Here is a 121,896-nt window from a genome sequence, read left to right on the forward strand (position 1 = left end):
TTCCACTCATCTCACAGTACAGAAACATCTGGGTGAAATAGCATTGAGCTTACTCACTATGAAAACACACAGATGAACACTGACATACCTTCTTTCTCATGTCCATGAATGAAAGTTGAGCTGAAGAGTGAAAAAAATAAAGTTACTGGTATTGAAATCTCTGGAGAGCTGTTTTTTTTTTTTACTCCTTCTGCAACAGAAATTCTGACTTGCTTGGTGATGAGATGTTTCTCCATTCATATTTAACATGTTTAACATGTTCTAAACTGTTTAATACTTTGTTTTTATATGTTTTAAAACTTTGTATTAAAGGAAAAAAAATACACTGAATTTACAAGAGAATCTTCTCCCTCTTCTTTTGTTATAAGTAAAAGTCCTCATTTGAATGCTCCCAAATAATCATGTCAGAGAGAGTACAGAGCTTTCAGGGCTACTCAGCCAAAATCCTTAGGTCTTCCAGCTATCTCTTAGTCCTTTGACCCCAGTCTCTTCTCTGATACTGCTAGTAACAAAATAATTCATTGTAATGGTTTCTGTGATGTGGTTACCTGTCCTATAGATGCTGATCTAGAGGTTTGTCTACATCACAAAATATTGTATGCCTTCATAATCTTTATAATTAGCTAAGCCAAACCATCAGACATGACCAAAAGTTTGTTTAGAATTATGTCAGATAATCATGCTTAAAAAAGATAATGCCTATATTTTTTCTGTTAAATGCTATTAGCATGAAAAATGACTATACACCTTTTTTTTTTTTCTAAATTGCTACTCCATTAAGCCTTTTTACAACTAATGTTTAACTGCTGATAGAATCCTTATTTACAAATTAAGAGGTTTTGTACATTAATTGGACTGATAATTTTAAATTGTAAAACTAACATAATCCAGGATACTAATTTTTATACAACCTGGCACTACCTTTCCACTTGTTCACTGGAGCTATCTCTTCAGTAGATACTTCAGAGTCTAGTTTGACTGTTATCAAAAAAACGTGGATTTGAGAAAAAATATCACCTTCTTAAAATGCTGACACGTTTTTCTGTGTTCACAAAAAAAGATTCAAAAAGGTTTAGAGTTTACACTAAAACATATCACTCTTACATGTATATTAAATGCCCTGACTTGCATTAATAGATGTTATCAAATTACTCAAATGAAAATATTTCAAGTCATGAAAAAAGAATCAGAAAAGAAAAGGAAGAAACATGTTAATGAGGAAGAGGGCATAGTATTTTCAAGAAAATGAAAAGAAAATAGATTGTCTACACAACAAAGAACTCATATTTATTTAAAACAGGTTGATATTGCTGAGACAATATTTGGATGAGCTCTCATGGTGCAGTATGCACATTCTTTTATATTAGTTATGAAACCTGGAGTGATGAAAAAAATGGCTTAAGAGTGCCTTGCAGAAAACATTTACCATGATCATAGACACGGCAACTCCTGCTTTCAGCTTCAACTAATGTCTTCCTTATGATGTAATAAGCTTGTTAATATTATTTAGGTTCCAAGCTGTCATGATCAGAGCTTGTGTCTTCTTCTATGTCTGTACTGTCCCTACTGCATAGTATTATAGGAAGCTTCAATAATATCTATTATAAACACTTTATCTAGTATTTATTAAAATATTTAATATAAATAATGATTAATTAATAATTACCATATGTATTGTATCAGCAAACTACTCCTGCAAAGCAGTTTCTAAGTTATAAAATTTGCTTTGCTGAACTTTTTAAGATACCATTATTAGCCCATGACTGTTTTTGGAGATAGGTTTTGAATAGCTTTTGACATAACAACTGATTAAAAAGTTGTGTTTATTTATTTATTTATTTAATATGTATCTTTTTTCTGCCTGTATTTCTGTAATTCCTCTTTTCCTTTCTCCTGGTTTGTCCCTGACCTCCTTTTATTTCTGTTTCCAGTTTATAAAATTTTTCCCCTCTTCTTGGCAAGAGAAACAGACTTGTGGCCTAGAGACTTTCAAACATACTTCTGTAGCCATGGATTTTGCATACCTAGCCTGCTGTCTGTGCCGTATTTAAACTGAAAGGTTATACCGAAGCAAATATTTCTGGAAATTTTTATGAACTAAAAGAACTTTACAGCCATTTATAATTGTTTGGCATTGGTACTGAAGGCCAAATGGGTGTCAGTAGGCAGGACACACCAGCTGTGTTTGCCAGTCTTGTTAACACCTATGTGAGCTGTTGCAGAGATTAAAGAGCAGAGTCAAGCAAACGAGAGGAAATGGGGCAGAGCACAGCTCTGCTTTGCTTTGCTTTGCTCTCCTCCCTTCCTCTCTCCTCCTTTTTTTACTTAAACTTCCTCACAGGAAAATCAACTTGTGCACGGATGGCAAGTAATCTGAGAGGTGTTTTTTCCCTTTGAAGAGAAGGTGGCTCTTCCGTTCACTGACAAGTGATTGGGTATTTACCAAATGTTTCCGTCTTTTTCACTAAGCAGAAGTTTTACTCCCTTTTCACCCTTGCAGCTCTTTCAATATTTTCTCTTTCATTTAGAATTACATTTGCAGAAGAATCAGCATCCACCAACATCGACAGATATTAAGAACACACAGTACCATCCATTAGTGGCTCTGATGTTCCAGAATGTTCTAAGAACAAGGAAATCTACCTTCAGGTTGATCCTGATGACGGCATCACTACTGAGGGAGTTCATAGTTGCTATTTTATTGAAGCTGCTGTGGCCATGGGGTGGTACAGAAAGCAGTTTACTGACCGTATGCTTTGATATAAAGAGAATGATATTCCATTCCTGGCTCTGGTGGCACCATCTACAGTCCCTAATTTCCCCCTACAAAACCACCAGAGGATACACAGCATAGCACCTACTATGTTTACTGCACCAGCCAAGGATCTATCTCCAACCAATCTCATCTATTATGGGTAGATATAGTGGCCAAATTACTATCTTGCTCATATTTATTCAAAGACTTCCTCATTATTATTTTTCCTTGCAAATGATCTGAAGTCTGGTTATAATGTGACTGTTTTGCTTTGTTGTTATTGTTGTTATTCATAATTTTTCCAATGGAGCAAATGATAGCTTCTAGATTTATTCATAATCTGGGCATTAAGCAGCCGATCCCTGAAATGCACAATGGGACTCTTGTTCTACAGATTTTTATCTAAGTGTTGTTTGCACATCATTGCAAAAGCTCTGTTTTTTATATTGTGTGGCTAGTCAAGAGACCTTTTGAGTGTGGCAGAAAGATATGACTATAGTTCAAGGGCTATGGATGCCAACATAAGTGAATATTAATGCAGGGTGCTCCAGTTTTCTGTAAATATTCTTGTCAGTACTTCAGATTCAAAAATCATAAACCATGAGGTAATGTGAACATCACTAATGAAAATCAATGCACTTAATTTTCTGCAGCATCAGAAATGTTTTTCAATCTATTTCCTCAGCTTTGTGGGCTCTCAGGAGATAATGGCTGCTGACACTCTCAGGACATTAAAAAATTTGCCTCTATAAAGTAACAATCTAGGAAACTTCACATTTGTATTTGCTTAACATTTGCTTTTATTTATAGCTATCTGCTAGCAAATTCATTAAGCAAATGGGACAATGTCCAATTTCCAACAGGATTTGGGTCCCAGATTTGGCAGTGACTTAGAGGAAACCATGTATGATGAGAGAGCCCTGTATCTTACCTCATGTACCTCTGCGAAAATCTTGAGGCTGCGGTGTTCCAAAACAGATGGATTTTTGTGTCTAGTACATACATAGTCTGTCAGGATAACAGTTTCTTTCAAGGCCAGAGGAAGGTGTTCAGGTTCTGCAAGATGCAGTGTATGTGCCAGGCCAGGTGGCTACCACCTGCACAGTCCCTTTGCCTTGGTCAATTCACTCCAGTGCTCTCTGCAGCTTTGGCAGAAGCAGTAATTGAAGTTAGAAACACTGCCCTGGAGCTTCTTGTCACATAACCTCTAAAACCGAACGTATAAAATAACCATCTGGGTTGCAGTTTCCCCCTGGTCCTCTTCATAACTGCTCCCCAGCTGCACAAGCCATAACGGTGTATGCCACACCGTGTGCTACCAGGAAAATGAATCACAATTCACCATGTAGTAACTTTATTTCTTATGACAACTATATACACCTTAGGCTTTCCTGTACTCATGGCCAACTGACTTGTACAAGGAGTTACAAACACCAGTTGAAAGAAACAATATCTACCCTGCCACCAAAAGTAAAATTCTCGAAGAACTGGATGCAGCACAAAAATGATCCACGACAGGCTGCAGGAAACTGATGACAAAGGATCAACCGTAATGTGTATGGCGAGGAACAGCGCTGGCCCACGGACAGTTGGTGGGAGCAGTGACAGAAACTTGGAGAGGCATTTAATTCTCGAGAGAACTGCTGCTCTCAGAAGCTTTGCTGTGGTCAAATTACAAATTACATGCTGTGTCCTCCTGGTGTTTAAGACACTCTACAGAAGTTTGTGGGAAAGTTATGAAGGAACTCATCAAAAAGGAGATGAGATCACGGGATCAGAGCATGAAGCTGAACGCTGCCCAGGAATGGAGCTTCCCTCTCCTACAGGTGCAGAGCTGCTTCTCTTCCAGGACCGCCTGCATTCCTCCCAGATCTCTTCTTTGAAGAGAAGACTAAACAATAATCCCGAATTTTAACAACAGACTTCTGGATCTTCTGCCCATTCCTTGAATTTGGTAATGCTTACAGAACAAGCGAATGTCATGTTAACCCTGATGAATATTTGTACTGAGTTACTTTGAACTTAGAAGCAAACATATCAGCAAGCTGATATGTCCCATGGAAAAAAAAAAAAAAAAAAAAAAAAAAAAAAAAAGGAGGGGGGATTTGAATCCATATCTAGTTTCCATTTCCACAAAAGGGAAAACAGAGGGAGACTGTCCTGGACACTTCTAGAGGAACCAAAGAAAAGAAAATGGGAAAAGAGAACGAACTGTGTTAATGCAGTCTATAAACAAGCCCCTGACTTTGATTTAGGAAAAAAAAAAAAAAAAAAAAGACGTGCTTGTTTGAATAAATTCTTTCTGCTCTATGAGTTTCAGTAGGAAAACCTGGACAAAGTTTAGAGAAACACACACACACACGCACACACACAAAAGCTGAACGGATCATTTACAAGGAATATTGAAAGTATTAAATTATTTGAGTTTGGCTAAACAATGACACAATAACATTTTCAGTCCACAAGTATTTTTAAACTTTATTTTAAACTTTATTTTTAAATGCTGTTTTTACAATGAGGCAGTTTATAAGTGAAGTGAATATGTGGGCCACTCCTTTTAATACAATATCTCCCTGGCAACAGGACCAGCAAAACAGAAAAAGAGATTAGGTGACCAATTGTTTCTTCCATCTCTCATGTCTTCGATTTCTTTGCTGGATGGCTGATACAGTGCTCGGACTCAGTGACTCCGCTGGGTGGGTGAAGCTCGACTCGGTATGTTTCCTTTGGCAAAAATCATTGCATGCAGTTAGAAGGTATGCTGTGTTGATATCATATGGCTGTCTAAAGGAGAAAAAAATCTCTTTGTAGTGCCAACAGAAAAGGCTTGGCTATCACAAGATCAAAATTTCAGTATTTCCTTATGAGCATTTTTAAGCCCTAACTTAGAGAAACAGCAAAGAGATTTTGGGAAGATCAGAAAATTAGTCCAGGAACTATGGCTGGGAATGGTTCCCTGGAAGGGCACCCGGCTTGCCAGCCCAGAATGTTACTCATGGACACTGCAGGAACTCAGAACTGATGATGGAGAAAATGCAGATGTATTACTAACATAGATAAATGATACTCAAAGATAAATGATACTCAAAATCAGATGTCTGACCTGAAATGTATGATCTTCAAATTTATTCCGGTTAGAAAAGAGGAACACCTTGCAGCAGGCATCCCTGATACAACTTTTTGTAGCTGTACTGCGTCCCTGCCCTTCTCACTCAGAGACAGGAGTGCTGTAATGCACTCCCAAAACCCCTAAAATTGCAGTTGTTACACAGTGGGTCAGTGCTTGTGGATATGGATATTCCTCTGTAGGGAACGTATTCTCATAGTTCCCTGCCTTCACTGGCTAGTAACTTGCTCTATGAGCAAAAGCTGGTTTTAACCTTAAAAGCCTTAAATGGTAAGAATTACTTCTGAGACTGCCTCTTCACCAGTGGCACAAATCTACAGCAGAGATTACAGAGAGTGCTCAACCTAAGAGGGTCCAATTTAATTGCATTTTGTTTGTTTTCATTGCCTTGCATTCCCAGTAGATTCACAGCCTCTAATTCAGATCTCAACCAATTCAAAAACCTCTGGAAGTGTTCATTCCCAGGACACACCGTAAGTTTTGTTTGTTTTCCCAAGATTTTTCTCTTTCAGTTAAGGCCACAAAAGAATATGACAAAAGCATATTGCAAAATGAAATGAAAGCTATAAAGCATGTTTTCATTACTTATGGCCAGATTATTCAGCTCTTGGCAGACACCAACGCGGATATGGGAAACAGGCATGAAGGACAGCCCTAAATCATGCCATTTAGTAACAAACCTGACTTGGCAGAGTCAGGAACTGTCAATTAGCTGAATTAGTTAGCCATACTCCTTTCTTTCAGACATGCTCAAAGAATGTTCTTTAGAGAAGAAAGAAAGACGGGGAAAATCCATTCTGCTGATCTAACTTTCTGATTGCAGAACAACAATTTTATCACCATTAGGATCCTCCAAATGCCAGCCTGTTCTTCTAGCCCTTACTCACACGTGTATTCCTTTCTCAAAAACAATTTGAGAGGCAGTCATGCCTCTTTTCATCCATGAAAAGATTTTTAAAAAAAAGAACTTCTTCTGAAGCTCTTGAAGTAGAAATTAAGTGGTATGTTCCTCAAAGATCTCATTGGCCATCTACACCAAAATAAATTTCATTCCATGAAAAATGAAAGGAAAAATTCCCCAATTCTTTTTATCTATTATCATCTTATGCAGTAAAAAGGAGCAAACTTAGACTCTTAGTAATATCAGTCTGGTTTTCAGATACAAAGCACAAGTATATATTTGGGATTAATGAATTTTTAAATCAAATGAAATAAGCAAATGCTCTAATTTCTTTGGGGAGCAAATATTAATGACTGATTTCTGGGACAATTCTCATCTCTTTGCTTCCCAACATAGCAGAAATCAGCACTACAGAACGTGAGTGCACAGAACTGAATATGCACACGCATATTGCCATCCTGAACAGGAGCAGGCAAGCATACAACATCCCGTGGCACGCAACATCTACCCACAGAGTCCTTGTATAAAAACATCATTTTGGTGAGATGCAGCATAGCTCTCCTTCATGTTACTTCAGGTACTTTGTTCAGTAATGTCCCTCATCCTCCCCAAACTAACAGTTATATTTTGTGGCCATGGGGGTACGGAGAATTCCAGGGCATGAAGAATTAAATGCTAGTCTAAAGAATGATAGCCCTAAGCAGTGTGGACATGAGCTGTTCCCACCCTACTTATCTGTAGCAGTATGAGTACAGTGTTTGTCCTTCTTGGCTGTCTTCTTTTCCAGAAATCTCAGCCCACACGAAACCACAGCAAACACTTTCACCTGCACTCTTCTCACTTCAAAGGGCAGAGCTTTTTCAACATTAGTAAGAAAAAATTGTAAATGAAAAAAATAAAAGCTTTCTTAAAAAAATAAAATTCCTCTTATGTTCCCCAAAACAGCAAAAAACAAAAAGACATACATAGCAACTTCGCCTGGTGACTTGTGCTAGAAGTATTCCCAGCAGGCCCTATAGCTAAAATAAGTTTGGAAGAAAGAAATTGAGGAAACTTTTTTGGTAGAACATACAGACTGCATTAAACTGGAACATTTTGTGAATTTCTTTTAAGTACACGGAATTGTCTGAGTCAAAAGCAATGATGCAACTCCCCATCCCCACTTAACTCATTCTGACATTTTCTAAATTGTTTCAATTTTAAACAAAATGTTATTTAAGTCCAAAGTTAAATCTCTAAAATAAAGACATTTTGCTTCCAACACATTCTTTTTTTTGTTTTCCAGATTTCTAATTTGCCAAAACTGTGATGATATAGGAGGCATATCTCAAAAAAATAAAATCCAATTTACTGTCACTTGCACAATTCTTAAGTATTTCAAAACTGATGGTATTGTTGCATAGGCTAAATGGAATTGTAAAACACTACACATAAAATGCTGTATAAACTAACAAGTACAATACTTCTATAGGCAGAAGGATAATATATTTTTAATTTCAACTAAAAAACACAACCATGCTTAAGTTTGAGGGTCTGATTCTGATAATATTGTCATTAGAAAAATGATTACACCTTAAATCCTACTTAAAAGAATTATACAAGAAACAGTGTTAAAGATGGAAGAAAACAGCTGCTTTTCTGGAATATCCATCTTTTAGGTGAAACGGAATTCCTTTTGAAGAGAGAAGTCATTGGGTTCACTGCATGTACTAGTGGGGAAAATTCTCTGGCCTGGTTTACTCAGGAAGAACACACACAGTCATATTGACCTCCAGTGGCCTGACCTATCTTCACCGTCCCAATCATGATATATGCAAGAGGTTTATCAGTAAACTTCCTCAGCATGAACAGATGCTTTCAGGAACAGATGGTTTTACTCATGGTGAACAGCTCCTTTGATAATATTTAAGCTGATCAGAACTTAAGAGCTTTTTGGTTCAGTACTATTTTCCTTCTCAGAATCTTTCCAGTGGGGTACTAAGTGCATCTTCTAGGTATTGATGCTATCCTCTAGATCCTACCGAAAAGGATCTATGTATCAAAATACAGAACCTATTCTATGAACATAGTTCTGTTGCCTAATGGCAACGGGTATCCCACTGTGAATAGGAAGCACTCAGTCTTGGCATAGAGCTGAAGGGACTCTTCATGAACTTGTGTAGCTCTTCACGGGAAGCAATCTTCTCATATTTTCTTGATAAGAAGCTCAATAAGAATTAAAACTGTTCATTAACACTGACATCAGAAGTAATGTCACCAGCATCTGAGTCTGATATTTGTAGCTCAGATATCACCTTCAAGATTAACCACACCATCAATCAATACTAAAGCCTCAAATGTTGAGGATAAACAAACAACAACAACAAAAAAAAGTCAAACAGCAGCTTCAGAATTCTAGCCATGTAGACTAGTGATATAACCACAGACAAATGGAGGAGAGTCCACTTGCATCTTGGACAGATCTCCTCTGAAACACAGTGATTGTGGTACATACCTCAGAGCATCTCTACCAGCTCAGACAGTTAGGACTGTTTTAGTTACACCAGTTTCATCTCTGGGTGAAGAAACTCTCATGTGGAGAGGAAACAAGGCAAAAGGAACAAGTTTGTTATCAAGCCTACTGTTTCGTTATTAGTATGTCAAGTGTAATGTATATTTTGGATTTCAAGCTGTCATCTAAGTGGAGCAGGACTAGCTAAATGGAGGACTAGCTAAAACTAGCTTGAAATTTTCATGAAAAATATTGTAACTGTAAATGTTAAAAATTGTATTGTAAATGTAAAAGTAAAAATTCTGTGGGACTGTGGCCTTTGCAGGAGGTTGGACAAGTGGCTAGCTTTAAAAAGAGGGATGTTGCTGTGAATGTTTTTAAAGTCTGTTACATACCTAGGTACCTCTGGATAGGAATAGGATCCAGAACCAGAAAATCTGTAGGAGTTAAAACCAGCTTTATTTGTAATCTCTGCTTCCAGTCTTTTAGACAGAGGCCATAAACAATCTTGTGCTGTGTAAGTAAATAGGCTGGGTAAAAGTGACATATTGAATGTTATTAGCTCTATGGACATAAGGACCTGAGTGAAACATCATGTCCAGACAGCACTGCTAGAGGTTTAGCCCAAGGCAGAGATGTAAATCCAGAGGGAGAAATATTTGCATGCAAAGGCAAAGGAGAACATAGCTGTGGATGAGATTGGGCATATGTTCTCTGCACAAAAATGCAAAGCTCTATTCCTTCCAGAAAGAAAAGATATCTGGGAAGCACTTCATGCTTCAGTAATGCTTAAGTGCAACTTAAGGCACATTATCTGGCTTGCTTAAGCATTCACAGCAATTAGCAGCTTAATTTTAAAGCTAAGATTATAGAACACTTCAGTGTTTGTTCTGCATGGCCCCTAGTTAGCATCTTACACACCTGTACAGGTTATATCCCGAAGAGTTAGAAACTGTAGATAACCAGCTTGTTTTCCTTTTACTAGGTACCATGCAAGACTTTTCTTGCCTGTGACCTTGGCTTGGGAAATCCCTTATGTTTATACTTGGAGTTGGAATTGTACTCCTGGACTCTGTTCCTGAATTCACGCTTCTCAACACTGTTCGTCGACCGTGTCTTCCTGCAAAGTGAAGAGCAGAGTTAATTTCTTTAATTTAATTTCTTAATTTCTTTACATATTACTCTTTGCAAAACCAAGACCCAAGGTGGCAGCCCAAATATTAACCCAATTAAACAGAGTAGTATAAAAAAGCAAACCCAGAGAAACTAAAATATTCATTTGCATGTACTAGTTTTATAGCATGAGTAAGTGCTATTCATTGTCAGCTGAGCCAGCAATAAAACCATCCACCTGATCATTATTTTATTCTGAATAATAACAAAGGGCGCTTTCATATGAAAAAATTATGTCAGTCTTAAAAGAGTTGTAAAACAAGTACGGACAAAAAGATTCGCTTCCAGAAAGATGAAACAGCATCTTAGAATGGGTAATTCCAAAAGAGTCCAAATTATGCCTGCTTTTTGGGGGCAGAAATGTCTGGAAAAAGGAATTTGTCCCTACAGCACTAAACTGCAGTATCACCTTATTTTTATAACTGGTATTTTATAAGAAAATGGCACCATAATAAATATAGTGAATAAAGATAAAGCAGTTGATTTTTCAAAATTAACTACGCTGGTAAATATTCTTTTATTCTCTCTGCAGTTTTATGCGCTGAAACATTTTTTTATAGACTGGAATATATTTAAGAGTGAAGTAGTCTCATTTAAAGGGAAGGTAACTTTCCGTGGCTGTGATTATTGCTACCAAAAAACTCATCAGAGTCACACAGAGCGGGACAGGCAAAAACAGATGTTGCACGTGCCCCTCTGGCTTACAGCCTTGCTTCTGGGAAGACTACAGGAACAGCAGTGCTTCTTTTTAGCAAAATGCAACATTAGCTTGGCCAACAGCATTGGTCCTTCTGTTCACAAGCAAGGTACTATAAAAATGGCTTTATACTGATTGCCTAAATTAGAGAAGAAAGCAAAGAAGCAAGAGGACAAAAAAAAAAAAAAAAAAAAAAAAAAAGGAGATAAGGAAGCTGAAATGGCCTCTGTGGCAGTGGATAACTGAAATAACCTCAAACTGATGCCCAAGCTGTTAGTAAGGTTTGAACACCCCTATGTTCCCCTTTGCCCAGATGACAGCCTTTTCCAAAAACCCAGCTGTTCCCACGCAGCATCACGAAAGGTGAAGTGACTTTTGTTCAAAACAAAACTTGCTTTTGGTGATTGCTGGTTCTGCACTGAGCGTTGCTTTGGCTTAGAGTGACAGCAGCCTTGTAAATTCATGAGTACCACTTGTGTCATGTCTTAGGCTTAAAAGGCATCCTGTTTTCACTAGCCTGTCTACAACCCCTGTTTATTTTTCAAATGTTTTTTCTTTAACAAGCCGCAACAGAACCCAGTGCATATTACCTGCCTCAGACAACTGTGGATGGAGAACATCTATATCCTAGAGAGACCCAAGGCCACCTGCCTTGGGCAGAAGATAATTTCTGACACAGATAACATGTTAAAAGGTTTAGTCTCCCATAAGCTCTGCCTATATCACTGCAGGTACATACACTCAGGTAACTGCAGGTACCATCTGACAGAGCAGTGGAGCAGGCCACCCAGAGAGGTTGTGGAGTCTCCTTTGGAGATATCCAGAACCCACTGGGATGTGATCCTGTGCAACATGCTCTAGGTGACCCTGCTTGAGCAGGGGGGTTGGACTAGATGATCTCCGGAGGTCTCTTCCAACCTCAACCATTCTGTGGTTCTGTGATACCACTCAGGTAACCGCGCACTGGAGCTACTTCTCCAAAGCACTCCTGAGGCTTGACGTGTCAGCGTGCCCAGGTGAGGCCGGTGTAAGCATGGCTGTGTGTGTGTGAAGTCCAAATCACCACCCCATGCTGCACCATGGCTGTGTCGGTCCTTGTTCTCCATCACCCCCTCATGTTGCACAGAGAGCAAGGAGCTCGCTGTGCAGCCCTGAACCCAGCAAGCCAATGCTTTGTGGCAACAAGCAGTGCTTAAAAACTTGAAAAATTAGTTTATTGACGAGGGGGTGTCACACCTGCAAGGCTCTCCCCTCATGGGGCACACTGAGGGCCTCAGAGGGAGCGGGGCCGGGCCCTCTGCGGGTCATGGCGGGCCAGGACCCGGCACTGAGGGGCAGGAGGAGCCGGGGGGAGCCAAGCTCGGCTCCAGCTCCAGCTCCAGCTCCCCGCCTCCGGCGGGACGGAGAAAAGGGGGGTGGAAATCGCTCCCCGCCGTCTCTTATAAAAGCGGCCGCAATGGCTCTGCCGCCACAGCTCGGCGGGGAGGCGGCGGCCGGGAGCATGGTGCCGGGCGGCGGGCAGGGCTTGGCCGCCCTGCTGCTGCCGCTCCTCCTCCGCCTGTGCGAGGCAAGTGCGGGACTGCAAGCGGGGCTGTCAGAGGGGGGAGCCGCCGCCGCCCTGACCCGATTTTTCCCCGTTTTGTTCCCCGTTAGGTGGGCGGCCGGGAGGCGGCGTGTCCCCGGCCGTGCAGCGGGGGGTGCCCGGGGGAGGCTCCGCGCTGCGCCCCGGGGGTGCCGGCGGTGCTGGACGGCTGCTCCTGCTGCCCGGTGTGCGCCCGGCAGCGAGGCGAGAGCTGCTCCCCGCTGCTGCCCTGCGACGAGAGCGGCGGCCTCTACTGCGACCGCGGCCCCGACGACAGCGGCGACACCGGCATCTGCATGGGTAAGGCGGGCGGGGGGCCGCGGGCAGTGCCCTCAGCCTGCGGCTCCCCGCCTAAAAGGGGGGGGTTAAAGCGAGACCCCCGGGGTCCGGCAGTGAGGGGTGGGAGGGTGCTGAGCGTGCCGTCGGGGTGATCTTAATTCATTTTCCTCGGCAGTGCTGGAAGGGGATAACTGCGTGTTCGACGGGATGATCTACCGCAACGGGGAGACCTTCCAGCCCAGCTGCAAGTACCAGTGCACCTGCCGGGACGGGCAGATCGGCTGCCTGCCCCGCTGCAACCTCGACCTGCTGCTCCCCGGCCCGGACTGCCCCTTCCCCAGGAAGGTTGAAGTGCCCGGAGAGTGCTGCGAGAAGTGGATCTGTGACCCGAAGGACGAAGTGATTTTGGGAGGTTTCGCTATGGCTGGTGAGGAAACTAAAGCTTATAATCACACTGGGAGAGAAGGTGATACACTGGGAATATCCGTGGGCTTGCAAAATCCTAAAACATGTTGCTTTGTGCTCCTTCTTTTTGATTTTTCCTCCTCTATAGTGACCAGTAAGTATAACACAGGCTATGAATAAAGGCTGTGAATGTAAAGGTTATGAATGAATAGGTAAAGAAAAGATAGTCAGAGGATGAATTGTGCACCACAGTTTTAAAATGTAGTTTACCTGAGTTAGTTTCCAGTTCTGGGATTTCTGTTTGTCTGCTACGGGGTAGTTCTGTGAGTGGAATAAAACAGGGACAAACTCATAATCCTCCAAACATTATTTTGCCCCTGTACTCAAAACTGCAGTCTTGCCGTTTGCCCTGCAAGAATATGTTACATCATAAATACCACTTTAACAGCTTAGTCTACAAAAGACTTCCACCCCCCCCCCCTTACCCCCCCGAAATTCCCCAGCTATTACAAGTGGTCAGCCTGGTAGCTAAAATGCCAACAAATTCCTTTCTGTCTGTGCTAGAGCTCTCATCATTATTGTTGGCATTAAAAACATTACAAAATACTTGGAGAAGCAGTAGTTATAAGTACAGCAAGTGGATCTGAAAACAAAAAAATTCCAAAACACAACTCAAAGTGCTTTTATAATTGAAAAAAAAAATAGACTACGTAATGTTTTTACCTGTTTTCTTACTGAATTATGTGTCCCTCCCCTTTAAATCAGGCTATCAGTTCAACATGAATTTTCGCAAGCTACTTTTACTGAGAGTAGAGGGCTCTGCATTCTCTTCCAGTCACTGCTCTTTGTGGTGTTAAGGAGTTACTTATGCTGAAACTCGGCTAATCCATTTGAAAAACAATTAAAGAATGATCCAGGAAGAAAAGCTCTAACAACTTTTCAGAATTCTCCAAAGTGTCGGATGTAAGACACATAAAATGTAAATGAAAAGCTTGCTGACTTTCTACTATCTTTCATTTTCTTTGATTTTTAATTTTTTATTTTTGACTGACAAGGTAATCCTTATAATGCCTACAGATTGATTATCTGGATTCTTTCTAGCAGTGGCCATCTGTCTTGGAAAGCCACCTTTTTGGATCTTTATCTTTCAAAAGACAAAAATGCATTTCTAAGGAAGCTTAACAGCCAAAGCTGTAGGAGTAATGCAGGAAAATTCATGTGACTGTCTCATGTGACTGAGACAGCATTCTGTTTGCTCATATGATAACTGCTGAACCAAACTATACAGTTAGCAATATTTGCATAATGCAGCTTAACACATCCATGAGGGCAGAACAGGTATTCAGAGTTGGTGGTGGCTTTGAGCAACTGATAACAGCTGGAAATTCCTTCCTTCCTTCCTTCCTTCCTCCCCTCTATCACCCATCTATAATCTGTCAATAGTTGACAAGGTTGCGTTACTTTATGACTGTGGGAATACAGCAGTTTACTTCCCTGCTGTTTATTAGTTTAGATGAATCATCCAACCTCTCTCAAGTCATATCTAATACAAATATTTTTGTGACAGCTTTAGAACAGATTTGTAATATGTTCCCATCAGAAAGAATGATGATTAAAGACTAGCTGAAGCACTGTTCTGATGGCATGCACCTTTCAGTTGACTTTTAGACATAGGAAGTAACCATCCAGGGCTCCTAAACAAGCAGATGTTAAAATTCTTAAAGCATGAATTTTGGACCTTTTTTTTGGTCTCTTGTTTTGTCCCACATGTAGTAGAGGTCAGTTAGTTACTGGGCTTTCCCATAAGTTTTTCCTGTAATAAAGTTCTGTGGGGTTTTGTCTCCAGCATACAGACAGGAGGCCACACTTGGGATCGATGTGTCTGATTCAAGTGCCAATTGTATTGAACAGACAACAGAATGGAGTGCTTGTTCCAAAAGCTGTGGAATGGGCTTTTCCACCCGTGTCACCAACAGAAATCAGCAGTGTGAGATGGTGAAGCAGACACGCCTTTGCATGATGAGACCTTGTGAAAACGAAGAGCCATCTGATAAGGTAAGCTGCAAGCAGTGACAGGGAGCAGGATCTCTTCAGCTGCGATGCTACAGTTGCAATATTAGAGTCTAGAATGCTCCAGGTACAAGTGTGTGCAAATGCACCTTTTAGCATATGGGCAGCAAGCCCACTATTTTTGAAAAGCATTAGATTTGCCACATATGTTCAGCAGCTTTGTGCTGCACATCATTTGAGCCATCCCAAACAGATCAGATTTCTAGTTCAGTGAGCATCTTAGAACTGCAGAGAAATGTGTGAAATCCTGCAAAATCTGCTTGGGTAAACTAAACGTTTTCTCAGTCCTTATGATGCTTTGCCAAAAGCAAACCCAACCCTGACACTTAAGGGGCAATAAATGTGTTTCTAAGGGAGCTGAGGTTTTTTTTTGCTGCTACTACACCTTACACAAGTGTTGGCTGTCAGAGAGAATAACATCTAGTTAGGGAAGAGACCATCAATTTTGTAATGTTCTCACACTGGAAAGCATTGCTAAGGCCTTTGCTGAATACTCTATGCAGTTTTGAATGCTGTGTCTAAGAAGGATGTGAAACATTTGGAAAGAGGCAGGGAGATTAACAGGAATGGTCAGAGGTCTAGAAAATATTCTTCTAATGAAAAATTGATAAAACTTCACTTTTTCTGAAAACAAGGGAACAAACATGAGTTCCCATAACAGTGCTGAGTCCATGGTGGACATGACAAGAAGGGGTGAGCTTAGACTGCCAGATAATTAAGACAAGAGAAAACCTTCCACGTGGTAAAAATAGCGAACCTGGATTGTACAGTGCAGTTGTGGCGTCTCTGTCACTGAAGACTTCCAAGGACAAGTTAGACAAGCATCTGTTAAGAATAACTTGGATAAAGTTGGTTCTGTCTTGGGTCTCAAGATTGGGGCAAGTCTTCAGAGGTTTGTTTTAGCCTTCTTTTTTCTTCCTGAATCGAGTCCTGTAACTTGGTTGTTTGGCTTCCTCATTTTCTGAAGGAACTACAGTTACCTGAGAATTTTTTTCCATTTTCATAATGAATGTTGGCTTGTCTTGCCTCAGATGACAACAGTGGGCTTTAATTATTTGTCATTTATTACTCTGCCAATAACATACTGACATCAAGGTGAGAACTTGCAGGGATGAGAACCAATAAGTAACTATTGAAATAACTGCAAAGTCCTACTGATGTAGAACTAGCAAAGAACAAATTTCAGTTTTCAGAGTAGACCTATATCCCTGATGGTCAATGTTTAACCGCTTTCTGTTTTGTGCCATGTTATATCTAATGTCTTTTCATATTTCTCTTAGAAAGGGAAAAAATGTATCCGAACAAAGAAGTCCCTGAAAGCTGTTCGCTTTGAATACAAGAACTGCACTAGTGTGCAGATGTACAAACCGCGTTACTGTGGCCTCTGCAGTGATGGGCGATGCTGTACTCCACACAACACCAAAACAATTCAAGTTGAGTTCCGCTGTCCTCAGGGCAAATTCCTAAAAAAGCCGATGATGTTGATCAACACCTGTGTCTGTCATAGTAACTGTCCTCAGAGTAACAACGCTTTCTTCCAGCAGTTAGATCCTGCATCTAGCGAAGCAAAAATATGAAATGCATGATTTGTGTTGCCCAAAAGGTATGTAGTTCATACACAACTTGACCCACAATCAGGTGAATGTAATAATTGCATATGTAAAATATCTAAGATTTTTTCAAAACTAAGTGCTTTTGTTTTTCCTGTAGTTTATTGAATACCTCATTTGACATTTCCCCCTCTCCAAATGTCTTTTATTCACTTGAAGGAAACTGTACCTTGGACAGAGCCTTCTTTTTTTCTTAACAGTGGCATGGAGATTACAAAGAGAACAGCTAGTCTTTCCCTTTGAGTTTAGGGGATAATGCCACAAACTTTGGTAGGAATAAGACTGGGCTTTTTAATAATAAATGGATTCCTTGGAGAATTCATGATAGTGTGCCACATAAGCTTCCGGGTTCTTAACTTCACTTTGCATAATGTGTATAAACATTTACACACTGTTCTTTCTTCCATTCTAATGAAATTCTTTCTGGTAACCATAAAAATCTTTCTGATGAGAGTGTTGAATTCTTGTGGCTTATAATATATCTTCTTTCTGTACCTCTTGACATTCTCTGAGGTTAATTTTGCACATATCCTCAGAAATGACGTAGCTAAGATCTCTTATCCTGAAGCATAGGAGATTGATAGCTGACAGCAATTAAATTTCTCTTTGGTAGCTTCATTAGCAGCCTAATCCAAAACCCACTGAAGTCAGTGTCTTAAATGAACTTGGTTCTAAGCAATGTGTGTCTGTAGATAGAAGTATTTGGGTGCAAAAAAAAATTGCTGTAAATTCCTCTAAAACACTAACTGTATCATATGGTGCTTCATTAATTAGAAAGGTGTATATGTAAATAGAAACTGTATATATTGTAATATAACTTTTCTCTACTAAGTAAATAAACTTTATGTGATTCAAAATATTTTTCTAATGTTGTGTTGGTTTTTGTCTTCTTTTAACTACTGGTTAACTTCTTCTTTTAACCAATGGAATTATAATAGGTAAAGCCAATGGGAAGATAAAGAGTCTGCAGACTCGTAAAATCAAAAGGCCCAGTCTTGTGAGTACGTTAATTTGGGAGACAGGATGATGTAAATAAGTGTTTGGAAGCAACCTGCCCTGAAACATAGTGGTGGAGAGGAAGAAAAGTTGTGCAGTTTGGAGTTCGAGTTTGTGTCTGAAGTGCTGACAAAGTATTTAGTTGCATCTTGCAGTATTTCTGCCTCACAAATCAGCCTATCACCCTGATTGTGCTATATATCATATACACAGGGAACATAGAGCCTGGGAGTGGCAGCTTCACGTATGTGAAATCATGTACTTAATAGGAGCGTGTAAACAGGTGCAAAGTGCAATCAGGCAAAATTCAGCTGCTTAGACTGTGGGGTCAAGCTTAGCCTGGTGTGTCTCTCTGTTAGAGATAGCAGTGTAGTATTTATGCCACAACCATGGTCTTGGTTCTACAATTACATAGTAGGGAACAGCTTTTTGGGGGAAAAAACAAGCAAAGAAACAACAACAACAAAACACTGAGTGTTCTTTGAAGGAGCTGGCAAGCTCCAGTTGGGAAATTTCTGTGACACACAGTGGAATTCAGCTCCAAATTAAGACACCTGAATTTGGTGTCTACATGTAGACATCTAAGTGCCCATTTTAGCCAATGGAGCCCACATAAAGTTAGCTGTGAGCAAGCATCAACAGCTGAAGTATTTTTAGTAACACTTAAGTCATCCTTAAAAAGATGAGGCCCTAGTGTTAAAACCCATACTGGTTCAGTTAATGTTAGATATGTCTTTGGTACTTACCTGGACTCTTGCATGCTTCTCCTCCGTAACTGTACCAATGATAAACTTCTTTGTAGTCATTGCTATTGTTATCCAAACATCCCTGACTGCTTTATGTGGGCTAAACAGAATAAGATGAGTCTTGCCCCTCATTAGGAACATGGCACTGCATGCACACTGTCCTTGCACTGGTTAATTCCTGATGTAGATAATTTGTAAAGATTTTCCTAGTTTTGCACCCCAGTAACCTTATGTGCTAGGAAATGCCGAGTGTCGGAGGGCATGAGGCCAGGACTCCTCTAAGTGGCTAAGGAGCAGGTTAGAATCTGGGAAAGGGGTAAAAAGTATATCAGCTACTTTCACTCCACATTGCTATCTGCCTCCCTGAGGTTCAGGCTGGTTTCTACAACACTTTTGATGCAACACAAGCTATCAAGTATTTCTCAGGATCATCTTGTAAATTACATGCATCTTACTTCTCAAGAGATATCTACTGCCAAATAATGCAGCATTTGATTGTCTGGCCAAATTTAAAGCATCTGGATGAATAAAACCCAGCTAGTCTCGAGCCAGGAGTAATTAGAAAAGAACGTAGTCAACTACTGATTTCCTAAGAAGCAAAATGGCTCACTCAGTCACTGCTCTGACAGCTCCTCTAATCCCTTCACACCCAAGGTCATTTATGCTTGAGCACTAGTTTATCGTTGTCGCATTGCTTCTCCTTTATCCCTCTGCTTTCACTTTATCTTATCTTGATTTTCACATAATTCCTTATGTTTTCCTTCTATTGGATCTTACAAGCAAAATGCAGGCACCTCTTTGAGAGAAGCTTTTCAATGGGCAGCTTTCTCTTCGCAGGCAAGTTGAAGAGCTCGTCTGGGATATGAACCCATGGCTCCTTGTACCTTGAGATCATCCACTCTTAAGTTCGCTTTTTTTTCCCCTTCCAAAGACAAACATTAATTTCTGATATTTTAGAAGAAAAGTAAACCGTACTCTCTGCTGAGACACTTCTTGTGAATCATCCATCACTTCCTTTGAAAAGGGGCTGTATGTGCTATGAGTCTAATTCTGGCTTGAGTAATTCCTTTTGCCAACAAAAATTTCCTCACCACTTTAAACTATGGTCTTCACTTCAGCACATCCAGTGCCAAAATACTCTCTAAAACCTGCCTGAGGAAGGAGCTGCATTCTTACAAGCACTACAACCTTCAAAACAGGAAGGTGCTACATTGTTCATATTAGCTACCTTTATTAGCACCGGAACTCTTACAATCTGCTTGTCTTCTTACAATGCTGTAGCATTTCAGCAGGAAAATATCTTCTGGAAAGGAACACAAATGTTTCATCTGGAAAAAAAAAGGAGCCAAAGATCTGACCTAGTTCTCTACAGTCTTTCAGACTATATACATAATACCAATTCAGTGGCTATTTTTAGTTTGCCTTAGTTGATACAGCTTTTCATCTGGTATCACTTTTGTTATACTCATTTAGATTTGTTTGACTTTAGTACGGACAGTTACTAGCTCAGGCTGAGCCAATTTCAGCATGTTCCTGCAAGAGGCCATGATGATAATTTAACTATAACACAACAGCCATATGTCAAACCTGAGACATTTTTATGAGTAAACACCAATAGTAAAATGCTGAACTTCTGTGTCTCGGGGCTATGATTTTCCCACACAAGCAAAGTTAAATTATTCAGGTTGAGCAAAATTAAATTATTGAAATATCAACAATATATTTTCATAATTTCCCATGTTCCCATCTCGACATTTCAAAGAATATCACTGTTATGGTTTTGGCAGGGATAGAGTTAATTTTCATCATAGAGGTTTGTATGATGCTGTGCTTTGGATTTAGGTTGAGAATAATGCTGATAACACACTGACGTTTCAGTTGTTGCAGAGCAGCGCTCACCCAGAGCCAAGAACTTCCCAGCTCCTTGTGCTGCCCTGCCAGCGAGGGGTTGGGGTTGCCCCAGGAGCTGGAGGGGGCATAGCCAGGACAGCTGGCCCCAAATGCCCAAAGGGACATCCCACACCACGGGGATGCTCAGCAATGGCAGCTGGGGGAAAGAAGGAGGCAGGGAGGTGCTGGGAGTGGTGGCGTTTGTCTTCCCAAGGCACCGCTACGTGGGGAGCCCTGCTGGCCTGGGGGTGGCTGGCACCTGCCTGCTGGTGGGACGGGCAACAAATTCCTTACTTTGCTTTGCTTTGCCTTTGCGTGTGGCTTTTGCTTTGCCTGGTGAACTGTCCTTGTCTCATCCCATGAGTCCTCGCACTTTTACCTCTCTGATTCTGTTCCCTGTCCCACCTGGGGAGAGTGAGTGAGTGGCTGAGTGGTGCCCAGTTGCCTGCCACGCTAAAGCACAACAATCACCCAACATTCAGTGTATGGGTCTGTACAGTGGTATGTGCTGGCTAACCTCTTGGTGAAACAAGCACAGAACATGCTGGTAGACCCATTCATCCCATGCTCTCTGAACAAATTTATTACCTTTCCTTTGCCAGTACTAGCAAAGGATTATTCCAAACCTTTTATTTGTTTATGTAATTAATGGTTTTCAGTATTAGCAAAGGTTAGTGCAACTTCAATAAGTGATGTTGGAGTTAGACAACAATACATCCTACAGCACATATACCTAGTAGAGACATTTGTATCTACTTTCAGGACTGTTTCAGCTATAGGACTCCATTCAAGCAACATGCTCCCTGCATTGAGCCTGATACAAATTTGTCTAATGTGGTAGTTAAACATCCAAAGACATTCTAAAGAGAGATGCTATTAAATTTGTTTTCACAGAATCAGAGACTGGTTGAGGTTGGAAAAGACCTCTGGAGGCCATCTGATCCACCTCCCCTTGCTCAAACAGAGCCACCTACAGTTGATTGCCCAGGTCCATGTCTAGGTGGCCTTTGAAAAATCCAAAAAATCTCAAGAGATCCAACAGCACCTCCCAGTTTAGTATGGTTAGTGAACTTGCTGTGGATGCATTCCACTCCTGCATCCAGATAAAAACAGTTAAAATTGATATTATTGATAAAAATGTTGAACAGAATTGGCCCCAGAATTGAGCCCTGGGAACACTGCTGGTGACCATCCACCAGCCAGATGTAGCCCCATTCACATGTTGAGCTCTATGGTTGAGCCAGTTCGTCATCCTGTGTAGCATGAGCCTGTTCAGCTCACGGAAAATTTGTGCAGAAGGGTATTGTGAGGGCCTTACAGACAGAAAGATTGCGTCTACCACATTCTCTTCATCCACTAAGTGGGTGACCTTCCCATAGAAAGAGATCAAATTATTAAGACAGGGTTCTGTTCTGTTCTGTTCTATTCTTCCAAAAAGACAGGATGTAATCTGTATACCTGATTTGCAAGAGACACTTCAAAGCATGTATATGCTGGCTAAAGTTAAAAATATAATTGCCTGCTTTGTCTTAGCTTCATGGCAGGAGCTTGTACTAAGCGCAAATCTAAAGAAGAACTAATACACTAACTGCTTTTTAAGTTTTGTCAGTGGAACAGAGACATAATACCAGCTCTTACCCATACTCTCCTAAATAATTTGTTTCTATTTTGGGTACATTTAGCTATATCTTTAGCTTTAAAACCCACTATCCAGAATTCAAAGCACTTTTTTTTTTTTTTCCTGTGCTTGCACAATTCTCAAAGAATAATGAAAAATAAATATAAGTATTGCAAATATCTTTTTTTTTTTTTTTTTCTCCACTCTATAAGGAGACCAACTGTCAGTCTCCTTAACTAGATACACAGCATTAGAGTGAAAATCTCACAGTGAGTAAAATCTACAATCAATTTCAGTAGAATCATGGTTTCACCCTTTCTGCTTTCCAATATAATTTCAAGAGTAGTAAAAAAAAAAAAAAGCAGGAAATAATAAAATTACCCTATTTTTTATTTCTAGTCCAAGTCATAGTATATTTTCATTCTATTTTTATTAAATTTATAAGCATGTTGGGAGATGGACAGAGAAGGAATTCAGCTACTGTTTCTAGCCTGGTAGCATAATTCTTTGGTATGAAAGCCTTTTGTATTAACTCTTGTTTCAAAAAGCCGTGCTAGCTATTTCTACCATGCTAAATTTTGTAATATGATTCTTTAGTATAGATATAACATTTAGTGGGACCTGCAGGAAAATTCTGCCCTGTTTTTTCCATTACCAATCCCAGTTTATATACTAGTATGAACAGCTATTCTCTGACCAGAAGGTATTAAGCTGATATCAAAGAAACCTACCAAGAAGCTGTGAGAGGAACAGTTTATCTGCCAATATTTACTAAATACTCATTATATTGGTTTAAATCACTGGAGTTAACACTGTTATTCCTATGAACAAGCCAAGTTAGAGCTAGCAGCCTGTAGCTGTATAATTAAGCACATCTTTAAAATCTCATGTTCTCTTTGTGGACTGTAGAGGGAGCTCGGAGGATTGACTGCCTGCCAGTGAGCTTGCTAAAATAATATAAAATTAATCTCATGCTAAGTCTCTCCACTCAGTGAAACGGTAGGAATAGCCATTGCTGATCAATTGATTTGATCAAGTGATTTGAAGATTGCCTAACTGGAAAAAAAAAAAAAAAAAAAAAAAAAAAAAAAACAGTTTATATCCCAGGAAGTGTATTTATCTGTCTTGGACATTTAAGAGGTCATGTTAAAATAATGAAAAACAATACCCCACTGATCTAAAATGCTTCAGTGTTCATGAGTTTTATTTGTTGTTATTCTCAGTGGTAGAATTAAATATTGCAAAAATATGTATGTTGCATTTCATTTCATAGATGAAGACACATAAGTCTGGTCTCTTATGTTGTCTCTCCTCTTCTTCAGCCTCCCTTTATTTCTGTATGTGTTGAGGCCGTTTCTCTCTTCCATATTTTTTCCATACTCTCCTCGACAAAATGCTCTTTTTATCCCAATTCTCAAAGCCCGTATGTATTATTCACTTCTACACTGCCCTCAAGTGGCAAATTAAACATGGATATCCCATGACCAGAGCCCTTTTTTATGCATCCCATGCACCCCATGCTTCTTGACTTCTCCATTTTTCTGTGAGCCTTGCAGCCCTCAGGGTCTATGTTATGTCTTTTGTTTTTGCAAAAACATTGCTTGGAGCTAATCACGGCTTTTTCAGACAAATCCAAATTTAATTTTGCTGAAAGCAAACCATTTATAAAGCTACTCTAAAGAGAAAAAGATGTGTTCAGGGAAATTTGCTCTTCTACACCACTGGGTCTAGCTCATTAGAAACCCAGCTCAGCACCCCATCTCACCTCAGTCAGAGTAATCCAGAAAAAAAAATTACTGTGCATTCAGCAAGAGATTTGAGCCTACACATAACCCAGCACTGCGCACTAACAATCAAGACAGAAAAACATGCATGTTAGCCCCTGAGGGGGGATTGCTTGTTTGTTATTTTTCCCCCCTCTGTTTTTAATTATATAATTACGTTTCAATAGAAAGCTGGCGGTTTTATTTTGTGCAAATAAAAACAAATCCCAGAAATCCTTGCATGGACTGAGGCATAACTAAATCCTCTGAATTGCCTTTGTAAACAACAGCAATCATTGAATTGCTTGAAGATGTGTACCCTTGCCACTTTCCAAAATCTTCAGGCCATAACAGGCTGCTTGATTTGGAAACTAACTGCACATCTCTGGGGAGAAGAATTTGATTTGTTACATCTGTATATACCTTTAACATTAGTCAAGTTATATGGTTTGTGACTTTCTTACTCTGTGGGATATTGGTTTGTGATTGAGCACTGAAATTTTGTCATTCTCGTACCAGGACTCTGGCCTGCTTCCAGCCCCTAGGACCAGGGATGTGATCGCTGCCTCCACCACCACAGCATGGCTTGGAGTGGGGATGAAGGAGCCCATAATATGGGGCCGGAATAATGAGCCTCATTTAATTTCAAATTTGCAATGAAATACTTATTTTAGTGAAACGGCCCTGTTCTTTTCCAAATCGTGGAGAAGAGGGACACCTGGTGGCTATGGGCCATTTCACCTTGTAAACAGACTTTGAGCCTGCTCCTGAAAGTTATAATGCTGTCGTGGTTCCGCTCGAGTGGGCAGCCGAGCTCCACCACAGCCGCTCTCTCACTCCCCCTCCTCAAAGAGGAACGGGGAGAAAATATGTGAAAAGGGGCTCAAGGGTTGAGATAAGGACGAGAAAATCACGCAATAATTAATGTAATGGGCAAAACAGACTCAGCATAAGAAGATAGTAAGATTTATTGCTCATTACTAACAAGCTAGAGAAGTGAGAAACAAAGGAAAGAAACCAAAAGCACCTTCTCCCCCCATCCACCCTCTTCCACCTCCTTCCCCCAAGCGGCGCAGGGGAACGGGGGAATGGGGGTTATGGTCAGTCTACAGCACTTCTTCTCTGCCACTCCTTCTCGGTCACTCTCATCCCCTGTGCTGTGGGGTCCCACCCACGGGATGCAGTCCTTGATGTACTGATCCGGCGTGGGCTTCCCACAGGCAGCAGCTCTTCCAGAACTGCTCCAGATATGGGTCCGTACCACGGGGTCCATCCCTCAGGAGAAAACTGCTCCAACCTGGCTCCCCCATGGGCAGCAGCTCCTGCCAGGTCACCTGCTCCTGCGTGGTCTCCTCTCCACGGGCTACAGGTCCAGCCCGGAATCTGCTCCACAGGCGGCAGCCTCCGTCGGTGCAGGGCCACCTGCTCCACCGTGGTCTCCTCCACGGGCTGCAGCATGGAACCCTGCTCCACCGTGGTACTCCATGGGCTGCAGGGGGACATCCTGCTTCACCATGGTCCTCACCACAGGCCGCAGGGGACTTCTGCTCCGGCACCTAGAGCACCTCTCCCCCTCCTTCTACACTGACCTTGGCACCTGCAAGGCTGTTTCTCACTCCCGGCTGCTGTGTGGCGCAGCGTTTTTTTCCCTGTCTTAAATATGCTCTCACAGAGGCGCAAAACAACATCGCTTATTGGCTCAGATCTGGAAAACAATGGGGCCCTTCCCAAACATGGGGCAGCTTCTAGATCTTTTTCACAGAAACCACCCCTATGGCTCCCTGCTACCAAAACCTTGCCACGTAAACCCACTACAAATGCATCTGGAAGGATGAAACCAACTTATAGAATAACTGCCACTGTTCACGGGGACATTAACAGCAAGGTATGGCAGAAGCCCACCCCATTTTTAGATGTCTTCAAATTCTTATGAGCATTACAGAAGTGCCTGCAGGCCTCTGCCACACCAGGGGCCTGGTTTGGATTGGAGTAAATAAAAAAGTGCAAAGGAAAAGTTTCTGATTCAGTTAAGTGACAAAGATGCAAAGGATGAAGGAAAGGAGAGCCCCTTTTATCTGGTTAGCACACTAGGCACTAAAAGCTCAGAATACATGAGCAGTGTCCTCCATACCACACACAATTTGTGGTAAAACCAGGAAATGATCCCATTTCTCTTAAGTCAAAATCTCCTGCCTTAACCGCAGAGGCTGTCCTCCTTTTAGCGTTATCCTTTCAAGTCGATCCTGAACTTCAGAGGATCATGTTGCAGAGGAAATGAAGCAATGATTTCTTTTTAGAGAACCAGAGGGGTCTCAGGCATTATTTAATATCTTTACAGACTAGAAGTTCAATGAGATCAGAGAAATTTATGGTCTCTGGAATTGTGACTGTGTGCTCCATGGTGAAGAGGCTACATTTTGTGTACAGTGCACACATATTTGTGACAATCTTGCTGCATTTGATTGCAAATTATTGCAATACTGCATTTCATGTTTTATTGCATTTCTGGTTGCACATTGCCTGGTGGATATGACTTTGCATCTCTCTTCATCAGGAAACCTTTGGATGAAATGCTCATCTCTCACTTGCACTGACCACTAGCCAAAATGTTGAATTTTTCCCCTTTCAGGCTGTAGTGAACATTTTAGCTTCTGTATCAGTGCAAGGTGGGAAATTAATAATAATAATAATAATAATAATAATAATAATAATAATAATAATAATAATAATAATAAACAACTAGAGATCAACCAAATATTTGCAGTCCATGTGTGGAAGCAGAACCATGACTCAAGTGAGCAATGAAGAAGACCATGAGACAAGAGGCTGCAGAGCAAGTCACTGCTTCTCTCAGGGCATTTGGCGTGAAGAAGGGAAAAAAGAAAAAGATTCTGCTGTAACATTTGGGCCTGGATGAAGTGGGAGAGGAGAAAAAAGGCAACCAACCCAGCTGCAGTTGCAGATCGAGTTCTTTGTGGTATCTTCACTCTCATTTAAGCTTACTTGGAGTTTTTGTTCCTGGAAAGAACTGATACGTTGTTGACTTAATTCACATTTGTTCAGCATTTGAAAGTCTCCTTCAAAAAGGACTCAACTCAAATGCAAGTGCTGAGCTTTACCCAGTTTTTCAACATTTCCATATTGACCACGAGGGGGAGGCAGTTGAAAAACTATTACACACGCTACTTAGAACTCTGTTTTTAGTGAAAAAAGGGACATCTGCAAAAAGAGTGTAGGCAGTTTGTCTTCGAGCTTAGAGGAAATATTAATCTTTTCACAGTTGTTATCGACTCATATCCTTTTAAGTAAGATTTCTTGTTTAATGTTAATAATTGCAGTTAGGATGAAAGTCAACATTTTCCAGAGGAAGGAAATCTGCTAAATGAAACAATGCTCTTGCTTCTGTATAAGGAGTGAAATAACAAAAACAGTTCCTCCAAAATTTAAATCAACCAAAAAACCTTTACTGCATGCTTAACATGAAGTAGATCAAAGGAAAAATCTTTCTAAATTTCAGTTGTGTTTTGATGCACATTGAACACCAAAATATATACTTGTACTAAAAAAAAAAATATTATTTGTAATAGAATGTTCAACACACTCCAGAACATTTTTTCCAACACAATTATTTCTTTTTTGTATGTCTGAAAGAATTTTTTAAAGACATGACTACCACATCATGAAAAATGTCAGAGCAGTAGCTAAGGTTGCCAAAAACCTTCCATTGCCTACAGCACTAGCAAACGAGAGAAAAGGCCCAATGAGACAGAGGGGTCAACTGCCTTCCCCATGGTCATCAGCAGATCAGTGGCAGAGCCAAGAATACAAGGTACTAGCAAGATATCTCTTGGAATACATTTATTATTTTTCTAAGTGATGAAAATAAAAGGAGGTTTCTCTCTTAGCCTACCTCTCTAGTGACCGTACTTCAAGAAGCCCTGGAGCACTCAAAGTTCAAGGTCAATGTGGATGTGGAGCTATGAAAAGCAGCTAGGGAACCCTCGGGAACACTAATTATGAGCATATGAGAAACAGTCTTCTCCCCTCTGTGAGACACCAGTCTGTCAAAGATTGTCATTCAATAGCAAGCCTGCAGAATAGGCCACCTTTGAAAGCTATAATGAATAACCTCGAAAGAAACCTTTATAAAATCTTAAACATGCACAAGATACTAGCCAAGGGCTTAATAAAACACACAAGCCCCACATGCAAAAAAAAACAGACAAAACAAACAGAAACCTATGGCAACTCCAAACATAACAAGATGGACCTCATAAGGAGGAATTAACAGTAAATCTCTCAATAACTTGCCTTTCGTGGCCAGAGGTCTGCTATCTCCCCAGGGTATGGAGCACAGAGAAACCAAATTAAACTGTGGTTATCTGAAGTCTCTGGTGAGATTCACTTCGTCCCACGTCAGAGTTCAGTGGGTAGCTCCAGCCCAGGACTGGGAGTCAGAAAGTCTGCGTTCGGTTCCCAGTTCTGCCACAGGCTTGCTGTGTAGCACTGGTTGACTTACTCAGCCTTTGTTTGCCTCAGTTTCCATGGCTTAAAAAAAAAAAAAAAAAGTGAGGGATTGCAACAGGGCTGCAATGCAGGATGATGCTGCAGAGCCAAGAGCAGGGCTGCTTGCACAGCCACCAGGTCATGGGGGGTAACCACTGTCCAATGTGGGAGCTTCTAGATGTTCACCATCACACATTTTTGAGTTCTTGAGATTTCTGGCAGGGAAGAACGGCTTACAGATCATCCCCACTCTACGGCTAGCAGATGAAGTGATCGCTGGAAGATGTGGCACTTCTTAATTGCAGGAGGTTTGCATGCCTGTGTGCTGAGCGGTGTGGTGAAGGGAGGCCGCAGCACCCCGTCCCTGAAGCTCAGGGCTGTACTGCACAGCACGGTGCTACCAGTGCCAGACCAAGTGGGCTGTGCTCCCTCAGTACCCCGCAGAGCTGCCTGCCCATGTTTGCCACCTATTAGTGACCCTGAGCTGCTCAAGCCGCAGCTGTAGTAGCAGCCTGCTGAGCCACGGGGAACTAGAACCAAATCATATGGCAGCTGGGAAGGGGAACAACCGTGCAACCTTTGCAACGTGCTACCACTGGAAAGGTATCGTCACCTCCACAGTTATGTGACACCACGTGCAGCACAGCCAACACCAGACAATGTGCATTTTATGCCCCCTGCGATCCGTGCAGTTTACGGATGGTGTCTCGTGGCCTGGGGTAAACTCAATTTCATAGAAAAGAACTCCTGGAAGAAATTCTTAGACCTTAGTGCAAGCCTATTAATGTCACTTGGCAGGGTCTCATGCCATTAGGCACCGTAGCTTCCCGCATTTCCATGAAATGAAAATCCCTCGCCCAGCCGGATTTCGGATGGAGAGGTACATGTAACCACACAGAAAGGAATGTGCAGGAAGCCTGTGGGGAAGGGAAAGCTTCAGCCAAGGGCAGAGGGCATGCAGATGGCACATAAGAACAAGGGACAACAGTGAGCGAGAGCCTGGCACAACACAGGGACTTATCCTGATTGAACTTTACTTCAAAGCTCATTGCAGAAAGTCAATAGAGCCTCTCTAATGCACAGGAGATCGGGGAACCAGCCTGAAAAAATGATTGGCACAAAAGGAAACACCTACAGTAAAAATGAAGTCAATTTAGTAAATAATAATAATGATAATAATAATAATAATAATAAATAGCATTTCATATTCAAGCCTTCCCAAACTAGGAATGCCATAGATAATATTGTATGGGTGAAATGTGATCCAGACAGGCTCCCTCATTAGTCTCACTTCTTATCTGCTTTGAGCTGAATATTGATGTTACAATCCCCATGGGAGAAAGCAACCTGAAACTTGCATTGTACCTGCAAACTGTGGTCAAAACTACTGTGAACCCCAAGAAACCCTCTTGGGGGATATTGGGTACACTGGGTATTACAGAGGTGATTCAAAATAGCAGCTGGTGGAGGCTGCATGACAACAAGCCAAGATGACAGGGGCCAAGGCAGTAGGAGTAGGTTTTCCCTTACAGACAGACAGGGAAGCAAGCTATATCTAATCCATGTTATCTCCAAATCCAAACCAATCTGCATTATCTCTGAAATAAGGCCAGATCAGCCACACGGAAGATGGAATGGCTGTAGTGGAGATGTACTTCTTGACTACAGACAAGGTATAAGAGAAGTCAGTGGACACCACAGCCACTTCGAGTGATCATAGGAATACGTGGAGCTCTGCTAACTCCCAGTTTTATAACTCCAAGATCTTCACTTCCTACAAAACCCCAGCAGAGTGGAGTTAAAGGAAGTTAACAGCTAGCTCATTTACAAGGTTCTCCTCATTATCCTCAACACAGGACCCATACATGGATCCTACCTGCCATCAGGTCTGTCAGTTCAAAGCACGTCTAGTTTCTACAACTTCAGGACATGTATTCTCTTACAGAAGTATGAAGTAAGACTTGAATTTGTGCCTCTGGAAAAATGAATCACATAAAACAACCTCAGACAGTTTTACTGCATTTAGATAAAGAACATTACTTGCTATGATTGACAGTCATTAACATAGGCAGTGTATGGAGTGCAATCTGTCAGTTTGTACTGTGGGGAGTGCTTTCTTTTACTTGTAACTTCGGCCACATCTTAGCCCTTATGTTCCTGCATAGCCTCTTTTTACCCTCTTGCCTTTTCTTTTTTTTGGCATGAGCTCTTTTTGGGGCCTGCCTGGGGCCTCTACCTTTACACGTTCGTTTTAAGATGCCTCTGTGTTTCAGATGAAGACGTTGTATATATTTCATTTCTAGGAATAGAATAGGACAAGAATAGGAGCCTGGGAAGCTAGAAGCAATGGAAATATATTAATAAAATATCTCGGTCGTCACCCGATAGAAAGGATTCCAAGGACCATGGAAATCTTCACAAACTGCCCTGTAAGCATCGAGGGGATGCTCCACATAAATTACTTTGGCAGCTGAGCCACAAGTGGTGAGGACCAGTCCTCCAGCCTTCAGGGCTCTCTCTGTTGTGTGTCATTTGCAGGTCTGTTTTCCACTGTGTGATTTCATGTTTTTGAAGTTGTCTGATATTCACATCCAGAAAATCACCACAAGAAATTGTATCAAGATGTGTTTTAATACACAGTTTTTCCAGGCGGTCCTTCTATCCACCTCCCAAGTCCCAGAATCATACTGTGTGCACAAATAAGAAATAGTGTTGTGAAATCACCTTCCACATCATGTAGCCGAGGTCCAGCATCTAAGGACTGTGCCATTCAGACTGATCTACATCAAAAAGCCATGCAAAACCTGATTCCCAATGCCCACGCAGTGCTGTGGGTAGTGAGCCAGCCTGCATGCAATGCTGTCACTGTGTGTTATGTTCTCACTGCAGAGCAGTACAGTTTTCATCTGGTTTCTGTACTTCTCAGGAAATCTCAATAAAAGCTAATTGCACAGAAAATAATTTCTTTTTCTCACAGAACAAGACTAATTTAATTTCGGTAGATAAAAAAGCATGAAAAGAAAGACCAAAATTCTGCTTTACCTTAAAATATAACTGTAAGATTTAGCTGGAAGGTCTACAATATCACACAGACATCAATGAAGTTGTCACCAAAAGAATATTGCACCAAACATGACCATTTTGTAAACTTTTCTGACCCTTGAACTATACTGACTTTGAGTTTTTCTGTTTCAGTTTTCAGTTTTAACGTTTCTGTTCTGAGTTTTACTCTTTTAGACCTTTCTCTCAAAAATCAGTGTCAGACAGCAAACACAAAGCAGGTTTCAGCTTACCTGAAACAAAGGTTGTAAGAGTGATGGAAAACATTTTCTGAATAAAAGATGTATGAAACTCTCAGCATAAACTTTTTCCAGCTGTTTTTTTCAAATATCTATATCACAATAATGGCTTGGAATTAGGCTTGGAAACAAGCTTAATTATCTGTGCCTAGCATGATGGTGTTTGTTCTTTCAGCTCTGATGCAATATAGGTCATGATAAATTACAACAACATTAGATCAAATGTGGAATTAACCTCCACAGAAACACCTGGAGCTCCTCTAACTGGGATAGCACTTGTGCCTAACCAACAACTGAAACCACCAACAGTCTGACCTCATGGTATTTGAAAGCTGCAAAGCCTTTTAGATCCGGTGAGAAAATCACTGCATTTTGGCCAACTCTTCATCTTCTTGGCCAACCAAAGAGCATTCTGGCTCGGGCAAATTAAAGCAGGATGTCGGTCTGCACGGGCAGCCCAAAGTGATTTCATACTGTCTTGTTTTGCAATCCCAAAATACTAGTATTTAATGTCACTTATTATCATGGCAAGGTTTGACAGCATGGGGACATTTCTTGTGTTTTACTTGAGAACAAGAACATTATTTGATAGAAAACAAAATAATGTGATTTGAGAATGTCAGAGTAGGAGAAAGACTGTTATGTATCCCGGCTGCCGCCGTGAGGCAGCCATGGATGTGTCACAGCATGCAGAAGGAGAGATATTTCTATGACTGCAGAATATAACTAATATTCCAGGATTTACCTGGAACAATGTAAAATTCAGTAAGGCTTTTGTTTCTTTTTTTGTTTTGTTTTGTAAAGTGAAGATGAATTTGAGCTAGAGTAGCTACAAAGAAAACAGGGGAGTGCAAGGGGAGTGCCTTAGAAGACTATTAGAAGAATCCGAATTAACCTAAAACACTCATGGAGAAAAACTCTGATAACTCTCCATAAGCACAGAAAAGCAGACCTGTAACAGAAAAGGAAAATAATAAAAGGACCTAATAAACTGGACAAGCTTGCCCAAGAATACCTGGGCACAGATTGGCAATGAAGAAACTTAGGGTGGAATATTTAAAAGGGCTCCATAATGATGAGATCAGCAACATGTCCAGTAGGAAGACAAAAAGCACAAAACCAACTTATTTCTAGGGCCGTGCATGTTAAAATCATTTGAACCATCTGTTTTAGTGCAGTAGCAAGGGGCTTCAGTTGAGGTTGGATCACTTTACAGACCGAGACGCTGGACAATCTTGGCTGTGAACAGTTTACAAAAAAAAAAAAAAAAAAAATTAAAAAAAACAGCTGAGCACCTGATTGACATCAGAACTTGACTGGGATGCAGAAACTGGTCTTTTACTCCTCCTAAACCCACTCAGAAGTACAGCCCAAGGCATCAGCTTTGCTCCAGGCCCACCAGCTAGCATTTTCAAACACACCCACATAATTGTGATTCTGCTTTCATTGAGGAGACAATGGCAGGGCTGCTGCTCTCCCCTTGTTATATCCTAGCAGAAAAAAAAAAACATTTGCCCAGGAAGCGGGATACAGAGACCTGGTGGGAACTCATGAACTCGTGTTCAGTGTGGGATGAGGACCACATGGCTCAGTGAGGCGGAGGAGGCAAGAGGGGGTCAAATGTCTGTGACCAGAAGGGAAATGTAGGTCTTGTCCCTGCTCCCAGGAGTCTTTCTGTAATTTTACCAGACATTAGTTAAAGACGCGAAAACAGCTCTGGGAGCAGAGATGAGAAGCCAGGCCACTTCCTTCCCAGCTAAATGCCCTGTGCCCTGAACTGAAAGGTCATGTTTGTGCTCTTCCTCTCCTCCAAGGCATCCTGAATCCTGGGCACGGGAGGGGAACTGGCCTTTCGTGGAGGTACAGCCTTGGCCTGCTCCTACTTGTTAGCTGGCAAATCTGTAAAGAGCTTACTTGAAAAGCTGTAGGCCTCCATCCAGAGTTTATAAAGATCAAACAAACCTTTTGATCAAACTCTTTCCTTTGCCTAATCTTAAAAATCCAGCCTAAACTGTGCTACTTTCCCTTTTAGAGAATTTCCCAGTTTTTAACCTAAGGAAGCAATAAAAGGATGAACAGAACTTCCCAAAGAAAATAGTGTTTATCTCCTTATTTACTCATCTCAGCTTAGCCTTCCCCAACAGGCCACAATGACTGTCTCTGAGAAGTCTCTCTACTACTTAGCTCTATCCCCACATCTGCCCAACTCCCTCCATATCCAAATCCAAAATCCTCCCACCAAAAATCCACATCTAAATCCTCCCTTTCCCAAATGAGTCTTTAACACCCCTTGTTTCCCTCACGAAATACTGCAGTTTTTTTGGAGAAAATATTTCTGATACGTGACTACAGTAATACATATGAAATGACAAGACAAGCTTCATAAATCATAAACTGGGAAGAGCAGACCGCTAAGTAGTATTTGTCACTACCTCATGATATCTTTATTTTTAAAACTGACAAGCAGAGCAGGCAATTCAGCTCCTAACACATGGAAGGAAAGGACATGTTGTAACATTTAACTTCAAACAACATAACACAAATAGGCTGTTGATGTACACGATTATCTAAGCCAGTGGTCTCCAAAGTTTCGGGTAATGGGACCACCATTAATGCTAAGACCACCACGTACCCTATGTCATCAAACTTCTAATTGAAAACATGACCGAAAGCTCTTCAGCATGGCTCTGCAGGCCAGCTGGGGACCACTCGCCATAACCTCTTGGACCACCAGTGGTCTGAGGACCACAGTTTGGTAACCATTGGTCCAAATGACTGAAGGCTAGAAATGTGCCAGAAAAAGCAGTGACGGAGTACTAATGTCATTACACAGACAGCACACATAGCTACCCATACGGATACCACCCGCAGCTTTCCATGTGGGAACACAGTTCCAGCTCCTGATTGTCTTCTTACTAATGCCTCCCATACAGTGTATTTTTGCAGCACATCCTGGGACTTGTTTATATGCATGAGCTTTGTGCCACAGCCAGTAGCTACAATTAAGGCATAATTATATGTGGTGGGGCCGGGAGGAAAACTTGGCTACCAGTAAATTTCACAACCGGTGGTTCTTCCCCATCTAATAAAATAGTTTAATTGGGCTCCTTCTTGTTTGCCTTATTCTTTAACTAGTTATGGGCCTGAGCTGCCTTTTCAAAGTCCCTGAGTCTTGTGGGTCTGTATTTTAAGGCCTGGTTCTCCTCCTCACACTGAGGAGGTGGAGCAGGGAAAACCAGAGATCTCTAGCCACAAATGACTACTTCAAGACTTGCCCAAATACAGTTTTCTTATATGTTTTGGGCATTCTTGAATTCTTGGTTTATGTTTTTAGGTTCATCCAAACTCTAAACACACATTGATCTTTGAATAGCAGATACTTGTTTAATTTGCTGCAGCATGCATGTATACACACATACATACACACACACAGAGGGTTTATCTACAGGACACAGTGGGGTGCTGTGCAGAAATGCTTTAACTATCTCTAAATGACCTCGCTGAGGACTGCACAGAGCCACGCTCAGAAACCCGTAGGACCTTAAGGGCCAGCCTGGTGTCAGTGTGCATGCCACAAGGCAGAGAGGCCCAAGTTGTCTCTAACCAAACTTGCTCAAATACCACAAATAGTGTCACAATGACCCCATGGAGCAGCATAGGTAATATTGTGATTTATTCTCTACAGCTAATGCTTACAGGTTTCCTTGGTGCCTTGGGAAAGAAAAACTTGCATTCAGTCCTCACTCTGTCATGGAGAGGTAAATAACCACGAAAGTGTCAAAGTCCCTGGGCAGCAACAGGTTTGTAACAAAATGTGAAGTGCAAGCAAGCATGACAGGAGGATTTCAAACTGCCAGAAGGGATGAATGGGCCTCTTTGGATCTCCTAAGCTCCACCATTACTAAGGTGAATGCTTGCAACTGCATTTAAAGGCTGAGAAGACATTTTATGTAAAATTCATCTTTGGCACTTTCTGATTTGGATTCGGTAAGTCTCTTTGGATAGTGTTTCTTGCCATTTGGGAAGCAAACGACAGGCTATCATTTGGATACAGAAAGGTTCAGTCAGCTGCTCTAAATCGCATAGCAAATCACTGGCAGGGCCAAAGACCAGGCTGGGGAGTGCTGATTACATGTTCTGCGCTCCTGACCCCATGCCTGTATCCCAGTGCTGCAAAAGGCATCTTCCCCTAAGCCAGGCACAGAAGAGGGAGGAAGCAAGAGAAAAGTAAGATTAAAAAATCTGGAAAAAAGATTGCAGAGAGGAAGACATTGCATACCGTCCCTGAAAGGCTGTTTGTCACACAGAAACAGCAGCAGTTCTCCCAGGCCAAGCCTGAGGAGACAAATTTCTCTCTTGTGCAACATCAGTGAAGGAAAGAGGCAAAGTTACTTCAGGATTGGACTTGACCCAGTAAACCAACTCATCTTTGTTTGATTGTAACAGAAATTTGCCTTTTTATTCTTTATCCCTGACCTTTTCTGTAAAAATAAAAATTAAAAATAAAGAGAATAATAATATATATATATATATATATATATTTAAAAGTAGAAATGGGCAAAGCTCTGCTCTGGGAAAAAAAGAAGTCAGCAGCACATGGCTTCTCAAGATGGAGAAGCTGTGGAGATTTATTTTTTTTTATGCGAAGATCATGTAGATGTACTCATTTTATACAACCACAATGCTGATGCTAATGCTTGCCATTGCCCACGGCACCCCACCATGACGTGGTGTTCCAACATTACTTGGTCTTCTTGACAGAGAAATGAATATAACATCACATGAAACAATCCTAAGGCCATTTGGGGAAGACCACCACCACCAACAACAACAACAAAATAGGGAGTTTGTTATCTTCTGCTTCTAGTGCTCAGAGCCTGTTACAAGCCACCCATGGGGCCATGGAGCTGTCTTAGCAGCCACCAGCTCCTGCACTGCTGGCAGCACACCTCCATCTCCATGTGGTCCTGGGGCCACCACAGCTCTGTGTCCTGCAGATCTGCAGCTCTCCAGGAGGAGACAAACAACTCCTGCAGTGTGGATTATATGTGTGAACTAGCATTTATACATACATTTGTTCATGTTTTTCAGAGTGTTTTTGGAAGTACTCAGAGGCAATGGGTCTCAAAATAACATGAGGTCTGTTTTTCTCATGATACCTCAGATCCTGCTTGGAGGAAGTAGGGCAAAAAGACCAGACCTAATCTCATCTCATTCCATCCTGGATGCTCCTTGAGGAATTCAAAAAGCCTGTGGAAAAAAAAAGGAAAAAGAAAAAGAAAAAGAAAAAGAAAAAGAAAAAGAAAAAGAAAAAGAAAAAGAAAAAGAAAAAGAAAAAGAAAAAGAAAAAGAAAAAGAAAAAGAAAAAGAAAAAGAAAAAGAAAAAGAAAAAGAAAAAGAAAAAGAAGCCCACAGACAAAGAAATCCAGCTTTATTTGGGTTTCCCCTAAACACATGTTTCTCAACTGCATGGTGCTGCTCACTGAGTTGATATTTCCTCAGATGTCTCATGACTCATAGAGCAACATAAATGATGTTTGCTATTCGTTAGGGCACTAAGTGGTGCATATTTAGCTCATCTCTATGCCTTGGCATTCTTCTCCCTATTTATTTTTCCCAACTGCCTGCCCAGTAACTCCTTCCATCTCTGACTATGCCCATCGTGACCTTTCAGGATAAGCAGACTTACAAACTAGGCTTTTGCTCTGTGAATTTATCTCCTAGTTTCAGAGCAATTTTTGGATGCAATTGTTTGCTCTGTTTTCCAAAAGGAAAGTTTGTCTAATTTTCCACTCCCTTATATTTCAAGTCAAAAAACAGGTACTAATATTGTTCTTGACAATGAAAAGCAAATGATCCCACTGCTGTTTTCATTCTTCCATTAAGCTTGTTATCACTCTTCACTTTCTAATGCACACTTTTCATGTTCTAGTGCATTTAATGAGCTTATCTGAACCTGAGTTATTAGTGCATTAGAAAGCCATTTGCCCATAAATTAGCAGTGGCTTCATCCATTAACATCACACCTGGAAGTTCAGCTGCTGAAAAAAGGACTATTTAGTCAGATTAAGAAGAGGTCTGCTAATGCAGATACTTTCACAGGGAAATCCAAATGTTTTCCTCCTACTCATCAGCAGTGCCATCAGGCAGCTCTCCTCGCACCAGGAGCTGATGGAGTTGTTCAGTGGTGTTTCCCTATGCTTGCTGCTCCACAAACAGTGCCTCAGGAGCCTACCTCAATTTTTCACAGCATTTTTCTTTTGAATTTGTTTTAAGAAACAAGCAAACAAAATCCCTCAATTTCAGAGGACAAAAGGGGAATTCCCTAGGTGCAATTATTTTTCACTCCAATGGGAAGCTAACAAAGAACTCATCAATTTCATTTCCTCTGAAATCAATCTCCATCGGTGTAGACAGGGATCTTCAGATACACTTCCTGCCCCCAAAACTAGGGTAATACCAAGGAGATTCTCATATGAGGGGCAGCATATCATCCCGAGGCCCCATTTCTCCCTGCTCTCTGAGGCACGACATTCCTGGGAGGTAGGGAAATACCTATCCCCACTCCACAGGACAACTGAAGAGCAAAGGCTGTCTATAAGACTTCTCATGGAGATGTCTCTTCTAGCCTGAGAGACTTCTGATCCTTAGGCCCCAAATCCCAATTTGAATAGCTCCTTGGGCAAGCAGCTGCCCTGTTTTGGGTGAGGGAGCTGCCCAGGCCTGGCCATACGGCTTCTCAGAGCTCTACTTGCTCAACACCAAGTCACCAAACTCCTGCAAAAAACCTGCTGGAGTCATACCCCAGCCAGCATCAGGCCCAGAAGCGTGTTCTGCTTTTCAAGGGCTGGCCCCAGACATTGTCTGCATTGTGCTCTTGAAGTGGTTTGTTCTCTGCCTCTGCTGACAAGGGAGCTTGAATACCCACCCATGTTTTCCTTGCTGGTCATGGACAAGTTGCCACGGCTCACTGTGACCTCAGTGGAAGTGCCAAGGATTGCACATAAGCTCTGTGGAGAAGCAGGAAGCTGATGATGGGGTGCAATGTGGTCTTCTTCATCACTCAACTGTCCTAATTCTCCTGAGCCATGCCAGAAGCCCTCACACCAAGAGTCCTGTGAAATACAATGGCACTCAGAGATACTTTGCCCATCACTAGAGACAAAACCAGACCGTACTATTGTATGGTATGATGTATGGGCTGGCTATGATATAATATTTGGGCCAGGCACCACCTGGCTCAGATACGAGAGGCATCATGAGTGTTCATTTAACTTGCTGGGAGCTGAGGGCAGTCAGTTGTTTGCAGGATCTGAACCAGTGACCTACAAGTGAAAGGCTCTTTTTCCCATGCTAAAACTACTACTTTTCCCATCCATGAGTTTCATATTGGCTTCAAATCAACCACTGCTTTAAAAAAAAAAAAAAAAAAAAAAAAAAAGAGTTGAATATTTTGATGTTTAGATGTTTAGCTTTTGCTAAATGTGCTAAAAAATAAAAACCTAAAACAATTAATTGCTGAGAAATAGCAGTACTCTTCAGCTGATTTTTTTTTTCTAACAAAAAAGGAAAGAATCCTGAGGAGGGTGGAATGAAAAGAACACATTACCATCTTGCCATTTCTCTTATGAAAGCAATTTATAGTAAATACGAAAAGACAGTCTGATAATATAATTAAAGACAATTGGTGTAATCTGCAATGTATATCCATGTAAAGACAAGAAGAAATGTCTAGTCCAAGGAATATTTTGACATCTGGAAATTGGTTTACCTTCCAAATTATTTCAAAAAATACCAGTATTTACATAAAACTACATTTTTTAAAAGTCATTCTAGATCCATTAGAGATTTCTGTTGATTTATAATGGACTACCAGATTTTAAAAACCTGGCATTAATGTTAAAGCAGTCTTTTTTAAACTAAAAAAGTGAAACATTCTCTTTCAATAAGGTCAAGAAATAACCCATTTCAAGCTTTAACTACATGACTTAACTTATGCTTCCCCAAAGCAGAACGTTTTCAAAACAGTCATATTCTTGGGGAACACTTTTGGTTTTGATATTTAAAAAAGTGGAAGACAAAAAGATCTTTCACTGGAAAAGTTTCAGCCCATTCTCCTGATTTACATAAGGCAAACTGAGGCATAGCACAAGTGCCAACCAAAACTACTGAGATCAAAACACCTCACTGCATGAACTGCAAATGCTGTGCTTGCTCTTACTCCCTCCTCTGCATTAAATCACACATGTACCAGTCAACCCATGTGCCCAGCTGAACTGCAGACTCCTCCTGGGAACTGACGTTCCCCAGGCTGCGCTCACCAAGCAAAGCCCCAGGGCAGGTACATGCTCCCCAGGGGGAAGCCCTGCTGCTCGTCCCCATCACCTTGCATTTGCCTTCATCTTAAGTCTCACCTGGGGTCTGTGGTTGACCAAGGCAGCAGGGGAGGACTTTGAGCACCACTGAGGACTCAGCAAGAGCTGAAGCTGCCCATCCTTCCATGCCTTCTCCAGAAACAGCAGCAGTGGCCTTCCTCTCCAAGGCTGGGCAGAAGAGTTCAGCAGCTCCTGCTACTGCAAGGGTGGCTCGGTGGCCAGTCAGGGACCCAAAAGCCAAGATTCAGCCCCTGCAGCTGCTGTGGTTAAGCCATCTTCTTAATTACGCAGGAAAATGTGCTAGAAACCACAATTTACATTGGTTCAGCTCACCCCTGCCTGAAACCAGAGTAAACTGTGCAAGAGGAAATCACAACTTTGCTGTGATTTTGCAGATTTTGCCTATCTGCACCCACATTATCAGTACCCAGGGATGCTGCTGACTGGAACTAAAGTTTTTGTCTGAAACTGAGATGGTCATAACTGAGACCTTTCTTAAACCACACAGTTTTGGGTGTTTTGTTTGTAGTTCTCTTTATCATGATTCATATGTTGCTTATTTAATCCAATCTCTAAGAAGCTACAAACACTGAAGGTTTCCCTAGCACATGCTCTAATGAGTATTTATATATTTTTACTTGTCATGGGCAGCCCTGTCCAGAAAACTGAAACCAAGAACAAGTTCTGAGACCGATCAACTTGAGACTGTGACGACAACTGCCCTTGCTGTGTAAAGATGTTTAAACCATACAAATCCTTCTTCACAAATGTAGGGTAGATTGCTTCAGCAGCTGTGCTTTTAAAGACATTGTGGACTTCTTACTTCGAGCAGACTGAAAATTATTTTCATCATACAGCTTGGAAAAAAATAGCCAAACCTCAAGGATTACTAATGATGGGTAAATAAACCAAAGTTAGCATTCTGGGGAGGGAGTAAACAGTAGCAGCGCTTGAGATCTGACGTGGTGACCCAGGCAATGATACTGATCAATGCCTTCCCGGAGGAGGAAAAATTAGAGAGTGTGGAATTAGAGACACCATTCAGTTTAAAATGAATAGAGCCTTAAGCAAAACAGAAGGGAACAACCTTATAATGTTGTAAAAGGGCTTTTTGTTTGCCCTGTACCATACCTCCTTTCATTGTGCAAGGCTGTTATCATCTTTCATTAGTGGCCCTTTTGGCATAGAGCTTTTCTCCCATGAAACATACAGATTTTTATGGACCAAATCAAGGCCATTAAATTAAAATCCCGGATGCTTGGCAATGAAATATGGTTGAGGAAAGAAGTTTAAAAGCACGCGAGAAACAACTGAATCACTTCACAAAAAGAATAAGCAAATAAATACTTTGTGGCTGGGTAAATCTTGTGTTGTGTGAGCCTTCAGAAGCATCCAGAGAAATAAGCCCATGGTGGGTGCAGGAGACCCCATTTAAATTCCCTCCTAACCCAGAGGCAACAACATGTTGAATGACATGGATGTGGAATGGGGTCTCATCTTTTCTTTAAAAACATAAATTTATTTTAGTGAACTATTCAGTGCAGCTGAAATTGAAGCAAGCAAAGCTACTAAGATGAGGAGCAGCTATCGCTTTCTCTCGCTCCAGGGATGCTGTAGGGCTACCTGCAGCAGGAGCCACCATCAGCAGATCCCCCTCTACTGCAGCAAAAGGCTGTGCAAAACTGGAGCTCTCTTACAAAAAGCAGCAAGACACAAATTCACAATGCCACTTTCACCACGGTAAGGCAAGGGGAAACATTAATTTGCTTTTTGTCACAGATCATCCACTCCTCTTTCTCCACTTCTCCACTTCTTACCAGCAATGGAAAAACAGTGGAAGAAGGGGCATTTCTTACCCACTTGATTATGTTAAAGGACATCAAGAAACACCTTCAGCTTGTAAAGGAAGCAGGGGGATTCCCAAGTGTAAGCAGGAGAACACCATGTGAAGGGCTAGAGACCACACAGCTCTGACAGGAGTGGGCATGTAATGACACCTACAGAAACTCTTACATAAAAAAAAAGTAGCAGCCAACTCAAGGTAACACAGGGATTAGACTTGTCTTGACAGTTACAAAGGAAGGGATTGGAAGGGCTGGTTTACATTTATTGCATGCAACCCAAATGAAATCCAAACCAGCAATTCTATACACTTAGTGCTTTCAAGACGTCCAATTACACAAAGCTGAAAACAATTATGAGCCAAATTATTTCTGAGACAGAATTTAAACAGGGAAAATGTGAGTGATAATTGGGAACTATTTAAACACAATTTTCTAAATGCCCCAAAAGGCACATTCTCACATTGCACAAAAGAGGTCAAGTGGAGTTAAAAACAAAAGCAAAACAAAACAAACGCACAAGCTGGCTTAGAGAGGAAATTAAATCAGCTTTTGTGAAAACCTCCACAAACAATCCCCCTCCACCATTCTCCCAGCAACAGAATATTAAACAAACCAAAAACACATATATCATAGTGAATAAGGAAGGAACTGCTGAAAACGACTGTGCATCAGACACCAGCAAAGGTACATGACTGGAACGGGAAGCAACGGGACACAAAGGGGACTGTGTGGCCATCGGAATTACACTGGGAAGTGACTTTTTTCTGAAGTATACAAGGGGAAAAAAGCCACCTAAGAGTAGTAATTATTCACTGTCAGATAGTAAAAGTAGAAGAACTACGAATCATAATTGAAGATATTAGCAATGTTCCTCCCTCCCTTTTATTTTTACGATATTTTGTGTGTGTGTCTGGAGGAAAACAGGAGTCTGAGTCCTGTAGTGTGCTGACTGGGGTGCTGGTGAAATGCAGTAATGAAAAAGGTAGGAAAAGTAGACCTAAATAAAGTGGCAGGTGCACATCACCTTCACTCAAGTGTCTCAGCCAGGAGACAGATTTCTAATAGTGAGTTCCAGTTACTTAGAGCATTGATAAACAGGACTGTAAGAACATTGAAGTCTGGCCAGTTTTCAGAAGAGGCGACCAGGACAACATAAGGAATTATGGACTTACCTGCCTGGCACTGAGTGCAGGCAAAACAACAGAATAGCCGTGATGGGACTGAGAAGGCAAAGAAGTGGATGTGAAGGGGCAACAGGAAATGCAGTTAAATGCAGCAGATAGATGAGAAATAGACCTTGTCAAACAAGCACACATCTTCTGTTGAAGTTACAAATATTAAGAGAGGTTGTAGCATTGTCACTGTGTACTCAAATCTCATAAGGAGCTTTCAGATTGGAACTGAAGAAGAGGGAAAAAGTAATGGAACAGCAGAAATTCAGTTTAGTGGATAATAAATGTGTTCAAAAAGGCCTGGCCAACGTAGCACTGTTCTCTACCTCTGCAGCAGGACCAGGGGACAGCATATGGTAGGAAAGGTATGAAGATGAACTTGTTCTGGCTATGTGCACAGCCCTGTCCCACCACAGGTCCCAAGTCTGCCATACCCTGAGGCCTGGAGGGTGAAAGTTATGACAAAAAGACCACCTCACTCAGCTGGGCAGGCTGATGGAGATGTTTTGCAGCAGGTCGCTCTCACAGGTTTGAGCACCTTGTGCTTTCCTGCAGAGCTGGGAGGTTATGCTGCAGCTTTGTGCACCTTTAGGCACCACATCCATAGCAGCACAGACTGTGCCGTTGGTTACAGGATGGTCTCTCAGCACCTCAGGAGCAAGCTGTGTGGCCTACCCAAGGCTGACACTGGGCCCAGGTTTCCAAAATATAGGCTGATAACTGGTCCCCAGAGCCAGCAGCAGTGACTGGGGTGGAGGTGGGCAGCTCATAGTGTCCACCACTCTCCACGTCCTACTCCCACAGTCTTCGACATGGCAGGGCCTGGGACCTCGCACAGACACATGACCTCTTGGACTTTGTAGGCTTTCTGCCAATTCATCTAGCCTCTAACACAGCCTGACACCCCAGCCTTGAAAGATCATTGACGTCATTGCTTGTTCTCACTGGAAGCACACTCGTCTGCCCCTAGAAGAGGCATCCCTAAAGTAACTGCAAAGCCCAGACTCCTGTGCTAACTTGATCCATGGCATTTACAATGACTTCCAAGAAGTCAGGCCATGAGAACAGTGGTTTTAAATTGCTGTGACAGATGGTATGCGTTTTGCTCACAGCTGGTTGTATGTTAATACGCTACGTTCTTCTGAAAGGACTTGGCCGAGCCACAGAGGAAATGCCACCAGCTTGCCTTGTCCTGGCCGCCGCGCTCTGGGTCAGGCGGAGTCGTCTGTGGGGAAGGGAGATGGCGTCTTCCCCAAAAATCCTAGGAAGGGGAGAAAAGTGTCAGAGGGGAGGATGCAGGGAGCAGAGGGAACATCCCTCCTTTGGCCAAGGGGGAGCAGAAAGCTGGAGGAGATGTCCAAAGGGGAAGGGGAGGGACTGGCAGCTGCTGGAGACACCACTTAGAGGTGGCTGGGCCAAGCTTTACAGACCTGTCTGTAAGGACACCATGAACAGGAGAGAGTTTGTTTACAAACCCTCTTAATTTAATCCCGAGTTTCCTTTAAACTTTCTTCTGGTAATTTCTCTTCCAGTAATGTCTGGCTCTGCAGTTACAAGCTCCTCCCGTGTCTGGACCTGCTCGCTCTCAGGAAGAGGCACAGACCTCCCGGAGCTGGGTATCTCCTGCTCGTCTCACAGTCAACATCGACTGGAGCCAAGGCTCAAACCTGGACAAGAAACTCAGGGCTCTTAGTCCAACACTGTGATTCCACCTCTCCAGACAGGCTTTGGCATTTAATGTTACTCAGAAGAGAAAAAGAAAAAACCCCAAACCAAAAAACAACTACTGCCCCCTTCCACAAGGCTTAACCGAAACCATAAAACAATATTTTTGTGGTCCATTCTCCCCAGGAACAAAAAAGAAAAAATAAATAAAAGAAAAATAAAAGAGATGAACAACTGAAGGGGTATTCAGAAAAGGAAGAAATGCAACCACAGACAAGTTTCTGCCAAACAGGGCTTTGCTACCTGATTCTGCCACATTTAGAGGGGCTGCAGCTCCTGCCCTGCCTCTTGGCTACCAAAATGCCCTCGGGCAATCCCAGCTGGCAGCTGGGGATTTCACACAAGTCAGATGCAAAACCCCTTTTTTTTGGTATACGAGATGGGATTCCCAAAGTATGGTAGAATTACCCATCAAAATTAACTGCAAATACCTATGCAGGGAAAAGTAATAGAGAAAGTTCACCAAGCTTTTATTTGTAAATTCTGTATTGCTTCAAGGAGCAATCCTGCTGGAAGGGACCACCACAGGGGCTTCCCTCACCTCTTGGGATTTTTTTTCCCTGTCTCAGGTTATTTGATGACCAGTCTCTTGTGTGAGCACTCTCATCTCACCCTCTTCCCTTGGTGATCTGACAGTAATGGCACTTCCCTGCAAAATGCAAGGAGATAAGGAAGCAAAATAGTTGGGAATCCCATTGGATGCTCTTCAGACATGCTCCCATATTTAAGTCCTGTTGTAATTATCCCTCACTCTGGCAGCTATTTCAAGGAGTATTGCTCAATGCTCAAACTGAACACCTTAAATTATGCCCTGCATTGCTTAAGAAAATTTTAGATGGGAAACTTGCTTTATTAAAAAAATAAATAAATAAAAATAAATGATAAGAGGTCTATGAAGAGGTACCAGCTTGACATTAATACCTTTTGCCTGGACACTACTTAGCGTTCTGCACATTTAATTTTTTTTCTGTCCACCTGCCTGTTACACATGTGTTTTACTCCTTACTTCATTGTCAGTCATTTAGTCATTTTAATTCAGCATTTAAGATCATTTCAGAACTACTTTGAGTGCTGTTAAGAGCTTACAGATCTTCAATGGTTTGACATTTAAAATTTCATCTATGCTGGGAAGAAAACAGTTGACATGAATGTACTACATAAAAATACAAAGAAAAAAAAATAAACACAGAATTTGAAAGGCATTTGCAAGTTAAGTGTTTGTTTTTAGGATAGTTAATCAGATACTTTATAATGCTGCGAAGTTTGTAAGCTAAAACCAGCACCAGCACTAACAGTAGAGAGTAGTCACCAGCTCATGTAAAAGTAGTAGTCAAAAATATCAAAATCTACTTTCCCTTTTTCTCCCTTCTTCCAAAACTTTCCAGAAACACATTTCTCAACTTTCCTGACAACCTCAAGCCAAGGAATTTTATCTAACTAAAATAAAAGGTATTTTTTTACATTGTTTGATAATTTATAGTACCAAACATCTCATCAGCAGACAGAGATTGCTTTGTTTTTCTACTGAAAGCTCACTACCTGGTAGGACATGAAATCCTAAGCCCTTATATCAGGGTTTTTAATTACTGCTATTTTGCAGACACACTTAGAGATATGGGATGATTTTCTTTTATAAGCTTTTTTTTTTTGTGTCTGTGTGTGTGTAATCAATGAATATAAGAATTCACCACAGTTCAGAATACTTAAAAACAAGAAAATAAACAAACATGAAGCTCCCCAGACTATGAATTTTGGAATAAACTCCAGCTAATGGAGCAGACAATTGCTATTCCAGCATGCAGAAGTAATACAGAAATGCATCAGACAAGTAAATTTATACATGTGATTTGCAGATGACACACATAATACTTTCTTATAAAGATCAAGGTTGTTTGCAACCATACGTTACCATTTCTGGAAAATCAATCTGCATTATTTTTAGTACAGGTTAGGAACTAGGAGTAATGATTGAGTGATTTGCCAAGGACATGGTTAGACAGACTTGGAAAACTGGAAACTGTGATTTTTTTCCAAAGGGAACATGTATCATAGTCACAGCTGGTGTCACTGTGTAGAAGAGTTCGATCCTGTAATTCATGGTGTAAGAGACCAAACGTGTTTTTACACAAAGCTCCCTGTTACCAAGATAATGAGAATTCTCCTTAAGTAGATGTTAGTCAAATTTGGTACCAGCACTGGGACTGCACCAGGACATACTATATTATCTAGAAAGTGCAGTGTAACACTGTCTTATCCTCACAACACTAGCAAAAGTGCATGAGAGGATCACTCTGCTTTACAGAAGGGCAGGCAGACAAGCCAAAAGATATGAAAGGATTTGCAATTCATAAATATTTTTTTCCAACACCCCAATGCACTTCTCCCCCAGAGCAAAACCCATCATAGAAAAACACTTTACATGTTCAAGTACCCTCAAAAATTAAACCAATTTAAGTATATGAGTGCGACATGAGCACACACTGATGTATCCTGATGTATTACACCCTGACGCAGATTTGATGTGACTGATCAAACCCACAGTCCAATAACAGGCGTATTTTTAAAGCCATGGCAGTCTCATAGTGACGCCTACCAACTGTATCCAGGTACAATTGCTCAGTATTTCACCCAGGAGTTGTCCTGCAAAGGGGTAAGTGTCTCTGCAAAAGATATAGAAAAAAGTAGAGACACCGAGAAGAATTTTCTTCTTTGCTGGCATCCTACTTTATCTAGAAAAATAAAACTTTTTAATTTTGGTTTGACTTGAGCTACCCTAAGGCCTCTTCTTTTTCCAGCTGGGGAGTTTGTCCAGGCAGCTTCCACACCAAAGACATGGTCGCTGCTCTGAACCCTGGCTTTGAGATGCTCTGGATCCAGCTGTGGTCCCAGGAGACAGCAGATGTGCTGTGCTCATCAGTGCATCTGCTCTGGGACCCTGGGATGGCCAGGGGTGCTGTGCCAGTGGCTTTGGCACACTCAGAACAGATGGGACTCACAGAAATTGAATTATTTTGAGTGCACCATTGGCAGTGTTTCCCATTGCCCCACCACTCCCAAACCCCTCACTAAATTGTAGAAGACTTCCCTGGAAATAAACAGTATCAGAGGAGCAACAACACCAGTTCTCCTTAACTTAGCCAGCCTTCGAGACTCCAAGGTTTTGGATAACAAGCCAGGCCAAAGAGAAGTAACTGTTATTTAATATAATTCAATTTACTTTGCTGTAACAGTTCATATTCATCTATTCTAGCAATAAAATATGTTGTGCAGGACGAAACATTCGTCTTTCCTAGAAAGGTCTGGCACACTGAAATTCCTCTTGGTTGGGAAGGAACTTCTTGGAACTGTTTTACACTTATAAATTTACTAATTTGTGCAGATTGGGTAACCAGGAGAATCCCAAGCTTTGACCACATATAGGACACAATGTAAAACTAATCCTCTTGCTCCCTCAATAAATGTGGTTAGTCAATGGCTTGGCAGTGCTCCACCTGGTCAGGGAGGACGAAAACTAATTCACAGTGTAGAGCTGGGCTCTGAAGACAATTCAGTGTAAAGCCAGGGTTAGAGGCTGGAAGAGATTAAGCACCTTTCAGGGGGAAACGCTGCTTTCCATATAGCAAATAGAGGGTATCAAAGGAAGCACAGATGAATCTCGTAATAATAGGAGCTTTTTTCATTTGAATGTTAAGTACAGCTTGCAGAAGAAGATCCTACATACACTGATGCTTGCAGTGAGGTACTACAGAAACTATTCCTCCTGTTCTTGCAGCCCTGCAAAAATACTGAATACCGAAAGGTAAGACAGTCCACAGAGAGAAATAACTAAAATGGGCTTGGGACCGTGCAGTGAGAGGCTCTTCAGCCGGAAACAAGCTGTGAAATGGTGAGGATAACGGTGCAGGAAAAAATCCCACAAGGAGCCCTGTGGGGAAGGGGAACAGACTGCCAATGAAGTGGTTAAACCCCAGCCCTGGGATTGTTCAAAGCAAAGCAAGAACACACTGCAGGGAACATTTGTGCAGGCAAGAATAAGGTGCTGTAATAGGGATTTTCCATGAATGCTGTCTGGTACAGTGGAACTGGCTGAAACTTCATCTCATCAGCCCCACCTCTCCTCATGGCTGGTGGCTTCCTTTCAGAACAGTGGTACGTACGGGACACATGAGCATATAGAAGCCAAAACATACCCACGGTGTTTGCAACTTCTGTCTCCTCCTGACAAGCAGGTCAGTGATCCACCAGTTTATGCATGTCAATTTGCAGAGGCCCTCTCCCCAAGGAGATCTCTGGATGGCTTGTCTCTCATATTTATCACACCTGTTTAACCCTGATTCTTCAGGCCTTCACCCAGTAGTAATATTGATTGAAATAGGTCTACAGACACAAAGGTTGTGGAAGGGAGGAGCTCACACAAACGGCCTGATCTTGTTACCAGGCCAGAAATACCTTGGCACTCTGAAGAGGAATATGTTTTTCACTCACAGAGCATTCCCAGCAGCTGCCTCAAACACTGACACGTACCTGGACCTAGACAGTTCCTGAAATGCTTTGCTGAACAGGGAGCTAAGCAAAGCCAGAGCCCTATTTCCAGGGCTTGTGAACAAGGAATGAATCCTACTGGAGTCAATGGTAACTGCCAGCAACATTAGAAGTCAAGTAGTGTGTCTACTTGAGCAAACAGGTAATAGGGCAACTACCTTAAAACTCTATATCCTTCTCTGCCAGGCAGAGAAGGACCTGGGAGTGATGGTGGATAGTCGGCTGAATATGAGCCAGCAGTGTGCTCAGGTGGCCAAAAAGGCCAACAGCATCCTGGCTTGCATAAGAAACAGTGTGGTCAGCAGGGCTAGGGAGGTGATCGTCCCCCTGTACTCGGCTCTGGTGAGGCTGCACTTCGAGTACTGTGTTCAGTTTTGGGCCCCTCGCTACAAGAAGGACATCGAGGTGCTTGAGCGGGTGCAGAGAAGGGTGACGAAGCTGGTGAGGGGCCTGGAGAACAAGTCCTACGAGGAGCGGCTGAGGGAGCTGGGCTTGTTCAGCCTGGAGAAGAGGAGGCTCAGGGGCGACCTTATTGCTCTCTACAGATACCTTAAAGGAGGCTGTAGTGAGGTGGGGGTTGGCCTGTTCTCCCACGTGCCTGGTGACAGGACGAGGGGGAATGGGCTTAAGTTGCGCCAGGGGAGTTTTAGGTTAGATTTTAGGAAGAACTTCTTTACCGAAAGGGTTTTTAGACAGTGGAACAGGCTGCCCAGGGAAGTGGTGGAGTCACCATCCCTGGAAGTCTTTAAAAGACGTTTAGATGTAGAGCTTAGGGATATGGTTTAGTGGGGACTGTTAGCGTTAGGTCAGAGGTAGGACTCGATGATCTTGAGGTCTCTTCCAACCTAGAAATTCTGTGTGATCTGTGTGTGATCTATCAGATAACGACTTCTGTACAAGCAAAGTCCTCATGCTTTCACCTGAAACTCTCTTAAGCAGGACAGTGTTAGAAGACAGGATAGTTAGAAGACAGAACAGCAAGAAAAAGTGGGAACTACTCAACTCTGTCCCACTGCAGCTAAGGAGATGGTTTGATATCTGGATATACTCTACAGACATACTCATTTTCACTTGTCATGATCTGCAACAGAGGTTTACTTTGTTAGCAGCTGACATCTCCCACGGTTGAGCCCACAGTTACTGCTTTTGGGAGCAGCCCCAGGATGAAGTGCCAGGAGATGGGTTGAGCTGAGAGCTTGCAGGAGACAAAGTCTGTCCGCAGCCTCCTCATGGGATGCACCACACCAGCCCTCTGAACTGGCAGGAAGATCATTTAGTCTAAAACAAACTTAATTTTCAGCATGTTTAGTGATCTGGATTGAGCAAGACTCAATAAAATGAAGACTGGAACCAGCACAAGGTCACTGGAAGATGAGGTGGAAGAGCCGTAAAACTTTTGGGTAGTAATGAGTTGTTTTGCAGGCTCAGCTGCCTCATAGTGCTACAGAACAAGCCCACATCCACATGGGTAACTGGGTTAGTTTGAACCATTAGTAAAGGTGATTTAAAATAATCAGGCAGCTCTGCACTGGAAGCAAACAAGGGCTGTGAAGAATGAATTTCTCCTATTTCCAGTTGTTCCAGATCTATATATCTAGATGTCCAAGATCTATGTATCCATAGTCCCTCAGCCCCTCCATCAATAATTACTCTTTTTGGTTATCTAACTAGGTATATCCTATGTTGCTTCATAACCTATTTCCAAGTAAAACGATCCCTATAAACAGGTCTTTCTCTAGATTTTAAACTGCTCAGTGAAGTCAGCTGTAAATCCAACTGGAGTGGATTAGTGGGAAGCAATTCTGCAGGCACAGAGGACACGCTAACCCTTGCAGGGAGAGGAGGCAGTGATTTCTTCACCCAACTCAGTGCAGCTGAAAGAGTCCATGTCCAGAGCCCAAGAACATCACACAATCCACTTCTGCAATGCCAGGAAATGTAACCTTCTGCTGGAGGTGGTGACTTGTTAAGCCATTCCATAAAGTCCCACAGGAATATATCCTCAGGCAAAAAACAGCACTAAGTTATGTGGGGATGGACTAAGTGGCTGCTGGAGAAGGATTATTTGTGCAAGCTTTATTTACTGGTGTACATTTAATTAAGAGAAAGGAAATATAATATTTTCTATGACTAAAACTAGAATTAAGCAAAGGTACCCAGGGCATAAAATATAGGCATGTGATCTCATAAATCCAAATCTGTAAAATAAATACAAAAATTAAACAAGCCTTGTTTCCAGGAATCAATTGCAACATTTTCATGTTCTATTCAGAAGAGGTGTGCTTGCAGCTTAAAAAAATACATTTTGGTAGGGAGTGGGTGGGTTATTTAAATACCAGAAAGGAAGGAGAGCTTGTTAAGATAAGAATGATGTTGACATAAAATGGATAAGAAGAAGAAATCTGATCATGAACACATTTAGGCTTGTCATTTTTTATTTTTTATCATTACTGTTCTGGATCTAGTTTCTAGTTGAGGGCAGTGAAGTCAACAGCTTAACACCACTTGACCTCCAGCTCGTTTCAGTTCTTAGTAGCAGTTTCCTAGACCAGTTTCTTTCAATGTTGAGTTGGAGTGCAGTGAACTGAAAGAGTCTCACCTCTGAAAGTACCTGTGCACCCTTTGGGGTGAAATTCAGAAGTGCAGACTCTAACGCTGTGGACTTTCAGATACTTCTTTCTTTATCGGGTAATGCATATGATACAACCAAAGCTCCAAACTCTGGGTTGTTCTAGGCTAGCCTTTCAAAACTTACTCAGTGCTGAAATTCTGAGTGAGATTTTCCATGCTTCTCCATACTTTCAAATGCTGTAACTGCACTACAGGCTAGAAGGTTCAAAACTTCATGGTAGGTCCTGTATTATAATGTTACAAATGACAAGCCTTGAAGTATTTACTTCATGAGAGTATTTACTCTCATGACTACTCATCTGCCTTTCAATGTTACAGGGCAGGGAGAGTACTGGGAAGAGCTGAGGTTCTTGGCCCTTCTCTGCAAGTCACTCCATAGTGACACCAGCATCTCCAGGGGACCATCCTAGGATCTGGGATGTAGAGCACAAACAGCCATGAGCCCAACTGTGTAGCTGTTACCCTCTTTGGTTATACATCAGAGAAGAACATACAACATCAGAACTGCTAAAGGCAAAATCAAAGGGGCTATTGCTCCTCTCTCCCTTCCCCATTATCACCTCACCTCTTCCTCCTCCCTTGTAAACCTGCTCCAGGTAGCTGACACATTTGCTTATCTTGTACCATGAAGCACTTTTTAAAAACAAGCAATTTCCCATGAAGGAGAATTTTTCCCAGGGGACTGGACAAAAACAACAAAATAACTCCCCAAGGAATCACAGAACATTTTCTCCAACTTCAGAGCAACGTGAAAATTAGGCACACCAAAGCTCTCTGAATCACATACATTTCCAATTTTGAAGACAATGAGACAATAAGCATGGAATATCTGGTAACAACATTATTCAGTGCACAACTGGAACATCCTCAGACAGATTTGTGATGAGAACCTAGCTAGATATCCTGTGTGGGACAGCTGACAGGAAGGAGTAGCATAGAGGGAATATAAAATTATATATATTATATATAATTATAGAGGGAATATATAATAAATAAAAGATAAAATAACAGGCAATCCCCCAGTCTTGGGAAAGAGATGAAGGCAGCATCAAGTAAGGACCAAGAGGAGTGAAGTGTAACAAGGTCATCTCCAAAGAAGCAGAAAACCATCCAGATTTCATTTTTTTCAACCAATTGAATCTTTTTGCAGTGATTACTCCAAGAATTAAGTTTAGAACTGGATTAAGAACTACATCAGATTTGGGGTAACAACCAGAATAGCTCGTGATTTTGACCACCGGGGGGCTCCCAGGTTTCATAAATGCATATGGAAACCTTCTGAGAAAGGCTAGAAATAGATCATGAAGCATGGAAGATGAAAGCCATGGAGTGGCATCCTTAGTTCAGACTGGATGCCTGCTAGACCAGCTGAAATGAACAAAAGGAACTATTTTCCTGAAGACTTCTTTATTGCCATAATAGGAACACTAAAAAATGTCAGGTCTTATTTCTTCTAGTGTTACCATTAAGGAGAAACTTTGAAATCAAATGGTTTTTTCATAGTGGATAATGTCTGGACATTACTTTTTTCTCACGTGAGAGAGGACCATCAACATCTGACCAGCCTGCAGCCCACACAGAGTAGACAGCATGCCAGAAGATAAAACACCAACTGTGACCTGTTTCATAGAATCATTTACGTAGGAAAAGATCCTTAAGATAATCAAGTCCAACCATCAGCCTGACACTACCAAGTCCACCACTAAACCACATTGCTAACCATCATATCCACGTCTCTTATACACTTCCAGGGACAGTGACTCCCCCACTTTCCTGGGCAGCCTGTCCCAGCACCTAGCCACCCTTCCTATGAAGAAATTCCTCCTAAAACCCAATCTAAACCTCCTCTGGTGCAACATGAGGCCATTTTCTCGTATCCCCATTTATACTGTCCTTTTCTATAGATCTTTCAAGTGCGGCCAGGGAATGCACTACAGACCATGAATTCACCCAGAGATCCTTGGCCACAGGAAGGCATTTGTGGTCAAGGCAGTGGAGCATCCGATAAAGTGAGAGGGGCAGTGAGAATTGTTCGTGTGGTTGCATGATAGAGGAGAAAGAGAACAGTGCAGTTGCTGTTGACTCTGAAGTTCCCCAGAACGCCACACCCATGCACCCCAAAACACATCCCAACAGCCAGCTATCAGTAGAGAAAGAACTAAAAGCACAAATGACAATATATATCAGGAAGAGGGCATGTGAAACTACAGCCATCACACCATCCTAGGGAATTTGTCAGACAAAAAGGGGTGGAGGAGATGGTCTGACACAATTCCCACTGAAGTCAATGCTGAGACAGTTCCCAGCCTCTGACTTAGCTGGACTGAACTCAAAATTCACATTCCCAGAGGAGAAAATATTTACATTATTCATAGAAAAATGGTATTTTCTCAGTTGTTAGTAACTGACTAGTTGGTCAAGGCCTGTGTGGAGAACTTCTGGTTGACATCCTACCTTCAATGACATTAAATGCCTCCTTGCAAAGCTACATGCACAGGCAGAAGTCACTTCCAAAACCACTCTGAAGAGGGTTTTCACCTGCAAAAGCTGGTCCCATGGGTTTAATTGTACTATAGGAGAAACTGGAGATACATCCACATCTTTTCCTCTTGCAGGAGTGTGCAAGACCTGACAGAATTAAAAGCTAGAAGAGCTGGCAACAATCCCTTCTGTAGAGAGGTGCATATGCACAGAAATTGCACTGGCTAGGCTAGTGCCAGAGCTGTTTGGAGACAGTGAACAGATCAAAGCTGGAAGTAAACAGGAAGGCCAGGAAAAAAAAATAGTAGTGATAAATAAAGAGATAAGATAGGAAGATGCACACTTCAGGAGACAGAAGATGCAGAATATTTTGAAGGTCCAGGAGATGCTGAAGGGAACAGGAGCTGGAGAAGATTTATTTGGCTGGTCTATAAAGTCCCTATTCTCCCCGCATCTTCTGATAGATCAATTCTTCACATACAACAGATGAAATAGTTCCCTACTTTCTGCACAGGAAACAGAAAACTTCTCAGGAAAACATCATCTGAAAAGGATTTCCTCCTTTTCTATTGAGGGTTTATGATAACAAATATTCCCACCTCTTTTCTAGTAAATTCCAGTTTTAGGGTCAATCAGTTACAGCTGTGCTAATCCACGATCACTAACTTCTTTGCCTGTTGATCTCTCTCCATGGTGAAACCTGCAGATGAAACCAGGGTGACCTCCACCTGCCTTTCCCTACCGCATTTAGAAAGCAGTGGGACAAGGTAAGGCTCCAGAACAACAATGCACAAACTGTGGATGCTAATAGCAGGGTAGAGATCTCAATTTGTGAAGGCTGGTCTGAGGAGGTTACATCCCAAACTTTTGATTTGTAAAAGCAAAGAAAGCTGTGGTTTCATTTACTGCAGTTGACTGCAGCAATGCTGCTTTTTATGTCAACATACATTTTAGTAAATGTTAGTTTGTACTCTGTAGTGATGGGCTGTTTGCGGTAACCTTGGGAATAGCACTCTTATCTTATATTTACACAACAAGTGCAAAGAAACGAGATTAGATATTTTTCCACAATGTTTAAAGTGTCTTTTTTTTTTTTTTTTTTTCTCCTGTCTTGAACAAGGGCTGAACTTTAAACGTTTCAAACATGTATGGCCCCACTTGGAAGATGTACAGTTAACTTGGTACTAATCATTTGCTGGCAGGTCTGTCCTGACCAGAGAATACTCTTATTAGCATTGAATGTACTGTGTGTGTCTCAGGTCAAGTGCAACGGCTGTGTGGGACTGGAGCAAGGGACATGGAAACTAGAGTCACAGAAAAACTTTTCTCATGCTGCTTAGCACCAGGAGCAGCATCTCCTCCATCTCCCACAGAGAGCAGCTGAGCTAAGCAGAACTGCTCTATGATGCAAATTTAAAGTTAATTAAAGACATTTGGGGTGGATGTGAGACTTAAGTGAAGGATCACTGCAACATCAGCTTCAGCTGCTACAAATCCCTGTCTTTTTGGCTAGATCTTGCACTCTATCCTCACTGCATAGGCCCCAACCCTGCCAGAACTCATGTGCTGCTACTGCAACCAGTGACAACTTCAGAGGGGAACTCCTTCAACTTTCCTGAAAAGCTTTCTGTTTTCTGGCTCTGTGCAGAAAAAGTAGGGAACTATTTCATCTGTTGTACGTGAAGAACTGGTCTATCAGAAGAGGCTGGATGGAGGGGGAAGGAACAGGAACTTTAGAGAACCTCCAAATAAATCTTCTCCAGCCCCCATTCCCTTCTGCCAGCATCTCCTGGACCTTTTCCACCTTCTGTCTCCTGAAACGGGCAACTTCCTATCTTTAGGAAGATCTCTATAACTGCTGCCGTTTTTCTGGCCTTCCTTCATTTGTTAAAATCTTCATGACCTGCAGCAGACCAGCTGTTTGCACATGAAGCACTGAGAAGCTGGAAACAGGCTTGTTTTGTAGCAGCCCCCGGGGACACAGTGACACTGGCCAATTAAACATGGATATTTACATGTAACTTATATGATACCCCCGTGAATACTGGCAAACCTTCACAAGATGGCACAGACCTAATAGTTTTATCTTAAATTTTTTCTCATTCCTTGAGCTCAAAGTGCTTTGTAGCATTGTACAAACAGATCTTCCATTACCAAAACTGTCAATACCCAAGCAAGTGCAGAAACAGTTTAACGCTGCATCTAACACCACAAAGGGACTAAAGACTGGGAATGAAGAGCAGAGAATTAACAGCAAACAGAGAGTATGTATCTAATCAAACTGTTAGCTGACCAGGAGAGAATAATAATTAATAATAATCAGTGGTAATTATGTTAGCTCTGTGAGTACAGGATGGTGTCCTTTGCTATAGTTTTGCCATCTTAACCATACCCTACCTTTGGTCAGGTTACTTGACCTGTTCTCAGTGCTTATCTACTACTGATTTTAATTCCATTCTGGTATGCGATTGTGAAAAAGGGGTTAAAAAAAGTAACAGTTTCCCTTAGCAGGGATATTCCAGTTGCATAACTACCTCCGGAGGATTTTTTCCCAGAGCAAAAGAACTTTGTTAGGTGTGCAGAACACCTACGGCTTTTGTTGCCTTGACAATTGCTCAACTGAACTGCCTCTAACTCATTAAACAAGCCCCACATTTACATCACCAATTGCAAACAGTAATTACCCAAACCCTCAAAACTGGTGTTTGCCTGACAGACAAATTCAGTGCTTGTTCTCCTCAGTGGACCTCTTCCAGAAACCAAAGTAATATCAAGAAAGGAAACATGCAACAGAAGCAAACAGTATTTCAGATTTTCAGAATGCTCAAACATGAACGGAAAGCAGAGGGGTTCCTTCCTACACGCTGCCCTCAGCTAACATTCGCCCCGATGAATATGAAAGGGAAATTACAAGTTTGCTTTAAAAAGTCTGTTGTTCCTACAGAGCCTGTATTGCTTAGGGGGATTTACAAGGCTTTAGCTTTGCACTGGAGCTTTTTTGTTGATAAGACATCTTTCAACAAGAAAAAAGAACATGCAATTCACAGAGGTCACCACAAACATTCCCCAGCACAGCTACTTCTGCCAGCATGGTAAAATAAAACAGCAATACCATACAGCAGCATGGGGCCAAGGGCTGAAGAGAAGTAAGTAGAGCAGAAATTCCCAGTATTTATTCTCGCAGCAAGCAACTGAGTAAAAAAAATAATAATTAAAAAAAATAAAAATCACACTTGCCTACACACTAATCATTCCTTAGTGAAACTGAGACAGTTAAACCAGCTCTCCCAACAAATTTTAGTAACTGTATTTCAGAAGCAAATTTGTCTAAGCACATGAAGAAAATATCTTTCAGAGCTTAAATGTTCTGTTGATATAAATATCATCTTATTCTGAAAGAAAATAAAGGAACTGCTCCTTGAAGCTGTATTAAGAAAAACAAACTAAAAAAAAAGCAACTGATGGATGTCAAAGCACCACAGTAGTGGTGGTCTTGGGTTTAGTTTATGAATAATCACATTGCTAAAGTCAGTGTTGGAGAAGTTAAGTCTTAACTGAAGACTTTTAAATCCAGAGGAAATACCCTTTGTAGCAGATGTAAGAATGTAAAGTTTATCATGGCAGGAAGCCCTGCCAAAAGCTTACAGAAAAATATTTCTGTGCTACCAGACAACCACAAGAGACAATTTTTAAGTTGCAAGAATAGGATGTTTCCCAAAGCTGTATGTAGTTATCAGAATTTCCATCCTAACATTTTGGGGGGGATTTTAGAGCACTTGTATTTTGTGCTCTTCTCATTTAAACAGAATTTGGCACCTAGCATAATAAGACTTCATCCTACTGGTCAGAAGAACTAAAATATTGTGATGATAAATCATCAGTGTTAACATGACTAATTCTGGTTTACCACTTTCTATTAGATGGATGCTACAAGGATATAAGTTGCTAAAATTGTGGCAGATTAATTTTACTTAAGAGACCTGACTACTCATCTGTGTACATGGCTGAGATGTTTTCCACCCCTTCACACTTTCCTCCTACATTTGCAGCCAGCCCTCCAAGAGAAAACAGATGCAAACCACTTTGGAATAGAGAGATAACTCTGCAATCCCAAATGATGGCTTTGTAATAAAGTCACCAGTTGTTTCAGCCTTATTCTTTTTCCAAATCCCTCAACAAGTATTCTATACAATAATTTGTCTTTTACATCTTCTAACTGCACAACCATACACATACCATACACTTTGTATAAAAACTGTCCAAGCCCAATCAGGCCTTATCTAGATACCAGTATAGACCAGCATCTTTTCCATTAGCTTGGGATTGTGCCATCGGTGACATGTTAAGGGCTTGCCACAATTATGAGACTGCATCTGCACAGAAGTAACCAGCAAAGACTTGGCTTGCTTGACCAGATGATGGATATAAATCACATGCACTGCATAGGGGTCACATGCAGTTACATATGTGCAATCAGGCCAAGAAGGTTCCTTTGGGAATGGGGGTTGGCATTAGGACTTGGACTCAGCCTCAGATTAGGGGAAAGCTCTGCACATTCTGACCATTAGAAATACATACAGAAAATCAGACTTTCTTCTCCTAGTTAACAGCCCATTGCTGGGGTTTTTGGCAATGCCACCTCCTTCCACACTGACCTTATCTCAGCTTCCTTTGAATCCAAAACAAAGAACAACAGAGAAGGGATTCCCAGGCACCATCCCAGGCCAGCAGTGGGGGAGGAGGGATGTGACACAGCCCAATGGATAACAGTGGATGGATGTTGTTAGCTCATACCCTCCCAGAGCCCAAGACCAGGGCCAAGTGGCCCCAAGTGTAGGGTTCTCCTGGTGAGCTTGTGACACCAACCTACCTCCTTTTCCAGCTCTGCCCCTACAGCAAAACCTAACCAGTAATTACTACTGCAGATGCCTGCTTTATGCTCTCACTGCTGACTATTGGGGCAGGGCACCTGGGCTCCTGTCATTCCTCTTACCAGAAAACCTAAACTCTTGAGAAAGGTGAATGTGAAAAATCTGGCAGCACTCAGCTGTTAACAAGTCCCTCTGAATGTCCCTGTGAAAGGAAATCAAAAGACATTAAAAAAACTGAATGTGTGGTTTATTATATTTAAGATGCTATTTGTCTATAGGGTTTAAATATGTCTGTCACATAGTCAACAGTAAATGAATGTAATTTTACATGTTCAGTATTTTGATACAAAGTACAGGACTACAACTGTGGTAAAGGAGCATGGGAAATTAATATTTCCTTGATTCACGTATCAAATCCTGCAGCACCACTTAAAAGCTTGGAGTAAGGACAAGCTGCAGTATTACAAGCGCTACTAAATAAACCAAGAGACATACCTATATTAAACATTAGAGAAACAAAACAAATGACACAAGGGTTTAATATTTAAGATTTGATACAGGATTAAAATACTAATATTTTTAATGTCCTGGTTTCAAATTAATAAATATAAAAACAATATAAAAATATACACCAGTTGATAAAAGGATGCACTGAGTAAGGTTAGAAAGCTAAATTTCACTTTCAAACGTATGCAGGTATGTCTTTAGGGAGAGGATTTCTGTGTAGCTGCGACTGGTCTTTCGGAAGAAGTCCAAGCTTGTGAGCTGCTCGATGTCACGCACCCGCGCAGTGTGCATCTTAAGAAGATCTTCAACCCACTTCGATTCATCCTCCATGCTCTGAAAAAAAAAAAAAAAGAAAAAGAAAAGTTCATAAAATGCAATGTCACAAATCAACTCTTAAGGAAAGGTAAGTTTTCTAAACATCAGGTTGATTTGAACAATCTCTGTAATCTGTTCAAAAACAACTCAGGTAAATGAGTTCAAAGAAAACAGATTTGAGACTTCACAGGAAAGATGAAGTTTTATTTTGGGAACCATTTAGGACAGAGGGAGACAAGGACCATAGTCATCTGAGAAAAGCTGGCCCCCGTGTTGCAGGTGTTTCAGAAGAACAGCCATATACTTTTAGAAAGCCACCACATATGTTTTTATGTCTCAGAAAGAGCTCCATATTGATCAACTGTTCTGCATCACCAAAGCCCAAATTCTAGGCTGCTTACCTTTGAACCTTACCCCTAAATACATTCTCATCTGATCATCATCTAACACAGTAACACAGTATTATTTTAATCCTTCCACCTTACTGTTAGTAGACCTTTATGATTCATTACACAGTTGGGACATTTGTAGCTGTAAAGTCCTGTTATTAAAACATACGTATTATTCATGATAGAAGAAAAATAAAAAACAAAAAAAAACCTTTCACTAATCATTTCCCAATATGAAAAACAATCAGGAAGGTGCTGCCAGAGTGACGGGGTTGGGTTGCATGGATGTAATCTCCCTTAGGGAACTGCTCCAAGAGACGCAGGGAGCCACCGTACCAGCTCCCTGCTGCACACCTTGTGCCAGCTCCAGCGTGTGTTGGAGCCATCCACAACCTAATTTAGCTCACTAAAAAAAAAAAAAAAAAAAAAAAAAAAAAAAAATCAGAAAAACCAACCCTGCAAAACCCTGCAGTTACAGGTTGTTTGAGTTGAACCAGCCCGGTGACATGTCCCAGCCAACCCTGGGGACTGCTTGGTGGTGAGCAGACATGGGAAAAGCACTGAACAAACAGGACTTTTCCCCCGCTGGCCTCGCAAGCTGGTACGTCTGTACCACAGCTGGGACACACATTAGAAATGGAGAGGTTGTACCTTGGGGCATTTGGACCCTGTGTACCTGGAAATATTGCTGATACAATTCTTCTTTCCGGGCTTGCTCCTGAAATAAGTCTCTGACTGTCTCAGAGGAGGTTCTCCTTCAAAACAATCCTCCTGCCGATAAAAACTAAGCCAGCCATGCCAGAACCTACCCAAAGCAGTAGATGTACCACAGACTAGGCTGTGGGTCACTCTGTAAAGGCCAGGCGGGTGAGCCTGATCATTTGCACAGAGAGAACATGAAGTACCAGTTAAGTCACAACCAGCTGCTCTAAAGCAAACATCCATGACCCAGTCAACACTCATCTGTTTTGAAGCTTTTCAGCTCCAAAACCACTTTCCTCTACATGCTGGTAGCAATCTGAGGCCCCAAACCATGTCTGGAGCATGAAAACAGAGATGTAGATTAAAAGGGAAAAGAAGGGAACATTCTCCACAGCCTGTGACACCATACTCCAGGAACACTGTGTGGCATCATGTGGCCACAGGAAATCCCCAGTTAAACCGATCACACTGCTGGTCTGTACATTGATCTCAACGAGGTTAAATGCAATCACTGTGGCATTTCTCTTGTCTTCAAGACTTCCTCCTGTACAGGAAACCTGCATTTGGCAGAACTCAGAGGAAAGTCCCATTGCTTCATAGCTCAGTCTTTCAAATATGAGGACAAGTCCTAAGAGTTTGCAAAAGAACTGCAATATGAATAAATCACAGGATCATGAGGATGGTTTTAAACCAAGTCCAGGAACATAGCATTTGCATGAGCTTAGAAGATCAGTCAACGGGTCTGATTTTTTTTCAAGAACTGGTCAAATTTTGTTTCTTGCATTTCGTAACTGGCCCATGAAATGACAGGTCCAACAGCACGGATTCTAAGCACAGTGATCAACTAACGTGGTATTGTATTACTGCAGAACAATAAATGAAGTGTGTAAATTGAAAATGAGTTTTATCCATCAGTTTATCGATCTGTGGATTTATCCATGCAGTTTTATCCATCTGTGCTTGTTAGTCTCACCTCAGTACTACAGCAGGTCTTAGAAGGAAAAAAACAACTATTAAGAACATGGAGACAAATAGAGATATACAATAAATTATAAAGTTAACATAAAATCCATTTGAAAAGATGCCAGATATTCTAGATAAAAGAACTGCTGTGATATCCATTTCTCTGAATATCAAGATGTTAGCTGGAAAGCTGAAGATGCCCAGAATGTGGATAGGTGGTTGAGGAACTTGCTCATTGAAAGGAAAATTTAAAGGTTCTGCTGAAAAGGAAATAGGGGCCTGTAGGAAGCTTCCAACAGTTCCTCCAGCTTTGATCTTGGAAAGGATTTTATTTAATATTTTCTTACGTGCTTTTTGTGCCAAGATCATTAGTTTGCTACTAAAAAACAATTGGAAGCTCTGGTCAATGCAGAGGAAGACTGGAATGCCATACCGTAGGATGCAGATGGGGGAATCCCTGGTATGGTGTGAAATTGTGTTATCCAAATTGTTTGGCAAGAATTTCTGCTATGCTGGGAGTTTTTCATGTGAAATAGCAGATAGGAGAATTGTTTCTGGATGTGCTGGTTTATTACAGGATATTGTGAACTACCAATAATACATCTATGGGAAAATAGAATCCTAGATAATATCAGGAGTTGTGTGAAGTAGAAAGAAAAACATTTCCATTTTGAGATCTCAGCTGGAATACTTTATCTCATTCGTGTTCCAAAAAAAAAAAAAAAATCAGACTGGAAAAGATACACGGGAAGGCTACTGAAATGATCATTCTCTCTTACAAGAAGAGCAAAAAAGATCCTGGGTCACCCATGAATAGAGAAAAGTGTATGCCTTGAGAATCGTCATAAATCACCAGCAGGGGTAAATCCCAAAGAAGACCAGTGAAGGGCTATTTAAGCCATAGAAAAATGTTGACATAAGAAGAAATGGGTATAACCTCACCATGAATAAACATAGTTTGGAGATGGAACAAATTCTAATGAGAGGAGTAGTGGTGTTCTCCAACGGCCATGTGAAGAAAACGTGTGAAACAAGAGCAGAGTAGGGGAAAGCTAATATTTCTTCACATCTGAAAAGAAAGCTGTGGAGAGGTTAAGGGAAAATTCTTATATTATCCCACGCATTTCATCCGTGAACTACGTGAGGTTTTACACAGTCACTTCTTTGAATAAATCAGATGGAATACCATGTGCAAAAGTAAGACTGAAACTCTATCAGAATGACAAAATTTTGCCTAACCAAATTTTCGCTCAAGAGCTAATTTTAAATATTTCTGGAGTGTTACTTTACTATGTCAAGCAGAGAGCAATATTCACTAATGACCTTTTAGAAGCGCTGCAGTTGCACCCAGAACAGTAAATACAAATTCAATAGGTAGCATGACCTACAAAGAAAAGAAGCCTGAGTTGGAATGTAGGAAATCAAAGAGCAAAAAAGGCCACTATTCTATGCATTTCATAAAAAATGATTTCAGCAGCTTAAAAGCACAATGACACACAATATAGGGAAGAGAAAATATCACATATGGGCAGAAATACAAGGACAGATAACTGCCAGACAGTAACTTCCAGATCACCAACTAGACCTTGATTCAGATGAAGGCAATCCAGGAAAAAAATTTAAAAAATAAATAAAAAAAAAAAAAAAAAAAAAAAGCACAATGAAATATATGTAGGACTTTCTAAGCCTTCTGGTAGAAGACATCTCTGCCTAAACAGAAGGAAGCCAGAACGGCTCAAGAGAGAGGGGTACTGCTCCAAAAGCGTGGTTTTGAAAAGAGTGACCTGAAAGCAGGCGATGTTTGATGAATGAGAAAGAAACAGTGTTCCAGGTGAATTGTGTACAGAGTTGGAATGACTATTTCTGCTTGTAGCTGGAATAGGAGTCTTAACTTTTTGTGCCAATACAAAATTCATAACATTAATGCGTTCATTCAGGAAACAGACTCCTGGCAGCCTATAGTGAGGCGTCTGTGTGCAGGAATCCGCACAGCTGTGTAATGGGAGAACAAGTTCAGGCGGAAGGACAAGTCTAAATACAGCTGCCTGGGAGCACTGCTGTCCTTGCAGAGCGCCAGAGCCCGTAGGGACCCGACTGGCTCTCCTGCCACACAATCAGCTACAGAGCGTTTGCGTTGCTTTCTGCAGCTCTGACCAAACTGAAGCCTTTGTACCTCACCAAGTTTTCTACACTGTAAGATTTTTCATCCTAAAAGATGATAGGAAAGGAACAAGGAGGGTGTCTGGTCACCTCTGTTCTCTGGTAAAGAGAATCCAAACTCTTCCCTGGAATCAAGACATGGGCTGGAAACAGCAAGAGCTGCTGGCACTCCACCTTCAGCAGGTTTCAGCGTATAGTTTTAATATTGTGTGGGTTGGATGTAATCATGCTGTCTGATGCATCCAGACTGCCACAGTAGACAGATTATATTGTACCTGCGTATGGAAATAGACCTCCATAAAAACATCAGGCTGGCTGCCAGGACAATACATCTACGCACACAGCCCTTCCCAACCTGCTCTGAGGTTACTCTGACAGTGTCTGCCAAAATATAGAAGCCCACAGGTTGTTTACTTCCAACCTACTGTATGTCAGTTCTTCCAGACAATTTTAGGTTCAGTAGTAGTTCCATGTTTTCTCTGATACTTCTATTTGTCACGGAGGAGTGCTCTTGTCCAGTGAGTTGAACGTGACACTTAATAGAGTCACTACCCCATGCTTTCATTTAAGACATCAGTGAGCACTAGCATCTAACAAGAATGGGAATTCACATTTCTCAGGGACTATTCACCATTGGGCAACAGCAAGGCAACAGAACTTACATTGCAGCTCTCATCATTGTCAGGCCGGTGGGGAAGAATATATGAGAGAACGGAGAGTGGTCCATCACACTTGTCAGCTGGCTGAGTGAAATCTAAGCAGCTGGTTATGATGGCGTAGTAATGAGTAGGAACAGGGATGGCACTGCCTTCCACAAACCTGGGAAAGTAAAGCAAACATTTGTACACAAAGGACTAATCTGTTTGGAAGAAGGATTACACAAACAGTGCGGTCTTTCCTTCCCTATGCGTGAGGAAACATGTACTTTGTTGAGATGTGTGTGATTCCTGAGCTCTATCTGAAAATGAGCATTTCAGTTAGCTCATGTTTTGATAGTGTGCCACAGAAAGACCACATGGCAATTCTGAAAGGCTTCTTCAGTTCAGGGAAATAGAGAGAAAGCTTTACTGAATTAACAAAAGACTTAAGTATCTAACTCAGTAGCACTATGGTATGCTCTGGTACCCAGCTGCCAACTCTTAAATTCTAGAGAATTTTAGAGAAAACAGATTAGGAACATAAATCTTCTTAATCTCAAAGATGAATAAACACTTCATTCCAAAGCCAAGGTGAAGAGCTACGTGCTGAATTGCCATTTCCTTGTTTTTATCCCTGTCCTACCTACAAGGGCATTCAGTCTTAATGAGAAATCATTTTTAGAAAGAGCCAGGAATTTACATCTCCTCCCCAAAAATCAAGTGATGTGGAAAGAATGCATTGTCATAAGTAAGAGAAAAAAACAGCAAACCAATTTAAATGCAAACTCTTACTGTTTGATTTTGTCAGGTGTGTCGTGTAGACCATCATAGTCATAGTCAAAGATTGGTCCACTTATAACATTGACTCCGTTCCGTTCAGTGGCATATCTCTTCACCAAAACCCTTTGGAAATAGTTCCATACCTCTGTGGGGGGAACAAAAAACATAAACACCTCTAACATTTGGATAAGCCAAAACATGCCAAGATTATAAACATATATATATATTTAAGATAAAAATCCATTGGATGTCATCACAGAGTGGTAGGGGAAATCAAAGACTAAGCTTTACAGATTTACTGCAGCTTCATTCAGTTTTGGTCAATAAACCCTATTCAGACGTCTTTGTTCTCTGTTGATTTTTTTCCCCAGCTAGTGATAAAGGAAATGCACAGTACCATTCTAAGGCTGGCATTGCCCTAGACACTGCACAGAGAGCTTGCTGTTCCTTCACCAGTAGTAGAAACAGCTATTCACACACTTTTGATGTCCCTTTTGTCCAAACATTTCCTTTGTCTTTTTTTTTTTTAAAAAAAAAAAGTTCTGAAAAGGAAATAGGACTGTGATTAAAAGCAAAAACCAAACAGTTTAAATGACAGGGAAATAAAAAGGTCGTGTTATTTCTGTTAAATTCTTCTTGGATACAAAAAGTCTAACTTCAAATCAGGTGCAGGCTAGGATGACCACATTATGGCACGGCATCTCATTAAAGCAGAGGCTTGCCTAGCAGGGAATTTTAACCACAAGTTTTGGGAAGAGCACAACACTTTCTCCGACCGCAACCTTCTCAACCTTAACAAGGTAAGATGTTTACAGAGATAGAACACACACTGGGATCTCCAGTTACATCACTGTTTTCCTTCTTTTTTTTTTTTTTTTTCCTTTTATTTTAACACTAACAGAAGTGTGTGCAAACAAAGCATCTCAAACTTGTATAAGGTTAACCTTTGCCTTGCCAGTCCAGCCTTTTAAGTCCATGGCTCCCCAGAACTGACAGCAGCATCAGCCTCAGGAAAATCCAGCACGCTTTGGCCTGAGACTCTTCAGTGCCACACGAGCTCCCTGCTCAGGCTGGCGCAGAGGCACCCACAAGCAATGGTCCTCAGGAACCTCAGCTGCAGTAGCCACTTGGCTGTCACGCTCCTCCAGCTGCTCGCTCCTCCACTGCCTCAGCCTGAACCATCAAAATAGCCCCAAAGGAATGCTTTTTCTCTGAGTTTTCCAGCTGAATCAGTTCCCTGGTTGGTTTCCCATTGCAGCCACATAGACAACAATGCCAGTGGAATGGGGGGACAGCCCAAGGGCATGACCCTGCGGCTCCAGCAAAGTGGGAACTGCTCAAGCCAGACTCGTTACAGAAAAGATTGATCCAGTATTATTGCCTGGGTTGGGGGGGTGAACACTGAATTTTAAAAAAATAAATAAATAAAATCAGAGGAGGGGGCTTCTACAGCCAGTACCACCACCAAAACCAGCACAGAATAAAACTGCCAGCCCATATTGCCTCTGTTGTGAAAAGGCTCTGTGTAAAGAATGGTCTGAGCTCTCTGCCCTGCAACCTGCACACAGGTATTATTAGTTCATAATTCCCAGGAAATTATATAAGTTACCACATTTGTTCTCAGGGGATCCTTCACCTGCTTGTGGAGGCCACTAGATAAAATGAGCTGCTGATGGTAGGTTGTTCTCCTGTGATTAGTATCTCACATAATTTGCTTAGACTAACATTAACATAAAAAGTATTTTTATGAAGTGATTTGAGAGTGGGAAATCCCCAATAATTTTGCACTCTGTAATCAGTTAAGTGCCTTTGCTCAGATTTCCAGCAAACATTACCACTTGTTCCTACTCAGAGGTTTTTCAGTTAAAAGTACTCTTCTTTGGTTAAAAATAAAAAGCCTCCCATAGGCTTTGATGTTTATCCAAACCTCTCTGGCCTAAAATCTGCATTGGAAATCTCACAAGAACAGGCTCTTGAGATTCTTCCAAGGCTTCCCAATTCCTGCCAAGCCAAAAATGCCACCAGAATAGCCTGATGGTTTTCTACCTCTTGGCAACACTAGAGAGAAAAGAGATGTGCAGACAAAAGGAACGTTAATACTGTATCCTTGCAGGGCTGAAAATTTCAGCTGGTTTTAAATCATTCCTCATTTTCCATAAATTGGTTTCCTCTTCCTTTTTCTTTAAAGGTAGTAAACACTCTTGGTCTACCTTTAAGGGTAGGGATAGTAAAACCAAAAGTGATCCAGATGCCACTTGTCCCTTAACTACAACATGCTAAGTGTACACTCCCAGACTACCCCAACTGAGAAGTGAAAACATGTTGTCTGAGTATTCTGCATTAACTGGGGCTACAAGTAAGAAAAACTGAATGGTTTTGTACAAAACGAGTTACTTAGGCACTTCAGCAAAATTGCTGAACTACAGAACTGACAATGTCTGTACTATTATCTCAGCCCAGCACCAAGGAAAATAAAGCTTTCTTAAACCTTAAGGAATTTCTCGTGGTAGATTGTCTGCCTATACCTAGAACTATACAGCTTCTCCCGTGTATTATCTACTGGCTACAGGTAATTGGATTTATGTCTTAAACTTCTCCCATCAAGTCATTCCATAGTGCAACAGACATTTTAAAAAATGTTACAAGCTTGGGAAAAAAAGAAGTAAAACTGTGGAAATTGCACTTACTTTTGAAGGCAGGATACATTGGAATGATATTTGTTATCAGAAAAGCATCATATTTTGCTTCTGCAGAGGAACTTAATTCTGAAAACAGAAAAATACTAATGAGATGAAATGTCAGAATTCAAAGAATATAAAAACATTTTCAAAAGTGGTTTCAGAGAGTAATCAAAAGGAATGCTGTCACTGAAACAGAAGTCAGAGTGGCTCTGTGTGCTTTCACTATGGGGAAGGCAGAGCAATGAAATTCACAACTGCGAGACAGTAAGGTTGCATCCCATGAACATTTCCTAAATCCAAAAGCCTGTTTATCTGAGACTGAACAAATGTAACTGCACCAGGAGATTTCAGGACACTCTTTCACACAGCTTTTCTACTACCACTGTTTCTGTGGGATGGTAGATTTTAATTATTTATTTTACCGTATGCAGAAATCTAATATGGATAAATTAAATATATTTATCCTTCTGTTGTTTGAAGTCAAAATTACAAACTAACTAGATTCTCAGCTCATATAAGCCAGTATATGTCCACTGACATTAAAGGGCCAACTTTTGAAGACTGTAGTATTCTAGCCTGTGCTCCTACTCTGTAATTGTTCCTTCACGTTTATTTTTATTAAACAAAGTAGAACATTTCATTGTTTTTGTGCATGAAGCAGAGCACCAGTTTGGAGTATCTCTCCAGTCTCATGAAGGTGAGAGGACACAGCTGTGATGGCAACTTGTGGCACTGAGCCCTTGGTCCTGAAGTCATGCAGCAAGAATAATATATCCATAATATAATATATCCATCCCATGTTGGTGCAAAAGCAGGTAGTCTGAGGAAAAGGCATCATGGAGGAAGGAATCAACTCGGGAAGGAAGGAAAGCAGAACACTCCTACCTACATTCTTTCCCAACGATCTCAAATAAAATAAAATAAAATAAAAAAATAAAATAAAATAAAATAAAATCTAGTCCCTTCACATTTGGGGATGTTTTATTCATACCTAAGGTTTTCTCTAACAAAACAGAAAATTACAAAATCTCTAGGTTGTGAAAAGAAAAGAAAAGAAAAGAAAAGAAAAGAAAAGAAAAGAAAAGAAAAGAAAAGAAAAGAAAAGAAAAGAAAAGAAAAGAAAAGAAAAGAAAAGAAAAGAAAAGAAAAGAAAAGAAAAGGAGTGATATATAGAAGTGACATTTGAATCCTTTAAATTCTGTAGACTTGCTATTTGAACTTACGAGGAGGGAAGAGGAAGCCGTAGGAGAGCTGTTTGTCACCTCTGTAGGCCAGGCAGCTCTGGCTGTTTCCTGGAGAAATACGAAGGTCGGGCCTCACACAGTTGGCCAGGTGCTCCGGGACACCAGATACCTCCGCCTGCATTGAAAATCGCATGCAGAAGTGACAAGAAAAGTAACTCCAGCACTTATAGCTAAAATAAAATGATTTATTATAGTCTGCAGATGAGATTGAAGGCATTGTGTGGAGAACAATGATGCACCCTGGATGTAAAACCAAGTCTTGTTCCTCTACCAGGCAGAAATCACCATGGGAAGTAATCCAAATGAAGTAGCTGATTAAAATAAATCAGGAAAACAAATCCCCATTGAGAAAAAGAAAAAATAGAAAGAAAATGAAATCACAAAAAAAATGTTAAAACATTCTGCTTTAAAAATATTTTCTCTTACAGGAAGATAGAAAAGGAATGAGGAGATAGAAAGAAAAGGAAAAGGAACATTATTTTCAGTGGTATTTGGAATTATTTCTAGTGGGAAAATCTACTTGAGAAAGGATTATTTTACAGTTTCAAGAATACAGATAACAAACAGACTTCCAAAGAGTAATTTAAGCATGTTTCAAGACTGAAGAGAGCACTGACCTGTTTGGAAATAGTGTAGGATGTCCAGAGAGGCATCAGGAACGTTTCACTGTAGCCACTTTCAAAGTCATGGTGGTGCAAGATATTGTACTTTGTGCGGTACAGCACCGCTGGACGCCCGTACAGAAGATGTTTCTCTATAGATCAGAAGAATTTACTTTTAAATTTATCTATCAAAACCATGAAGATAGAATTCTATAATGGTTTTGGCTGAAAGGGACCTTAAAGCCCATCCAGTTCCAAATCCCTGCCATGGGCAGGGACACCTCCCACCAGACCAGGTTGCCCAAAGCCCCATCCAGCCTGGCCTTGAGCACCTCCAGGGATGGGGCATCCACAGCTTCTCTGGGCAACCTGTGCCAGTGCCTCACCACTCTCAGAGTAAAGAAGAAGAGGAAAAAAAGGAGGTTGAGGACCACAACAGTTGGCTTTCCAACACATGCTGATTTTACAACAGTTCTCAGCAGGATACTGATCCTGAAAAACTGCTAAGAAAATTCTGTGACAGAGAGAGCAGTTGTTCTTCAACAGTTTTGGTTGGGATCCCCCTTCCAGGCTCAAAACCCAATTTGTTTACAAGTCTTTTCTGCACTTGAAAACTTGTTGAGAACACAGCATGGAAAAAAAGATGCTTCTCCAAACACAGGACACTCCACAAGGATGTTTATGCCCACATCGCAATCACACGAGGCAAAAAGCACTTTGTTTCTCTAAACTGGCCCCTATGCTATCACTCTCTGCCTCTCTTTTCCCGACTTTCTGTCCTCCCTGTGTTTTTTGTAAAACACAAAGTCCCTGACAAAAGGAAGACAAAGGTGTCCACTCACTAAGAGTATATTTTTTCCACTTGACTAATACAGATGATATTCTGAAGAAGAGCGTGCTATTTTCTAATATCAAAGAACAATAAACAAAACCCCAAAACTTTCCTAACTCTGGCTACAAAAAGACACCTCCAACTCTGCAAGATTTTCTTTTCTTCTGTTGTGGTGCTATGTTGTGGTTAAATGTCACTAGATACCTCTGATAAGTTTTGCTTACAAAAAGACAAAAACATCATTAAACAAGATAAAAGAAAAATAAATTTCCTGGCTAATCTTGCACTGTGCTGCATGATTCATTGATTTTGATAACCATTTGGCAAACATGTTTGGCTTGCTTTTGGAAATCAAAACATAAAAACAAGGTAAACAGCCTAACCACTGTTCATGGATAGGCATTTAACCTGAAAGAAAAGGGCATGTTTCATTAGTCTTTGAGTCCAAATAGAGGATATTTTTATAGGACAAAAAAAAAAGAGAAGTAGGAAAAGCCTTGTCTAAGGACAAAGATGATTAACTTCCTTTATTCAAGAGAACCTGGAAGGAATCTCTTCCTGCTGCATGTGCATAACAACAGCTTGGTTCCCAATGCAAAAGGGAATTACCAACTAAACACAGGAAGGTCTATGAACATGTGCTAAAGCCTGTCATAAAATATAACATAATAACTTGCACAAAATAGAACTGTTTGTTGCTTACATAAAAGGAACCTAATTCTACTTAACAGACAACTTATAAACAAGCAAACAAGCAACTGAAATTTACTTATATGCTTAATTCTTAAAAGTACTATTTTTATAATATAAAGTGAAGGAGCATCTGAACCTAAAGCAAAATAGAGATGCTGAGATATCTAGGAATACAACAGCATTTTTTTTTCTGATGCCAGAAATAGCTAGAGTGGGGAGTAACTCATTGCTAATTGGAAAAATCAGTTTAACAAGATGAAAGCTGGAAAAAGACAATTTACTCACACAAAAGAAATAATTTAACCTTTGGAAACTAAAAGGCTGCACTGCCTGTTCACAGAAGTAAAACTGAATAAGTAGCTTTTTAAGTAGCTTTTTTAATAGATTATTATTTTTTTTAATATTCTTATTCATCTGACAAGCCCGATTTGAAGTACCTCAATCTAAAGTTCAGTATAAACTCAAGTCTAAACTCAATGTTTCAGAATTCGCTCAGTTGGACAACAAGAAATATAAATTGTTTTGATAAGGGAAATGCTGTGAATTGTTATTGCTATATTTTAACTTGGATCACAGCCCTGACATGGCTGAGCGTGCAGATGAATGAACTTCAGTGCTGGCATACGGCATCAAGAGCACAGGAGCCAGTGTCCAGAAGAGCAGGGGATGCTTTCTCCACGGAGAAACCTGAACACTGGTGAGGGACAAAACTGCACAGAGCATCCCTGAACCGGCAGAGCATTTGTGCACTGGTTTGCCAGTATTTCAGTGGGTAACCTGCTCCCTAACAACCAAGCATTACAGAGCCAGTCAGGCATTGTCAGAGCAGCTGCACCAAAGACCTGGTGAAACCTAAGCCTGATGAATACTGGTAAACCACAGTGTGCAGATTTGGTCTATGCTTTTTACCCCATCTATTGCTTGTGGTTGAATGGAGCATTGCCTCATGCTCCCTCTCCTTTCTTCATTTCTCTGCTTCAACAGCAGACATTAACCCTCCTAACGGTGATGGAAAAGAAGAACTAAAATTCATCTCTCTTTGAGGAATTCTTTAGTTCTGGGTACAGGAAAAGATAGCATATACTTAGCATATACTTCATGTGATCTTAATTTGGTTCATGTCTGTATGCTCTTCTGACAGTTATTTGAAAAGTTAGTTTACTAAACATTAACTAAAACAAAACAGGGGTTTGTCTGGTATCAGTGATGAAAACTAGATTGCAAAAGAAAACAAAAATAGCTTTTATTAACTGAGGCACCAGGCTCTTACCTTCAGTTCCCTTGACATGAAAGCGCTTATTGAGTTCATCCAACTTGTTCTTCTCAAGAGAAAAAAGGAAAAAGATTAGGTCACTGGAGCATTCTGACATCTTGTTTTACTAGGCATCTAGCAAAACAAAACTAGAGCTATAAAACACAGACAACTTTCTTGTTTCCTGTTTTCCAAGAAGTAATAATTGTTCCAAAAGGGCACAGAAGGTTTCACAGGAAGGATCTGGGGAATTTTTGCAGCCTGAACTCTCTTGAAACAGCTGTAATGCCTATAAACTTTACTAGACATTTATGGCTAATAGTGGGAGTATTAGCAGATCCTAAACACCTACCTTATCATCACATGTACATCCTATATCAAAATCTGATGCAGAAGGTAGAGCTACAGGGTAAAGTGGTTTAGCAACTTCATCTGGCACAGTGGGTTTGTAAACATTGGCTCTCAGCAGGTGATTCAAACTTCCATGGGTGCCGTTATTAGGAGCAGGCTTTAATCCAAGTAGATCTAGGAAAACACCCACAGCAAATTAATGATGGTTAGATTGCAACCATGTATTCAGCAGTATCTCTACTTAGCTAAGACATTTATTCGCAATACTGTTTACATCCATAATGTGCTAATGAATGCTTTTAATGTAATAAAAATGCTAATCTTTTGTCTAAATCATAAAATTGTAAATCCTGCCTGAAAAGTATGGTAGCCTTTACGACAAGAAGGTTAATTTGCATGAAGACAATGGAAAACATCTTTATTATAACTACTCCTGCAGTTTCCAAAACAAGCCTACAGTCAATGTGGTGACCTTACATCAACCACCTGGAACACTGCTAGTAGTCACCTGCTTTATAGATAAGGAACAACTACCTTTTTGTTATTTCATGTTTAGGGAAAAAATAATAATTATGCCTTCAGCTAGGAAATCTTACTCCCTTGAAAAGCCATTAAAGGAAAGATTATACTGAATATCTGTATACAGCATCAAATTCTACTTCATGGCTACAGTAAGAGTTTACGAAACAATCATACCAGGAGGTATCACAAAAAGCTAAGTGATCCCCCTTGAGCTGCTCCCTGAGACATGCAGGTGCAGATGCCTCCTTCCTAGACTGATGAAGTGTGGACACCACACACAGTAGTGGTACATATTTGATCTCTGACAAGCTGCGTGCAACAAAAGTGTATTAATACCCTTTATCGACCAGCTCCTAGAGCAGAGTAAACCAGGGCCCCTGAGAAATGCCTTCAGCCCTCCAGGCCAAAAGAGAAGCATTTGGGAAGGGACTCTGGGAGGGAATAAGGGCACGAGCTCACAGGTTCCTAAATAAGCCCTCTTGGGTAAAGCAGCATGTTTCTCTTATAACTGCTCAAGCAGGTAGCTTACCACACATGACATTGTAAAGTTCAATGTTTTCAAAAGGAGGTACTTTGGTCTTGTATTTGAATGTAGGTCCATAACCAATGAAGACAGTCTTTAAAAAGAGAGAGAAAAAGTAGAAAAAAAGCATTAAAGGTAGGGTTTTTTTTCAGTGAATATTTACATTTTTTGAAAAACTCAGATATCTTCTGCCTTAACAACCCTCCCGTAAAGGTTACTGCATTGCTCTTACCTGCATGCTGTTTATCTTATTGTCATAGCCATGGTCTCCATGGAAGAAACATTTTCCTGTTGGTTTCTTGTAAACATCCACAGCTTTCCTAAATTGAAAAAGTATTAGCAATTTTCTCAAAGGTGGAGGTACGGTGGCTGACCAGACAATGTACTTTGGGGACAGGAGGGATAAGGTTTCAAGGCATTGCTCATCTTTCCTGTATTGCAGTCCTGGGCACTGCAGAGTCATCTGACAACCCCATGGATTCTCCCACTGCTCCCACTATACAAGGATGTAAACCTAAGAGCCAAATCTTATTCACTGATAAGTAAATAGCTGGTAAGGTTATTATTGTTGCAAAGATTTCTCATATCACACTATCTCCTACAAATGATACTCCCCCAATTTGCAAAAAGCCAGTAGAGAACTTTTGAGACATGACAATGCTGCAATCATCATACAAAAACTGTAACCGTGCACCTTCAACCCAATAGAAAATTTTGGAGGGAAAAGAAGGGAAAGATTGTAATGAGGAAAAATGTGTAGCAAAATAAGTGTTGTATCATAGGAATGGTAATTATCAGCTTGTTGCTGAGTCCTATTTTACAAAATATGTGGAAAAAAATAAGTATTGTAGTATAGGAATGATAATTATCAGCTTGTTCCCAAATACTTTTTTGCGTTTTATGAAGGCCATGTATATACAATTCGTGCAGCAGACCAGATTATCCTACAAGTTAATTTCTTCATCAGTACTGAAAAGATGCTCTGCCAAAGTTTGATTTTGGCCTTGGAAATTACTAGAATTATAGCAATCAGATCAATAACAACCATTTTTCTGCCTGTGAATATACAATGAATTACATTTACATTAACAAATGGATTATTGGTGAACATGATTTCAGAACACCTAATGAATAAATATACAAAAGAATAAGTCTGAGGTGATTAGTAAGAATAAATGCAAATCAGCCTGGACCCTCCACTTCCATTCCACCAGTTCCAGTAAAATTCTTAAAACTAAGAAATGTTATGGGCCTAAAACACAGGCTACTTCTTTGAAATGTACATGAACCCTAGCCACAGAAACTGTACAAGGCAAACGGCCAACTAGCTAGTGGAGTTATGCAAGAAAGCAATTGGGATTTCTCATTCACTGCTTCAGCAGAGTGATCCTTGCATAATTCACAGGAAGATAAGCACAGATGTCAAAAGCCACTTACAACACACCGTATGTTTGCCTGGCAGCTATACAGGCAAAGAAAGCTACCATAATTTAAAGCTCACAACAGAATACCATAAGCCAAAATCTGTGTCATCTTCCAAGAACCACTGAGTCAGCTTCACACATTAAGGCCCAGCCATTCCTATACTGTAATACACATGTCAAAGGATGAAAGCAAGAAAAATAATACATATTAACACAGAAAGGGGTGTGCAATTTGTAAACAAAGCCTATTCCTCTTCTGTTCACTCCATACATGTAAGTGCCAACTTGTTTTTTTCTTAGTTTTTAACTAAGAATACTGAAAATTGCCTATGATTTGCCTATAACTGAAAATTCAGCGATGTATCATAAAGACCAAGCCAAAATAGGGCTTGCTCTAAGCTAAAGCATCCTGGTTTGCTGTGGATTTGTTTCACAACACAATATGATACAGGCATTTCAGCACCAGTCCTGTAATACCTTTCCACGTGTTCCCAAGCTTTCATCCACTCTGCCAATGTCTTTATTTTCTTTCCAGTTACGCAGTTCATCCACTTGACCCTTTGCTCCCTGACCTCCCCTGGTCTCATAATGCCTTCCCCTTCCTCCCATACTCCCCACTTCCTGGTTTTAATAAGTTTTCACCTTACAAAAATAAAACAAAACAAAACAAAACAACAACAACAAAAAAACACTATTAGCTCTTATATGTGAGCTAATTGGTCAAAAAACACACTGTTGTTTGGATAAACTAATCTGGGTTTCTCTCTTTGCTAAAAGTACATATTTTCCCAAACTTTAACACAATTTTATGTTCTGCAACCCTACACCTAATATGTCTGAACCTCACCAGGAGTTCAAAACTCCTCATGTTCCCAGGTGGCAGGAGCAGGATGCTGACAGACAGAGCAGTCCCAGGTGTCTTGCTTCCTCAGAAAGAAAGGCTGAAAAATCAGGCTGAAAGCAAAGTCTACCTTGCCACATGCCACTTGCGATCCACCAGTAAATGGACATCCTCAATTCGTCGGTTGTAAGCGTAGTGCAAGCGTTTAGGAAGGTGATGTTTCAAGTATGGCTTAAAGTGCTGGTCTGGCTTTCTGCACTGAAAAAGAAATGGTTACAGACAACACTGCTGTCAGTTAGCTCAGAGGCACACGAAACCTTGAACTACAGAAACCAAGCTGTTAAGCACGTTATTGATGATGTCTTGAAAACAATGTGTACATCTAGAGTACACAGCCAAGCCCTTTCTGTGCAATATTTACATAAGACCATGGCACAGGGGGTCATTCAAAGATTCTGGAAAACTTCATTTTCATGACAGTCTTTTTGAAAGCATCATGCAAAACAAAACATCATGCTTACTTAACTCGTAGATGAAGAATTTTATTCTAATTGGACCAAAGATTAAATTTTAGAAGAAAGCTGAATGCTGAAAATACATCTAGTCTGCAGATATATTTAAAGCAGCCTGGTTAGTAAATTTGATTTATCTTTTTTTTTTTTAAATCAGCTTTAATTTTAAATACTTTTTTTTCCATTAAGAGCAGGGTTATGGTTGAAGGCTATCAAATGAACTTTTTCAGCATCTTCAAAGTGCTAGTAAAATATTTACCCTAAAAGATTACTTTCCATTTCTGAAGGAATGAATAAATAGACTCAATTCAGGGAGTCAAGATGGTCAGGGAGATTCTGGCTCTGCACTGCCCAAAAAGGTTATAAAAGCGACTTCAGCAGCAAACAGTGGAATTTATGACAAACATTAATCTGTACTCATGAAGGGCACCATTTAAAACTCTTTATTCATGTTAATGGTTGGTTTTCCTGCCTGAAGAGTGAGGAGGTAATGCTGAATAATGCCTCAAATTAAGATATGAAGTGAGCAGTGCTAAATACTTACTGTAAGGTTGGCAACAATCACTTTAGGGTCATCTGTTAAGCAAAAACAAACAAACAAAAAAAAGAAAACAAATATATAAAACCAAGTAATTTGAAGAAGAAATCACAAGGTACGAACGTATTTTTACAGAACAGTTTCTCATGAATGTTTGTTGATCTTTACTAAAAAAGTGCACTTTATACATAGGATGGGATATCCTGAATAGGAACTAAGTTTAACCTGTTCTCCTTTACTTAATGGTATTTTGGTTTCTCAGGTAATGTTGCTCACTGCTTTATGATTTGCTGAAACATAAAGCATGAATTCAGCTCATTGCTGAAGATTTATTCTATTTTCTGAAAACATCATTTCAAGTCCTATGATTACTTTACTTTAAAATACAAGTCATCCTCAAAGACTTTCCCTGAAAGATTTTGAAAGCACAACTGAATGCAACAACATGCTTCCTTAAGAACAAGATATCTATGTTGTAGATTTTGTCTCTTAGCATTTCACACAGTTCATAGTCTACTACAGAGTAAATGAAAGCCACAGTAAAATATACAGGATACATCTCTGGACTGTGAAAATGCAGAAAGCTCCAAACTAGCCCAAATTAACTGTTTTCTTCCAGAGTAACAAAAACTCATTTTTTCAGTCCTCAGAGAAAAAAACAGGCAAGGTGAGTATCTTAGTAAGAGAAAAATCTTTTGCTTAGCTCTTATTGTTTTGGTTGCTGAAGGCATGATGTTGCTGAGTTTGAAATGAGCTCTGCTGAATCCTAAAATACAAGTTACACACTTATCCATTGCAGAGGTGTATCTGCAGGTTCTTCCATATTGTGGAAGAACAATGGAAAAAAGAATAAAAAAGATGGTGATTTGCCGATTAACGGGGTAAACCTCGGATCTAAAATTAAAAAAAAATACCCTTCTTTCTTCTATGTTCAAACAGTTTATATAATTCAGCTAGGAAGTTGTGGAAAGAAGCCAAAAGAGGAAAATGGTTTTGCAGGAAAACCTAAGCATGAACTGGAGGTCACTCAGTCTAGCTGATCTTGTTGAAACATATGGCCATTCATCCTCCAAAGAAAGCTAATTTTGCCCAGCAATTTGGGAATTCAAGGATTGAAAGATCTTCCAAAAAATCTTCTTAGAGGAACTGAAATATAAGATTTTAGCACACTGAAGAGAAGGAATTTAGTCTTTATGCTAGTCTAGTAAGTTGTATCAATATACACACTATTTTCATCAGATCTTTATACACTCATCCCCTATTCTTAGAGCATAAATACACAGAAAAAATAGTTTCTAGTAAAATAAATAAATCACTAGCTTAAAGTTTTACCACATTCTTATGATTTCTGCTACCATTCTAGAAATCTTTCATCTTCAAAGACCAATTATTTTGTGAAATCTGTCTTCAGCCCAGGTATATCTTAATTGCTATGAGGGCCACTTGGTTGTCCCACCTATCTAATCTTCCCCTCTACCAAAAGTTACCACCCTTGTAGCATACTTTGCAACAACATAGGCAATTATGTTTAGTTTATGAATTTCGCTATTTGATCAATAGTTAAACTGCTGGCAAAGCCAAGATTGCCCCAATACACTGAACCAGAGTGATCGTGAGAGAGCCCTGCCCTGGCACTGCTGCCCTGGAGGTGGTGGTCCTCAGAAGAGCCACGCTGGGCAGCTGGATCAGCATTGCCTTAAATCACAGAGCTAAGCTTCACTCCTGTCTGAATCCTGAACACTCTCATTGAAGATCATCTAATTTCAAACATCAAGGCAGGGTTTGTTTCTAACAGCATGGTACAAAAAAACAGACAGCTTTACCATTGCCATAGGATCCAAATGCATGCTCTACAGTTCCCCTTATATCCTTCAACATCCCCAGTCTGTTACTATTTAGTAACTTGCTCTGTTCTTCATCTGTGAACAGCTCCCTCTCCTTCAGTAGCATGAAGAAGCTACTAAATTCAAAATTAACAATTCACTTTTTTCCATTAGCTCAGAAAAGGTATCAGACACTCTTCTTATATCCAATCCATGTGGTACTAAGCTCCCTCCAGTCCCATTTTTATTGACAGAGAAGTGCATAAATAAACTTCTAAAGACATGTAGGCTGCTGTCTGAAACTGGCTTCAACATGTCCACTTCTTGCCAAAATAAGTGATTTCTAACCCAGAACATTTCAGCCATCCACTTGACACAGCTCTAACACTGTGGGATGTGTCCTCAGTGAGCTTCCCTTTGAATGTCCTGCCAACACACAGCAAATTTACAACCTTTGGAAAACATCATCCCAATGAAGGGATGGAGTCTAGTTCTTGGGACATAAAAAGTACAATTAAATTAACTTACACTTTAGGTTATTGCTAGATCTAGGGCGAATTCGCCCTAAAGATCCTGGCAGCAAAATGATATCTTCCACGTTGGTCAGATAGTTGCTTAAAAATTCAGTTCTTTCACAAGTAGTGTCTTCCATCCCTGCAGAAGGAAAATGCAAATTTAATCCAGCTTGAAAATAAACATGTTTTCCAAAACAGCACAGAAAGAAACACCAAACAGACTGTGTATTCTTTTCTTTTGGGTGACAAATCTTATTCTTGTTCCTTCCAGTCATCTAATTCCAACATCAGACACTGGTAGGAGCCAAACTAGGGGTGCTTTTAGCACTTGCTTACACAAGAGAAATACCAGACTCAATATTGTAGTAACAGGCACCACATACAGCATGTGTGCACTGACACATCTCCAAACTAAGCTCATGGAAAAATCAAAGTCTGTTTCTGGTTTAGTGTACTACTTTGGGGCTGTTGATTTTTTTAAACAAAGGATTTTAAGAGAAGTTGCACACAAAAGGTATTGTCTGTTGGTGGTCTGTTCTAAGGCAGACACAGATAAACAATTCTCTCCTACAGTTGTTTGTGGTGGGGAGGAATGTGTTGCCAGTCACAGTCAGTTCTCAGCACAGAACCACCTCCCCTGGAAATTCCTTCTGCCCTTATCCTTCTCCCCCCCCCACAGCCAGAAAGGAGGCATAGTCCCTTTTATTGCTAATTTAGATGTTCTTGTGAGACTTTCATAAACAAAGTCCTAAACAGAACAGTACTCCTTACAAAAGTATGATTGGTCTGTGACTTCTAGTAGCATCGCTGAAATGTTATGCAAAAACAGGTTTATCTCAAACATGGACACAATTTTCCTTAATAAAATGTTGTCTTTGCTAATATTTACTATTTTTTCTCATTACAAGGCTTCTTCCAATTTCCAAAGAATGAGACCTAACAATAATGTATCTGCTTTTTGGTGACTCTCCATCTGACCCTGACATATCTTTTGACTGTTTTTCCTCCTTCCATCATTATTTTGATGACATTTTCCATCCAAGCTGGACACAGCCCCTTACAGATATTACAGTCTTCTAGTAGGATAACTTGTCCCACTAATTGGCATGGAAATGTCTTGCTCTAAAGTTCTACTCCTCTCCTCATGTAAAAGAGAACAATGTTACCAAATTATTTTATTCTCTAAAAACTTGCAAAAAAAGAGTATTCTAGGCACAGTATGGCCTTCCAATTGCAAGGAGAGCTATGCTTGGATGTGATATTAGAAATGCCAGGTTTTTAAAAAATCTAGAGATATAAATACTCAGATCCCTGCTATGAAAGAGAATTGTCCTCCAATGATGAATAACAGGAGTGTAGTTGTCTGTCAACACTAACTGGCTGTGTTTTGGTACTTAAACTGCTAAAGGAAAAAAAAAAAAGCCCCAAAATATCTTAAACAGAACTTTCATTTAAACCCCTATAATACATACAGCTATATTGCTCAAGCACTTATATAATGAAACAGAACGTTTTTTATTTTACCATGATCACCAACAAATATGACATTGACACATCGATGTAGTTTCAGCTGTTTCAGTCCATCCATTAACTGTCCTACTGTCTTGTCAATCTCTCTCAGGGGATTTACCATCATCTGTACAAATATGCAGAAATGAAAACAAAAGTGTTAATTGTCATTACAATGCTCCCCCCTTCTACTACAAGTAAAGATCCTTTGGCAAAACTCTGATGGGACAACATCCAGGTCAAGAGGCAAAGCCTTGGCTGAGCTGTTTCCCCTACAGTTATTGTACCATTTCCATTCCTATATCCACACCATGATTGCATCATGAGAAAGTGCTGCAGAGATGCTGTCACAAGACAGCAGAAGATCTTTATGGCTGATCCTACTGCTCCCATGGACATAGGTACCTTTAGTAAAACAATATAAAACGATTTTTCTAGATATTAGAAGAACATATGTCAGACTGGGGTTCAGTTTGTTTCTTAGAGATAAACAACTCCCTGTAAATACCTATTTTATGTGAATGGTTTAGTCAGGATATGAACATGAAATGAAGTTTTCAACTTGGGATTCATATCCCAAATTACTTAATGTAATTCACTTCAAAAGACATCTGATACTAGGATGACGACATGCAAGTCACTTGAGTAGCGCATGGGGCTCCAAGAGAGCAATTTCCAGCTTCAAAGTCAACAGTTTCCAAAATCTCAAATGAAAGTTTTGGCAAAATTGTCAGCAGGCCTCAGAAGACACAGATACAGTACTGTGATTTCTTCATTTAAGCTACTTTTACATTAAAACAAGAAAAAAGAAAGAAAAAAAGTAAACACCAAGACACACTCACAGGACTGAGGTTTTAGCTTTAAGAAAATGAGACATTTTTACCATACACTACAGAGAAGGGAAATGTTTTCACATAAGATTTTAGGCAGAGGACTCAGACTTTGTTCCGCTTTTGAGATGAAAACACTTTTCATCACAGTGCACCAACTTCCTCCTCACTTGTCTGTTTGATTTAGTTGGTCCAAGTATGAAGAGCAAAACATCCTCCCAGTGAAAAACAGAATGCTAACAGATTTTGCATGAGGAACAAAAAAAAAAATTTGGCAGATTTTTCAGAGAAGAAAAGATATGACCCAGAAAGAGATGGTTCAGAAATTCTCTCTCTGCCTGAATCATTAAGGGATTGATGTCAGATGAATCTGATAGTGTATAAGATGAGACAGAAAATGTCATCTCCCACATGGCACTATAAATACACAGAAAAGCAGCTCATGGGAGACAGAGTCATTGTGGGAAACAGGAGGAACAGTTACTATAAAATGTAAGACGTTCAAGCAAGGGTTATGATTTTGAAGTATTTTAATTTAGGAAAGTCTAGTTTTGCTAGAATGATGAAACATTTCAAGTCTAGGGAGAAAAATGAAAGAAAAAATGGCTACAAGAAAATTGCCTCTTTCAGCATTTTCTCACTCTCAACTAAGGAGAAATTCCTGGGATGCATCAAGAACAACATAGCTAGCCAGTCAAGGGAAGGGATTGTCCTGCACAACTCTGCACTGGTGCGGCCTCACCTTGAGTACTGTGAGCAGTCTTGGGTACCACAGTATAAGAAAGATATTGAGCTGTTAGAAAGTGTCCAAAGGAAGGCAAAGATGGTAAAGGGTCTAGATGGAAATATGTATGAGGAGCGGTTGAAGTCACTTGGATTGTTCAGCCTAGAGAAAAGACAGGTGAGGCCTCATGGCGGCCCCCAGCTCCCTCACTGGGGGAATGGAGGGGCAGGCGCTGAGCTCTGCTTTCTGGGGACAGCAACAGGACCCGGGGGAATGGCATGGAGCTGGGACAGGGGAGGGTCAGGCTGTTCAAGAAGCCTTTGGACAATGCTCTTAGACACATGGTCTGATTTTTTTTTATTTTTTAATTTTTTGGGTGGTCCTTTGGGGACCCAGGAGTTGGACTCGATGATCCTGTTGGGTCCCTTCCAACTCAGATATTCTATGATTCTTCAGTGGCTGGGAACTACATTTTTATGGGACTCTATTTGTACAACATCAATCATATAAGGAAGCATAACTTTTACTCAGAACCAAAGCTAATTTAGGGAAACTGGAAATCCAGGTGAATTTTCCATCAATGTTTACTTTTGTCAGGAGGCTTGCAAAGATTTCAAGGATTCATGATTGATTTTGTTCATCTACCCTCTTTCCCAATTTCATCTCTAAGTCAGCAGAGATGTTTCTGAAACTATAAGAAAGTTGATATAAATGAAAAAATCTGTTCTTAAACGAAAAAAAAAAAAACTTGCACAGAAAAACACACAAAAAAACCCTCTTCCCACTCTGCCATTTTTACTACCTTGACTGTGTTCAAAGCAGCTCAGAGAATGGCCCTCACCAGTATTTCTTCATCCCATTGCAGTCTCTCTTTGCTTTTTAAGTTCACTTATCTTTTATTACTCCATATGACACTCAACTTGTTCCTCAACTGATCTTTGCAACGTAAAGCTAGCAGTAGGTGGCATATCCAGGCAAGGATTTTTTGTGTTGGTGTGCTGTTCTTACAGCTCATGATTTTTCTCAGGGGCAACTTTCAGAGAGTTGTTGGTGAACAAACAAAACTCTTGCATATACCTATTCTCACCCAGTATGTTGATATCATGACACTGGAAAGCTGCAGAAAAGTATTTTACCTCTCAAGCTATATGAATATCTAAGATGTTCCTAGAATAAAGAGTTGGTATTATCGTGAAAGGTATGATGACAGGTATGATGGCAATTATCATGTAAAACTAGAATGCTTTTTTCTAAAATAATACTGATAAATTCAAAGTCAACTCATCAGGAAGATTTCTTTAGGGACAAAAAGTTTGTATGAACTTTTCATTTAGAGAAAAGGAAGAGATGGAGGGAAGGAGGAGAGCTGCTTATGCTCACATCAGCAGGAATGTTACAGGTTACCTATAATACTTTATGCCAGATGGCTATAACTTGGAAAGGTAAATTAATGAATAATAGAAATATCCACAGCAGTTATAAGTTCTCTCTGGTAAATCTGCGCTAAATGTTCTTGAAGCTGTGTGTCCTTGTCTGCCCCATCACACTTCCAGAATCTGTCTCAAACTAACTATTTTAATTTCAACCATGCAACATGTTAAAAATGGGTATTGAGAAGAGGCATTGTTTTTTAGGATACAGTGGAGTGTGCCAAGGCTTTTGTTTGAAGCCTAAAGGAGGAATACCTAGGTTCTTTTAGTTTTAAAATTATTTAGTTAAAATTCAAAAATAATAATAATAATAAATTTACTGAAGTGTTCTCTAACCCCAACCAGTGGGTTACTTAGTGCCAAGGTGGAGAAAGGCAGTATACTGAAGAATACCCTTTTTCCTCCTTTTTTTTTTTTTTTTTTTTTTTCCTAACAAAGTGATTCCTATTTGACTTTTGTCTTGGTAAAACAGACTTATGTACCACTTCTATTGCAATCTGGCATTCAGAAATCATGTAATCAAGAATCCCTTGCCCTCCAACATCACAAAGTGCCTTTAAAATAATTATTTCTGAAAGAACTTTTACAAGTTCTTTCCCTTTTATATTTTATGAGTCACATTTTCAGGATGTCTCCTCAGTCAGGTTGACTAGACAGAGTCTCAAATAATCACCAGGCTCTCAGGTGTTGGGAAGTTATGGAGGCTCCCACATATTGCAGAATTTGTAATAGCTCACCAGGGACGACAACACTGGTAGTGTCTTCCCAGGGATTTATCTGACGCTGTCTCCAGCTGATGGCTGGATTTTAAAGAGTTTTTAAGATGACTTTCCCTAAAGCAAACAGTCTGAAACAAGAAAAACACAGCTCCCAGAAGACTTGGTCTGCTTTGGCTGCTCTCCTTTGTGTCCATCAGTACATTTATAGAAGTTTTGTCTGCAAAGTCCCAACCTCAAACATGGAGTGAATTCTTGAGTTGAAAAAAGTAAAGCTAGAGAAGTGCCTAAAAAGTAGCACTTCCGTCATAAAATTTTGGAACACATGTAAACTTACTTTCTTCCGACGAGCTTCCGCAGAATATTGATCCACTCTATGTACCTTCATTCTTCTTTTCTTTGGAGCTGCAACTGGTCTTTCCTGTCTCCTCTTAGGAGGAAGCTTTCTCTTAGGTCTCTTAGGCGTAGTAAGAGGGGAGCCATAACTACTCTCCTGTACTGACAGGGAGAGATGTCTGGACTCAGAAAAAAAGCCTGTCTCGACTCACATCAGATAGTAAAGCTATCCCTGCAAGCTAATCCTGAAGCATAAATAGAGGCCTTTTCAAAATTTTGGGCATTTGAACAATTTAGTATCTGTCTCTCTTTAGGGAGGAATCTACCAAATTGTACTGAAAGCGCAACAGCAGTTACATGAGCAAACAGCATAAAAGCAAATGAAATTGGTGTTTCAGGAAACAGGTGGGGCTTCGGGTCTTGAAAATATATAGATTTTTTTAATTGATCAACTGTTAATCCATTAATAATATCAAAATTTAAGTAAATTAAATGTAAGTAAAATTAATTGCATAAAATTTAGCAATTGCCTGGGTCAGAGGGTAGGTTGACATGCAACATCTCATTTCGTTGATGGTTCAGGTATGAATACTACTGCCTGTCCAGACCAAATGGCTTTCTGCAAGGTTTCCCACACGCACTTTTTGGCTGAATCAGTGACACTAGGTATCAGCAGGTGCTACCATTGTGTGCCAGGCCGTGCACCCCACTGGAATCACCAGAGCCCCACTAGCCGGTGTTTGGAACTGCAGATCTGCAGGACAAAGCTACAAAGATGAGACTCAGCATGGAGCTTGCATCCTCCAAATCAGCTAGGCAGGGCATATTTATTAGTGGCAGAGCATCTGAGAGCTGCTACCTGCCTTATTAGCAATTTTGTGGGCAACTTGAGAATTTAATTTTCCTATCACCTTCAGTACAATATCTCATGTGGGAAATTGTTGATAAATGCATAAATAACCGGATAGACTTGCAGAAGGGGAAACCCTTTTAAGACATAACTGTAAAAACTTGCTATCCCATTAATCAACTCACTCATAATTTTAGACTGTACCACTCTCACTGACTTTACATGAGTCACAGGCACTTGGCACTGCTGAGGATTGCAGGCGAGGCAGTGACAGATGATGCCTACCCAGAGATATTTACTATGGTATGCTGTGTATAACAGAGCACGCTGAGTGGGCTTGAGATGAGTCGGTGATTTATGATGATATTTTACTTCTATGTGTTTAGGCAGCTTCTCACAGTTGTTCAGTTACAGAGCAATGTAAACAGGGAAGGGAAAGAAGGGGATGTTACCATCTGCCATGCTGTTTCATTGCTTCCAAGGCAAGCAGCTGGAAAGGAGATTCTAGTCCAGTCTCATTCGTCTCTCTCCAGAAAGGCATTTTAATAAAGCAGCACCAGAGTTTTCTGTTTTTAAAACGCTTCAAGCTTTGTGCAGTCCTGATGAGAGGAGCGGCAGGAAAAGGAAGGATTCTCGTTTTACTGTCTCTGAATCGGCTCAGACAGAGCTTCACAATGCCAGAAACACGCGAGCGCAGGAAACCCAGGTCTGAACACTGAAAATGGCCGTCTCAAGACAGCATGTTAGAGGAGCAGCAGGAACGGCTTAGCAATGCCAGATTTCAATCTGTTTTAGAGCTCTTACTGTAGTATATTTCTAGTGTGTTTTATTTTCAAAAACAAAAGTTAGCTAGGAGAAAAAAAAAATAAGCCAAGTTCTTATTAACCAGCCAAATCTTAGTCTTGCTTGAAAAGAGTCAGAACAGAGTTATGGAGGAGGGAAACAAATCCCTCCCCACTTACAGAGGGGAACTGTAACATCACAAGGGTAACTAGCCAGCCAAAGCTCTGCTTCTTGACCCGGATGGACCAACCTAACAGAGATCAACTGCAAAAGCACAGAGGGAAAGAAAAAAATTGCAGAAGTAAATCAAGAGCAAGCATATATTTGATAACTCCCATAACTACTCTTGGAAATACAGTGGAACCCACTATTGTACTTCTTAAAAGTTCACTCGTGTCCCACAATAAATAAATAAATAAATAAATAAATAAATAAATAAATAAATGAAATAACACCACCCTAACTAGACAACCAATTCCATTTACAATGAAATTCATAATGTTAGAGGACATGCAAAAGTAGCATAGTGGACACTGGTCATAATCTGTATTCCATTAATATCAAGAACACTGGCAATTTGCCCATAAAGCTTATAGCAATTCCCTTTAATCCCAGCTTTTAACTCTGTACGTAGGCTCTTGTGCACGTCCTGTGAAGCTTTAAGTGCCATCAGCTGGAGTCTGGAAGCTGAAGATTATCGGCCATGGATGCCATTAGACCTTTAAGATTACACATTTCAAATACATTTAGAACATTATTTGGTATGAGAGGCTGTAGTAAACACCCACTTTACTCTAATGGACATTTGTAGGATTTGGAGGATTCCGAGGTGTAAAACTATTCCTCAATCTACTAAATGCAGCAAGAAATGCTCATCATGAAATATTCACTCTTCAAAACAAGAAGTAAAAAACCTTAAACATAGCAGATAATTGTTACAAGCTTCTTTTCAAACATTATTGTTTGACTGATCTGCCTTTGCAAGAAGAAAAATGAAGTGGTCAGGACTACTCCAACTGCCTAACTGCTGCCAGCTGTACAGAGAAAAAAAAAAAAAAAAAAAAAAAAAAACCACGAGGAGGTCATGCTCTCAGAATCCCTTTGAGGACTCCTTCCTATCTGATTTATGCAAATTTTGTAGCTTCTAAAAAATTGAAAACAAAGTGTCAAGAGCAACAATATAAAATACTTCCTAGTTTCTCTATCCTGAAACCAGGCACTTCACAAATCTCAGCATCTGTATACTTACACAGCTGTATTCACTTACTTAAATTTCCACTCACAAAGTTATGGCAACTGTTTGAACTGCAAGCCCATACATGCTCATCTGCTAAATAGTCTGTTCTCAATTTGCTAAAAATCAGTTTCATGCCCTTCTTATGTTTAACACAAATGACATAAATAAATTTATTTGTAAAACTTTCACAAGCTATTAATTCACACTTATTAAGAACCTAAGCTATGCCTTGAATTAGATGACAGCCTTCAGATAGCGATCCAAAAGAACCCCCAAACAATAAAAGTCTTTGTGGGTTTTTGCTTTTATAATGATTTTTCATGAAACTAGATTACTCGGCATCAAGTGTTAACCTAGTTTGTTAAACGCTAGAACTTAAAGAACAAATTCAATGTCATCCTCTTCATATCCTCCTTAAAGTCCATGGGAACAGCCCCACAACTCTGTTCAGAAGAAGTGGCTGTCTACAGATAAACAAAACTGCAGTTGTCAGTCATAAGTCACATAAACTTGTAATACTTCAAAAAGAGGAACTATAAAGCATCATTGAGTGATGTATCCTGGAACTGCATCTGACCAGACAGCTCCCAATGCCCATATCTTGCTCAACCCAGTCGCACATCTCTCCTGTTCTGAGCCATATGATGACATGAAAACATATCAATGCCTGTCAATTTAGCAGGAGTGTTGGTAGATTTTAACCACCAGATATCCTGAAAAAGGATTTCTTCTTCCTGCCCAGAACACTGTTTCAATGCTGGTTTGGAATATTTCCTCACAGCCACTGCTCTGGGACCATGGCGCAAAATGCTCCAGCAGGATGTTACCCACAGCAAATCCATAATCACTGTAAACTTGTTTAAACAGCCCACATAACTCAAGCATATTAAAAAGGCTTACTACAGCTTCTCTTTACTCTCTTCTCCAGTAGAGGAAGCTATCAGATGCACAGCAAACAAGTAAGAAACTGCTGGGTACGTGGCTGCTCAGGGAGATTGGTTTTACTTTCCAAAGGGTAAGTAACTGATACACTCCTCAGTTTTCAAAGGTTTGCAAACATTTGTTTACCCTTTAAAAAGCACATATGAAATCTCCTGAAGCCTTGTGACTGTGATCTACAGGCATATGCTTTCACTGAGACTAGGGGAGCTTTGCCAGATGGTCAGCCCCCAGCCACCTGAAGCAATAAGATATTCTGAGTGCAGAACTTACTTTTCCTCCCCACAAATCCCAGACAACTGCATCGTCTGAGTTCTTGTAGCCTGGACCATGTTGGCAGGGATGCCATACTCATTAATCCTAGTCAGCTACCCAAAGCCCAAACAAGGGGTTAAACTACTGTAGTGTTTTACACATCATTTTTCATTAGAATACCTGACGGTGCTTCAAAACTTTTTCCAAACTCAACAGTCCAGCCCTGAGGGAACGCTATTGGCAAAACTTTCTGAACCCCTCTAGGGTCCATATGAAACTGGAAATAGCAGCTTTTTACAGCTCATGACAGACTGGAATTATTACTTTGGCTACTGCAGGCTGTCAGCTTTAGAGAAACTTCTCTGTTCTCTGCATTTTTCCTCAATATTTTCTGCATTATAGTTTTATTACTTTTAAGAAGGATAAATTGTAGGAGGAGCATTAAATTCTGCTGTTGAACCCAATTCTATGCTCATCTTTGCCATAGAGATCTTTCCACGTGCATTTTCGTATCACACAGAGATACAGACTACTGAAAGGCATGTGCTGTTCCTTCTCAGAACTGAACCTCACAGGGTAAGTCCTTAAACAATAACTTTGCTTTCTCTGGCAGAGGGGATGCATACTGCAGAAATGAGTGAAAAAACTTGCTAAAAATATTACTCCTGAGCAGCGGCAATTATTCCAAAAATGTGTTCAAGACGTGTGCTTTTTCTACAAAAGAAAATCTGTACTAACCTCCGAGTTGAAAGGACCATATCTGTGGCCAGCAGCATCTGGTTGCTCAGAGTAGAAAGCATAAACATAAGGCCTGAAAGAAAGAAAGGCCTTGTTCAGGACAGCTTTCCTTCAACAACAAAAAGCCCCAGACCTGCCAGGTCAACTCAAATCAAGCCGACCTTGCAAGGAGAGTTGGCTTTATGGAAAAAGAACTGTTTCTCAGTTATATGTTTCCATGGTATGATTAAGCAATTAGTTGTTCTACAACTTTATTAAATCCCAGAACACATGCAGGGAGGCACCCGGGGTACCATCTGAGGACACACACTCTTTCTTAGTCTTGTAAGAGGGATCACAACAGCAGCTCGCCTGAGCTATGCAGCCAGCAGCGTGTGCAAGCTTGCGTATGAAAAAACAGTCATAATTAAAATCTTAAAGTTTTCCCAGTCCTCAGGGTCCAGAACTAAAAGTGGCATTGCCTATAATAAGGTTGTTAAACCATATTAGACTCAGTAGGATAAGAACAATCCAAGTTAAGCCTTGTAACTAAATGCTTCAAGATAGCAAAGAAATTCATATCATACGTCTATTGAGAAGAATCAAAACACTGATGGTTAAAAGCTGGGATCAAAACAACAAAAACAAACAAAAAGCAACAGCAACAACAAAAAACAAATCCTTAACTCAATGATAGCGTAACAAAATTAAATTTCCCCTTGCTCTTCCAGCTACTTTTAGAGGAGGACATGCTAGCAGTTATCCAACAACAAGTTGAATTACCTTTCATTATCCGGAAGGGTCAGCCACTGCAGTATTGTTAATATTCTGCGCTCGTGGGGGATGACACTAAACCACAAAATGTAAATATATGCCTTGTTATCATAGAGTACAAAAAAAAAAAAAAAAAAAAAAAAAAAAAACATCAAAACAGCCTTGCTAAGAACTGGTTCTAACATGATTAAAATCAATCATAGCAATGTCATTTCCTTTTAGTATGTTGTATCTTCTTTCTTCTTGTTTGGTACTGATTCTTATTTTGCAAACAAACACTTCAGGCCTCCTGGATGTCCACATACTCCAAAAGAAAGAGGATTAAAAGTCTGTAATTGAAGCCAGAACCCAAGGTAGAAAACCTAAGCACTCTATATAACAGTGAATAAACACCATTATGGTAGCTTTAACCCAGATGAACTGCTTTTATGCACATTGGTGCTGCCATTGGATAGCTGGCATGAGTAAAAACCATGAAATTGCTCACATCAGTACAAGACTAAATGCTAGTCTTGAAGACATTGGAAAAGTTCCCATTGACTTAATAATAACTAAATTTAGGATGAAGATGGTGCAAATCAAACCAGAGCCATCTGAAATATCAGGCAATCAGCACGGTGACTCACACAACTTTTACAACTTCTCACTCTGCAGAACAGATTTATCCCATTTCAGTGTTTGTATCCCGAGACTTTTAACTTGGCTGCTAAGGCCAAACTCACGCTATGAAAATGACTAAACTTATAAACAGCTGTTACATTTCAAAATACCTCATCTTAAGAGAGCTCTGCAAATCAGTGACCATGCAATTATTATAATACGATAGCATTTGTTGGTCCAGATTCCTTTAAATTAATTGCACAATCCCAAGGCAGGAATCATTTACAACCATCTTAGATTCACCATATTGAATTGAATTCATCATTTACTGTTAGAATGTTTTACAAAGAAATATTTAAATGACAACAGCCATATTGAAACAAGTTACTTCCTAATGCCTTATACAGCAACAGTGGTCATCAGTCCCCAGCTACACAGAAAACTTTCAGTTGTAAAACAACTATGCAAACGAGGCAATATCATGAGGCAGAATAGTAATGTTAGGTATTGCCCAGTTTTGAAACTTACTAGTTGTACAAATTGAAAAAAAAAAAAAAAAAAAAAAAAAAAAAAAACTCCATTATTTCTATTAATTCATTTGAGACTAAGATGTTTTTAAACACTACTAATTTCCTTAAAAAGTTTTCCTGAAAATTTTCCCTCAAAACATACCATGCCTCAAATTAAATAATACAGTTTTAAGAAGGATATATTTCATTCATATATAAAGTGGCTGAATCACTCTCTTATTATTGACATACATATGACATAACCTTTGTTACCTTCCCTAACATTTTATATCCCCAAGCTTGCATCATCCCAGGTGTTTATGGTGACTCTGTAGTTGTAAGCGCTTAGAAATGGCAAGAATTTCTATATTTTGTAGAGCACCAGATTGAAGCTCTGTCAGGTAACTGTCTTGTAAGCCTGAACATAAGCACTGTACATGGTAAATTTTATTATTCCCTCCATATGCTACATGATATTTAGAGTAGCAAACAGCATTACTCCTAAAGGAATTAAAAATAATAATAAATACAGAGATTAATTCACCTGAATTCCTCAGAACTGATAAAAATGTTCAGTTTTAGTTAGGAAGATATGTCTTAGTTGGGACAAGGGAAACTAATTCAGAACCACTAAGCAGAATAAATAGCAAAGATCCTCAAGGCTGTCTCTTAAGAAATGGGAACTGGATATCTTATTCAAAGGCCAGGCTGGATTGTAAAATGAGTGAGTCAACTAGGCTGTTGATGTTAAATGACATGAGGACAATAAGAGAGTCTTCCACAAATATTCAGAAGTCTAAAAGACTGTGCCAGCAATACTAAAAGACAAATAACACACAGTCAAATGAAGGAAAGAAATTTCTGACAGTCATACTTTTGTTCAAACAACTGCTAAAAATCAGTGTATAAACTTAAAGTAGCAAACCATCACATTAGCTTCAGTTATCAGAAACACTACACAAATTAAACAAGGGAGGCTTACAGGTACAGTCTCCAACTGGGCAGCTATCAAATGCTTAGAGGAAGGAAAACAATTAATAAACATTTGCATTGAATTAATTCTGATTTATTAGTTACAAATCTCCAGAAAATCGAGGGCACTTACACAGACCAGAAGAATGTGCCAGCTTTCACCCCTTGCTTGGCTGCAGTAATCCAAATCTAATGAGGAAAATATAAGAGGATTAGAATATGTTCAGATCTTTAATGACTCTCTGAAATCAAAATAAAATGTTTTCAAGGCACATTCTTCTACCTTGAGCCTAGAAATAAAAATTGCAGGCTCCAGCCTCCATCCCTAATTCAAACGCATGGAGTGACAAACCTATGCAGATTCTGTAGCAGTGGATCAGCTGCTGCGTTGTAGATAGATTCACCCCTAAATCTTTGATACTTTTAATGCAGAGAGTTAAGATACATAGCCAAAAATTACTTAGGCACCCCACACCATTTCATTTTCATGAAGCAGACCACATCTCACCTGAGCCCTTTAGTATTCAAGTTTTGGAGGATACTGTTAGGAAAGAACACAGCTCAATATTCATCAGGGCCTATATAAAGATCCTCTATATAAAGATCCCTCTTTCCCTGTGCACCTTCCTCCACAGGAGTTTAAGAACTATTTGAGCTCACACAATGTAGAAATGACAGAAACAATCTCCATTTTCAATTTTATTTTTTAATCCATCTATTTTTATGGCTGTAAAACAGTTTGTAGCAGTAAGTTCTACAGTGTAATCACACCCAGTGAGTATATTTTTCTTTTGTTTGGTTTAAACCTGCCAATGTCACAGGGGTTACAGTACTATTCCCATTCCTTAATTCTTTCTCTTCCCTCTTCTATAAAACATTCATCATTTTCATCTAAACCTCACCTATAATCCTCCTCTATTCTTTTTCAAGCAAGAATAGCATTCATTTGTTTGATCTTTCTTTAATGAAAGACACACCATACCTCTGGTTATCCTCATCACTCTCTCTCTCTTTTTTTTTTTTTTTTTTTTTCTCTCCTAAGGATACCTATACAAGGCAAGGGAATGAGAATGTCTAATTATGGACCTTCCTGACATTTCATATGTAGCCTGCCAGCACTGAATTTCTTTTGCAAGGAAATAACCAAATTATTGTAAAACCTATTTCAAAAGTGGCAATGACTTAAAGTCCAACATTACACATACAAGTTGAAAATTGTTTTCCCATGTTGTTATTTATGCATACTACAATTTATACATTTTGAGACCATTTAAGCTAAAGCATAGTTCCCTTCCTTGGTAATTGCAAAATCTTTCATTTATTTTAAATCAACTCTTCAAAAGTACATCCAAGGGCACTCTACCTTGCTCAAATAGGCACTTATGAACTGTAATCTGGGCATGCATTATCCAAATGTCATGCCTAAATTATTCATGCATTAGTCTTAATTGAAATAAATTTGCAGAGTCTAATGAAAATCATTTCTGCACTAAGGCTATAGTTAATTGCAACTAAATATGGATATTGTTATGCTCATAATTAATGGAAAAATTGATCATCTGTTCCTGTTCAGTGTCCTGGATACACCTCTTAACTTATCCCTGCATCTTTTACTCTTCCAAATCTTATTGGAATCAATCCAGTTAATTTAAAATCATAGCTACAGAAGAATGTGTTTTCATTACACTCTAACTTTCTGGTAACGTATCCTCTTTTTCAGGGAAGAATACATCCATGGTAACTCTACAGAATTGGTTGTTTAATAAATAAATGCAGCAATAACCGGAGCAGAATGGCCATGGGTTTGAAATAATGTTGGAATTTGGTTTTGAGTTGTCAAACAACAGGAAGACTGTTTTCAAATGCTGACAGACTAGCACTGACAGGATGGGACATAAAAATGTGGGTGAATGTGAAGAGAGATGATCAAGGGTGCCTTAAAGCGGGAAGCCATATGGTGTAGTCAGAGGTGTGACTGTAATACAAGGATACATCCACAAGCTCGTTTGTGTCATGTATGTCAGCAAAGGGTATATACCCTCAGCCCAAACCCAGTGTCTAACTAAGATAGGAGCTACTCCATATTCATTAGTGGTTCTTGGGCTTCCCATGTGAAAAAGAGCCAACATTTAAAGCAAATACGTTTTCCACTGCACTGTAGATTTATTCCTAGAGCAGAACCCTGCCACGGCAGAGAAGAGAGGTCAAATATAAATTTAGTATGAGTGTCAGCTCCACTGCTGTTATGCTCTTTGGGCTTGCTGTACTTGGAAAACCATTGTCCCTCCAGAGCTGCAGTGGATTTATTTTTCTTTGAAAGTGTTTGTGTTCTGCAAAGTTTAAATAATTTTGCAGATATCTTTGGGAAGGTACCAACAAACTAAGTCCAGGGAATTCAGTATTTGGATTTACCATCTGTTAACTCTAGTTTGGCTTTCTAGTGCTTCAGACTGCACAGGCCCAGGTGGTCCTGTCTGCCTCTTGTTGACTAAATTAGACCTGCCAGGTCCCACCCTCAGCAGCTGAAGCTGTCCCATGCTGCTCCTGACTGTTAGCATGCTAAAATCAGCCACAGCACTGTCTGTTTTAGACAGTGATTTTAAACATGTGCCATAAGACACCCTTTCTCTGGCCAAGTGAGTAAAACAGTAGTCATCTTGACAGATGAATAATTAGGCCCAGTGTACATTGCCAAGATGCCCTGCTTGCCTGCAAGAAGTCAGTAGATATTTTTTATTCCAGTGGAGCATACAGCATGCTTCACGTGTGCCACACGAAAACAGCATGAACACCATCTAGACCAGGGAGCAATGCAAGCAGCCATCCACTGCCCACTTGCATGCAGGAGCCGAAGACACACAGGGCTTTACCAAGGGGCTCTTGCAAGACTCTCTGATTCTAGGAAGCTTCTGCAGAGCTCTTACCAAAGAAGTAATGAGAAGCAAAACCTTCTCTTAACTCTCATCCAAGTCTGGGTAGCAGGAGAGACAAGCCTGCAGAGTGAATACTGCTATGTTTTAAACCAGCTTTCAAAAGAGCAGAAAAAGTGGTGGTATTGCCACAGTCCTTGAAGAGCTTCTCCTATATCAGGCTGCAGGGTCTGACAATCTCTCCCAGTTGATCTGAGCAGAGATCACCCCTACTTTGCACTCCTAGGTGAGCAGTAAGGGGAGAGAAGCACTGTCCCTTCCAATGTCACCCAGACAGGCTTTAGACAGGGAAAAACTGTACCCTCCCTGCTCCCAAGTATTTCACCTCGGGAATGCGGCAATTTACATTGGCATTAACTATTTGGATGGGGAAAGGTGTCTGCTGCACTTAAAATAAGCTCAACAGCTAAGACAGTGATCCATTAAAGTCCAAGACCAACAAGTCAAATAAGCCCGTATCTGACGCAACATCTGAGAAGTGAGTCTGAATTGACTCCATCGTGACTTTGCTAGGTGGAGCCTGGTTCAACCCAGGGTTGCAAGATGTACTACTAGACGCTTCCCCGTTTTTTAACAAGAAGAAAAAAAAAAAAGCCTTTGGTTTATTTAAAAACTAAGTAATAAACTCAGTATGATTCAACATCACACCTAAAGCCACTACACCATAACAAAATATTTGCCGAGGCATCTCATAGCAATTAGAGAAGCAGCAGCAGTCATCCAGGTAGAAGAATTTCCATCCACATTATCCAAGCTTCACTTTAAAGCAAAGTTTTAGTGTGTTTTAGAGCTGTGACTGTTCACTGGTGAACATAGTGATAGCAGTCCCTACCTCTCTACCAGAAGTGCCCTTTGTAGCCAGCCTCTTTACCAGTTAGCTAAAATTAAACAACAGACTGTCAGCTGGAGCAGCTGATGGGGGCACAAAAATTTACTTCCTACCCTCAGCTATAGGATATTAACTCCAGCAGAAAAGCAGGGCAAACCTTATTGCTCTCTACAACTACCTAAAAGGAAGGGGTGAGGAGCTGGGTGTCAGCCTCTTCTTGCAGGTAACTGGTGATAGCACTAGAGGGAATGGCCTTAAGTTGCACCAAGGGAAGTTCAGGTTGGAAATGAGGAGACATTTCTTCTCAGGAAGAGCAGTCAGGCATTAGAAAGGGTTACCCAGGAAGGTGGTGGAGTCACCGTTCCTGCGGGTGTTCAAGGAAAGGTTGGACGTGGTGCTTGGGGACATGGTTTAGTGGGTGACATTGGTGGTAGGGGGATGGTTGGATCAGGTGATCTTGGAGGGCTTTTCCAACCTTAATGATTCTAAACCATTAGCAATGAACCTCATCACCAAAGAACATCTCTCAGTGTCATTAAATTAAATTCACTGACTTTCAAGACAGAGTGCTTCTCCTAGACTAACATGAAGCCTATACTGTCAATCTATGTAGGATAGAAAAGAAAAAATTTAGGTGATGCCCTCTCAACCTTTTCCATCCAGAACAATCAAAATTAAGAATGGAATAGCGGTTATTGTTTCATTTCTTCTCTGTTGGTTAGAGCCACAGTCCTAAAGTTTATTAATCCTAGATGTTCCAGTACTGAGCATGTAAATGCAATGTGTTATATATACTCTGTGGCTGGTCACATCTGTTCAGGTCACTTATCATAAAGTTTGCCATGTTAGGCATTGCAAGGTCAGTACCATTTGTGAGCTTATGTAATTTATTTGCCATATGTAAATACTTTGGTTTTAACTGTTAATATGTTAGAATTTTATAGTCAGCAGTTTAACTACATCTGATGTGCACCCCAGGTTTTCATACAGGATATGACTTTATAGTATTGCAAGCTATACAAAGACCATCTTTCTGAATTAAATTATTCAAGAAGAGAAGAGGGTAATATATAAAAAAAAATAAAAAATTAACCAGTCTGTTTTTGTATTGTGTCAAGGAATTACAGGATACCTAATTTTTTCAACAGAGAAAGACCTCTTAAATTATGGAACCATAGAATCAAGTGATAAATGTCCCAAGATGTAATATACATGATCATCTAGATGTATACCAAACATCTCCAAACATCTCCAGTAAGCTACATTACTATAAATTTTGTGTCTTCCTTGCTGAAAGACTACAATTCTTCTCCTTTATTTATAGCCGGAAAAATAGAGAGGCTGAGCAACACTTCAGGTGGCTGTGCCATATGCAACATGCAAGTCCTGGGTTCTCCCTTTTTTTTTTTTGATCACTACACACATGTTCACATAAATAATATAAACAAAATTCAAGATAGCTGTGGAACTGCCTTTGAAGACCTGCACAAAAAATGTAGCACCTCCCTACTTTTAATCTTCCAAGAATAAATAAGTGCCCCTAATTTTGTGAAGGCTGCCCAGTAACTTGTTGCATCACCAAAAAACCGGCAGCGGCACACCTCAGGTCAGGGCCAACAGGAGGGACATTTCTGAGGCCTGGCCCTCGGGGACAATTGTGCAAACACGCTCATGGTCCAGGGAAGGAAATTCATGTCAGGAACAGAGGTTGCACAGACACCCACTGTGTCTGAGAGGGCAATTCATGCATGGGAAATCCCTTCCATGCTTAGCCAGAATTGGGGAGGGGTCATTACAGTGTTTCCCAAATGTGTACAAGATTGGTGCAGGCATGCAGAATTAATTTGGCATGATGGAGCCAAACATTACACTCCTGCACCATTTGCACTTTGCCTGCCAACAAGGTAAAAGGTAGAGTCATGACTTCCACATGCCTTACTGTTAACAGGACACAAACTAATTAAGTCTTGACAACTAAGCATTGTCTCCTGACAACGCAGAATATTTTGGTTCACGAGGCCTATCAAATAATTATACAGAATCATAGAGGCCTGTGGATTTCTGAAAAGAGACTTATCTTCTCTAGGGAACCTGCTTTGGCAGGGGGGTTGGACCCGATGATCTCTTGAGGTCCCTTCCAACCCCTACAATTCTGTGATTGTGATCTTTGGACGGAAACTCAAGTAACAGCTGGGCAACCTTCTCAAGGGGACTCTCTGTCCTCATGAACTACAATCCTCATAAAAATGTGGTTTTATACCTGTTATCTTCTGATCTTGGGGAAGCCAAAAGATCGTGAAAGATCCTTAAGAAAAGCAAAGTATCGCCTGTAGTGTAAGCTTAAGCTTGCTGCATCAAATCAAGAAAACTACTACATGGAAAACTACTACTAAACAGAAGCCAAAGGCAGCTGGGGGCCTAATTTAAGCACTTGACTTCGGTGGTTGAAGTTATTTGGATGAAAGTCTGTGTCATGAAAAACGAGCAGTGAAGTTTGTTTATCCTTGGAGAGCATGAGCCCTGATGCTCTCCATTTCTGTGAGATGCTGTAGCAATACAACAAGGACTGGTTATGCGGCTGTTTCCTGTCAAACACTTGGGTCTTAAAAACAATGTGTTTTTAAGCTTGTACAATAAATCAAGTTTTAATACTAAATCAAAAAGACACGGTTCAGGAAGTCTCACCGTCAGTTAGAGGATCTCAAAACACTTCTAAAGCTACCTTCTCCATCCTCCTCCCTTTCCTAATGCTCTTAAAATTAATTTCTCGTAATTCCTTGCGTGGAGACATTCAGCTACTCATCTGCCAAACCCCGTGAAGTCGCATGTTAATTTGGCTGCTTCCCAGCAAAGCACTCACTATAAGAACAATTTTTTTTAATTTTTTTTTTTTTTTAAATGACAGTAACAACACACACCACACATTTTAACAAAGCTACATACAGTAGGTCAGTTTCCAGCAGCAAGAAAGTATTTCAAGAATGATCAACTTTCAATGACATTGTCTTTAAGGCAGTTTTAGCTGTAACCTGAAACTGGGGACTCTAGAATTTTTTCTGCTTTCCTAAGGAAAATGAGTAGTTTTGGATAATAATTCCCAGTTCTGTGCAAACTAAGCGCCTCTCTGAAGTTGAGTACTCCAGTTTGAGACCCAAAACCTAGAAGGAATAAAAATTTGTGATATGCAGAAAAGATTCCCCTCTGTCTCCCTTAATTTTACTGTCTTGTCTTTGACTAACCAGCTATTTTTGGCAGTTTTATCAATGTGATATTTAGATAAAATTATAAAAAGGATTTAGAAAGGGACTGTAACTTATCTACACATAGATGAAAGATTTTTTTTTTTTCATCAAAATCTATGCCCTCTGAATTTTAGTAGCTTACCATCACACTTTCTTCATTTTGCTAATAAAGATATGCAAAACATGCATTTCCTCCGTGTCAGAGATGGGATCATTTATGTCATTACCTAGGCACTATGGCCACTCTATGTGGATTGCCTAACTTACAGGTTCTCCTCATATTAAGTGTGTGGGGATTTTATACAGTTATAGCCCTTCCTCTAAGCATGTGTTTCCAATTCTCCAAGGATATTTCCAGCTCATTACATGATTCCTGTGTTTTTGCATTCTAACACTTCTTTGGATCAGCTGTTTTACTTTATCATCCTTACTTGTGTATGCAACACTCCCCCCTATCCTCTGAGATATTTTTTTTCCAGTGTATGGTCATCCGCAGTTGTGTAACTTCCTCAAGCTCTTCTCAGCTGACATTTTTCATGATCCTTGTTTACAATCCAGAGTGACTGTTATTCTCTGCAACAGCAGAGGTGTTTCTAATGGGTGGGAGTTGGAATTACCAAATACCCCCCACTCAACACCACAGGTGATGCAATATACATAGGCTTGTATTTATATTTAAAAGTATGGCAGTTTAGAGACAGAGACATTTGCACAGCCCCCAGAAGTTGGTTTCCCAGTAATTCCTATCTAAATTTGGCTAAGGCAAGACACGCAATTAAATTTGCAATGCACAATTAAATTGCAGCTGCTTAAGAAGTTGTAAAGCAGGTGTTGAGCCTCAATATTGTCTATGAGCTCAATGCCTGACTGAAGCAAGGGTGGTGTGGCTGCCACTAGGTGTGCGACTAGCTACGATGGAGAAGAAGCTACCACCTGTCCCCCACTTTCACTGCTCCTAGTTTTGATTTTGCTTCTTTGCTCAAATCTAGGAAGATAACAACCAGGTACGTTTCTCAACCTCTCCTCTCCACACAACCCAAGCTAAAAGCTAACCCAGGTCATAGCTGTGCAAAGGAGTGACCATGCTCTGTTACTGCTGACTAGTTTAACAAGAGCACAAATACCTCATTCTGGCTCAGCTACAGCCAGAGACATCTGCCTGTCACACATCTGCCTGCAGCTCTAAATTGCCTTGTCTTGCATTTGTTGTGGACTAAAACCACATGCAGACAAATAACACACATGCTTGCTAAGCCTAAAACCATCTGAGTAACTTCCTTTAGTCTTCTGGGATATTAATGTCTTAGTGATTTGGGGGATGACACTGATGACTTGAGCAAATATCAATGACACATTATGGCATTCCAAATCTCCTTCCAGTTTCTACCTCCATTACCCCACTCCTTTTCTGCATTAACTGGTCAAGAAGTTTTTAAACTACAGTCCCCCGAGTAATCAGTGCAGTGATATGTTCATGCACTTTGGCTGCATGCAAGTAAAACTTAGTATTTTAACATAAACCCATTTTTGGTGGCAGTTTAAAGCCACCACAGCATGCACTACTAATGGGGGAAAGCCCAGCAGAAGCAAAGGGACCTTTTCTTTGAAACCTTAGAAAGAGGTTATTTCCTTGCCCAAAATAAGGATTCAGAGCTGGAGAAAACCGATTGCAACACTAACCTAAGAGAGAGAGCCCCATTCAGCCACCATTGCTGTGTTCAAGGCAAAATTAATTCACAAACTTCTGTGACCTCTGCAGCAAGTCAGGCAACAGCGATCACTTGTGGACTTAACAAATAATAATTATGAAGTTGTGCCATGCTGCTCTGACAGAACATTAATACTAAAACTGCCACAAGAACATTACTAGGACGAAAACCTGAGAAACCCATAATGAAAAGGAAACATTATGCCACGGTGATGAAAATATAGTAATTCATGTTAAACTACTGCCTAAAGTGAGGGTTTTTCCTAGCCACATCTAATTTATACTTATCAACACAAGCACCCCTCCATAATCAATGGCTTTATTATTCTGAAAAGCAAAAGCCAACTCAAAATGTTACATTAAATTGATAGACACAGGGCCAGCCATGGGGAGATTAGGTACAAATTGTTCACAGATGTATTTTTTTAATTATTATTATTGGCTATGTTCCACAGCACAGGGGGAGGGGAGGGAGGAGGGAGAGAGGAGGAGGGAATCTGAAACTTACTGGTTGACCTCCCCACCATCTGTGATTGAATTTCTCTCGCCCTCGAAGACTGAAGCTGGCATCAAACACTGGGTCATACATCGAATTGCCAACGATTCCGTGTGATTCAGGATAGAGTCCCTTTGTGCAGAAGTAGATTAATTAGTAAAACCCTAATGCACACAGACCCAGTTCCCCATAGCTATCTGCAAATACTGCTAAATTGTTTTAAAATAGGTGTCTTTGCAAATGCACACCAGAAAAGGCTTTAACTTTAAGATAAGCACATATAAAACTGACTGTAACAACAAAAACAGCAGGAGATGAATGAGTTGTGCTAAAAAAAAAAAAAAGGGGGGGGGAGGCACAAAAAATTCTGGTACTGGATATTTTAAAATATTTTCACACTGGTTAAAAGTTAGAGGTCATCAAAAGTAAGCAAAAAAAAAAAAAAGAGATTGATTTAAACTTTCAGTTCCTCTTGAATTCCTCATGAATTCCCTTTCTGGAAACAGTAATTCATTTTCTGGTAAAAAGAGTAACACTTTGCATTTGATAATATTTTTTTTTTTTTTTTTTTTTTTTTTATCTCCACCAGTTCCTCTGCGAGATACGAGTTATTTCTAAGAAGAAACCAAAGCAAGTCACCAAAATTGTGATATAAACCCAGAGGCTATCACAATTTCTCCATCAGTAAAGGTGATTTAGGAGATTTTTGTTCTTCTCCCTTTCTCTTCACCCACTTCCACCCCCTTCTCTCTTGAGTTAACATTTGTGCAGAGGCTGCAGGAAGAAAAAGAAGGAAAAAACCACGTGGCTGCTGCTTTGGGAGCACTGTCATAAGAAGCGTGCACATCCCAGGGTGGGGACAGCCTGGCCACCAGCCGTGCCACCAGAGCACAGAAGTGATGGCTCCTTTTCTGCAGAGCCAATGCAGCATCCAGACACACTCAGCAGCTGTAAATTTTAAGGCGGCTGCTAAGACAGCCCTACTGACTTCAGCTACTCTAATGAAGGAACAACTGCTGGTTGTATTCTGGGTAGAATTTCAGGGTTGTTTGTTTTTTCCCCCCTCCTAGAAAAACCATGACCTGTAATTACACAGCAGTACAAATAACTGCAAAAACAGGCATAAGAAAGTGCAGGAAAGTTGTAATGCTGTGCATAATAGTGAGAAACAATTTGCTTCAGAACTTCAAAATACTGAAAAAAAAAAATACTTAACATAACTGAAGGCAGAAAAAGATAGACAGCAAAGCAGTTTTACTTTTAAAAATCTCATTTCCCACAACCCACATTTCTAATGAAGTGCAACATTTTATCAACAAAAGCTCCTTCCCAGGGACTTACAGTAGCAAGGGTGTACAAGTTGGGGAAGGTTTTTGTAGGGTAGACAGGCCTCATGTAAGGAGAATGTGTTCCACAAGATCCTGAAAAATCAATGGGGAATGCAAACATTAGCAAGTGAAGCTCTGAGACATGAAAAACAAAAATACAGGGAATCATTTGTTTTAACTGAAAATGCTGCAGAAACTGGTTAAATTTTAACCAATTTAAATGAACATTCTGCTTCTTAACATTGGCAAGTCTTCCTGCGGGACAGTGGTAAATCTACTCACACACTCTGTGCTTCACAACAAACAAGTGAAACAATGCAGCCAGCACTACAAAATCAGCTAGATTTCCATGGACTGTTTTCCTTTCTAAGCTAGCCTCCCTTCAGTGTCCACAGCCATTGGAAGTGTCTTGCTGTTAAGTAAAATGATTTGAGAAATCACAGGCTAATTTTAAGTGACAAATATACTAAGGCTGGAGTTTCACAATAGGCTTTGGCCACAGCTCCACAGATGGCTACACAAATACAAGAGCCAGCAAACACACACACGCAAACAAAAAACCACCACGCTTTTCAAGGGTATGGGCACACACACAAACTACCACTCTATACTGAGAAGCTCAAATATACAGTGCCTCCAGTACACCACAAAAACCAGGACCCATGTCTTTAACATTTGTGACTCAAGTGGAACATTTTGCGGGTACCTCCCAACTAGCCTTTAAGAGGGCATGATACATATCACATACTGAAGAATCATTTATTTGCTGGCAAAACCAAATTAACACCACCGATTCTGATCTGCAATCCCAAAGCAGCTCTCTCCCCACTCTTTGTTTCGTGCTGTTTTAGTCAGGGTGCTTCAAGCCACCAGGTGATATTATCTAAACCAAATGGGACTTCTGCCATTTTGCTTTGGGGGGATGACACAAAAACCAAACAAAAAAAAAAATCTTTATTAGACCCTTGAATCAGAAGAGCCCTGTATTTGGCACAGCCCTTCTACCCACCAGCACCATGCTGACTTTTGTTGCTCAATACACAATGAAAACAACTGAACTACAAAAAGATTGTCTTTCATATATTGTAGTAAAACAGATGTACTCACTCAATTTTTCAATATTGGGCATGACCTTGTTCCCTTTCTTCATATATGATGCACGGAAACCATCAACAGAGAAAATGATCAAAGGAGGACGAACAAAGCTGAAGAATAGAAGCAGCATGAACTAAGTCAGCATTTCTAAATTATTTTTAATTTCCACTTGCTCACAGAGGCTCCAGAGAACTTCAAGTATAGTTACTACATATGCTGTGTGTCTATAAGATTTTGCTTACTTAACAAATCAGCACAAACTGATAATCTTCATGCTTACTAACATCCAGAGTTTGGTTGTGTGGTCACAGTTAGTTAAAGGGCTGAGTTCCAACATAAAAGACATTTTCCCTGAGCAGCCAAAAGCATACAGCCCAAAAAGGCAGATGTTTACAGACAGAGGTGGAGAAGAGAAAAAAAAATAGTATGCATGAGTACCCACCCTATAACACAATCTGTAATTAAAAACCACGTTTTATGACAGCTGGTCTTCTCTCTTTACAAACAAAAGTCCATGTGGCATTGTGTGCTCTGTGAGGCCGAAAACATTCTCATATACTAAAGATGATGGTATTTCATGCTATTTTATTGTACTTCTGCTTGCTACTTCTACTTGGATTTGAACCCAAGCAGGCATAGATATGTCCTGGACAGGTGTGGCTGGGTCACCTGCTGCAGGGGTAAGAAGCTGTCACTGTCACCAGGAGAAGGAGGGGCTCCTATCTCCTCCAGACTATCCTGATAGCACAGACTGAGCTGCAACCCGACATGGCACCTAAGCAGATGCTTACCTTTAAGCATAATAGTGAGCCAACTGGTTTCAGAATTTCTTATGTTTTCAGTGCTATTCCTGTGCTTGTTATTCTAAGTCAAGGCTATGTCCCCATTGCAATTTTGAAGTCCTTTCACTTAGGAGGACAGCATTAATCCAAAATTCTGTTTTTAAAAATGACCTGAGCTGTGTTCATACATGGCTCAGTCTGAATTTTAGTGAAGTCAGGAAAAGATCTCCACAGTCTTCAAAAGAGTTTGGTTACTTTTCCTATACACATACGTGAAACAGACAAAGCTACCAGCAGGTGATCAAATGACAAGAGTGCAGGCCCTCATACACCCCTGCTCATCCAACAGCTCAAAGACAAATGAGCTGCAATATTATCAGCCCAATTGTACAAATGGTGAAGCGCAGGAAAGCAACCTACTCATAACCATTCAGCAAAGGCATTATAGGGACAGTACAGAAACATGATGTTCAGAGTGCTGGACAACTGGCCTTCCTGCACTTGGCTTTGGGGTTGCAAGCAAAGCACTTACCCTGCTGGACATTCAGGAGTTTTTATCTCTTCACAGTCGTCATCCACCCAGTGGGTTTCTCCTACCAGGAAAGTAAAATCAGAGTTTAAAATGCATATATTTATATATATGTGGATACAGCTACAGGTTTCAGAGAACATTTCAGAAGAAATAAAGTCTACCTCTAGCTAATGATGACCAAATAACGACCAGGTATCTTCCACAAAGCTGAACAAACGATCTGGTTATATTCTACTCAATAAAAATATCCAAACTATCACTGCTATAATCATATCTTAAGACTGAAGTTAAAAGTCTCTTTTTGCCTGAGGGAAACAGTGGTAAAAGCTTTAGGCACAGTGATCATGTTTTGTTTTGTCATTGTTTTAATTATCATTTTCAATCTGCCAAAAAAAAACAAAAACTGGTAGTGCTACTTCAGTCTGTGAATTCATACCCTCCTTCCTACCAGCTCTGATGTTTCTGTGAGCTGCCTCAGCTGGCTAAAGACACAAAACAAAACACATTCTGTGGAAGAAAAACAGCCCTAAATGGTTTCCAGCTGGTTTACAGAGTTGATCAACTCATGGATCAGGTGAGACTCAGGCACAGCTAAAAAGAGCATTAATGTTCTTTCAGAGCTAGCTTAGTTAAAATTACTTTATGTAATCAACTATTTTCTTAAGGTTTTCCACTACTGAATGCTGACTATAGACCAGCTCATGACTTGCATTTTCACAGGTCAATTGAAAAACAAATTATTAGCTAATGAGGTTCACTTCCTGAACCTGGCACTATTAAGGGAACTGCAGCTCAATTAAAAGAACAAAACAAAAAGTGCCATAGAAAAGATCTGCAGGAAATGTGTCCTGCAGCAATTCCAATTGACCATGACAGGAGGTGGAGGGACGATTTCCAAGAAAAAAAAAAAAAAAAAAAAAACAACACTATCCTCAGATAGGCACAAGCACGAATAAAGAGGAAACACTGTTCTCACATAACGCTTATTCCTGTCAGGATGCCAGGGTCATTGAGATCATTTGTTATTAACCAATTAAACAAAGATTATGTACATTAAAGCAGGAGACATGTAAATTCCTCTGTCTTGACCCTTGTAAGAGGGAGCTCAAAAAAAAAGGCAGAAACTGAGAACCATACCAGTATTTAAGCAATTTCAGCCTTGGGTCTCATTGGGAAGGGGAAGAATGTAATCTCCAGGGACTTGCTGGAAGACGCATTATTTCACCTGGATTCCCAACAGCAAAACTCAAGTAAAGAAGAAAATCCCATTTTCAGTGTGTGGACCTGGCCTATTATGAGTTTCTGAAGCTATGCAGTTGGCCAAAAGAGTGTGGAAGAAAAAAAATTCAAACCTTAAACTCTCCACCATTAAACCATGAAAAGACAAAAGAGCTAACTGAGATACAATGCTAATTACCAAGGACCAGAAGACCTGCTCAGAATGGGCGACACATTATGCAAGGTGGGACATGCTCCAAACCATCAGGGTACAGGGTGAAACTTAAGCCTTCTCAGCTCATCAATCCACCAGCCAGAGCAGGTCATACTGCAGACATTGTGTGCCTAGAGGTGATATGGTCACCCGGAGCCCATGCTACCCATCTGAAAGTTACAGCTGCTGTATTCTTGCAACCCCTGTCCCACAAGAATCAAAGCCTACAGGTGTTGGCCCAAGTAGTTTGAGCAGGAGCTTTTGTGGTAGGGGTAGGAGAGGTTTTAGAGACAGAGATAACATATCTAGGAATGTTAAATTCCTTATGAAACCATCAGATTCTTTCCTAAAGAATCCATCAGTCTTTCCCTGTGATGCAGACAAATGCACCCAAATACTTCTGTGTTTTAAATCTGTCTACCTTTGCCTATTCCTTTTTTATCAGTATATCTACAGGCAAAGACAACCTCTTTCTACTGTCAACAAATGAGAAGCATTCACCTCCTCTAGCATCCAAAATAAATAATAGAGTTGTAGAATGGTTTGGGCTGGAAGGGACCCTAAATATAATCTAATTCCATCTCCCCTGCTATGGGCAGGGACACCTCCCACTAGACCTGGTTGCCCAAAGCCCCATCCAACTTGGCCTCTAACACCTCCAGGGATGGGGCATTCACAGCTTCTCTGGGCAACCTGGTCCAATGCCTCACCACCCTCAGAGTAAAGAATTTATTCCTTATATCTAATCTAAATCTATTGTCTTTTAGTTTAAAACCACTGCTCCTTGTCCTATCACTGCACACCTTGATAAAGAGTCCCTCCACAGGCTTCACAAATGTAACTCCCTGTTCTTCCCCCTCCTCTCCAAAATCAGAACAAAACAAGGAGAGGGTTCCTTCTTTAGAAGAAAACTCTTTACCCACAGGGCTGCCTTCTATAAAATTTGGAAAGATAAAAGGCAGAATGACCAAAGACGTACCTTTGCAAACGACTTGGTAGTTAGTACAACAATCTCCTCTACTTAAGCAGTCTTCAGAGCAGTGACAAGCATTGTCATCATTCCTGGTTTCTCCACAGCGATCTTTTGTACATTCCCAGCCCCGAGCTAAAACATTCACAAAGTAAGGAAGAATGAGAGATTATAATCAAAACAAAAAGCACTCACTCAAGCCATAGTGATTACATCCAATCTCAACAAGTAGAGTGTTAAATTTATAGCCCCATTTTAGTGATTTCAAGACCTCTGAAGCAAGCATGTCAACCAGAAACAAAAAGGACCCTTGTGTCCTGCAGGTGCAGGAGGGCTCCTCCACCCACACACAAGTGCTTCTGCTACCCTCGGGTGTTGTACTCCAGGCTTTGTACAACCTGAATGCCAGAAAAGATGTGGAAAGGAAAAGTCAAGGAAGGCTCTTGAAAGATAAATGGAGCACAGATAAATGGAACTTGGAAGACAAACTAGGAATGCTGCTTTTTCTTGGGTAATTCATTCTTTTTCACCCAATTCTATTCAAGTCCCCCAGTTCAATCAGTGGGAAATGAGAGAAAGATGAAAAGAGGCTATGTGGATACAAATTGATGTTATACTCCCATCCGTTCTTCACAGAGACAGAAGAAACTTTCTAATACCTCAGCAGGGAGATTCAGCACCAGCTGCAAAGTTTGAAGCACTTCAAGGAGAAGCATGGTGCAGCAGCTGTAAAACACTCCTGCTCTTCTCATCTTGCAAATGAAGTTAGGATCTAAGGGCCTGTCTAAATTATGGCATTCTCTCCAGGTCAGCACATTGCTACGCTTTAGAATAGGGCCTGAGGATATAAGCATATGGTTTCCCACATGTGTTCTGGTCCAGCCAATAGGAAACTGAAAAGATCACTTTAGTTAACATGCACACAGTTTAAAAATATATATATATATATTTTATTTTTTTTTAAAAGAAAAAAGCAATTTCATTCTCCACTTTTCCTTAATTTGGGGCTTTTTGTTGTATAAATATGTAATATTTACAGATTATACATGTGATAATTGTCTTAATAAGTGTCAGTGGGATTTATAAGAAAATTTACACCACAGTTCTAAGAGCTAAGCAGTTATCCATACATGTAAATGGATATTGTACTCTCTGGACAGGAGACTCAGGAACTGAGTCTGTTCTTTGGGAGCAAACATCTTGCAATGTGCTGAAAGTCTTTAGAATCTCACATTCTACAGTCATTTACACAGGGACAAAACAGCATCAGCTTAAAATTCAGATCTTCTTGGCCTGGAACCAAGCCATTTCTTTTACATTGGATTAGCTTACTACTTTTTGGTACCAAGCTATTGAAATGATATCCTTATAAGCAGAAATGAGGAAGTTCTCTCAAATATTGCCCATCCATGAGCAACGTTATTTTCAGTCATTAGATTTCTCTTCTGGCTTCTTAGTAAGTGTAATTCTTTGATAAAGTAAGGAAAGGTTTAACAGCAGAAGTAGCAGGCACCTGTGTCAACTCTGCCCACTAGGCAAACATTCAAAGAGATGAGTACAACTAATAATTTAAGTGCACTATGTTAAGAAATAAAACATAACTCGTGGCCCTCTTTGAAGTTTCCCTTGCCTATGAGTCATGAAAAACGGAAAATGAACAGAGGGCTGTATTTCCTTTCCCCGGGGTCTAATGAATTGAAGGTAAACATTTTTACCAATGTGTTATATGCATCCTGACATCTGGAAGTCAGAGTCTGGAGCAATAGTAACAAACCCAGCCTGTCACCTCTGGAGGGACCTGCACCACTTCAGCACTCCCAGTTTCAGAGGTGCTTTTACAATGCACAATCCATAAGCAAGTCTGAATTGCTCTAATATTAAGTTATCATCTGGAATAAAAAAAAAATGTGGATAACACTGAGAGACTAACCTCCAGTCTTTACCATGGCTCTCTTCATTGTAAGCTGGAGGGACAACTGGTACCTGAATGCTGATTATTGTTTGTAAATGAGTATCAGAAGATCTTCTTTCCAGGTAGTACAAATAGTACCCTGCCTTTTTCTGCCCTAGAAATCATGGCAGAAGCCCAGCAGCAAGGAGCAATAGGTGTATGTCCCTACTGCTCCTTGTGAGGGCACATGGGCTGCATTTTGGGATAAGCCAAGCCTAGGTGGCAAGGCAAGGCAAGGTAAGGAGGAGACCCAGGTTACAGCAGGGAGCTCTGTACTATAGCAGCCAGTCCCAACTGCTCACATAAGCCAGGCATCATCAGCACCTGCCAGTGCAGGGCAGGAGACCCATCGTACCTGTCTTTAAGCACAGCTCATCAAAGTCGAAGCAGCAGCTGTTGTAGCTCTTGCACAGGTTGTCACAGCGGCAGCCAGGAGGCTCTGCCTCTTGAAGTTCAAAGCATCTGTTTTTGCAGGAGCCAGAGGTACTGATCCAGGGGGAATCTGACAGGACTGTGTGGAACAAGAAACAGGGCAACATCTGTCAGACCAGCAGCGGTGGGACAGGTGGCTCAGCCCTGAGCCACTTGGATGAGTGAAACCTCAGCTGCCTGCTTAGGGAGAGGAAGGGACAGGAGAGAAGAGAAGGGTTGCTTGCAGAAGCCAAATATATATATATATATATATATATATATATATATATATATATATATATAAAAGTTTAAAAATCCAAAAAGACAGCTCTTTCTGGAGGGGGAAAGAATGAGGAAGCAGCATGCTGTGATAATATCCTGTAAAGAAATGGACCTGGCTTTACCTCTGTAACAATCAAGAGATTACTAGCAGAACTGTATTGAAGTCTCCAAGGCCCAATTCCAGGAGCTGCAGCTATTCCTCAGAAGCAGGCCTTTGTTTTCAGCAACCAAGTGACATTTTCATGGCTGGCTGGGCAGTTCGCATAGTAAAGGACTGCAATTAATCTACATGCAGTCAGCAGGACTTGGGTTGCTCTACTTGAAGGTGCCAAATCACTGTCAAGCATGAACGAAAACTGTTCTATAAGTTAATGGAGAAGTAAAGCATGACTTTTTTGGTGGACTTCTGTTTAATTTTATAATTTAATGCTCTGCAAAGTACAGAAGTATATAAGTATATAAGAAGTCAACGTATTTGATGTGTATAACTAAATGGAGAACTGCCAGTCTGAAAACCATGAACAATGCATTAGGCTTCAATAACCAATTAGTAAGGGCCCTTATTGTCAGAGCTGGTATGTATTTCTCTGCTCTTTTCTCAAAACTTATTATCTTATAGATTTTTCCCATCAAAGAGCCCTATACAACAGCTTATGTAAAGCAGGAAGGTCGCGTGCTACTCTCTAGGGTTAATGGCATTTTATGAAATAAACTGAGACTAATTCATGTTATTCTTTAAAAACAGAGGTGTTCCAAGGAATATTTCACAATGTCGTTTGTTCTTTGAGAGACCTATTAAAATTAAGTCTTTGAAATTGTCTTAGAGTTTGTTTTCTTTTAGACCACGTTTTGGTTTTGGCAAACCTCACCATGATTAGCTTTATGATTTTAAGAGAACTGATGCAATGGCACTTTTGGGAAACAGTTGCTCTGATCTTTCTTTCATGTATTTTTTCCCTACTCTTTTACATAGCTGAAAGTTCTTTCTCCACATAAACTGAGGAAAAATTTCTTTCCAAACATGATGACCTTATCCCAACACTGTAAAAACAGCTGGGAAAGAAGATGTAGGGGAAGTCTGGAGGTGACATAACCAGCTCCCATCCCCAGCACCACTGGTCCACCATTTCCCTTGGAGTGGCACTGACACCAGCATAAAACACTTCGGGGAGCAAACTGGGCAGTAAATCAACCCTACAGCAATATAATGGGGAGGGAGCAAACCTACAATGGCTGCAGCCATGGATCACGATAGTAGCAAGGCACATTCATATGACTTCTGGAAAAGGTAATGGTGGGCAACTGGGTCTCTCTTCTTTTGTGTGACTTTCAGTCAGGTGAGCATTGCTCAAAGCCAAGTACCAGCATAGTCACACTTAAGTTTCACTCTGCAGGTACATATTCTGCAAGGATGACTTTAAATAGCCATCAATATTTTGGCCATTGGGAGCTCTTAGGGGCTAAAGATGGCTTATCTATGCTGGCAACACACAGAGCAGTATCTTCTTTGGTCACATAAACAGGCCACAAATCTATGTTAGAAAATAATCACAAGAATTGCTTCAAAGCATGTTAACACTCAGATTTTCAGAGAGATGAAGTCTTACTCCTTATTCTTAATGACTGCTGCTTTGTGCCAAATGTTCCTGAAAATCTGTTACTAAAGAACATTTCTGTTATTTATCCTCTTCCGCTACTTTCCCTTTGGAAGCTAGATAACATATAATCACAGATCTAGTAAGCTGCAAATTTGGACTCAAAGGTATTACATACAACCATAGACTATGTATTCCTTCCACTGGCATTGCCCTCTTCATTTCAAAGGAATGAGAGGGAGACCACTTCAGAAGGTCAAGAAACACATCAAGTGCTTAGGAAAAAGGTGTAAACCTGACTGCAGATTACAGAAGTAACAGTGTCAACTGCATTTCAAGGAATGTCAACCTGTTGTAAAGTACAAATAATTTATTAGGAAACCACTGGAACAAATTGCCTACAGAGGCTGTGCAATCTCTGATCTTGGAGATTTGAAGAACGGGGTATATACCAAGATCTGTCAGGAGAACTTCAGAAATAAATGCCCATGTATTGGCATATAGAGAATGTCTACATAGCTGGTCAAGCTCCCCTCTAGCTCCACCTTCTATGACTGCAAGTAGGGTTTCCATTTCACACGAGAATGATTTAGCCCAGCTCCCTTTTTTGCTATTTTTTCCGCATCTTCTGGCATCCTCTTTATTAACAATGTGACAAATTATTCCAAATTCCTTTGAAAATTCAAGTTATACCTCCTAAGTCAATGCAGGACACCTTACACATAGCAACACAGGAGGATGTGGTTTAACTCCCCTGACCTCTGAATATATTAAGATCAATCCTTTGTTTACCATGACTGACCTTGCATTTGCAGCCAGACCATGATTTTCAGGTCGTGCACAATGCCATGGCATGGGTACTGGTGCGTGTAAAAGAGTTGGAAAATATATCATCAAGAGCTCCATTCATGGTGAGCATTTTCAAATTCACCGAAGACTTTGTACAGAACAAACTTATACAGTTTCAAAATACTTTTCAAAATACCTGCATCCCTCCACAGCTCTTGCAATCAGATCTGCCTCCATGCAACACGCAGAGGGACCTGCCCATGAAGATCCTCCCCTCCTTTTTTAATACATAGAGCTTTTCATATCCTTTTCCATGCATTCTTTTTTTCCTTTTTTTTTTTTTTTCTTTTTTTTTTCCTTGGCCCACTAGGCTCAAAGTAAAGATCTAAAGATTATTTCTCACATCATATATTAGAGAGAAAAAGTTATATAGGGCAATAGTGCCTTCCTGATTCCATCCATGAAGGTTATTAAATTTCCATTGTAAATGTGTTATATTCACCTGAGAATGCACTATATCAAACTACTTGCTCTGATTCAATCTAATTACATCATTAAAAAACAAACTCTATTTACTGCCAGTAGTATTTCCATTGTGGGACTACAAAATGCAGACATGCTTACACTGTCATTATAGGAAAGAAGCTACCTGATAAGAGTATGCCATTTAGGGTTCTATATGGAACCTATGTGGATCACCCAAGTACCTACATAAAACATGTAAAGCACCAGTTTTGCTATGTAATATTCAAATTATGAATTTGCATTTCACTTTTCCATTATGTCACTGCAGTTAACAAAAGTTCAATGAAAAGTCACTTAAGGAAAATAAAACCATTCTAGCTGTTCCAAGACAATAAATTCTGGATTTAGTGTCACACTTAAAAATGCAGTGAGAAGGAACAGAAAAACATCAATGCTTCTCCTTCCAAGATTGAAGCTATCATCCTACCATGACTAAGGAATATGCTTCAAGAGACTACTAAAGTCATTTTCCTTGGAAGTACTTACCAAGAAGTCTGGAAGGTTCATACAGCAAGTAATTTACAAAAGCAAAGTTAAGAAATTTAGAGTACCAAGGCTGCTGTTCTTCTTCTTCTTTTTTTTTTTTTTTTTTTTTAAAGGCTTGAATTCAAAAAATTGTTTGTTGGGTACAAATATTAAACATATCTACACACTATCAAAAGAGATCAAGAGAACTTTTTAGGCATTATGGTACTTCTTTGACGTGCATGTATAATGAACTATGGAAAACAAAACAAAACACTGGCTTAGACTTGTAGAGGGGTTCTATACTAGATGAAAACTGAAGTTTGCCTACAATCATGGCATACCCCTGTAGAAGTAACAAACTGGTAATATACAGCAATGGTTAGTAAAGAGACAGAGTTTTGCCAGCACAAAATAATTAATTCTAGACACTAAGAAACTTGGAAATAAGCCAAGGCAGAGTGCTGTTGAAAAAGAACATACAGCAATCTTTCATTCTGGATAGTTCACAGCACTAGGCTTCTGATGAAGTACAACTGAAAGTCATGCAGCTACAAGAGGCTAAAGCCTAAAAAAGTTCTTTGATCACAGTGCTTTAGTTTTATTTAAAAAGGCACCTTTCTAGCATAACAGTTTACTTTCTTCTTCAGACAGATGTGGCAATAATAATTTATTCTTTGGTTTCACATCCAATTTTTTTTACTGCAATAAAAGTAACCAGGCTTCCCAAATGCACAAGCAAACAAAGAGTAAGAGAGGCTTTTGTCCTCCTTGTTGCCCCCCTAGACTGGATTGCATCAATGCCAGGTTCTGGTTCAATCTCAACCATATGCACCTTTTCAATAGCCTGCCCCAAGATAACCCACATCTCCTGCCTTTGGGGAGATATGCTGTATTTCTTACTGTTCTCCTGGGATGGTGAGCTACTGGAAACAGCACACAGCTACTGTTCCCAGCCCTGGCAGCACTGAACGGTGCTGGTGAGCTCAGCAGAGTTGGCACTGTTGAGCTGCAGTGGGTCCCCACCTTTGGGACTTCAGTGCAAAGCAGCCCTGCCCTAAAGCCTGCACAGTCACCATCAAAAGCAAAGCAACCAACAGCCAGGTGTTAAAGACATGAAATGTAAATCCTTCATGTCAGTACTACACACATTACCCAACCACTCTAGAGTTTATGTACTAGAAGATAAAATTAGAAATAAATTTGATTTATGAGCAAGTTTGTTTTACTGTTATATAAATACTAAAAGCAACCACCACTGTCTCTGGTAACCTAAAATGCCTCTGCTCAGTGATCAACCACCCCATCTGTGGCTGTGATTAGACACTAATTCATGTGAAAGACAAGGAAGGGGAGGACACACATTAGTTACCAGGCACACAACAACCTCAGGACACCATAAAAAATTTTACAATGAAAATTCACAGGCTATCATTACAGATGGGTGCTGCATCCCTTTCACTTCAGTTAAATTAACCAGTTCTAAGTCAATGACCACAGGTTCCCTTTCTCCTGCCAGAGGAAGGAATTGAGGCACAAGTCAAGCCTACACTCATTTTAATTTTTAAGAAAAAAGACTAGTTTTCCATTTTAAATATTTTTCCATTCGGACTATGCCTGAGCTCACAAAACCCTACACTGCCCCAGAGCACAAACAACAGTCCCTTCTGTGGCATGTTCTCGCTTTCCTCCAAAGGCAAACAGCCGACCCCTGACAGCACATCTGCTGGCGAGGGACGCGAACACCTGCTCGGCCCTCGCCGCCGTCAGATGTCTGCCGTCTACTGTTCACAAACCAGCATGACCTCAGGAGACGCAGAAATGCCAAAAGCTTTTCTCACCAGTGCGTTCTTGAAAGCATTACTCAAGATTAGAGAAACCGCTTCAATAGCTACCAAAATGCAACCAGCACCCTTACAGTGATCAGGGCGCTTATGTCAGTTCTAGAGGGAAACCGCACGCAGCGCAAAACCTTGCAAGCACGATGAAGCAGCTATGGAGACCGATCTCCGCGAGACTGGCGGCGCTCAATCCGAAAATAAGCTAGATTTTCCATAGTCACATGCACACAGAGCAAAAGTTTAAGTAAATAGGAGACCTATAGGTGAGTCCCAAAGGTCAACTGACTCAGGCTCAGTGAGTTATTTCTTCTCTATATCCTAGAGGTAAAAGGAACAAGCAAACTACTGTTTCGGCGTAGGAGTGGTTTCTAACCGCCGTATATAACATAAGGGTATTGCGATGTACAATTTATGTCTGTTACCATACCTGAGACTGGGCCCTCATCCCATTCTTCAGATCTCCTAAAGCGATTTGTTGTAAATCCCATGCAGACATTTACTCCAAAGGCAAAAGCAAATAAAGATATAACCTGCAAAAGCAAAACAGCAGAGTGATCAAACTGTGCAAAAGCCAGGACTTGCAAGCTACGAGCGTTATGATTAAAAGGGCAGAGATGGTCCCTGTACATTCGAGCTCCCCAGCACTGCAGTTCCCATCACTGGAGCAGCAGCTGACAGTCACCGTTTCAGAGGAGCACAAACCAGAAGGGGGTTATGAATAAAACATCTCTTTCTGCAGCTGAAACACTCCTTTTTGTAGGACCTTATTCAGGAGAGACGGGCTACTCCTCCTCTAAAAGCAAACACGCTCCTTTCCTCCCCTACCTGGTGTAAGTGGAAGCAGCCCTTCTTAGCCATACTAGAGGATTCTTGAAAAGCCTGTGCAGTACCGTCCCTTTTGCTTTATAGTGAGCGCAGAGCTCTGTTTGCTCTGGGAGTTCGGGCTATTAGCTACAAGTAATCCCACCTGGTGAGGTTGACAGGCTCGTGTGATTTGTCCAGGGGGTGATTTCATCATGTTTCACTCACAAATCGCAGCTCCGAGTGCAAGAAGCTCCAGGCATCATCCCTCGCTGCGCCCTCCCCCCAAACACACACACGCACGCTTTTATGTGGTTTCCTCTGGCAAAGCAGGGCTTTCTTCTGTTGCTGTGGCCAATAGCTGTTCCTGCTCATTTTATTCTCCTTGCAGAAGTAACATGGGTAAAAGAGAAACCAAATGTGTCTCCATCTGGCTTGGAGAAGAAGAAGAGGAGGGGGGAAAGCTCGCCCAGGCTGTGAAATGAAAATATCCCCAACGCCATCCTCGAGTGGCACAAAACATCGCAGGCATTTCTGCGCGGTGGGACGAGCACAGGGCAGCAACCTGGGCACTGTTCTCATGCTGCGTGGTCGCTGCTCAAGTTCCTGGCTGGCTTGCAGAGCTGAGTGCCCCAAGCTGGGAGCACGGGGGTATTTTTACAGCTCTAGTCTCCTGCAAGGCGCAGAGTGATGGAAATGCACGGTTTTATCGGAAGAGCTGGAAACCACAGCTTTGCAGAAAGGAAAGGAAGCGGCACGTTCCCTCTGCCCCACATTTACCCATTTTCATCAACAACAGCAGAAAGCTCAGCTGTTTGGATAAGTACTTCTATTTACAAAGCAGACAATAATGCTGAGCAGAATTATGGTTGAAATCAGCGGCTTAAATATTGTTTGCCAAGGCAAATTATTTACCAGCGTAGTTTGCTGCTTTTTTGTCTCACGAGAGCTCCTTTCCTCAAAGTATTTACTAACAATGACATTTAAAGGGACAGAGTCAAGGTTGGTAAGCCTATGGATGGGCTTTTTGCTTCCCCTGGGACCTTGTCATGTTGATACTGGCTCGAAGGAACATGTTTTAATTTTCTTCAAACCATCTTGCAATATCAAGCACATACAATTCGGAGCTTTGTTGGGAAGTACCTTTTACCTGCTGCAAAATCTGTCCCTCTCCACTACGTAGCTTTGCAGGGCAGAGGCTCCCCTTTGCTACCCACATCTCACCTGCCTGCTCCCCTGGCTAGGAGCCGATCCTTTTTTATGCAATTTCTTAACCAAAGTGGCTCCATTGTGGAGCTGAATCTTTGCACTGCAAGCCTCAGGGAAATGTAATTAGTCTGGGAAGACCTCAGTCTTAGCTATACCAGGACACTGCATTCCTCTCCTTGCACAGAGCAGGGGTGTGAAGTCAAGACCCATCTTCAGATGTTCACTTCATCACTAGCTCAGTGGAAACTGAAATAAACAGCTGAAATATAGGCTGCATTGTATGCTGAAGGCACTCTTTCTAGAGAAAAAAGAAAAAAAGAAAAAAAAAAACAACTGTGCACGGAGGTCTAGAGAAAAGTAAATGACCACAATTTTTACTAGATGTTCCTATAACATTATTCACTCTTAGCATCTGGTATATATTGTGGTTAAACACCTTCACCCACGAGCCCTAAGTAAGTACATCAGTGCATGACAGCAGCAGAAGGGAAACCAAAGGTGTCACACACAAAATTACACAACGGTGTTACATATCTCAGCTAATGAAGTTCATGATTTGATAGACAAAGCATGAGAATCAGCAGACCAAGCTCTCCTCCAGCCTGGGACCCTCAGGTCACCAAGTGATCCAGGCAAAACACAACTGGATTTTCAAAACTAGTTACCAATATTGAGTGACCAAGCCAATATATCCAACCTCAGTTTCAGAGATGCTGAGCCCTTACAGCTCCTGCATATCTTCCTAATGTGCAGGTGCTCAGTTCTTTCAAAAGAAAGTTCCTACAGATGTTAAAAATGACCACCCAGAAAAAAAGAAGCAAGAAACAAAACCAAAACATACAGCAACATAGACTTCTTCTACTGAATTTAAAATATACATTTCATTTTTTTCATTCATGTAACATCTCTAGAGCTTGTAAACTGCACGATTTCATGTTAACAGACCTCATTTTAAGTTTCCTGGTCTACACTACAAGTATCTTTTATTATTTAACCTCCTCCATAACATCATTTGAGAACTACAGATGACAATGACTCTAAACTGCTAATATTTTTCTTATGTGTTATGTAAGACACAATTTCCAGTAGCTCTGGACTGACCACATATGCAGATGCACAACCATCTTTTTGTAACAAGGATTCTGCCCGAAGCCACCCCACAGATGCACAAGGAACTTATTAGCATAAACAAGGTTTAATGATTTTGTTCAGGGAAAATTTCACTGCTGGGATCACTGGCAATTAACTTTTTAGCAATTAATTGCCATTTTACTCATCAGAAGAAGAAAGAATAAAGTAGAAATAATGTGTTCCTGACCTTTTGGTCATGCAGTGGTTCAGTACAAGTTTTAGGGCCTGAATTAAACACTTTAAAAAGGAATTTTAACAAGATCAACAGAAGATGAAGTGCATCTTTCTCAGTTTCTGTGCATAAGGACTGGCCTTTATGGCTGTTAAAAATATATAATGGTACTGATTATTATTTAACTCGGAATGCAAAACTTCCATCCAGCCACTAGGTGACACTTTAAAAGAGAAGTTTATGCCCTGACATTTACAGAGTTACAAGAATTCCTGTTCTACTTTTCCAGAATTAATAAAAGAAGGGCAATATTTGCAGTCTTGTATAAAATCAAATTTTATGGATTTTTTGTAATAGGAAAGGATAATGCAGAGATACCAAGTATATTGGCTGAATCACAGGCTGGGGATGGAGTGGGCTCTAATAAAATGAACCTTTCTAGCTCCTTATCTCCACATTGCATTACTGGGTGCAGCACATCAGCCACATAAGGTGACCTAGATGAAAGTTTCCAGTATCCTTGATAGCAACATAAACAGCAGGAAGGTGAAGGACTTTGCCAAAATGCCTCAAAGCTCTCTCCCCCTGTATACACCTTCTACATATAGCTGTGGCCAAGAAGAAAAGGCTTGTCAGGTAGATGAAATGTCAACTTCACAGAACAAAACCTTTTGATGAACTAGGAGTTCAGTTGCAAAACTCAAGCAGTATCCATGCTGAGTGCCCTCAGACACAAGTACTGTGAAAGCAAACAATCTTCCAGAAGCTGAAGCAACCCTGGGAAGCTGTGAGCACTCGCTGAAAGCACCCCAAGATGTTTGGGAGGGAGGGTGATGGCCTGTGATGAGACCAGCCTGGGATGCAGGAGCCCAGAAACTTGACTGCACGCTCCCTCAAGTGATAGATTTCAAATGTCTGGCAAGTTGGCTTGGAAAACAAAAACATAAAATGTGATCATGAAGAGTAGGTGAGGACACAGATGTTCATATGGATACATAAAAAGGGAAGCAGGGTATAGAGGAAAAGAAAATATTAGTAGGCACAAGGATCACAAGGTGTAGGGGACACACCAGTCTCCTGCTACTCCATAAGACTGGCAAGACCCACAGCCCAAGCTGTGTTCATGAAAGTACCTGTTTATGAAGTGCCTCAGAACACCACCCGCCAGTGCCTGACAGCTTAACGAATACCTCTCCAATTATCTGTCTGATTATCTGTCTGCTCATCACCGCCCGAGGAGAAAGGTATGCAAACCATGTTCTCAGGTGCACCCAAGGAGCGGGCTGAGAAAAACTTTCTAGGACAGAAAGATCCATAAAGGGGTGCCAGACCCTCAGGGAGGATCACGGATGAATTAAAGTCTTCAGAATTGCAGCTTGCTGCAGCCCAGCCCCTGAGGCACAAGGTGCCTTAGGCACCTACAGGCCCATCAGCATTTCTGAGCACCCTACGCAATGCCTGCAGGGTTCACGGGGCTGGGAGCTGAGGACCCGAACCCGTACAGAACCTCACTGAGGATGACCAGCAGAGCACATTGTGTCCTCCTCACGTTGCCCGGCTGGGATAGCTACCAAACGTGAACCCTACGAGTGTTGGGTTGGGTGCCTGTACCAAAGTGAGCCTACACACACTGCCTACCCTGAGACAGAAGAGGAATCACTGACCTAAGGGGGGATCCGCATCCCAGCTCTGCTTTACTCATGTAAAACACTCACATGCTCACTGGGATGAGGACTGAAACCCCAGTGGTGGCCTGGTGAATGAAGGAGGGCATAATGCCTTACAGAAATAAATTCTCCCACCCCCCACATCCTCTATGACAGCTTCGGTGGCTGTGGGCTTG

General features: G+C 40.7%; 2 protein-coding genes across 3 annotated transcripts; one reads left to right on the forward strand and one right to left on the reverse strand.

The window, feature by feature from the left end:
- Nucleotides 1-12,645: 12,645 nt before the first annotated feature.
- On the forward strand, nucleotides 12,646-17,057 carry CCN3 (cellular communication network factor 3; the record flags this gene model as incomplete). Its single annotated transcript, XM_084282040.1, has 5 exons — nucleotides 12,646-12,711; nucleotides 12,798-13,026; nucleotides 13,181-13,432; nucleotides 15,257-15,465; nucleotides 16,761-17,057. The coding sequence occupies 5 exons, from the start codon at nucleotides 12,646-12,648 to the stop codon at nucleotides 17,055-17,057; spliced, it is 1,053 nt and encodes a 350-aa protein (XP_084138166.1).
- A 43,161-nt stretch (nucleotides 17,058-60,218) lies between these two features.
- Nucleotides 60,219-117,598, reverse strand: ENPP2 (ectonucleotide pyrophosphatase/phosphodiesterase 2; the record flags this gene model as incomplete). Of its 2 annotated transcripts, none has more annotated exons than XM_084281346.1 (25): nucleotides 60,219-60,389; nucleotides 65,248-65,404; nucleotides 66,016-66,148; nucleotides 68,691-68,768; nucleotides 69,908-70,043; nucleotides 70,546-70,682; nucleotides 73,326-73,374; nucleotides 73,660-73,832; nucleotides 74,710-74,797; nucleotides 74,936-75,023; nucleotides 77,099-77,226; nucleotides 78,025-78,056; nucleotides 80,370-80,495; nucleotides 81,881-81,989; nucleotides 90,704-90,776; nucleotides 91,466-91,531; nucleotides 93,671-93,726; nucleotides 102,755-102,874; nucleotides 104,084-104,163; nucleotides 105,178-105,275; nucleotides 106,480-106,540; nucleotides 108,891-109,016; nucleotides 111,188-111,343; nucleotides 117,168-117,270; nucleotides 117,566-117,598. In XM_084281346.1, 25 exons carry the CDS (start codon nucleotides 117,596-117,598, stop codon nucleotides 60,219-60,221), a joined length of 2,577 nt encoding a protein of 858 aa, XP_084137472.1. The 2 variants fall into 2 exon arrangements, with proteins under 2 accessions (XP_084137472.1, XP_084137471.1); XM_084281345.1 differs by having other exon boundaries at nucleotides 81,881-81,992.
- Nucleotides 117,599-121,896: the final 4,298 nt, after the last annotated feature.

This window comes from Netta rufina (assembly GCF_964035555.1).
Source record: "Netta rufina genome assembly, chromosome: 2".
Classification (NCBI taxonomy): Eukaryota; Metazoa; Chordata; class Aves; order Anseriformes; family Anatidae; genus Netta; species Netta rufina.